At 46.9% G+C, this 109517-nt stretch overlaps 3 protein-coding genes across 6 annotated transcripts; 2 read left to right on the forward strand and 1 right to left on the reverse strand.

The window, feature by feature from the left end:
- Positions 1-30790: 30790 nt before the first annotated feature.
- LOC118788803 (integrin alpha-6-like) lies at positions 30791-55699 on the forward strand. The gene is made up of 26 exons (XM_036544902.1): positions 30791-31068; positions 43232-43359; positions 43843-43922; positions 44218-44479; positions 45391-45522; positions 46239-46452; positions 46815-47008; positions 47107-47201; positions 48202-48329; positions 48439-48528; positions 48736-48797; positions 48885-49054; positions 49426-49569; positions 49749-49864; positions 49985-50144; positions 50242-50325; positions 50426-50505; positions 50722-50799; positions 50962-51064; positions 51278-51454; positions 51651-51752; positions 51855-51965; positions 52182-52280; positions 52576-52701; positions 52953-53087; positions 53731-55699. The coding sequence occupies exons 1-25, from the start codon at positions 30887-30889 to the stop codon at positions 53058-53060; spliced, it is 3225 nt and encodes a 1074-aa protein (XP_036400795.1). The 5' UTR covers positions 30791-30886; the 3' UTR covers positions 53061-53087; positions 53731-55699.
- A 1991-nt stretch (positions 55700-57690) lies between these two features.
- On the forward strand, positions 57691-64591 carry pdk1 (pyruvate dehydrogenase kinase, isozyme 1). Of its 2 annotated transcripts, XM_036545225.1 has the most exons (11): positions 57691-58426; positions 58626-58767; positions 59000-59071; positions 59180-59364; positions 59833-59928; positions 60501-60578; positions 60786-60862; positions 61870-61968; positions 62066-62176; positions 62611-62724; positions 62976-64591. In XM_036545225.1, the coding sequence occupies exons 1-11, from the start codon at positions 58318-58320 to the stop codon at positions 63114-63116; spliced, it is 1224 nt and encodes a 407-aa protein (XP_036401118.1). In that variant the 5' UTR covers positions 57691-58317; the 3' UTR covers positions 63117-64591. The 2 variants fall into 2 exon arrangements, with proteins under 2 accessions (XP_036401118.1, XP_036401117.1); XM_036545224.1 differs by lacking the exon at positions 59833-59928.
- A 511-nt stretch (positions 64592-65102) lies between these two features.
- ppp1r9ala (protein phosphatase 1 regulatory subunit 9A-like A) lies at positions 65103-95538 on the reverse strand. Of its 3 annotated transcripts, XM_036544809.1 has the most exons (19): positions 95371-95538; positions 92755-94782; positions 80772-80904; positions 79965-80085; positions 79175-79279; positions 78629-78758; positions 77329-77484; positions 76917-76970; positions 76536-76765; positions 76163-76259; positions 75710-75854; positions 75311-75462; positions 74443-74758; positions 73615-73672; positions 73438-73509; positions 73144-73333; positions 69166-69282; positions 67607-67795; positions 65103-67102 (listed from the first exon to the last, which is right to left on the reverse strand). In XM_036544809.1, exons 2-19 carry the CDS (start codon positions 94591-94593, stop codon positions 66944-66946), a joined length of 4263 nt encoding a protein of 1420 aa, XP_036400702.1. In that variant the 5' UTR covers positions 94594-94782; positions 95371-95538; the 3' UTR covers positions 65103-66943. The 3 variants fall into 3 exon arrangements, with proteins under 3 accessions (XP_036400702.1, XP_036400703.1, XP_036400704.1); XM_036544810.1 differs by lacking the exon at positions 69166-69282; XM_036544811.1 differs by lacking the exons at positions 65103-67102; positions 67607-67795; positions 69166-69282 and adding an exon at positions 71633-71845.
- Between the last annotated feature and the right edge of the window lie 13979 nt (positions 95539-109517).

Here is a 109517-nt window from a genome sequence, read left to right on the forward strand (position 1 = left end):
CCAGCACTCCCCAGACCAGTAATAAGCATCACGATGATGAAGTGCGTAGGTAATGCCGTTAGAAGGCTTACTTACAGCTGAGACTGACAGAGCTCAAAACATGACATATATAATCCAAGTAGGCCTCATTGTGGAATGCCTTCTTTTTGTTTCTTTCAGACGCGCGTCCTGTTGTGTGAGCTCTGAGTTTAGTGTCAGTGGTTGTAAAGACACGGTTACACAGAGACCACAGAGCAGGAACATTTGAAAGGCAAGCGTTAGCATTTGTGATGTATCCACCCGCCTGCTGCAGCCACAAGGTTGTAACTGCGGTGAGTCGTTATACCATAAGAGTAATTCCATGCATCACTAACCACCAAATAAGTTATTCTTCTTCTAGTTTTCACGCTGTGCAATATGACTCTGCTTAAAATCACAATTCCTGTGAGGATAGCATGCACTTTTTCATGCACCTGCAGTTTAACTACAGCACTAAAAATATGCAGAAAATGTGAACGCTTAAGTAATGTAATTTACGCCTGCATGGTTTTGCACTGCAGAGGGGGGAAAGCAATAGCCCGTGCCTGTAGACCTCAGTCAGTTTCATTCATGCCCAGGCTGGTGTTTGGGTTGTATTCGTTTTTAAATCATTTTTAAAATCTGTGACATAAGTGTCGATACGTTGGGGTGTGCTTTACACATCCCTCTAAGTACTTTACTGGGGATCAGTTTTAAAATCTTAGAGATTTTTTTTTTTCCCCAGAAAATGTCACATCAATATCAAGCGCCAGTCATATATGCATATATGCAGTGTAGGGTGTACTGGGGATGGCATTCGGATCGCTCCCTGTCTGCTGTAATCTGGACACAGATAATCCTCCGTGGTAATATGCCCTGTGTGTTTATCACACACAGTGGAGCAGGTGGTGCGCTGGGTCTGCTCTGTGTTCACTGTGTCGAGGCTGATAAGGGCAGACAGGAAGCAGGTGGCACTGCGTGTCCGGACAGCGTTGTCTGGCTGCTCTCTCCTCCCGGGCCCAGCTGAGATCTGACCAATCAGGGGCCTGGGATGAGGGAGGGGCGGGGTCAGTGAGGTGCTTAATAGCCCTGTATGGATGGACCTTAATAGCCCTCTACAGAGGGAATTAAACATTCACCCTCAGTTACTGTTTATCATAGTTTTACTAATGTTTTCCATCTGCACATTGCACACTATTTCCCATAACACACCCTTGCTTCCAAATAGGTAGCATTCAGCCGATGAAGAATGACAAATATAATCACAGATGATTTCCTTTGAGGATGGTTCTGCAAAGTACTAAACAGTAGTTTAGTTTGTTTTGTTAGGAGCATGTTGAACTTAATTCTCCATTTTCAAGAAGTTGAAAAATCTAGAGAAAAATGTTATGTTCAGTACACTAAGAACACACTAAGTCATTGGTCCTTAGAAAGCTGAAATGTACTGCTTTCTATGAGCAGTGCATATTTTCAGTGTTTATTCTCAGAGGACATCCTTACATTTTGGTGCCTTTTAAACTTATGTCATTTTTATGCTGATTAAAAACACTTACACTCTGTGCAGATACACGGAATGAATTTGAACTGAACATAAACTCTTAGTTTAATCATGAGCATAAAGTCCCTTGATGTTTTATTTGAAACATTGTTGAAACAAAGCTGCCTCCTGGTTTTAGCCCATAAGCCCATAAGTGTCTGGCCTACCTTTGCATCTCCATATAATTTATGTCTAAATTCACAATAGACAGGAGGCCATGAATCACAGCAGGTAATTTACGTTTGGTCTATTTTTTCATGTTTGTTTTATTGTAGAAAGAAACGGGTATACTCCCACTTCACTATGCTGACCCAGAACACCTCAGGAAAGAGACCGGCTTATTGTGCTCTTTACTTTCGTTTGCATATAGAATTAGCTGGGATTTCCTGGGATGTATTTCAGCTTTACAAGATTAACTCAGTATGGTGTTTTAAAAAGGTTCATATAATGTGAAACAGGGAGAGGGAGGAATGAATGAAAAGAAAGAATCTGCCACAAAGATGTTTTGCAATGCAGAACAGATAGCTGGCGGTAAAGGCCGCAACCCATATGCATGACCTGGGAAAACCACAAGCTCTGAACCTCGCTGTGGTCCTGTGATACTCCAGGGCCTACCTCGCACTTTGATTTTGTAAGATTTCGGTGTCTGGACCTCTTGATCGGAGCAAGGGGGGGGGGGGGGGCGCACCGTGGCTTGGAGCCCGATTCACCTGGTGTGTGAGAGCATCTGGTGTAGGCGTAGGGTCGAGGAAGCGCGGTCAGCTTTCAAAGCCTTTTCCTGCTCATATATTATTCACCGTGCGATTGCCATCTATTATTCATCGCCGTTTCCCTGAAATAAAGGACGTGTTTGCATCTTCTGTGGGGGTTCAATTCTAATTACATAACGTGGCTCTGAATGCCAGAGATGAGCTTTGTGGTGCTTTGCACAGAGATCAGTGCTTGCTGTTGTGCACTATTTTAGGTTAAAGAATCATGACATGTGAATCTAGATTTGTTGTGATTTCTGTGAGGTCACATATACATTTTTTTTAACATTAAATGACTTATACCATCTATGTATACCTTTGTGATAGTGATCTTTAAATGCACTGGATAATGACACTCTCCCTGTGGCTCTTATTTTGTCTCGCATTCACCTTTAATGTGATTGCCGTTACATTTCTGTTTGATTGACTGCGACATCTCAGTATTTGCCATGTGGCCCAGTACAGGGTACAGTAAATAGCCAAGGGGAAAATCTACATTACATTATGTTAGATGTATGTTACTTTTGCTTTGTAAATGTTCTTATCCAGGGTGACTTGCATGTCATAGATTTTTTACATTATTCATTTATGCAATCGGATATTTACTGATGCAGTTCAGGTTACTTACGCTACCTTGCCCAAGAGTATAACAGGAGTGGCCCTGCTCCTGAGTACTTCTCCACACTCCTTGCCCCTGCACTTATCAGTTTCAGTGAGCAAGCGCTGGAATCTCTTCTGTGAGGGCTTTAAGCCTACAGTAGGTTTCATCTCTGGAAAACAACATTAAATCCAAGAAAAATGTTTAGTTTTTTTTATTTATTTCCAGATAAATACTCGAGGTGCCCTCTGTGACCTGAGTGATGTGAAAGGGAAGGTCAGGCTGATTTCCGCACTCTGCATTTTCACAGCAGTCCTTTTGGGGAGGCCTTCCCCAGTGTCCGGCGCATAGCTCTGGCTCACAGTGCACAGATCACTTTCCCACCTGATTAATGCTGAAAGTCGATGCTTGGTACGTGAAGAATTTTGATAAAGGGTGCTCACAGAGCCAAAACATTTAGATCATTTGTCTTCATTTAATTTTTTTTCTTTTCAAGAGCCGCAGATTTCACCGCTGAAGACCTGACTGCGCTTAGCAGAGGCTGCCCAAATTCTTTATCTTGCAGGTTTTGTTGATAACGGTGTAGCCCATGTGGTCTTTAATCTCCATTCACACGTACTGTATAGGTGGAATGAGCAGAGCAGGCGTATCATCTCTGGCACCATGAAGCAATTTTTCCTGCTTTTGCATCAAAGCCAGCTCTCTCTGTCTGAGGAGAGATATCAAGAGCAGAGGATCTAACGCCGGCCCCCCACCCCCCCTTCCAATCCCATCGACCCCCCTGAACTCCATGTGCTGTCTGGCGCAAGAGTGCATTCCTGCGCTTTCTCAGCCTGGCTACTTTCTACGCCGGGAGATAAAGCCGAACCGGTTGAGAATCAGTGTGCGTCCCCCACGAGAGGCCGAGCTGAACGTCCGTTTACATCGGTGCTTATGCAGAGATAATGAAGTCCAGGCGGCAGCCGCTGGAGCTCCCTGTGGCATTTAATAAAGTGCACAGAGTGCAGCTCCGGCTCTGACGGCAGGTTATCGGGGATGTAGCATGCAGTGCTGCACAGAGCATGCTCCACTCGTTTTATAAGGCTGCGGAAGCATGGCCACAGACCCAGGTGCCACGGGCGCTAACAGGGTTAGCCGTGAAGCGGTGTCTGAAAAGCAGCATTCCAGACTCTTATCACCGAAGGGGCGGAGTTAGCGTAGCAGCGGCGCAGGACAGAGGAAACGAGCTGATGAGGCAGGAGGTTATCAGCTTGTTGATGCCTGATGAGTCGGGGTGGCCGCCAACCGAGTCAAGTGACCGTGGCCTTGCCCAGATGTGGAAGCAGGGAGAGATATCTTTGACTAATGAGCGCTAAAGTGTCTGGGGGTCAGAGACCACAGGTCATTTGAATGGCTCCTCAGGGCAAGATCTAATTGCTTTCCAATGGATGCAGTGCATTTCATAGGCCATTTCATAGGTTTATGTCAAATAAATCCCACGGGTGTTGAAGTTCAGGAAAAAAACTGTTTAACATAGATTGATGTAAGAATGGGATAGCAGGGAATAATTCTGCAAACAGCATGCCTGTGTTTATTATTTAGCGTCAATCATTTTCTAGCATTCTTGAAAGAATCTCAATTGAAAAATTCTGTTGTACACCCATAAAGAGTGAATGATGGTAGCATTCTATATCTGCAATGCTAAGTAACCCACTCAATATCATACTCAACTAGATGCTTTTTTAGAGAGAGAAGGAGGAATGCTGATGTGGACTTCTCCAGCAGCGAGACATCTAACCCCAGTCATAGTGAAGGGGTAGTGTGGCATTATCGGCCACAGTAATGTGGCATGCTGTGGGGACACAGCACTGTAATTAAGCATCGCTGTGGACTTCCTCCGTAGAATAACCATGCATTAGGTCATGCGACAGAAGGGTGGCATTGTCAGAGCAAGGTATGCTGGGTAATCAGCCTTGGGGCTCCAGAGCAGCTGCTGTGGAGGAGGGTGACATCATCCTGTCCTCCCGGAATGGAGCGATGGAGAATATCATCATAGTTTCCCTTAATTAGCATGCTAACGAGATGGCTGAACAGAGGCTGTGGGCAGCAGTGGCTGGTGGCAGAGTCTCTCCTGGGGTCAAGGACTGTAGCATCCACTGCCCCTTAACACACACACAGATGTGTTAAATTTTTCCCATATAGTATATGAACTGGGGGGAGGGGTGTCATATAAGCTTAAATTACTGTCATCTCTAGGCGAGATATCATATGAGTGGTAATAACATATATATATAAGTTGAGGGTATGACTGATTCAGTTAATATAAAAGATCTGAAATCATCAAGACATGTCTCGTAGGACATGTAATTTTAATTCTCCAGGATTGATAGCTGACAGAGTTTTTCTTGTTTATGTCTAAGGGCAGATTCAGTGTCCAAAAGTACAACTTGATCTGAACAGCCCGGCCCAAAATGGTGTTCTGAGCATCTCCGTACCGTCCAACATCTGGCTTCTGACAGCAGAACAGGTCTCTCTTGAGAGCGCTGCGGAATCAGAATGCTGGTGAGTTCTGTGAGAGAGACAGACAGCTCACTGTTATTACCCGTCACGCAAAACAGATCCAAACTGATCAGTGCTCCGCTGGCTGTGAGAACTGCAGCCGCTAGCGCCCGTCCGACACCAGGGAGAGTTCTGCCCCCCTTTCTAACGGAGCTGCCAAGGGAGGACGGTAAATCATTTTTACGGCAGGCAACAAATCTCCCAGAGCCCCCTTCTCCCGCCGTACGGAGCTGGTGCCCATCTGTTGATTGAGGATACGTATGTGAATATAATCGAGTAGCTGCTTTTGGCACGCCCTACGTTTTGTGTACTGCCTCAGCGGGCTTCTATAATGCCGCATTTGACCTGCAGCCAAATGCCGACATTGGAATAATAGGGTTAGAAATCAAACAAATCGAAATGGCTCCTGATGGTCTGTTGGAAAATGCAGGCTGACTGGCCCAGAGGTTTTAGCAGTCAGCTCAAGGGGTAACATACAGTACATGTCTCATGACCTGTACGAAAAAAAAAAGATAGTTTGAAGGAAAAGCACTGCAGAATGTACACAAATGATGAGTCAGTCAACATTAACAGAGGCAATATTGGCGCACTGCAGCTGATTTCATAAACGAGGGAAATATTTCCATGTAGGGTCTGTTTTATTTCACCAGAGGAGTGCTTTCTGAACTGACTGCTCGAGAAGGACCTTAAAGCTCTGTGCATCACTGAGGGCAGACAGCGGACATAGGTGGAAGTAGCACGCAAACAGAAATCCAGACATAACAATGGGTTCCTCAACCCCGTTTCACTGGGCCTTACTCCGCTGTGTCTCAAGGACACCCCTGCTAATCACTGCCTGGGCTCGTCTCTACAGTATCAGCTCCACCGGGGGGGGGGGTGTGTGGGGGATGGGTCGTTTGGCTGTAAATTGTGAGAGAGAACAAGGATCGAACCGTTCAACGAGCGTCAGTCAACACAGCTGTCGGCAAACCTTCAAGCAGAGCGCACCATTCTGAAAGAGACGGCACATCGAGGTCCCGCCAGGGTTCAGCTGAGGTTCCTCTCCTGTCCCGCCCGACGTCCTGTTATGCCTTCTCTCCTGCCCTGTTATGCCTTTTCACCCGTGCAGAAAGGTAAAAATTCATTCCTCCAATTAAAAAAAGAGAGCCCGTTAAACAGTGGAGCTGCATTTGAGCCTATTTCAATACGCCTGTATTGAATGGAGAGGGTTAAAAGGTTAACGTTCACAGACGATGAAGAATGAAGATGGCCTCTGCCTGGAAGTGGATTGATTCAATCACAGAAGAGCAGGAAGTCAATATAGGATATTACATTCTAGGAAGAACCCTGAGAACGTTTCAGAAAATCTCCTGAATTAAGTCCATTTCATTCCTGCCTGCCATGTCCGATTCCGCCTCTTAACTCAATTGATGGATGCAACATGTTCCCTGATTCTTGATTAAGAAGTGCGTTGTCACAGATGATCTGGTCATTTCTTAAAACTGCTGAAATGATTCTCAGAACAACCTCAGTCGATGTGATGTAATAGACAAGAGTTTCTTCTTACAAATGCTATTGCAACATGTCAAGCATATATAAGTCTTCATTGCGCAGGTGAAAACATGTGAACTTTCCCGGCCAGTTCAAGTCACTGATGGATCAAAACACGACCGCATGTAGTGACTCGTCGATTTGATTCGCAGTGCTTTGCTGTGGAAAATAGAATGTTTTAATATGCTAGCCCCACCCATCCTGAGCTACCTGAGGTCTCGTTAGTTTGAGTGGTTGTTTGGTACAGTGTGTGCAACATTCTGTCCCATTTTACTTGAGGGACTTATGGGAGTTCCATCAGGAACTTCTCACTGCGTCATTCCTCAAACTTCCTCTCGTGATTCGTCATTCTGCTTTTTAATTATCCAATGGCTGTCCTGCAGCTTGATTAAGTGTGCCTCGGGCGTTCTGTTTCATTGCTGTGTTTTGATTTGATTTGGCTTTTCCCCACTGCCTCGTCCGCTCCTGCCAGCCTCCTCTCCCAGCCTCTCTCCATCTGAACAGGGGGTCAGGTTGCTGAAGCTGCCCCCTTCCCTAAGATACTGCTGGGAACGGTCACCAGAATCCCTCAGGCAGTGCCACACAGCTGCGTAGTAAGCAGTGAGTGTGTAGTACAGTTTATCATTGTAGCAGTTGTATCTGCAGTTGTAAGACCGATAAAAGCATGTTGATGTTTAAAATAGTTTTCTTCTCAGGATGTACATTCCCAGTCAAAAGTTTAGACACAACTTTTATCCTTTATTTTCACTGTTGTCCACATTTTAGAATAATAGTAAAGACACCAGAACTATGAACTGACACAAGTGAAATGGTGCAGTGACCAAAAAAATGTTAAACAAATCAAAATCTTATATTTTAGATTCTTCAAAGTAGCCAAAAAATATTTTTTTTAAATAATTTTTTTGGAAAGAAATTTATACATAGGCATAAACTTCACTATTTATATTTGTCTATATAAACAAATTGCAAGCATTTAAGCACAAGTCTTTACATCAAAATGTCTTGAATGAATGCATGTTTCCCCTTATTTTAATCAGGTGTGTCCAAACATTTCACTGGTACTGTATTTACTCATATCCAGGATAACTCACAATGCATTTTTCACGTACTGTGCAGTCATACAATGGGGCATTTACTGAGTCAGTTTAGGTTAATTGGTTTGCTTCACCTGAGATCAACCCTGCAGCTTTATGCTTGCAATGTCAGTTCCCCCAAACCGCTCATGTTGTGCTGCTGTCCTGTGAGACTGTATGTTTATGACAGGTGTAAATTACTGCTCAGGGCTTATTGGCTCCTTAAACTACTGCTTAGGGAAAGGAAGGCAGTCAGGTGGGCTGTCTGTCAGCACCTGCATTGGGCTGACTCATCAAAATCTAAAAGGGGGGTTTTGAAAACAAAAAGAGACAGCCTGTGTATCTTTCTTTTTGTGATAATTAATTTTCTTCCTCATAAACGTGGTCACACTGGATTGGAAATGCTGGTCTTGCTGTTGCTTTCGCTGGCACTGCCAACGTCTCTACAGCAGAACAGTTTGTCCTTGTGGTTGGAATCAAAGTAAATATCAGACTATGCTTGAGAACATGTGCTTCTCAAAGGACCAATTAATGCGGCTGGAAACGAGTAGAGCGGAGTTTCAGAAAAACACAAAGCTTCTGACTGTTGTTCTGTGTCTGTTCTGCACTCGGTGAGTGTAGCGCGGTGCATGCTTATGTGATTTTTCAGACCCCTGTGCACGACTGGAATTCCAGGTCTCCACGGCGACATGACATTCCAGAGAACTTGTGCTTGCAGGTCCTCTTTTTTTCCACAAAAGCTTTGGCTCCTATTATCAGGCTGTGATTGGCTGAGGGGGGAGGGGGGAAGGGGAGGAGGAGGAGGAGGAGGAGGAGGAGGAGGGTGGGGGGGCTGGGTGTGGCTGCTGACTGGAGGAGATCAGCAGCTCTGTGGCTGAGTCAGAGGTGGTGGTGGGGGAGGGGCCAGGTGGTGACGGCTCAGTTTGCGCCCGTTGTGGTCGGGAAAAACGTTCCTACGGGGAGGGGGGGTGTAAGACAGCTTCTATCAGGCCTCAGAGCCTCCCCTGTGAAGTGGACCAGCGCCCAGAGAGGGAGATGGAGGAAGTGTTCCGGGGGACAGTGGAGGATATGACTCGTATTGTGGTGCTAATAAGCCACGGGCTGCCCTGCTGTGAAGGCCAGGGCCCCCCCCCCCAACCCCCCGGTGCCCCAAACACTCGCACAATAACGTGGAGGCATCCGAGCAGAAGAGCTCCGTAAATCTAGGGAAGCAGTGGGACACACAATGCTAATCCCGCCCCCCACCCCCATTAAAATACTCCCACCCCCCTCTGCCCGGCCGTGATTGGACCGGGGGGGGGTCCCCTCAGGACTGACTGATGCTGACCGTGCAGGGACCTCTCCTCGGCAGCGGCGGTGCTCGGGCGAATACGCGCCTGCTTAGCGGGAACACTGCCAGCGAAAACGGCGGTGGAGTCGGCCCGGCTCGCTCCCTCTCCGGCCCGGCTAAACGAAGATTGGCTGCCGGACAGTTCCCAGCGTGCTCTCCTGCGGGGAGAGGGTTGTGGCGTGCGGAGGGGATTCATCACCTAGGTAACCCCCCCCCTCTCCCCCCTCTTCACCGTTTGAGCTGAAAGCCTGTGCTTCACCGGGCTGGACAGAGTAGAGACGGGCTTTGAGAGGGCAAGCCTGGTGCATTCTTCTGTGTGTCGGAAAAAATAAAAACACCACTGCCATTGCTTTTTATTGAGAGAGACTCCGTCTCCCCTGAATCTGATTTCTTATTTTCTTATCTGAGCATTTCTCATATTTGGAGTTTAAAGTCAAATTCCAACATGTAACTGTCATATTTACATCATACGTATTATTTGTATGTACCTGTCATATTGGTTGTACGGCGTTTCATTCTTAACATTCGCAACATAAACAGTGAATCTCAGTCTCAGAACATTGTGCCATTTTAGGACGCAGCCTTCAGATTGTCTTAATCAAACAGTGTGTCGACCCTCACAGGCTTCACAGATCTTCATAATGACTTTTAAAAATATTTCGATGGAGAAGTGCCCAGACACGCAGAAACGGGGAAGAATGTCCTTGTGTCTAGACTGATGTTTAATGCTCTGAATGAGCTTACTGTGGTTACAGGACCGTCACATGCTCGCTGTAGTGTAGCTTCAGCCCTGGAGCGGGAACAGTATCTCTTACTTTAAAGCTGTTACAGCGCCGTACACTCCCGCCATTATTGCGGGGTCGTCCGTGGCGACAGAACTTGAATGGGGTCATCAGCTGCATCACTGAAGGGTGTGGGCCTCTTTGATCGGCCCAGATCCAATCAGCGCCCGAGGTCTGCCTGTCACATTGCCCCAGGATGGTGCAGTGTTTTAGTGCTGGGAGTTTAGGGTAACAGCCCTCGCCTGTGAACGACCCCAATCTCAAATCCGCACAATTCCTGCTGAAACATTTTTTCAGCTGTAATGGAGTCACATTACAGCCAATTTGGCCAATTACATCTTAACTTACGACAGCTTTAGTAACTGCTGATCAGTGCCTCCAATCACTGCAGCCGGGATAGAGCCCTTTCTGTTTGTTCCTTCAGGGCCCTGCCGGCCGTGCTGATTGGCTGTCAGAGAACCTCAGGTTTGAGTGTTGCTCGCGTGTGAGGAGTATCAGCATGAAGTCAACAAGAACAGCCCGGTGTTCCACTGCATGTTTGCTTTTTTAGTCTAAGAATACTGTGGAACTTTAATATTTGAATCTGTGAGTTGCTCTGCATTGCTTTGTGAGATTGTCCTGCCCTAAAAGTCTTTAATGCATCCTTGTGGATGACAGATGGACCAAAGTGAGTGTGCGCCTATCGCCAAACCCCTTGTGTATGTTACAGCTAGAGCCCGAGTCAGCAGAGAAGAGGTCGTACTCAGATCTCTCAGCTCCACAGAAACGCGCTGTTGCTCAATCCTCCACAAACACACAAGGCTCAATTACAGTTAACTGCAAGGAATGTTACGTAGAATTGGTTGTCGGCTGAACTGTAAAGTTAAATCACCTGATTCTGGGAGGTGGTATCTTCACATAAACCTGCAAAAATATTTAACAATGTGAATGAATTGCCGCGGGGCATTTATTTTTTATTTCTTTGGAAACACGGTCTCGATGCTGATGCTTTCAATGCTGGTTTCAATTACTTTTAAATACGTTGCATGGCCTGTATAAACGGCTGATCAGTAATGCACCAATTTGCTTTCTCCCCACAGAAGTCCAAAACCCAATTTTCACTCCCAGCGTCAGTGGGATACCATTACAAAGACCTCTGTTGCTAATGCAGAACCTGTTTCTGATTAAAGAACATTTTGTGGGTTCTGTGAGAAACTGGACCGGGTCCCTCTTGAGTTTTTTTTCTTTTTTGATCGGTTGTGGGAGCAGCGGTTGATCCAGCTGTATTAAACTTCCACAGTAGCTGCCCGAGGTAAAAAAAAAAAAGTACCTCTTTGTTGATGGCCAACACAGTAACGTATAGGTTATGGAGCCATGAGATATGGCCACATGATATCGAAGTTCAAAGGGATCTGTTTAGAAAATCCAGGCCACAGGGGTGGTTGTGCTATATGGTGTCCTTCATTTAGTGTGAGTCATGACTCCTTTGTACTCTTGATTGCTGTTGGATTCAAAAGGCCTGAATTTTACTCACTTTGCACCAGAGCAGGGTGTGTTAAAGTCCCTGAGAGGGGTCCTGGGTCACTAGTGCCCTTCAATTAATGTGGAGCTCTTTCCATAATGTGGAGCCTCACCATATCTTACCCACTTTGGCGTCATAATTTTGCCAAAAAACTCTTATCAGAGTTATTTATGTTTCACTGTGTAACATGTTTAAGCTACTCTTTGTAATGGTCTGGGATATGATGCAGTGGTGGATATGAGCTATAGTGATGGATATGTGCTACGGTATTCAATATGACGTATAATGGTGGGTATGAGATACAGTATGAGGTACAGCTACAGTAATGGATATGTCCTACAGAGGGGGCTATGAGGTTCAGTATTGGATACGAGGTACAGCGTTGGATACAAGCCATGGTTTTGGATTTGTGGTTTGACCATTTCAGAGAGATAAGAGAGAGGATCACTGTTTATGGCTGCTAGAGTAACCAAGAGACTAGCACGAGTGGTGTCCATAACTTATGGAGTGGGTGTGTAGCTGAGTGGGTGGTGCGCTGGCATGCCCAGCATCACGATCCACCATCTGGCACAGAAGGGTGTGGATTTGTGTATGCTGGGGCAAGGCTCACGCCAGTAATACAGTGATTACATAATTCTCTTGGCATTTAACGCCTTCCGTGGCCAATTTCTTTTTTTTTTTTTCAAAAATCAAGCTTGAAGACTTAGATAGATAGGCGTATCTATCCTACATATAGCATGCACAGTGAAAACAAACACATGCTTGCAATTATCCTAACTCTGCTGCAGTCATAACTAATCTGACAGTGCGTGTTATCAGGTCCGACTGGGAGAGCGCGGAGCGGTGCTAAAATAGAAAGAAATCCTGACCGCTGTTCTTGGGAAGGCGTCGGTCCGTTGCAGGTCTGTCGTCATGAGGGTGACAGTGGTACTCTGCCCTGGCTGCGCTTTGATGAAATGCCTCTTTGTCAGCTGTGAAATCCCAGCGTGCCAGCTGAGCTATGGTGCTGCACAATAGCGTGTGCTGGAAGTTAATTAGATTTACATTTCCAACAACACTCAAATAGCAAGAGGCACCCCCTCCCCCCTACCCCCCTTCCTCCCCCCACCAAAAAAAAAAGAAATAGCTTTTGTAGGTTGGGCTTTGTTGTAAAATTCAGGGGTTGAAAATGTGTGTCTGTTCCTGTGTGTGTGTGTGTGTGTGTGTGTGTGTGCGCACGCATGAACATATATATGTGCATGTATATGTGTATGTTTATACACATTAGTTTGCACATTTGTGAATGTGTCTGAGTGTGTATATTCTCGCATGTGTGCGTGTGCACGTGCACATGCGTGCATGCATTCGTGTATATGTGTATGTATGTGTATGCACGCGTGAGTATGCGCGTGTGTGAGTATGCGCGTGTGTGAGTGTGAGAGAGTGTGTGAGTGTGAGAGAGTATGTGAGTATGCGCGTGTGTGAGTGTGAGAGAGTGTGTGAGTGTGAGAGAGTGTGTGGTGGAGGGCTGGGCGATGGGATAAATGACGACTGAACTTTAGCTGGTGTTGCGCAGGCTTGTATCTCTGCAGATAAGATCAGCATTCCCCCGGGCTGACAGCAGGCAATGCCCAGCCTCAGGGCTCACATTCTCTGACGTCTCTGCTGGAGGGAGGCAGATCGTGCATCTCCCTGCTCCGAGCCTCACTGTGTGAAACGTGGAGCTGTAACTCAGCACCAACCCTCTCAGCCCCACAGTCAATAGAAAACCGGTCTGACTGCACCGTGGCTTCCAGGGCTGACAGTCTCCTTTCTTTCACATAACCTATAGAATGAGCAAAAGGGCTGAAATTAGCTGCAGACTGGAGGGGTATGGAACGAATTTTCCTTTGTCCCTAAGTCTCTAATCACCGTGGGAAACTTATTTTCAACGGGAGAATTCATCAGTACGATTGTTTTGGAAGTGACATCCTGGACAGTGCTCTTAAGTCTTGTCCTGTATGTTGTCCTGAGTGTTTTGAAAACATCCCTGTGATTGACGTCCGCCTTAGGTGGATCAGCAAGGGCTTTGCCGGGAACTCTGCCAGGAGACAGGCGAACACTTCAGTTTCAAATGAGCACTGTGTGTATTTTTCCCTGTTTTCATGATCAAAAACATGTTTCCTCCGCATTACTCACTCTCCGCAGTCTTTTTTTCCAATGCAAAAATTATTTTTAACAACAATGGCTCGATGGCAAAGGAACGCCGAAGGAAAACAACTGGAAGGAAGTCTTCACTTCAGAGCCAAGCGGAGCGCCGAGCTCGCAGCCGAAGATAATGGTCTCGGGTTGGAGTTCACACATTCGAAGGCCCAACCTTTGTCTCGTCGGTCACATGACGGGAAGAGCTCGGTCCCGGTGCCTCATGTTAAATCCATCGCAGTTAATGCGCCGGTCCGCCCGGGCCGAACGCGTGCCGCGAAGGTCGCATTTGCTGCGTGCCGCATTACTCGCTTGGGCTTGCGGGTTTGCCAAGAGAGAAAAAGGCAGGAAGCAATGCGGCGCATTGAGTCCGACAAACGCCGTTAGCCGGGCTCTGTCCTCAGTGACACATTACCGCCTGATGAATATCCTCCATACAGTGATGTTTTCCATTTGCACTGAGAGAAACTGGCCCGCCCCTCATCCAGAAGGCCGAGCTTTGCTTTTCCCTCAATAGCCAGTCATATAATTCCACCTGTTGTGAAAAGGCAGACCTCTTTATTGACCGTTCCTAACCACCCTTCACATATGGTGTCTGACCTTTCACCCGTAAAAGCAACCATTTGTTTGGCCTTTTTTACCTAAAGGTGGATTACTTTTTGATTCCTTGATTTGTCATGCCCATCCAAGACGCAGAATAATTGTTCTGTGATAAGCCCGGTGTGGTATCTACAGACCCAGAGTGCTCGGCGCACAGCTATGTGAGTGCACCGCAGATCATAACTCAACAGTTGGCAGAGATAACAAAGAGGCGTCTCCCAGAATGCTTTGCAGCAGCTGCTGGGCCTGCCTGAGAAAGAATGTGGCGAGGTCCGCAAGGTCCAGCGGCCTCATTGTTTATTCAGAAGCCCCCCCACCTCCCCCCCGCCTCCCCCTCTTCCCCAGAGCCATAAAAGGAAGCAGCCCTTTTGTGAGGGCCGAGCGGGTCAGATTTATGGGGGTGGGGGGAACGACACTCCACAGAGCGCCTCGCGCTGTCACAACAGGTTCGGATCTGTGGCCGGTCCCTTTGACTCGGAGTGATTTAACACCATTCTCCACGCAGCCACTGATGCACAAAAAAACAACTGGGGGACCTGGCCTGCACACAGGGGTGTCTACCTTCCCCCGGCCGCTCAGACCTAAGGACGTTCAAACTGTGTCGCAGGAAGCCTTTGTGCTCCTTTGTATGGTGGCAAAACATAGCAGGACATTGTGTGTCGCGGTGAAAAAGGCAGTTATATACTGTTTCCTAAATGCAAGCTGCTGTTTGGTTTGATTCATGCCTCAACGAGCGACAGTCTTCCTTTTACTTTATTTTTGCACCACGTTTTACAAATTAACTCCGAACGCAACACCCGTATCTTCCTGAGTATTTGATGGCACTTTGTCTCTAAATTTTCAGCTCTTAAAATGTTTTGTGGTACTGTCAACAGGACGTGTGCAGGATATGTCTTCCTTCTGGTTTATCAGGTGAAAACACAGGAGATTAACGTGACAATTTCTTGAACGTGAGGCTTAATTGCGGAGTTCACTCTGGGAGAAAATAACAGCGTGGTAATTGGGCACGACCCTCTTGGCTCTTTTGGGAAAAAAACAAAGCAGGCTGATTGTAAATGAGCTGGCCATTAGCGGGTACATTCCCATGGTGCTAACAGACACAGTGGGCCTGGATGCCTGGCCTGCAATTCCAACATCACGGGGGGTGATGAAAGAGGCCTGCAGGGTCAAACACTTTCTCCTGCTCTGACATCGCTGCATTATCTGCTAACACGGATTTTAACACGCAGGGCGCAAAACATGCGCTGCACCAGGATTTGGTTTCCAAACATTCTCAACTCTCGGCTGGCGCACGGGACGCATTTGAGATCTCCTTCCTTTGAGTGTTTGGCTCTGGGCTCTCGTTCCTTTTGGGAACGCCGTTGTTACTCGAGAAGACGGCGATTGCTCGTCTCGCCGGCAGCGTCAGTCCGAATTAAGCTGCACAAGCAAACACGACATAAATCTGTTTAAACACTGTTTTCACAAGGCTAACGGATACGCGTACTGGCTTAGAGGTTCCCCTTGACTCGGGTGACATGTAATCCTGTGTGAAATAAGCGTGACCCTAAATTGCTAGAGCCCTTGTAAACTGTCTACCTCCCACATCATGCAGGTATAGGGCTTTTGCCTCTAAACGTCTGAATTAATAACAGTACTTCAAGACCGCTGGAATCAGGATATGTTAAGTGGTGATGCTTTGCGTATAGGACCTGAGGTTCTCGGTAATGTGAAGATATATAAATAGAGGCAAAGGGCCAAAGACGTTTGTATGTATGGTACAAACGACACACATGGTTTCACCCCCCCCCACAAAAAAAAAGACTGAGCCATGTGAATGAGTTAGGGGACTTGCAAGGTAAAACAGATGGACAGATGGGATGTGATGGCCATCAGGTCTGCTGTCTGTAACAAAGCCTGGTGGAGCCCCTGTTAATGTGGCAGAGCAGACGCAGGTCTGGTTACATGTGTCGCGATGTCGGATGGCTCTGCGCATTTAATAGGGTCGAGCCAGCTGCGGATCCGGGCCTCGTATCTTCTGCCTGTCTGGTAAACTGCCACTTAGGTTTCCAGATCCAGCGGGATTGGGTTTCATGTCGGTGAAACCCAAGGAGGTCGTGTTCCTAAAACCAGCAGGGGTTTGGACTGCTGGCCCATTGAGGGGACTCTGCAGTAACTTGCAGCCTCCATAAAAGGCCTGTAATAGTTTGACTGTTAAAAAAAATTGGGCCTTTGAAGATTGATTGTAATTCTTTTTTTTTTTCTTACATACCTGCTCAATGTCTGCTTCGCATCTCTTTGGGGATATCGTCACTAAGGGAGGTTGCAATGTGAAAGTCCGTTCTCCAACTCAAAATTCCCTCCAAGTTCCTCTCCCTGACTTGTTTTTGGTTCGGCAGAATTTGCTTTAAAGCTTTAGCTGTGATTCTTTGAAGCCGGCACTACACTGCAGCGCTGAGTGTATTTCCTTTTAAAGAGGTGCTGTCCTACACTGGCTGTTACTCTTGTGTTGTCTCTATTTGCAGCACAATTGGTACAAAGCGCTCTCACATCAGACAAAACACTGTACAGACGCAAATAACTCTGTGATTTAGCGACCGAAACCCCGCAGCTGTTTTTGTAAGAGAAGGACATACAGTGGTTTCACTTCTCTGTTCATGAAGGCCTAGATAAGGTGTCAGACTCACACAAAAATAATATATTGAAAGCTGTAGCATTAGCTCAATCGTTATTTTTAAAATATGTGAATATTTTATGAAATATATTTCTGCTTTGAATGAGTATATTTTAAATCTACTGGAAATATATTATTGGGCTAAACAACATATTTCTCAATATGATATATTTCATTTTCGTATGACAAGCCTATCGTTATATTTAAAATATGTGAATATTTTATTAAATATATTTCTGCTTTGAATGAGTATATTTTAAATCTACTGGAAATATATTATTGGGCTAAACAACATATTTCTCAATATGATATATTTCATTTTCGTATGACAAGCCTCAACTATGCAACTGCAGAAGAAGTGAGGAGAAAACCAGAAACTTGCAAACAGAAAACTTTATGGTGACCATAGTGTGAAATGCCACCTATTCTTTCTGGCCTCTGTCTCGATGGCTGTCAGGAGAGGTGTTTTGGAGCTCTTGAGAGTCACGTATCACTGTTGGCATGACATTCTTCAGTGTGGGAAAGAGCTTTATGAGAAGTCTCAGCTGGTGATGAGCTGTGAAAAACGATAAAAACGACCTGCACCAAGTGTACGCACTTCAACGCCGAAAGGACGACCCAGGAGGGGAGGGGAGGGGAGAGGCGAATTCGTTTCGGTGCCCCACAGACCTCTGATGAGATGTTTAAGTATCTCTTATCTGGGAGTGAGAGGCTGTTTGAGTGTCATGAATATGCCTTTGCACTCTCCTAACTAATATACGATCAATCAATAAGCTGTGAACCACTCACGTAATTAATCAATCAATCAGTCAGTCAGTCAAAATATCTTTTTTTCTGCCGCCCCACTTCATGCATGGTAGCAGGAACATAATACATCATACAGAAATATACAAACAAATGCAAAAGATATAACTTCAAGCAAAGTCAGATTTCTATATGCGTGTTCATGAAAGGCTACTAAAACAGTCCCAGTTCAACTGCTGAGACTCCACATGCTTGCAGAAGCTACTGTACATCAAAACTAGGCAGAGCATTCTCAGTTCTCATTGACAAGACCTAAATCCTGCACCCTGATGGGAGAAGGATTTACTGATTATTTAGTGAGAGTGTGCAGTCAGAGATGATGTTTTCTTCTGTATGTGTTTTTAACATAGTCTTCAAGGCTTTCTTGCCCTCCCCCACTGCTTCAGCCCTGACGTTCATAACTTTTTCAGCCTCTGCGGGTTTCCTCTGCTCCAACCTGTGCTGGCGTTGCAAGCCTGAACGGCCGAGCTGTTAAATTTAGCCATCTCGGTCAGGGCTAAAAAAAAAAACTATGTTGCTGACATTTAGAGAACACCTTCCCACAATTTACACCAAAGGTGAACTTGCTATCAGTTATGATCCTTACATATTCATATCAAATACATCCATGCATGTCCAACTGAAAGAATATGTGCTATGGTGGTAGTCTCAGAAGTCCGCTGGATTTACGCCAGCAGCCGTGTGAGCCTCTTTGGGACAGTTTTTTCATCCACAGACACGCTATTCAAAAGGGAGGCTGGTGATGGAACTTCGCCAGATTAATACAGGGCTTTTAAGAGTGCATGTGGTTTTGCATTGTGACGGAAAGCAGGGCCTATATTTGGCGCTCTCTCTCTGTATCTGCGCAGGTAGGGAGAGCTGAGAGAACAGGTTCCACATGTAACAGCTGAGGTGTGTTGGATAGGAGCCAGCGAAACACTTGGCTAGATACCCCCCCCCAGACCCCCCAAAATCATAAATCTGTCCCACCCCGGATGGAGAATGTACAGGCAGACAAAGTGTAGGAAACGGGCTTATCGGAGGAATGCTCTGTTAATGAATTTAGCAAGTGGGCTAACGGTGGGTAGGTCACCACATGGTACCGGAGGCCAGCCAATCCCACGCCTCAGCGGTGTTCAGCTACAGCCTGATTGTGGGAAAGTAGCCAGGAGAAATAAACAGGATTTCATTTGACAGCTTCTTTAATCTCTGGATTGAATTTGAGAGGTGTTTTTTGATCGCTTGCAGATACCAGATATCCTGCTTTACTTTGATTTCATTGACAGGAGACTATCTCTGAAATCGGCCTGGATATACAGTGGTGTAAGAGTTTGGGTCAATGTTGGTTTTCAGAGGGTCGCTATACAGCTCACTGCGGTAGGTTATGCTCGTGCTGTTTCCTGGACCTCTGTGGTGCACTGTTTAGAAGCATGTGAAAGTGTTCCTGAAACTTGGTTGGCTGAATGAGGATTGAATGCAGCATATATACTGTCCCGAGTGGTAAGCTGTCCCTGGAACAGAGCAAATCCACTAATCCGCTGTTCCTCTAAACCTTTGAGATGAGATGTATACACTGGCAAAGGTTCTAACATGCTGCAGAGGCTCCCTCTGAAATATCATTTAGAGCCATAAATGACTGAGCAATCAGAAACTCGTTTGTCCTAATCAGCTGAAACCCCCACTGATTCCAGTGCTTATTATGTGTCTCTTTTCTGAATAAACGTTTTTAAACTTCTGTTAACCGGCCTCCAGATAAGTTCCTTTGTTTGGCTGGATCAGAGATCCGCGCTGGTGAGCGGAGCTGTGCTGGTGGGCTTGGGTTTCAGACGTTCCCACGCGGACCTTCTCAGGTGATCGAGCAAACAGTCAGAGCAACGCAGCAAATCTCCAGAGAAAGACTCTCTCACCTGCACAGCCGCCCCCCCCCCCTCCCTCACACACCTCTCTCTCTCTCAGGTTTCCTGTTTCTGTATTGAGAAGGGGCTCTCTCAAGGTACACCTGGTCAACTCTCTCTTCGTCTCGGGTTACAACACCAGGAAAGCCCACCCCCGCTACCCCCCACCCCCCGAGGGGTGGCTGACGTGAGAGTGGGGGCAGATCGGGTCGTTTGTGTCTGAATGGTACACCACACCTGTGTTTGCAGGGGGGCTCAGAGACCCTGCATTTAGCAGACGCTCTTATCCAGAGCGACTTACACAGGTTACAGTTTTTTTAAATGTTATCCATTTATATAGCTGGGTATTTACTGAGGCACCAGGGTGCCCAAGGGTGCAACAGCAGTGTCCCAGCGGGGAATCGAAACAGCAACCTTTTGGTTATGGGTCCTGCTCCTTACCACTATGGCGCACTGCCGCCCATCAGTGTCAATCACAGCTGGATAATCCGTATGTGAGGTACATCGAGACGCATCATCTTCCCTTCACTGGAGGAGACCGCCCAGCGTTCAGACAAACGCCAAACCCACCAATCGTACGCCACACACAGATATGCCACCATATGTATTTACATTTACATTTATTCATTTGGAGGGCGCCTTTATCCAAAGCAACTTACAAGTGAGGCAGAGTACAACACAAGCAAAAAAAAAAACAGGGGTCAACAATATTAGACACACTGCGTGACCAGGTTTCAATGATTGGCCAGACAATGTACCAGCTAGCTGGTAGAGCTAACAAGTTTAGCTCATCGCATTCAGCTCAAAGCTTGGTGTGCCAGAGATCAAACGCTCTCCGACTTTGAAAATGGCTGAAAGAGGAGAGGAGGACCGCCCCAGAGACTGCGCTTTAGGCAGTTTGCTAAAGTGACCATCAATAACTCTCCAAACGGGGACCGGTGACAGAGAAAAAAAGGCATGGCCGGCACACCTATCTTAATGACTGAATCTTTTAGACCACTGCAGCTGCTACCATGGTTTATGGCACGAGGAATAAATCAATTTTCCCACTCATTTGTTAGATTGCCAGCGTATTCCCCTGCATTTTCAAATCAAGCTTCATTTGTAATTAACATCGGGGGCCCATATATAACAGCCTATGCGAGCCATTAAGGGCTTCTTGTTCTTTTGATTGAAACCTCATTGTAGTTTCATTCAACTACTGGGATGAAAAAGTAGGAAAAGAAAATTCAATCAGGGAACTATGATGCACAGTCAGTATTGTAGTATTACCACACCAGTTCATTCCTTTTAAGAAAAATATCAATGGGAAAAATATAGGCAGGGCTCTGCATTTAGAATGTTGCGTGGAGTTTGTACAACATGAATTGATACATGAAAATCTTTTCATCTGTAATTTATCTAAACTCAACAGGGCGAGAAAAACCTTTCAGCCTGTTTGTCTTCTTTGTAATCCTGCCGTTAATGTGATACCTTCATGTTTTAATCATGTAGGTATTAGGTATAATACATAAGAAGCGTGATCAATACTTAATCTAATGAGTCAGCTCTGAGGAGAGTGGATTTATTGAGTGCGAAACCCTCAGCGGGTAGTTTTACTGCGGCCGTACGTGTGTATGTGCCTGTGTGTGTGTACATCAGTGCTCTGGATCAGCCCCCAGCACAGGCTCTGTCAGTGAAGTTTCACCCCCCCTGTCATCTCCCTTGTCTTGTGGAAACACCCTTGACTTTGCCAAATCAGCACCAGTGTTTTACACCTTTTTGCCACGACTTAACGCCTCATGCACAGCGTTCACGGTGTCCGTTTTACCCCAGCTCATTGGCCGACTCCTCCCGACCAAGAATGTCAGGACCATTTGGTTTAATACCATGTCGGTTTATCACAGGAGAGGATTGCGTAGTTTTGAAAGGGGAGAATCAGGATCGCGGGTTTGCCAGCGGTCTGTGAGAGACAGTGCTTAAGGGGAATGGACGGGTCGAAGCCTTCCTCTCATCTCTTCAGGAATGCAAAGGTCACATGCCTGCGTTCATCTTGACCCAGCAATGACTCCCAGGAGGCTGAAGGCCAGCCTCCCTGTTTGAGCTTTAATCAGGGCCGCCTGGGGCCCTGTGATTCGGGGGTATCGATCGCAGCAGATCTCCCTGTCCCTGTGCTGACACATAATAGCCCCGGCCTTCTGTACGCTCCCCCGTACCAGCCTGGCAGGCCCTATCTCAGCTGCTTTTACCGCCCTCCGCCCCCCTGTCCCCGCCCCCCTCTGTTAGCACCCCAGTCCCCCCCCCCCAACACACACCCCTCCCCCTGGTAACACACACAGGAGCATGCACACACACACATGCCGGGCTCTCACGGCAAAGCTAGTTGCGTAGCGTGAAAAGTTGACCAAACATCCCGTTTTCCCTTGTTCTCTTCCCGTGCAGCTGGGCGCCTTGCTTTGCAAGTCAGAGTGTTGTTCCAGTGAATAATGGTGAGCAGCTATAAGTCAGAGTGCCTGCCAGTGAGCGATGGTAAAACGGAGGCTCTGCTTTACGCTGCTTGTACCCCCCAACCCCCGCCGCCCTTGAAGCCACCAGGTATGAAAAATGTTGTTAGCAACGGTTTCTTAATGCATCAGCACGCTTTTTGTGTAACCAGGGCACGCCCAGATTCAAGGAATTTTTTTTTTTTTTGCCCGTGTGCCTCAAAAATGGTATATGTTCTTTCCTGCGGATTTTCACAACTGCACTGTAATTAGTGTGGAAAGCGCTTCTTTGGGGAAATGCTTTCACCTGAGTGAAGGTTTCAGGCACAGGGGCATGTCGGAGCCAAGGATTTCAGCAATACCTGCACCTCTGAGCGAAGCGAGTCACGCCTCGCTAACACTGGAGCACCACACCTCAGACTCTGTGATACACTGTGAATAATCAACAGCTGGATGTTGGGGGAGGTTTTCTCATATAACCGGGCCCAAGTTAAAAAAAAAAAAAAAGAACAGATCAGGCTGCTTGTCTGTGGGATGGACCAGCAGCCTGACGAAGCTGAGATCTTTCCGTGCCCTTCGACTTGCTGCAGGCTCTGTTTGAATGGTTGCGCATGGTCATCTGCAGACAAAGGGAAAACCAGCTTCTGTTTGTGGAGACACAAGGTTTGACCTACGCTGTCATTGACGAGGGAAAGGAGAGCTGTGGGCGCCAGAGTGAATACTGACGACTCAAAACCCTGGGGGGAGGGAGGGGAGGAGGGGGGAGGAGGAAGGTGGGGGGGGGGATACACAGGGGGACTGTGTTCCCATCTGAACCCTCGCTCAAGTGAAGTCAGGATCCCACTCTCACTGTACATTTGTTTCCACGTACCCTCTTAATGATCTGAACGCTGCATCCAATTTACAACATTAAAAAGCCGCGTTTTTGATGTGTGTGTGTGTGTGTGTGTGTGTGTGTGTGTCACTTACGGCTGCCAACATTCCTGGCTCCTCGAGAGCCGGCAGAGGCAAGAACGGATGGGGTTTGCATGCGAGAACACAATGTCAGTTCAATAAATGATTGTGAAACCCTCTCTCTCGCTCTCTGACTCACTTTAAGTGCTCGCCTTTCTTTGTGTGGAATGAATTGAAAGAGGGGCAGTTCTGAGCTTTCTCGGCGAGTGGGCCGGTGGGGACACATTTTGTGAAACCGAGGACTGTGCTTTTGGAAGAAAAGGTCGCCGTTGGTACCCACACCGAGCTTTATGGCTGATGATGGATCCAGACCTGTGGAAGTGCTTAGCAGTAGCCTGGTCACTGACTTCTGTCTGTCAAGACTGTTGATCTTTATCTGTCATTCTTTTATTACATCATCGTTTGAAATATAGCCCAGGGGGGAGGTGAGAGGCTCTGAGACCAGCTCCTTTATTGCAGATATTAATATTAATTTTATTATTATTAATAGGTTAGAAAACACCAAACAACTTACATACCTTACATGTCCGCCGTGAGTACAAGTGCATATTTATTGAGGCAGTTCAGCTTCCGAGCTCAAGGGATCAGTAGAAGTGCTTCACCTGGGCATCCAAACAGCCTGCTATGGGTCAGGAGCGCCGTTCCTTATCACTGTGCTCTGCTGACCAACGCCACTCAAACATTATGGCTGGAGGTATGTAGCGTGTTGTACTCCGAGCTCGACGCGTGTGTGTGTGTGTGTGTGTGTGTGCGTGTGTGTGCGTGTGTGTGCGTGTGGACTTGCCATCGATGTTGGTATGAAGGATTGAAGGCCATCTCTGCAGAGCTGTGAAATTCTGTTTACCCTTTGAAGCACGGCATATAGTTTTGGGAAAAAACAAAAAAAACAGAAAGGGGAAGTGGTTTGGTTGGTGTGATGGGGCAAGAATTTGTCAGTCTGCTTTGCAGTGACCATGTATTTAGCAGGGTCTTAGTACATAAAAGTCACACAGTTTTCACAGAGGTGACTTACTGAATGCAATCTGACTTTTTCCCACCCAGAGATTTCGGAACACAAAATCCTGTTCCCATCGGACTGAGTCCACCTCCACCTGAAAACGGCCAGGCCCCGAGGATCTTTCTGCCAATCGCTGGCACGGGTTGCTGTGGTTCCTACAGAGCGGGCTCAATCAGCTGGGCTGCAGGACTGCTGCTGTCGAATGTCTGGTGCTGGTAGAAGCTTCTCTGTGTTTCCACCCCTGCTGACCACAGATTGCAAAACCACCAGTCTCACAAAAGAAGGTTCTGTCCTTTTAAAAAGCATATACTCTACATGTGGCATTTAGCTAGCTAGTGCATATGCATATGTCACTAAATAACTGCATACATTTCTCTTCACAATGTAGCAATTACCTATAACGTAAATTGACAGCATGACATTACACGGAGTGTAAGTGGAAGACTTGCAACATGTCACAAAAGCTTATGGCCATATCACTAAACCTCTCAGCCACAACGCTGTCGCTAGCGTTGTTCTGAAGAGAATTGAAACAGAGCACGGCTATGTCAGTTCTACTCACAGCAAATATAGCTAGTTGTATGAAGGCTAAATTCATGGCACAGTTGCAAAGCACATTTCTGAGGTCAGTTACTGGTATAAAATGGATTGTGAAAAGCAACATTTTGAGTGACTCAGGGCTGGCCGGACGCAGGCCGGATACAGCAAAGTGTGGCAGATGGAAATGCATTATGTGAATAAGGTCCAGTATTGGTTATTTTTTTAGAGATCAACACTAGGTGCCAATATTTGAATATGACCTTACTCTAACTGAGAGGCTGTTATTGTTTTGTTTTTCTTTCTTTTTGTTTTGTTGGTTTTTTGCTATCCGGTCACTTCAGTGAAACTGAAAATATGATTACTTCAGTGCAATTATGTAGATGGTGATTCAAAAGGAAAAAAAAAAAAGCTACAGAGGACAACACTGTGTGCCAAGAGGTTGAACGACATAAACTGCATGCAGATCGCTCCCTACTGCCGGTGAATCTTTTTCAAGGTAGTTATTGGGTTTATCATGTTGTGCTTCGCTGGATGTTATTTTTGTGCGGATCTCAGATGTTCCATGCTCCCTTTTTTCATTGGACATGTGACCCCCTAACTCTGCAGAGCCTGTCATTTGAGTAATTCGCGGAATATAGTCATCAAGCAGTGATTAGCCTGGCACTGCGGTGCCAAGGCCGGGCACCAGAGCTGGCAGAGGAATTCCTGGTCATTTGGGCACATTAGGTCATGTGTGGGTTCCCTGATCTTAGCTGCGTTCTTCTCCCTCTCTGACTTGAATAGCCTGAAACGGGGGCAGACATTTCTTTGAGGCTTGTCACAATGCCCTCATTGTTTTACGCCACGCTGTGGGAACGAGGCCTGGGTCAGTGTGCTCAGGGACACAGAGCGTAATGAGCTGTCCCCTGCAGGGGACGCTTCCAGCTTTGCATTTCAGATGGACGGAGCAAGACACCTTTTTAAATTTTATTAAATCCTACTTTATGACACAAAAATCCTGAGCCATTAAATCTGGAAGGTGTCATTTACAGTTGGCAGTGTGTCATGTTACTGTGACAACGTGTTGTGTCTGCTTTGCAGAGCTGTTAGAAGACTGTTTTATCAAATTTACAAGTGAAGTTTCAAATTAAGATTCGGAAAAATTTTCAGTCAAAAACAATGTGATTAACCAAACCCTGACAAACCAGTCTCGTCCACAACTATTAAAAATGCCATTCTCCACTCCCTTTCCAGGACAGCTGTTCACAGTATCCTTTCTCCACCCCATCTCGCCCTTTCTTTTCCCTGTTTATGATATCCAAAAGGGGGGGTCAACACCCCTCTGCCTGTGATCAGGTGCAGTCCCTTCGTCAGACTCCAAGCCAAATAAAAGTACTGCCATAACTGCAACGGTTCAACAATGTGAGCGTTCAAGTTGACCCCAAAAATCCACCACGATCTGAACCTTAACATAAACACTCCGTATTGGCTGATCATAAAAATATAGATACGAACAGACAATGAAATAGACAGTTTCGAATCATTTAAACAAGATGTGTTCTTTAATTTATAAAATAAATTACCACTTGAGGTGAGAAGGATCCAAGGCATCAGCAGTGCTGGCTTGTGTCACCAGAGCTGAAGTGTCAAGGCCTTTGACCTCTACACAATGACAAACAGGAACCATCTGACCACAGAACCACTTCAATATCTTTCTAACTGGCTGTCGGATTTCTTAGCACAGCTGTTAGTCACAGATGTGAATCACTGATAAATGTAAGGTGCACAGTTTCCTGTTGCATTCAAACATGATTTCACCCGTGCGTGTACTCATCCAAAGAAAATATTCAAGAAGGATATTCCCTGTTGCCACGTGCTGCAATGAGTGAGGAAGGAATTTCAATGGAATGCACAGTAATCTGCCTTAAACTCAGTTAAAAGACTGAGCAAGAAGAAGAAAGATTTCAATTCTTGTAGAGTGTAAGCCATCGTGGATATATCGCAACTAGAGGAAGCGACAAAGGCCCCCATTGAGGATGCTGAAAGCCTTATCATGAGCGCGGGGGGGAGAGAAATTCATCTCCCCAGGCTAAGATCCACTTATCAATAATTTCCCTCTGGGGCACTTTGGTGAGATTCTGTCAAAGCTTTTGTTGGGCAGAAATTTCTGCCCAGCCCACACAGTGAATCAGCTCCCTGCTAACAAAGTGTATTATTCATCGGGATGGCGCTCTGCTAGAGCACGCTAAGCCTCTCGGGCAGAATGCGCCAACCGCAGACATGAACACGCACAAAGTAACTAAGACAAAGTAACACGCACACTCAAAAGAGTTAACACCCCCCCCCCCCCCCCCCAACTTTAGCTGTGTGACTTTCCCCTCACATTGAGAGTGTGTGTGTGAAGATAGCGGGACATGACTGGCACAAAGGACATGTGCTTCCTTTACGATGCCTGGCCAAAAGGGCCGGCTGTTTTTCCCCTTTTGCGAGGAAGATTCAGCAAGGAGGTTGGACATGTCTTCCTTCTGAGGGATTTCGCAGGAAAATCGGTAAAGACTGCAGCTCAAGCAGCAACACTTTATGAAAACACTTCCGTGGTGTCTGTAATTCAGAGCAGCGTAATCAGGCTATTCTCCTGCTGTAAAGAGCCGGTATCCGACTAGTGCCACAATCAATATTTTACAGACACTGTGCACTCTATTCCAGCTGAGTGGTCAGTGCTCTTAATGCCAATAATCTCATGTCTCATTTGGTCCACCTGCCCCCTGTCCTTTGTATGAGTGTACCACAGGTTCTTAAATCAGGCACATCTATGTTGAGCTATCCTTCAGTCCAAAATCTGTTTGAGACATTTCACAAGAAACACTAACAAGCATAAACAGACTTAAAATACGTTTCAGAATACACTGAAATATATTACTTTTTCATTAGGGGGGGAGTGTTATATAAAAGAGGTTTTTGCCACAAAATTTAAGACAGGACTTAATGACTGTGTGGTATATTGCTCTTGGTTATGGTTTATTTTTTCAGTACCAAACAGATATTTCATTGCAAAGCAGGGTTACCACATGCTGAATGAAACAGACAATCTGTGTATTCATTTGACGATGTGATTATGAAGTGAGCTGTAAAAGGCAGCTGTGTAACGATGGACTATGGGGCCTGCCAAGAGAGACCAGGAGCAGAATATCTCCACGGCATTGTTACTCAGAACAATCAAATTACCGAGAGTAAGGCCCACGGTCAACAGGAGGAATCTGCTTCTGGAAGTCAACGAACACTGTCACATCTCATATCTCCTCACAGCCGAAGCTCCCCAGGACCTCAAAATTCTATTATAGCATCATGGTGTCTGCTTGGGTTCAGAGCATTAAAATACATTTAATCAGCAAGGTCTTTTCGCTGGACCCCTCACCGTCACACTGGGATTGTGGCACAGTACGTCTGAGGAGTATCAGACAGAAATACAGCTTTCTGGGGTCTCGCTTTCAAAATGTACACGGCGTGTCTGCTTTTGCTAATCGGAAGAGCAACGCAGCGTCGTCCCTCCGCGTCTCACGGATTTCTGAAATATGGCGCATCGAATACAGCGGCGGAGTTTGCAAGGATCGCCGCTGAAGGAAGAACAGAGACGAGCTGAACAAGCTTGGAATTCCTGGGCGTCGCCTTACTCTGCAGAAGGGTGGTGCAGTGATTAATGTGGAGAACTTTAGCTCCTCGGGGGAAATATTCACTCCAGGGTAATTCCTTTCCTCAGGAGAGAAAAAATCATTCAGTAAAATTGCTATCCTCAAAAAATACCACCTACAACAAAAGGAATTTAATTTCAACGTCTATCTACATACAATAAATACAACTGCATTGGCTGACAGCGCTTTATTTCGCAATTGTAAAGGAATCAGATTTTGCATGTTGTGGTGTGGGTTTGACATCACAATCAAAATAACTTTTCAAGGTAGTCTCTGAATTTTAACATAACATTTTACATAATGTCCAATTTATACAGCTGGACATTCACTGCAGCCTCACGGTTCAAAGGTCTTTTCCCTCACCACTACATCTTACTGCCACCTGCTTATTATCACTCCAACCAAAAAAAAAGGACCACAATGAGCAAACAAACCCAAAGACAGTGCTGAAAGTCAGGAGGGAAAGCCACACCAGAAAAATAACGAACACGTGCACACACATACACATACTGACATACGTGTTAAATGAAACATAAGCTCCACCCACTCAGTCATACAACAGACACACAAACCAACATGCAGTATGTTAGTACTTGGCAGTCAGTGTGGTGTACTGCTGTTCAGACAGGAAGCGGGCGGGGCAGGCGGGGGCAGCTACACCCTTAGTGCAGGTACTAGCAGCGACGCAGTGTGTGCATTCAGGTGTGGCGGATTGGCACACATTGCATCTTGTGTCTTCTCCTAGGGTGAAGTGCTTGTCTGTCAGATGGGGGGGGGGGCTCGGCTTGCTTCTCCTGCAAGGTCACCATGGCATCGGTGATCTCGCCCAACCTGCCCACCAGACCGAGCTGTGGGCCATCTTTGTGACGACCCTCCCGGGGTGGGGGGTTGCATCTGAGGCGGTGACCCAGCCTCATTCTTGCCCTGCCCTCACAGCCCCATCCTTGTTGTGGACCACATTCTGACACACTCTTTTCACAGCCCTGACACACTCTTTTTTTTAGCACTATAGACTGTTTAACCTACATGAAATGCTGGCCGCATTTTGTGAAACTGCAAATCCAGCAGGATGGTAGATTCAAAGGATGTATTTTAGTCACAGTTCCTTATTGTGCACTTTTCATTTCAGCTTAAAAGGCATATGCCTAGGAATGAGACCAAATTAAGGGCTGAGTGGGAAACAGTGCCCTCAGTCAGTCTGCGCCATGGGCAGAGGTGCAGGCCCGGGTCACATTCGCGGCCCTTCATAATGCCCCTGTGTTGCTGCGAAAACGAGTGGGCGGGGCCAACACACACATCGTCCTACCAACAGTTGCGCTTGAGTTTTGAAGGTTACTTTTGAAGCCCGGCCATTGAAAGTCGGCTGTGTGCTGTTTGAAATTCAGAGGTAGAAACAGCGGTTCACTCTCCAGAGGTGTTTTGTCTGACAAAGGTACAAGTTAGAATTAAACTTAGCTTGAATTGATGCCACAAGTAGGTTGAAGTGCTGTCTTATTTTTGACCATGCTCTTGCTCAGAGGCAATAGTCTGACCATGCATTTCCTTAAAGTGCACTAATAATGTTGCAAACGCGTCAATGTGGCTGTCCTACCTGCCTCTTTGTCTGTCTGTATGTAGGAGGTTCTTTGGTTGGTTAGTCTCATAGCTGACTTGTGACCATCCACAGTATAATCACTGCACTTTTTGTCTGTACAGACTGCTGCTGAGAATGACTGTACCCTTGAATCATTTGTTCACACCTGGCTACTGCAAAGTTTGACATTCATAAATAAGATCTTGGTGACTGTTGTTAGGTTGAAAGACACAGTGATTTGTCTACAAACTAGTTTAGGCATTTTACCCATGCTGCTCAAAAACTTGCCTTACACTGAGCGCCATCTTTACAACAAGGTTATTTTTACAGCCCTAGAAGACATGCGTTTTCACACATTTTGAACACAACACATTTACATTGCATTTACATTTATCAATTTCATTTGTCAAGCAGATGCTTTTACCCAAAGTGACTTACAAGCGAGGCAGAGTACAACACAAGTAAAAGCCATATCAGGAGTCAGCAATATTAGAATAAAGCATGTATACATACATTACGTATGTATTGTATGTATACATATACGTGCTCTGTTAAGACGTTTCCTTCCCAAATCAAATTGTGAGTTACAGTCTGTTCTCCCCAACCGGTTCATCCACGCCACGCAGGTGTATCCTACGCTTCGGGGCACTCATTTTAAGACGTCGACTCGATTTATTAATTTACGTATGACAGTAAATGAAAAAGTTAAGCCAATGTGTCACGGGCAAATAAGGCGAGGCCGCTCAGTGCCTCCAATGCTGTTAAGGTAGATGGTGACGTACGGGGTGGATGGGGAAGAGAGGAGAGGAGGGGCGCGGTGCTGCGCGAGCATTTCGGTTAAAAACCTAAGCCCCACGAGAACAACGGCACCATTCAGTTCCAACCACCGCGAGCCTCGGCAAAAGCAGAGAAAACCGGCAGAAACGGCGGACTAACGTGAAACCTTGAGTTAAATCCCCCAACGCAATGGCGTTTTCCAGGAGACTGCTTCATCTTCATCTGTCGCTCCTGTGTCTCTCCGCATGGACACATATTTCAGCTTTTAACCTTGATACTGAAAACGTCCTCAGGAAAAACGGAGACCCGCAAAGCCTGTTCGGATTTTCCCTCGCGATGCACAGACAACTTAACCCTACTGATAAGAGAATGTAAGTCACTGTTGGATCTTCAGAGGATTTTGGTTTAAGGCATTGCATGCGCGGGTTCTTGTTTCAAACATGGGGTCGATGCCTGTTCTGTGTCGCTCGACTGAGCACTGCAGGTTGTCACTTGACTTGAGGTAACAGGTTCTTTGCGAAGTTTTACAGGACAGTACTTTTTGTGTTGAAAGCTGTATCATTCATTAATACCAGCCATTAATTTAAAGATATACACTGAAACAAAATTCCAAACATGTCATGCGGTGTGCGCTTCGATAAAGCTGTAAGCCTGACTTTGTAATGCATGGATTCCTCTGGTAGTCAATTATTTCTAGGTTTAGTGCTCGCCGCTGTCGTAACCACGCACGCACTGCCTCCCCCTTCTCCTGTTAGATACATTTTAATCATGAATTTAGTTAAATAAACTTAACTCCGTTTTATGCGCAACTTTACAAAATCACTTCCCGGTAATTGTTATACATTATGGAAGATCTCCAGTGGCGCACACCAGAAAAGAAGGCACACAAAAAGTTTGAGGGAAATTGAGTGCGTGTAAGGAAAACAATGTCGAATTGATATTCAGTTCGCAGCGGGCAGTTTGTGCGCTGGGGCAGTCTTTGTGTTCAGACTGCCCTTTGACAGGGACCTCGTCACAAGCTAACAATGCCGAACCAGAGGTGCTTTATACGTGCCGTTTCAGTGCTGAAATCATGCATGCTAAATGAATGGTTACAAAAGGCGATGACTGTATCTCTCTGGAGGCCAACGCGGTGATCGACTTGGGGGTCGTGAAATTTAAATGCGGAATCTATTGACGGTTATCGTGAAAGTGCAATTAAATACTCACCGTGTTCGTTTTGTCATGTTAATGTGCACTGTTGCTATACGGTATAGCCTATACCACTCATAAAATTTTCTAAAGGTCACATGAGACAGGGTTTTAATTGTGAATATTATTGTTAGGTGCATAGTTTTATAATTAAGTTTATTACAAGGACAATGTAGAACTGAACATTCGTCACGTGGCGTGCGGTGGGTTCCGAGTTAGCCACAGGCGTCTTTTACATTGGTATTCTCAGGCATTGATGAATTCCTATATACCGACAAGGCTTTATTTTAAAATTAGGCGGAGAACGAGGGTACATTCCACACGGACAGTGTTGTAAAAAAAAGGGGTCATCTCTGTAAGGCAGGTGCCCGCAATCCTACGGTTAATTAAAAAGGTGACACTTTTCTTCCCTGGATAGCCTGGGGTTACAGCCAGAAGCACGCTCTGTGTTTTTCCTGTGAATGTTCCACTGCTTTCTCGGTCTGGCTCTCTCACTGTGCTGGTCTCTTCCGAGGCTCCGGCAGTAGCAGGCTTCAGCCTTCACTTTCACTAATAAGTGCCGTGCTTTCAGTTCTTGACCCGAGCCTGCAGTTTATTACCCCCTGTTTCCTGTCATTTCTCCCGATCCTGGAACAAGTGCACAAGGAGATCAACGCACAGGGGCCGCAGCTGCAACTGAAACATGGTTCACGGGGGAATGGTTATAGTTTGCTCTCAAAGGAAGAAGTTGTGCTCTGGTGCTGTAGGTCTTTTTTTTTTTGGCTTCATCTTAAAACATCGTGATGACATTCAGTACCCCCACATGGGATGTAAAGCGGCTGAGGGATGAGGAATTTATGAAGCACATTTCTGTTTTGTTGCTTCAAAGAGCACCCAGGACTGTTATCTTAACAATGATCTGTTGCTTTACCTTCAAAAGGTTAACAGTTATCATGCACCCAGTATATCTAACCCAAGATTTAAACCGATATACAATTTTTGGCGAGAGTCAAATAATATTTGGAAATTAATTCCAGGGAAAGTATTTAGCTAGATGCGGCATCCAACTCAGTGGCCCGTATAAGACTGATGCGTCAACACCTGGTGTCTCCAACCAGACACAAGCAGATTTTATCAAACGTGCATTTCATGTTGCCACCACAGTATAGGTGTCTTTGAAGATACTCGTGATGTGGGTGAATTGAAAAGGAGCAGAACTGAAAAGAGGACCGGTCCCTGGTGGCCCCGGTGCGGGCGCTGCCAGTGAGAGTGGAGAGTTTGACATGGGGGTGCGTGACGGATGGGTTTAGTTTGTGTGTGTTTTAGGAGGAGTCCCCCAGACAGAGCACGCTGTGACTTTACCCACACACTGTTAGATGCATCTCTAACAACAGAGTGGGAACGGGGTTGTGATACAGGCACTGCATTTCTGGAAAGAAAGTGAGTTGCACCAGACCTCAGCAAACACAAGCAAAGCCCATCTGAAAAAGGGAAGAGCTTTTATTTTAGGTAATACTGAAGTGTGATGGAATGTACAGAACATTGTCCGTTAATGCTTCATGGAGAGGTATTTAATTTCACATTTCTAACAACTATCTTATGTGTTAATTTATATTTTTACATTGCACTTTTAAAGAGTAACGTATGTGTGTATTTCAGCTGAAATACTCCTCCCCCAAAAGAAAAAAAAAACTGCAGTTAAGTCAGAAACAACCCAATAAAGTCAGAATGACCTTTGAGACAAGTTTCTTGTTGGGGGGTCATAAAACATTTTGCCCTCACAGCCAGAAACAAAGACCAAACAAAGAACAAAGATTCTACGTTATGCGTTTTGCGCTGCTCGTGGCGTGAGGTTGAAGGAACCATGCCGCTTTCATAGGCGCTGTAGTGCGTTTTTTTTACAAAAGCTGACTGGAGCGTTTCTTGTTCGACATGCAGCGGGGTGCAGCGGGGCGTTGGCTACGCAAACCGTGATTCATATCCTCAGACACACCCTGCAACGGGGCCGGCTCTGGCACGAGACTGAGAGCCAGGCTTGTGACAAATCCGTGCCTGCCAGGTGTTTTTCCCCTGAGCCGGGAGCGAAGGAGAGGTGCTGACTGCCGCATGCCAAAGCCTGTCGCGCCCAGAGAAAGGGGGCCGGCTCAACGTCAGGGAACAGGTACTGGGCCGGAGCCAGGATGCGCTAGCTACCACATGTCTCTGGAGCCAGGAGCCAGCCCTGCTCGCCATGCACTGATAGTCCCCGCCAAAGTGGGCCAAGATTCCTTAGATCGCCTAGATTGTCCTTTGAGTGGGAATGAGGTCGTCACTTTGATGCTCTAGTAAATGTTGCCAGGGTGCCGGGGGGAGAGGGTCCTACAAGCTGAGACAGCAGCGAAGTCACTTAAGCATGAAAACAAAGAGCCCTTTGGTTTTTATAAAGCCGTTTCTCTGAGGAAACTACCTAACGGATAAGGTAGACATTTTACTTTCCTGCCCGGGCTCTCTGGTTAACGGTCCGTGTGGATTATTCCCCTGCCATCTGACGTTTGTGTATCATTTCTAACACTTAATTGTCATGGTTGTTATTTTGCTTGGGTAAATCAGGTACTTGGGAGTTTCCCACAGACTCAGCATCTGAAAAGCTGGAGGTTAAAAGGAGGGGAAGATTCGTTTTTTGGGTTGAGATGGAGAGATTTATGCGCTGGCAGCGAGGGAGCAAGCAGACAGATGTTAAGTGTTGATGATGGACACTATGGCCCTGCCTTGTGGTGGTCACACATTGGTCATCTCTGTTCCCAGCACTGGGCACAAGGAGTCTTGTATGTGGCCAGTGACACAGGGGTGGGGGGGGGGTGGGGGGTTTGGATGACATCATTACCATGGCGATGTAAAGAAACAACAGAATGTGGAAAAGTTGGTGGTGTGCTGGCAAGTCTTTTGGGTTCACAGCAGGGAGTGTTTGTCAGGTTGGGGAACATCAATGAGAAAACAGATTCTAAAAATGCTTCAAGTTGTAAATCACTGTCGTGTACAGGAAAAGTAGCAAGGTTTCCTCGGCCTGGAACGAGCATACCTACACATGCTGAATACTAGCTAATCAGTCCAGAGCGACAAAAAGACAAATCATTTTACTGTACAAAAATCACCATGTTACTTTTGAATTGGGCAATATGCAAAAATCTAAAGCTGAGCTTCGAGAAACACAAACTGTTCATTTGTTGTATGATACAACAGTCCATTGTTCACAAGTTTTACAAAACCTACGTGCGGCATTTAAAAAAAAAAGAGGATTGGCTCCTTCTGATCCTGAAGTGGTAGTTTTGAACAAATGGAGTGATAGGTGATCATGCCATCTATGGGTGTGGTTAATATGTTTAGTGTGTGAATGAGGACAAAATCTTCGAGATCTCCTGCCCCTCAGAGAGGCAGCTCCGCCTACTGTTTACACCTGTATGTGGAGAGCTCTGAAACGACTCGGCTGACCTGCATGACCTGTATTTGTTAGCTGCACAAAGAAAAAGGAATAAACAGATGTAGAACTTAGCTGTGTAAACAAGGCCTGTTCCTCTCCTGCGGATCCATCCACCTTTCCCAAGGCATGCAGACGGGGGGCCCCTTGCATTCCTAATGTCATCTCAGAACTTTAAAGTACAGCGCAGCTCATAAAACTCTTTTATGGAGGTTCAGGGCTGCTTCCTATTGGTGCTGCAGGTGTGTGACACACGTTTTCAGAGCTGAGATCCTCCTCACCTGAACTCCGATCGTGTTGTATTCCCCCCCCGTTATTCTGTGGGCTGAAACATGGCTGCGTGAGCACTTAGCGCTGCCAGCCCCAGAGATAACGCCACACATGTGGAGATGAAAATCTGTTTGAATGAGAGACTCTCAATGAAGGTGCAGGAGGATCACTGTAACCGTACAAAAGAAAAAAAACGAAATCCTCTCCACCTCCGTGTGGTCCGCTCACAGCGGCCGGCTGCTCTGCCGCTGTGACTGCCTTCCTTCCTCTGATTCAGACAGCTTCCTGTGCAGTGGCGTGAGGGGACGTGTGGAGACTGACAGATCTCTCCCACCTCACTGACCGGCCCTGGCAGCACACCTCCGCACTCTCTGGAAAAAAACCCCCAAAAAAACTTAACGGATTCCTCTGCTATGAGGAGACGTGGAAGTTCATCATGTGGTCTCTTTAAAGTGAAACCGGGGGTAAAGGCTGTTTGATTGCACATATAGAATACCTTGGCGTGTATGTGTGTAGTTTGATATGTTTCGCTGGCGGCTGTTGGTTTCTCTAATTTGGGGGGTGGAGGCGGTGTTGTGGCTTACTGAGATGTGCAAACCTTCACCAGTTAAATGCAGGAAACTGTCATGACAATGAGCTCTACTTTTAGACTCCGCTGGATATATGACTGAAATAAACCAATAGATACATATTTGAAAATGAACCCCAGTGGCAGTGATTACCCACAATTTCGTTGTACCCCCACCGTGCAATGACAATAAAGTCTATTCTGATTCTGATACTTGGATTAATTTCACCAAACACGTACAAGCCAATAGGCCTTACAAGATAGGTGCTTGATACGTCCCATCAAACAGTTTCCCTGGGATTTTATTTTCTCATAGTGCTAAATTCAGTTTCTGCACTGTGGCCCCGCTTGGCTGTCGGCATAACGCTCAGAAACCACAGTAACCGTGGCTCCCCTGCCTCGGGTCAGCGACGGGCTTCTGTTTGGGTAAACGGACACAGCGAGAACCAGCTGCGGGGGTCGCCCTGGATCAGCTGCGGAGAGAAATCGGACGCATATGGAGAAGGGGGATCAGAGCCAGCGCTCAGCACCTAACATCGCTCATGCCTCTCTGCGTAGCGGAGGTCAGTCATGCCCTTGTATGCTCTGGGATGCTGCTGCTCTGGCCGCTGCCGCCTCACCCATGTAAGCTGCCCCATTTTTGCTCGCTGGTGGACACCAGCACTCCAGGTCACACGGCCTCTGTCACTTAATGCAGTTTTGCTCTTTTGGCTGAGCTGAGGTCAGTGGGGGCATGAGGGCAAATTGGTTTATTGAATTACTCCCGAACTGTAGGCTGTCACTTAAAAATACCTCCCTGGTATATTAGGATGTATGACATGAGCTCTCAGATAAGAAAATTGCCACAAAAAAGAACACTTAGATTTCCAAATTTGATTAAGCGATTGAATAGCTTTTTTTATCTGGAAGTCCTTGATTCCCCTCACTCCTCCTTTCTGCTTATTCAGAACATTGTAATTTATTGTAATCTACCTGCATAACGGAAGCAGTACACTTAACCGTATTCCCCTCTGAATGCTGACATCTTAGACAAATGCAAACCCATTCAGGAGAACCTCATGCATGCTGAATCATGTGAACTTGATTTTAAAAACGATAAGGAAAAGATGTCTGGAAAAACACAGACAGTAATAACTAAGCACACCAAACATGTGCTTCTGGATGAATACGCTTTAAGAGCTAGACTTATCTTAGATACATGGTTTTATCCCATGGCTTTAGTAGAACACTTTATTCAGGGAAGATATCCCAGAAATGTGTTTTTCCCAATTAAATTCTCACTGCTGAGCTACTTTAGTCCCACTGTACTAATATTCAGGGTCTCATTTTTATCTGGTTATACTGGTTTCCCTTTCGAAGATTAAGACCATAAATTCTCTGCAGATGCACAGGTTATCCCAAAAAATAACTTATTGTATCAGGCAGAGGTTTTGGTGGACGGAGACATGCAGAAGTATATTTGTATTAGGATTGGGCATGTAATACATTCATTTCCCCTGAAAGGAAATGATTTGGTCCTAAGTCATACAGTATCTCACCTAAAGTAATCACTGATGTCTTATACTTAAGTGATGCATTGAGTTATTTTACTGTCTGTATTACTTGTCTGTGTATGCCTCTGATAGCATAATAGGGTGTGTCAGCACTGATTCACATAGCTCCTTGCTGAAACCTTCTGCACAATACAAAAAGAAACGACCACATTTCTCCTCTTCCTCAGGTAGTTAGCTCTGTAGCCAAGTAATCACCCAAAACAGATACTTCACATACACTTCGCGTGAAGGGCCTCACCACACTGACCCATGGCTGCAGGCATGCAGTTGGCAGCAGGATCGTAAGAGGATACAGTCAGAGTTATCTCTCCATGCCAGTTTATACAGCCTGAAGCCCATCCCAGCAGCACTGTTGCATTGGAGTGGCAGGACAACTGTTGGTGTGATCGATTCCCAGGGACTGCCCTGGTCTCTCACACACTGCCCCTCAACCTGCCGCCTGGTCCAGCGACCTCTGCTGCTGTGACATCACATACAGGGATAAATTCTTGGATTAAACAGAGGTGTAGAGTCCTGTCACTTTGCTGTGCCGTGTGTTAGCCCAGTGGTCATTGGAAAGTATGTGCCGAAGCAGAATTTCCAATTTGCCCACTGAGCATAGTAATAACAGAAGCCAGGCCTCGGATGGGCACAAGTTCCAGCATCGCGGCTTACAGACGAAGTGCACTTTTCTGCCCCTGATAATGGACAGCTTGTCTCCATGTGTCTGGCAGACTTTCGCCGTAAACGCCTCAGCGTCACATGCAAGCGTCAATGTGGCCCCTCGGTCACTCGCTAAATTCTGCAACCAACACCGAAAAGGTTTCTGCGATGGAACCTTAACACCGCGAATAAGACCATCTTTTATTTCCCCCCCCGCCTGCCTTTTTTAACGACTCCCCAGCTCCCCTGCGTTGAAGTTTTGTGTTCATACGGGACATGTATGTATGCACTGCGTTTTTGACGACAGTGCGTTGAAGACTGAAGGCAGTGCTTCAGAGGGAAGTTGTGCTTTCATGTGTGCATGAGAGAGATACACGAATCCATTCCTGTCGGGCGGCTGAGCCGGGCTTAATGACCTGCCCTGCATCTCCTCCAGGTAATTTCAGAAGGCTGCTGTAAATTAATAGCTGACAGAGGCTTCAGCTGGCCCTTTGTGACGGAGGTTAAAAGGCTTTGTCAGTAAATGCAGAGAATCAATATGCGACCAGGGGGACTGGCGGTATTTGCTCTCAAATACAGCTGTGCTGAGAGGCTTTAGAGACTCTGATTTGCAAGTGACTGAAGCTTTACGAGGAGGTGGGGAAAAAGAGTGTGTGTGTGGGATGGTGGGGTGGTGGTTAGGGATGCTGCCCCCCCTCCCCAACACACACACACACACACACATACACACACTGAGGGTGCTCTTTAGCTGCTAAATGAAGGCCCATGACATTTACCAGGAAATCAATGGCAGGTTTTATGGCAGAGTTCTATAATTTTATTTGTATTTATTTTTTTCTCTCCTCTTTGAGGGAATTCCTACAGTGTGTCAAATTGGTTGAGTAGCCCTGCAGATCCCATGATCATTTATCAGTTATCTTATTTCCAAAGGCTCCTTTTAAAAACATGAACACATTATGTGCGCTATCTATGGGTTAACAGCATTTTATAAGCTTAGCCTGCTGCTTCTCTAACAGCTGTGACATGCCAAAGTATTTCCCTCAGACTGGCTATTAAGAACTGAGAATAAATAGGATCTTTAAAAACTGTTTTCAGTTTGAAGGGGAACACTGGTCACAGGCATATGCTTAATTAATATTCATTTTAAAGAATAACATTCTTCAAAGTAGTGCCCTGTCACTGGCCCCACACATGAATATTAATAATGCTGAATCAATTATAAGCACTTATTTCTTCAGATGGTCCCGGCTTTATTAGGAGATGATATTGGCCATCACCAAGGGCTACTTATTTCTGCAAGATTTAGTAGAGGGAAGAAGTAAATTGCCTTAGTTACAGCCACAGAAAAACCGTATTGGGGAGTCTGTATTACTAATGAATTGGCTTAGCTTAGTCAGTGCTGTCATGACTTTTCCTGATTTACACATTTAAAAAGCCTTTGGTAGTATACTACAGTACAGGACTGTGGTGCTTGATTCATTCCACCCTGTCCAGAGGTGTTGCAGGTCCTGTTCATCATGATATGTTAAGCTAAAGTGACTTTCGCAGAATCAAAAGCACCAAGTTTCTCAATGTGACGTCCTGTGAAATCAGCCACGTGGTAAGCTGAGCTTAATGATGGCTCATGCTAGAGTCCATCACAGCACACAGTTTCTACTCTACTGCCAACAGCATAAACATTGGAATTGTAATATGGGATCAGTGGAGCAAGGAAATGTACAATGAAGATTGTAATCTTTTAGGTGTCAGTTAAATATAGTACTGTTTTTCATGCTGGTGCATATTCCATTTATTCTATATATTCCTTATTGAGGATTAAAAAATATTGAGTTTAAAAATGACTGAAAAAAGGAATTGTTCAGAAGTCATCTGTCACAACATCGAAATGAACTGAAGGCCTGATAGGGCAGATGCCCTGGCTTAAAAGAATTGTTTCATCTGAAGCATGTTCCTCTGGCGTTTGGTATGGGTGGCCAGCATGGGTGCCCAGGCTGGAAAATCTGAGGCATTAACGGTTTTTATTACACATGTCCAACAATGAGCTGCCTGTTGGCTGTTTGTACACTGTTTTTCCTCATGGAAAATATGCGTGATTTATGCAACTGTCAATAGGAGCACGGCCAATTGAAAAACTACAGAACCCTTCTGGACCCTCTGGAGAAATAAGTGGAAGGGTTTCATTAGAACACGCTCTGGTCACAGGACTTGTGTAACACATCTCATTAAACAGAGTGTCTCTACATTGTGCCCACCCCAAAAAAACAGCCTTGTGACTCGGGTCTAGTGCTCGTCTTCACTCTGCTGTTGTGATTTTAATCACGATTCAATGAAAACAACATGATAGTGGTTATCAAGGTTAAAAAAAAAAACGTGTCAGCTCATAATGTGTAGTTATTGTGACATGCTGTACACCAACAGAACATTTCCCCTTCCAAATCCAGGCTTCATCTGTCTGTACAGGCCAGTCAGCCTGTTTCCTTTACCGTCTACGTTCTCAGATTGTGATGTATGTTCTCCAGTGTTTGTGCCGTCACTAATTAAAAAAATGTTTGCCATATAAAACCAGAGGGAAATCGTGCAGAGTACCTTTTTGTGGACGTTACAAAAAAGGACCAGTTTCTTCATCTATTAGTACTCAGGCAACTTGGAGGTATTTTCTGCACAACTGTAGACTCATACTTGCAGAACTATTTGTAATATATCCCTCTCAGGGAAGCCATGTTCCTACATAACTCTATAAAGCATCCTCACTGGTCTGGATGAATTGTCTTATAAATGGTCTTTGCTACAGATGGTTTAGGCTGGCGGTCTGCTGGTTGTGGGACACAGTGGGAGCTCCATTGCCTGGGGTGAAAGGTACCCAGAGGTTCTTTTTGCAAACCCGCTGTCTGGTGTTGAGCAGGACATGCTGTGGGAATTTTGGGAGTCTGTTGAATGGAATTGGCGGATGTGCCTCTGCCTTGTGTATTTGTATTTGTGTGTGTGTGTGTGTGTGTGCGTGTGTGTGCGTGTGTGCGTGTGTGCGCGTGTGCGCGTGTGTGTGCGTGTGTGCGTGTGTGTGCGCGTGTGTGTGTGCGCGTGCGCGCGCGTGCGTGCGTGCGTGCGTGCGTGTGTGTGTGTGTGTGTGTGTGTGTGAAAATGTGTTCCCTCTGTGTTCTGTTCTGTGAGTGCAGACCAAGCGTGTTGGACCATGTGAAATGCAGATTTAGGGAAAAATATATTAATCTATGAATAAAATGTCCTGGAACACTGAGACAGGGCCTGCTTTGGTCAGGGTGACAGAGTACCGTTGTCAGTTACTCCGTCTGTGTATTTATTCTCTGTTGTATGTTTTTTTAAGAGGGACATTTACAGTTTCACTGAGCCACTGAAGGCCGGGCGGAGTCTGTGGGTACACAGTGCTCAGCATTCATCGATGATTATGTTCAAATTAGCTGCTGATTCCTGCTAACAGATGCCAGGAATCCTGACATCAACTGTTATTTTTTTCAGAATAATTCCCTTTGTCATTCCTTTGAGACGGCTAACGGTCGACCTGCAGTGGAAATGCCAGCTCACAGCTGTTTGATGTTATGGTGAGGGCCGTTGCGTTTTAAGTATACGGCATCTCTCCTTTACATACGGAAACGCACCTAAAGGCGTCAGCTTATTACGTCTGCCCGAGTGTTGAGCAGTGTGCTCTGCCATAGTCCATTGGCCGTGTCTCCTGTGACATTATTGTTCGTCTGAACGGGACAGTATCCAGACGGGACAGTATCCAGACGGGACAGTATCCAGACGGGACAGTATCCAGACGGGACAGCATCCAGACGGGACAGTATCTGCCCCTGCGGCTCTCCGGCCTGCTGACTCGCCGCACAGAATCGCAGCACATGCGTGCTCTGCGGCCGCTGCCCGTGGCCTGGCCCGCTTTTTGTCTCTGCCTACAAAGGAGAGCTTGTGTGGCAGCGCTTTGGAGTGCTGGCATGAATGTTATCACTGAAGCAGCCAATCCACACCCAAGAAAAGGGCCTTTCAGTGTGAGGGGTCAAGTGGATCCCCTATCAGCTCCACACAATGGCGTGGAATGCTTTCTTCTCAGATTCTTTTTTTTTTTTTTTTTTTGTGGGAAAGGGGTTTTTTTCTTACTTTTTATGGTTAAAAACGAAATGCACAAATGCATTTAGGCTTCCCGTATTACAGTTTATGCCCTGGATGGGAGTGTATTATGGGAGTCTATCAGTGAAACACACTGGGCATTTGGCTTACAAAGGTTGCGGGTTCGTTTTGATTTCTTTTTGAGTATGACTGCCGAAGTGCAATCCCTCTGCATATTTTTTGATGTTGACAATGCAGCCATAATCACGGGCGTCTCCTTATTGATAGCGTCTCCGTAAGTGGTCCATATGGTCCTTATGAATTATTGAAACCTATCAGCTGCAAGACGGAGCTCACCAAACATCTTCAGACAGCAGTGGCTAGAGTGGACTGGGATAGCCGCACACCATATGTCGAACACGTAGCACCACAATACTTAGTGTGCCTAGTATGTGAAACATAATTGAAGGAGGTTGGTAAGTAAAATGTCATGTACTTGCAAAGGTTCCCTGTCTGCAGTCCTCGAGAATGTTATTATTTGACGTTGCATTGTTGAAAAATGGAATTTGGTGTATTCATGAATGAAATTTTGTTTTGCTGTGTGCCTGTCTCTGACCCACAGCATTGATTGTTCTCCAGAAACCTCAGAAAATGCTTTCAGCATGATGATGTGTGTACAAGCAGATTGCATTCTGGGAAACAAATTATTGCTCCTCACATGCCGTGTAGATAAGCACAGGTTGGACCTATGACCATTAAATGTTATCATTTAACAAAGTGTTACCGTCGGCTTTTTGCAGACTGCTGGTTGGAGCGCCCCGCGCCAGAGCTTTGCCCCGTCAGCGTTCCAACATCACAGGGGGCCTGTACAGCTGTGAAATCACCACCCAGCCCAACGACTGCAGCCGCGTGAACTTCGACGACGAGCGTGAGTGTTCTTCACCCGCCCACGCGCCCCCAGACCGCTCTCTGCTCCGCCGTGCATTGTGGGGCCCTTTCCCATTGGCTGTGGGGTGAAGCATGCACCCCGCATTCACAGTAATCATGCACGGAGTAGATTTATGCACCTGAATAGCAGGGCATGGTGGTGCAGAGTATATCGCAGTCTGCGATTGGCCATTGCTGAAAATGAAGGAGGTGCATGCTGTTACATTGTTGCCATTTATCAGTTGCTCTTATCCATAGTGACTTGCATAGTGTACTATTTTTACAATGATATTCATTTATACAGCTCGATATTTACTGAGGCAATTGTGGTTTAGGTAGCTTGTGCAAAGGTACAATAGCAGTACCCCAGCAGGGAATCGAACCTGCATCCTCTCAGTTGTTAGCCCTGCTCCTTACCACTATGCTACACTGTTAATATAAACTTGTGTTTTCCCTCTTTTCTTTAACACACCGACATATGCAGTGGATGCCAATTCGGAGAGCAAGGAGAACCAGTGGATGGGGGTGACGGTGCAGAGCCAGGGTCCCGGCGGCAAGATTGTGGTAAGTTAGAGGCAAAGCCGCTGTGCTTGGCTCAAGCCTCCATGGCTCCCCCTTTACGCCATGTTGCAGGGGTGGCGCTGAATAGGCCTTGAACAGGGCTATGCTCACACTCGCTGCTCTAGGAATGTTGTCAGCCTGCTTCCACACTGTTGCTCATTTAAATAGAATGGTTACATTTATGCTCTCATGTGCTGGAAGTTGCTCTGGATAAGAGCATCTGCTAAATGCATGTAATGTAATGTAGTGGAATGTAATGTCATGGACTGATGCGCTTATCCCATCCGCTCGCACGCAGACCTGTGCCCACCGCTACCAGAGGCGGCTGTACCCTGGCTCGTTAGGGGAGTCCCGCGACATCACAGGCCGCTGCTACGTCCTGAGCGAGGACCTTCACATCGACGCCAACTCCGACGAGGACGGCGGGAACTGGAAGTTCTGCGACGGCCGTGCCCGAGGCCACGAGATGTTCGGGTCCTGCCAGCAGGGTCTCTCCGCCACCTTCACCAAGGACTACCGTTACGTTGTGTTCGGGGCGCCCGGCGCCTACAACTGGAAGGGTACGCCAGCCGCCCCCCGAGAGAAGAGCTGATGCTCGCTTCGCTAAAGCGGAGCACCGAGATGAAGTTTGATGGCTTGATGCCTGATGGCTTGCCTCACTATACAGACAGTCTCAAAATCTACTTTTCCTTAAATATAATTTTATAAGTAAATTTTGAATAACATAAAATTAACCATGGGAATTTTTTTGTGGGACCAGCCAAATTTTTTAAATGTCAACAATGACTTGATGTGGGCTTGGTACATGTACTGTATCTTCTCTTGGGTTCAGCATCAAATACCTGTGCATTAACTTTTTTTAGAAGTGTCTGCAACAAGCAGCCCATCTCAGGACCTCAGGCAGCATGTAATGTGGTTCTGTCACAATACAGAATAATGGTTATTGTTAGTTATCGTTTTGAGGTAAAATATCTTTTTAAGAGAGCGGCATTAGGTCCTAATACCAAGACGTTCCCAATGTCCACAGAAACACCCTCATTCATTCTCATGATTCCCTGATACACATTGCCCTCTATGGGTGAGAGGAAATATTGCAACAGTGTGACATCAGCATTTTCATACCTCCCCAGCTTGTAAGGTCACTCTACCATCACAAAACATTTACCAAATTCCATGCTGTTTTATTTATATTTTTTTGACAACATTGTAAAGACTTACAAGGCCATAATTTTCACAGTGTACTGATGTTATAAAATTACATGAATGTCATGTCATATTTGATGCTATTTCAGTGTAATATTTCTTCAGCTATAACCTTTTATTTAAGCCCGAAGAAATATTACCCTTTTGTTATGTTTCATGTCAGCCGTATTATTTTAGCATTTCGTCAGGGCGAAGCCATTTTGTTTTGCTGCACCTGTCATTGCTCCATTGTCATAAACACGCCCACGCTTCACCCCCTACCACCCAGGCGTTGTGCGAGCTGAGCATAAGAACAGCACTCTGTACGAAATGGGTCTGTACGATGACGGGCCCTATGAAGTTGGGGATGAGAACCGTCTGGACCAGGATCTAGTGCCGGTACCCGCTAACAGTTACTTAGGTAGGTCTGGGGGGGGGGTTGGGGGGGGGGCTGTGCCGAGTGGCGGTCACCTGCTTCCCTCTCTCTCCCCATCACCTTGTCTGATTCTCTTTCCTCTCTTGATGGCAGGAAACTTTGTTTTGTCTGCCCAGGTATTCTGTTTATGACGGCTTTGTCCCACGCCAGCCCTGATCAGTTTGTGTACAGGTCTCTTCCCGTTCACGCGAAGAAAGCTGTAGATCTGATGGCCAATAGCTATTTAGGTTTGTTGTCATGTGACCAGGATGTGCACTCCCAGACCCATGGCCATTCTGTGCTGGTTGCCATGTGCCACCCCCCCCCCCCCACCCCCCCCCATGTGAATGCAGTGCTGCACATTCATCATGTCCTTCCTTTGGGCTGCCTTGCTGAAAGAATGCTTTGTTTTGATGAGAAGCCAAACCATTTGTACTACGGGCCATTTCTATGTATCCACCATGGGAGTTTCTCAGATTGCATCATGCATGTAGAATATGTAAATGTTCATATTAGTGGGCAAAAATGTGTTCCTTTATTTTACCAATAGCCATTGAGAATCATTGCTTGTGTAACCATTTTTTCACTCCTGACCCAAATTCGTTTGAAAAGTTTGCATCCAACATTTCGGGTGTCACCATTTATTCATCTACTCATGACATATAAATGTGCTCTGTGCTCTTGTCCTGAGATGCTCTGATAGCTGGAATCTCCCTCGGCAGGTTTCTCCCTGGACACTGGAAAGAGCATCACCAAGCAGGGCGAGCTGACTATTGTGTCAGGGGCTCCCAGAGCCAATCACAGCGGGGCGGTGGTGCTCCTCAGGAAGGAGACAAAGTCCGCAGTCATGCTCTCTCCAGAGTACATTCTGGAAGGCGAGGGTCTGGCGTCCTCCTTCGGCTATGATGTAGCTGTCGTTGACCTCAACGGAGATGGGTATGCCATGCAGTGATGAGCTATTTATTTATTTATTTTTTAAATGTCTCCAATCGGAATTCAGGCAGATGCACAGTATTTAATCATGCTGATATGGATTACATACTGATGTGGCTGGAGGCCTCTGGGTGTCGTTAAAGGCTGGACGTGTGCAGTTCTGTACATTAGCTGCCATTTTAGTGAGCCACGGTGCAGTCATGTTGCAGGCCTGTGGTTGGTTTCTTACCCGAGCAATACTATGGTGACCTGCGTAGGACCACCACGGTATTAATTACATCATGTTCTCGTTTCTGTGAGACGAAGAGGAGGTGTGATGGATCAGCGATGCACTGACAGCTGAATTGGATTTTTTTTGTTTCCAGATGGCAGGATATCGTAGTGGGGGCCCCTCAGTATTTTATGAAAGACGGGGAGATTGGGGGCGCCGTGTACGTCTACATCAACCAAGCCGGGAAGTGGGACAAGGTCCGACCCATCCGTCTCAACGGGACCAAGGACTCCATGTTCGGGCTGGCGGTGGAAAACATCGGCGACGTTAACCAGGACTCGTTCGAAGGTGGGCTTCGTGCCGGCGCGTGACTGTGAAGCACGCTCAGGTCCCTGTGCGCGGGAAAGCCAGTGACGCTCACCGATCCTCCTGTTTCTCCCCGGCAGACATTGCAGTCGGAGCTCCCTACGACAACGGCGGCGCAGGGAAAGTGTACATTTACCACGGCTCTGCTGATGGGATCAACACCAAGCCGGCGCAGGTCAGTACTGCCCTTTCCCCGGGAGCTGGGCTCAGAGCCTGAACAGTCCCACTTTACTGTTACACGAGGCTGTGAGAGTTAATGAGAACCTGAGAAAGACCCGATCTCTCGCTGCTGTCGCAGAAATCACAAGAATTCAGGGTGAAGCTAAAGGGGCGCTGTGCACAGTATTATTTAAAAACGGACGTCCAACGGTCGAGTAAACAGATCACCATTAATCTCATGATTTAAAAAAAAAATAGTTCTTTAGTAGATAAATGCAAAATAAATGACCTTGTTTTTGTCTTGTTTCTGTTCATTCGTAGGCATTTGTCTTAGCTGAGTGCTTTCCATTTCTGCAAAACAAAATAAACAGATAGGGAATGATGTGAGCAAAGCTTGCTCTTCTGTTAGGAGTAAAAGGTCTCACCATTGCCACTCAGTCAACTTAATACTGTGCAATGCTAATTTACATGTTCAGTTCTGGCCTGGACTTAATGTAAACAACGGAGACTTGTAAAATAAACATTGTTTTCCACAAGACAATTGCCCATTGAAATGAAATGTTCTGAGGCAAATGTTTCCAGAAAAATCTATTCAAGCGCTATGTGAGCCGTTTGCTGAATGTTCTGTATGAAAATCATCATCATTGTGCAATGTTTTTCTCATGTGGTAAATATTTGATGGGCTTCAATGTTGTCAAACTTTGCCTTTTAGATAGAAGTAGCATTTTTTATTAAAAGCACAATCTTGAAAGTTTTAATTAAATCATTAAATCAGAAAGGCCCTACGCTTCATAGAGCTAGCTAATCAACAGATTTTACCTCTGCTTAGTCAAAAAACCTCAAACCAGAGGATGGATTAGCTATAAATAGCTAAGAGCTGTGCGAAGCATTTATTAATTGCCATAACAAAACATGCCATTTATTTTCTAATGAATTTTCTCAGGAAAACACAAAATTCAGTACAATTCAGACTGGATGGCCAAAACCTCAGCTCACTCTGTTCCCCTTGATTTCAGATCCTTGAAGCAAATGATCCCAAAGTAAAACTGTTTGGCTACTCTTTGGCTGGAAACATGGATTTGGACAGGAATTCCTACCCAGATGTTGCCGTTGGGTCTCTCTCTGATGCAGTTTTTGTTTACAGGTAATTAGCATGTCACTGATTTCACGTTAGTAAACCACTTCTATAATTCTGGACAAGCTCACATCTGTAGTTATATAAAAATTATAATGGCTTTTTATTACGATTGCAGGTCTAAGACAGTTATAAGCATTCAGAAAGATGTCAAAATAACACCAAAGGAGATTGACCTGACAAAGAAAACCTGTGGGAACACTGTATGGTAAGATGTTTTTTTTTTTTAAAAAAAAAAGCCTTAAAACAAAAAGCTTTTGAAGATTGATGTAGATTGATGACAACAAACATTTCAAGTCATTAATGGCATTAGGTGCCTGTTGTCGGATATGCAACTTTAAAATCACCACATTATGACCAAAAAAATAAATAAAAAGCAATTAAAGAACTTAAAACAATCTGTTGCTGTTTGCAGCATGACAGTGGATGCCTGCTTCAGCTACACGGCAAACCCCAAGTCCTACAACCCTCGGCTGCGTAAGTGACCCCTCTCTCTCCTGTAAAGATGCTGATTGGCTGGTGGCAGAGGCAAGGCGGGTGACATTTTGTCTTCCCCCCCAACAGTGATATCTTATTCGCTTGAGGCGGAGTCTGAGAGGAGGAAGCTGGGCCTGCCGTCCAGAGTCACGTTCCTGACGAAGTCCAGCACCGACCAGGACTACCAGTCCACCGGGACCCTGGAGCTTCGTGGCCAGAACAAGCAGACCTGCATGAAGGCAGAACTCAGGCTGCAGGTGCCAGCTCGATATTTCCCGCTCCAAAGGCCAGATTAGCATTCTGTTAGCCTTGCAGGTTACCCAAGGCATTTACATAGCTCACATTGTTTTGCATATAATCCATGTATCCAGCTGGGTATTTACTTACGCCATTTAGGTTTAGCACCTTGCTCAAGGTGCTTGAGTAATGACCTGCTAGGTTATAATCCCCACTCCTTAGCCACTATGTCACAGAGCTACCCATAAATGCATTGTTCCTTGGCCAGAAAGCAAACCCAGGCCACTGTAGTGAGAGCATTGAATCCTAACTGCTAGACCACTGTTGGTCTGGGAGCTTCAGGATTAGAGTGAGTCTTCCCTGGAGTGAGCCTCCTTTTTTCATCATTTAGGAAACCATCAAGGACAAGCTGCGGGGCATTCCCATCGAGGTGTCAGTGGCCATCCAGAACGCCAGGCGCAGGAAGAGGCAGAGCTCTCTCCCCCTACTGGTTCCCATCCTCAACTCCAACCAGCCGAGCAAGACCGTCACTGAGGTAACCGCTTCGATAAAAACGCCCCCCCCCCACTCTTCAAAAATTCATTTCATTTGGTCACCAGCACCACGCTAGCACACCTTCATTTCCTTCGGTCTACCCCTAGCATTTCTCCAGACACAAGTGGACTGTCATTGATGTCCTGCAAATGTGACACTAAATTTTGAACTGTGTTTCAGGTCAACTTTCTGAAGGAGGGGTGTGGGACGGACAACATTTGCGAGAGCAACCTGCAGCTGACTTACAAGTTTTGCTACAGAGAACCCAACCAAGATTTGTTTCCTCCTCTACAAACGTGAGTCTCAGCGAATTCTGACCTCTTTTCACCGGCCGATTAGACTCTGGTGGATGGATCTCGCTGGTGGATGCAGAACATTGACTTAAAGGATTGTCAACAAATTTTTCTGTTCCGCAGAGAGAATGGTCTCGCTGTGGTGTCTCTCAGTGACCAGAAGGATATTGCGCTGGCGGTCACAGTGACTAACAAGGATGGGGACAGTGCTTACGAAGCCAAACTGGTGGCCACATTCCCCAACTCCCTGTCCTACTCCGCCTTCCGTTCTTCTAAGACCGCGGTGAGTCGGCCGTCTCAGATTCGTCACAGTGGGGGCAACTGTCACCTTCATCTTATAGACCAGTGACAAATGTAATTGGCTCTCTTATCTCTTGCAGGATAAACAGGTGGTCTGTGTAGCCAATCAGAATGGTTCACAGGCAGAATGTGAACTTGGGAATCCCTTCAAAAGAGGTTCAGAGGTGAGACATGGAATCATTCGCTGAAATTTCTGTGTGGCCTACTGCATTCTATTCCTTCGCAGTCTCTGTAATTGCAAACTGGTGGAACCGTTTTTTTCAGGTTACTTTCTACATCATCCTGAGTACTGCTGGCATTTCTCTGGACACCAAAGACATTGAAATTGACCTTCAGCTCGAAACGTAAGTAGTACCAGAATCATCCTTGGTTCATGAAAGTAGCCCTTGTAATATGTTCAGTTCATCTTGGCAGGTAACTATGTACATGTTATCTCTAAGACAAGACACCAAGTCTGGTATTTGTTAAATGTCTAGCATACTGTAGGTGAAGTAAGATGTCTCTTACCACTTAAAGAGAAACATAGTGTTTGATTTTTTAAGTTGACTTTTTTCCTCCAGGACCAGTGAACAGAAGAATTTAGGCCTAGTGAAAGCCAAGGCAAAGGTGGTCATTGAGCTGCTGCTGTCGGTCTCTGGGTGAGCCCATTTCTGATTTGACATTTCTGATTCACTCCCAGATCACCTAGCCTGTGCTCATATAAAACCAGTTTTATGTTTTGGTTCCTTAAAAAATGTTATACTTTGAGCTCAGTGTCTCTCTGCCCCTACAACTGACGTTGTTGCTTTGGTGTTCACCAGCGTGGCGAAGCCTTCCCAGGTCTACTTTGGAGGAAAAACGGTGGGAGAGAGTGCCATCAAGTCAGAAGATGAAATCGGCAGTTTGATTGAATATGAATTCAGGGTAATCTTTGCCTTCTTCTTTTCCGGCAGCCCGAGCGGCACTCGGATTTGAGGGTGCAGGCTTGCTTTCTCAGCAGTTTGTGGGCTGTGTTTTTGGTACAAAGCGTGGCTTTGCAGAAGAGAATTTGCCTTGTTCAGAGGAGACATCATAGGTCAGCCCCTGGCCTGATACAGGGCAGTTTTTTATGTATCCCTCTTTGTGTCCATCATGCAGATCAACAATTTGGGAAAACCGCTGAAATCTTTCGGAACAGCTTCCCTGAACATCCTATGGCCCAAAGAGAATAAAGACGGGAAGTGGCTCCTCTACTTGGTTAAGGTTAAAACTGACGGCTTGGATAAAATTCCCTGCACCCCTGCAGATGCGATCAACCCAGTCAAGCACATTAAGGTGACCTTTCTATTGCATTTACACCCAGGGTCAAAATTAATATAGTGAAAAATAAGCATAAAATGATGGCTTCTTTGAAACTTTTGAACTTTAAATTATAAACATGTTTGAGCAAAATGGCCTGTGCAGTTTGACTGTGATTCTGTCAGTCATGCAGTAATGCATAAATATTTACCATTGTCCATTATGATCTCAGGAATCTTCCAGCTCTAGGCAAAAACGTGAGATTGAAGAGAGAAAATCTTCAGAATCAGGAAAGATCTCCTTCTTCACGGACAAAAGAAAATACAAAACTCTGGTAAGTTCATGTTCCCTGGGAATGTGAATGAATGATATGTAGTGCCGATATGTTAGTGACGGAAATGGCGCCGCAGACTAAAAGGATTATGTGTCTTTGTAGACGTGCGACAACGAGGCAAAATGTGTGGAGCTCCGGTGTCCCCTCCAGGGCTTGGACAGCAACGCAGTCATCATTCTGAGGTCGCGCCTGTGGAACGGCACCTTCATTGAAGTGAGTGACTGACAGGCGCTCTAAACACCACAGCTTTCGATTTCACTTGGAAATTATTCTGCCATGTTGCAGCATGGCGAACCACACAAGGCAGTCAAGGCCAAGAGCTGTTAGTGTGCAGGAATAAAATTGGGGGGGAATAAAAAAATTGCATCCATTTTACAGACGAGCTTCTTGTCTTGACCTGGGTGGTTTGCCCCTTTTGTCTCTATGCAGGACTATGCAAAGCTGAATTATCTTGACATCATTGTGAAGGCCTCACTCAGCCTTGATGCCTCTGCAAAGAACATGGTTCTGAAAGATGCTGAAACGCAGGTGAGTCGCTGTGGGATTTGCAGTCTGTACATTACAGGCCCCCAGTTATTCGGCCACCGTTGGCGACAGCCACAAGTCATTGTGTGATTGTGTCACATTGCCATTCTCTCCAGAGTAAGGAAAACAGTGAAAACTTCAGGGTAATCTTATACATTTTTCTCAAAAAAGAGGTAGGGCCCAGACATGGTCTTTGGATTGTCAGTGTCTGGTTCTGTTTAACTTTTCAAAATGAGACGATCAAGCCGCGGTCCCAAGTGACTCATGAAAATGAAAGAATAATTTGTGCTCTTTGTAGGTGAGGGTGACGGTGTTCCCGGAGAAGTCTGTGGCACAGTACAGCGGAGTCCCCTGGTGGGTTATACTGGTGGCCATCCTGGCCGGAATCCTCATGCTGGCCCTGCTGGTGTTCCTGCTCTGGAAGGTAAGCAGAGGAAACGCCATTACACCCAATTTCCAGAAGGTGGCGCCAACCGCACTACTTTGCCAATGTGACATGCACATCATAGTGAAATAAATGGTGCACATTGCAAGATCAATATTTGATTTGAACTACATTCTTGAAGTTTTTTTTTCTTACACAGACTTGTTTGCTGTCTTGTTTATGAATGAGTAGAGTGCCTTAAATGGCAAGAGAGCCCGTTCACAGTGATCCAACACCTTGCTTCCTTTTAGTGCGGCTTCTTCAAGAGAGCCAAAAAAGACCAGTACGATGCAGCATATCACAAAGCTGAGATCCATGTTCAGCCATCTGAGAAAGAGGCACTCGCGACCGATGCGTAGTTCTTGCCTCCAGCCCTCGGTCCCTGGGTAAATCTCATCAGCAAATCTACAGCATCTGTCTCGGGGTATCAGCATGGAGTGGGGGCTTAATAAGGACTAACTCACATTTGCTTCAAGGAAACTGCTTTCCTGCAATGCTTTGTCGGGGAATGGGGCGGCTTGTACATACATGTCAACAGTATTCACACGGATGGATGCCTACACTATTTATTAATAAATTAGCTAGCTGAACAAGTGGTCTAATCGCATGCCCAGAAATGAGCCTGATTTTGATTCAGCCCTCATGACACGTGTGAAAATTTTTGGTTGGCATTACAGACTTCTCTGAAATTTTCAGCTTCCAGCTCTACAACTTTCTGTGCGCCTGATACGTGGTCTAGAGCAGCCGTTTCACCTCGCCGTTTTTTCCTGATGTTTCCTGAAGGTTCTCTGTCTTTCCAGGTTGCCGCTTTGCCAGCCTGAATACTTGGAAATTGTTTGTTGGAATGCTTCTCTGTTGAGCATGCTGTCACACAGACACTTTCCGCAAGCTGCTTCGCCGAAGCTTTGACATCCTCTCCCCTTTTTTCAGCTGTTTGTCTCATAAGCGCTTAACAAACCAGCTCGAGTGCCTACGCCGCCTTTCTTCGAATAATCATCTCTCGCCTGTTTTTTTTTTTTTTTTCCTTAGTGTGGATTCTTCAAGCGCTCCAAGTACAACGACAGTGTCCCGAGGTACCATGCTGTGCGCATAAGGAAGGAGGAGAGACAGTTTAAGGACGGGAAAGCCAAAATGGACTCCCTGGAGAAAAAGCAATGGATGACAACGTGGAGCGAGAACGAGAGCTACTCTTAAGACTTTCCCGATGTTGTGATGTCATCGGAGGCATCGCAGCCCCCCCCCCCCACTGCCCCCCCCCCCCCCCTCAGCCTCTTTGCTTCAAATAATGGATCTAAAGACTGCAAGTCACGCTTCTTAGAACCTGGGGTCTTCATTTTGCACAATCGGAACATTTGATTGTATATATTGCAAAAACTAAGAGAAAAGAAAGTGACTTTTTTATATATATCTTCCCTTACAGACATTCAAAATGGTAATGTCCTAAAATCTAAAAATGTTTAAAATCACTCTGCCATCATGTTTTTCTTTATGGATAGCAAGAAAAAAACCTAAGCTTTACACATTTCTGTTTTTATTTGAGAGTCTGCAGCTCTCGAGCCATTTTACTGATGTTTCTGGGGTTTTCATTTGCAATTGCACTCTCGGCTTAACTTTCTCTTCTCTTCCTTATCTGTTTCGACAAACTCTTTACAACTCACTTTGGACTTTTTAAATGTATAGGCGTGAACATTTTGTACGTTTTGTATATATTTAAATATTTGTAGTGGAATGTATATTTATTTTTTATCATAGACTGTTGATGTTGCAGATCTTCATAGGCCAAAGATTCATGTTTTCTCTCTCTAAAGAAGTGTTTATGAGGAGGTGAAAGAGAGGACTTTGCAGTGTCGATGCAGAACAGGTTGGCTGGTGCTACACAGAGAATGTGGCTTGAGGCTTTGCCTTCCACCTAGAAGTATTCTGAATGAACGCGAATACTTTCTATATCTCAATCTTCCACATTTGATGGGATCAGTAAGGTAATGTTATTTTGTTTCCGTATAGTGTGCTTCTGTTTCTCAAACTTAGCTGTGATGTTTAATTAGACGCATTAGCACACATAGAGTGCTAAATTGGCTAACAGCGGCTGGCCCTGGTGGTGATTGTTTGACTGTACATAAATGCTTGCCTGTTTGGAATCCCCCGACTGACCACAATCATGTTTGTAAAGAGGTGCCACTTGAGGTTTATCTCAATGCAAGATGTTTACAATATGAATTTAATTTGCATAATGAAGTCCTTCATCTACTTTTTTTATCGTGGAGGAACTTCAGTGTGTTACATACTGTGGTGCAAACTTAGTATAATATACTATACCATAAAGCCAATGTTGTTTTAAAGGATTAGAAATTCCTACCCTTATATCTAGTCTTATTGAAGCTCTGTAATGAGCAAAAATGGATGGCAAAGATGGCAAGTCATCTTCTGTGAGAAACATGGGGTAATGGATTGCCCTTTTAAAAGATGAGGGGAAAAACAGCACACTGCACTAGCTCCCAAATGGCTACTATCTTTTATGAGAAACACCATAGCCATTCCTGCATGTTTTTTCTTAATGCAATAAGTAGTTATTTTCAATTCACAAAGTGTGCAGGCACTAGGGTTTTTTTTCCCCATTTCGGCCATATGTCTTGCCGAGCCCATGAAAAGGAATGGATGTGTGCGTATATACTGTTGAACTTTGAGTGCTTTAAAGAGGATGTCTGTGACACCAAGTGTATCTATGCCAGGTACACTGCAAGTGTGCGTACAGGTGTAATAAAGTCTGAATGTGGTATTTTCTCAAGGATGATGCATCAAAAGGGAAAACAGCGTGGAGATTCTCCATGGCAACCCCTTAGTGATTATTGCTGCCGCAATGGATAACACTTGGCACAGCAGAGCTGCTTTTTTCAGACTTTCTCTGTATAGGCAATGCATTTTCTAAATGTATTAAGTCTCATCACTGGCTCTTTTTTTGTTCAATATATCCCCCTTCCCCCAACTTCATAAGACGACCTGTGGATAAAAAAAGAAAAACAATAAAGAGGAAAAATCCTGTTTGATTTATATGGTCATCTGTACTTGTTTATCTACTCTCATTACACACAACTCCATTTAGTATTAATACTGCCCTGCAGTTACCATGGTTACAGTTGTACACAGATACTGATACAATGGGCGTTTAGGGGGCCAAGCACCAAAGGAGGTGGAGCTCTATTATTTTTCCTCTGGTTTTTAATAGGTGTTTATTAGGGGGCTAAGAATAAATGGGTTCTACGTCTATTTTTTTTTTTTTATATTATTGTTAGTTTCACACAACTTGGCAATAAAATCCAGACAGAATCCATTTTGCCAGAAATTCATGAAACATTTAGCCTACATAAACATCGCAACATTTAGGCTAGTAGATGTGCCTCTCATATCAAAAGGAACTTTTTGTAATGGAAATAGGAGGCGTGTCATACGATATGTTTCCCACCAATTTTGTGTTTTTCAAAAATAAGCATTTCTTCCTACTCCTTTGACATATTGAAATAATAATTGCCTTCAAACATTGATTTGTCCACAGAATGGGAGGTTTATATTGATGGGTGAAATTATGAAAATTGCATGAACAAAACATTGTTGTACAGACCATTACGAGGTGTCATCATAACAAATTTGGTATCAGTAGGTTAAATGGGATCATAGGATATGGAATGTATAAATACTCTATTTGACGTGTGAATTAAAGACATAGAAAATTTCACACATATTTCTCATGTCACAAGGAACATTTTCGTTTGAACTTACGACGGTCACCGTGCCGATTTTCCCGCCATATCTGATCTTTCCGCCATCTTTCACTTTAAAAATGCGTTTAATGTATCCACATAGGTTTCACACAAATTTGGTTTAGGATGCTCTTTTTAAAGGTAATTCACATGTTATTGCAGTTATTTTCAATCTGACGAATAGAAGTTCAATCTTCTGTAATGCTTCACGTATTACCTTAAAACCTTCACTAATCTGTGTTTCAGAGGCTCACCTTTAAAAGTTACGCACAGACCGCGTCGGAATTGATCAAAACAGGTACCCTTCCGAGCAATTCTAGCCTGTAGCAATGATTTCAAAATCCACCTATAGTGGTCTACGTAATTATGAAATAGCTGTAATGCCTGCCGTTATTCATAAGCAATTGAATGGAATTATATTCTATAACCGTATTAACATCCAAGAGGGGTTGAATATGGTGGTTGTAAATCATATTACGGAAGCCGTTGCTGTAAGGAAACCATTCATTGTGTTTTTGACCTTGCTGGCCCCTTGCCTTCAACTTCCAGGCGTTATTGGTACTACTATTACCATTGTAACGTTTTGGAATCATTTAATCCAAGAGTTTTACAATGCATTTAATCTTATAATGAATATAACATTAAAAATGCAGTTGAAAAATTCTGAATTCAAAAGGTTGCAGACAAATCACACATCAAAACAGTAATTTATTTAATATAGTAATTCAGTATAGTTTAAAACAATCTGATGCAATCTGAAGGACAAAAGCATCAAATTAAGTAGGCCACAAACTGAAGAGGGAAAATGTATGGTAAATGCAAGGTTTTTTAAAAAGCCAACTGAAATTACACGATACAATCAGAGCATAGCTAAAAGCTATAATTTAAAGCATGTAAGTATTTTAATTAATTTGCACGAGCCTGAATGAATCCTAATAGCGAAGAGTAGATGCAAATTATCCCATGAATTTATGAGACGGTATCAGTTGGGGGACAGTTCTGGGCCTACCCTGTCTCACCTGAGTGGACTGGATTGTTATTTAACTAATTAAATCTGATTGTGTAACTTTCGGGCGGCATGCTCAATGTTTATCAAGCAGGAGAATCGGACCGTGTTGTTTACATCTTTGAATGCACGCTTGCACCTCCCCAAACTTCCCATTTGCGGTGACGTAAACCTAAAACCCTATTGACAACAAGCAAGACCCAATGAAAAACGCCAGTATGCGAGGATTCAATTTTAGCACATAAACCTGCTAGGCCTTAGCTGGCTAACTCGTTACAATAAATTAATTATTATTTGCAGAAAGTATCAAGGTCGTCCTCACTAGCGGTCCGCGATATACGTGCCAGTATTTTTGTTGACTATTTCGCGACAGACACAGATGAATGTTCAGATGCAGCACGTATGAATCTTGCCATTTTAATTTAGCCTAATTTATTTAAAGGACAGCAGTTAGCTACCTGGCTAACTGGGTCAGTGGAACGGAGCCGAATGTATTAGCCAGTTTGCTGTCGAGTTAGCCAGATATCTAGAAAGGCAACGGTGTCAGATTGGGTCGCTCGCTCTGGCGCGTCTCTCAAGATAGCTAATTAGCGAGTCTTGTTGACTACCTTCACAATAACATACGCAGGAAAAATAGATTTTTGTTTTGTCGTTTCTGTAGTGACAGATATGGATAGTGTTTGTGGGACCTTCGGAGTAGTGAACCTGATGCATATTGTTAGCTAGCTAGGCAGATAGCTTGCTAGCTAGCTAAAGGTTGTAGCTAATTAGCTTGCTAGCAAGTTAGCTATATTGTGCTTTCCAGGAGCGTAAAAGCCATCTAGCTAGGAAGCTAGCTACTGTACATTTCTCATCATGAGGCTTTTACGGTTTTTGATGAAAAACTGCTCAATTGGGAAGCACATCGACTACTATTCCAGATTTTCTCCTTCACCTCTCTCTATGAAACAGTTTCTGGATTTTGGTGAGTAGAGTTACCAACTAGCTAGTCTAGCGAGCTGGCTAAAGTTGTATCGTTGTCTTCTGTTTAGCTAGCTTGCAGGCAAATGTCATCGCTCGCTGCCCTCCTGAATAAACTTGGATACTGTACTGTCGATAAAATGGCTTTCTGACAAATTGCTTCACAAAATAGATTTTTGAGTTGTGTCATTGTCCACTTGCAGGGTCCGAAAATGCATGCGAAAGAACGTCGTTTGTATTCCTGAGACAAGAACTTCCCGTAAGGTTGGCTAACATAATGAAAGAAATAAACTTGCTGCCGGACAACTTGTTAAAGACCCCATCTGTTCGCCTGGTTCAGAGCTGGTGAGTTTGTGCGTTGGTCTGTTTGTGTTTATGGCTTACACGTGTCTACCTTTAGGGCACTAAACCGTACAGAAAGTGTAGTCTATCTGTACCACATGCAGAGTGGTAAACCACAGGTGAGCTTCTTTAACTGGGAAGCTTTCTCGTGTAGCTACTGCATTTTTTGCGCAGTTTTTTTTTTCACGTCCACATGCAGATACGTAATGCCGTGTCTTATAATTGTATTGTTCAGGTATGCGCAGAGTCTGCAGGAGATCCTTGAGTTTAAGGATAAAAACGCAGACGACGAGAAAGTCACTTATGAGTAAGTAGACGCATGTTTTCACCACGTGGCCTTCAGCGCACCTGGACCTTTTTCTGTGCAACGCTGAGCTCTGTAACGTTGACCCACGCTCATTTATGTCTGGCCCAGTTTCACTGACGCTGTGATAAAGATCCGGAACCGACACAATGACGTCGTCCCCACTATGGCCCAAGGTGTGGTGGAGTATAAGGAGGCCTACGGGACGGACCCGGTCACCAGCCAGAATGTGCAATACTTCCTGGACCGCTTCTACATGAGTCGCATATCCATCAGGATGCTGTTGAACCAGCACAGTAAGCTCCTGTTCAGTCTCTCCCGCCGTAAGACAGACATGATCTTTGCCTAGACCGTGGTGTAGGTTGCATCTTAGAGTGCATCAGATGTAGATTCCTCGTGCCCTGCAGCACGGGAGGATGTTGCATAATTGTCCCTTTCTACAGTAGAGTGCTCTTGTTTTAGCATTTTCAGTAGTCATTGTGAACCAGTAAGTCTTGTTCAGTGTCATTTCTGGAAACTGGTTTCTGTGGTATCAGTTCCAAAATAATTTTATTTGCATTTCACAAGTTGGATACAAATTTTAATATTTTGAGACTCCAGAGCAATACTGGTGCTGAAATAAAAAAACTGAATTTGAATTCTACCTGGACATGTTGATGTAGTTTATCATACAGTTGAATCATCTTTATGACTAGCACATAACTTTTCATATGGCAGAAGCTCTGTTGTATTTTTAGTTACTTAGTTATGCTTTTATCCTGCAGCGCTTCTCTTCGGTGGAAAGGTCAGAGTTAACCCCGCCCACCCGAAACAGATTGGCAGCATCGACCCGCACTGCCGCGTGGTGGAGGTGGTGAAGGGTGAGCTCCCGGCCCTGCCCAGGTTACCTTGATAAGACATGGGTACCTGCGGATCGCGGGGGGAGTGGAGAACACACGCTTTCTTTCTTTCTACTCTTTGGCGCCATGAAGAAGGGAAACACGGGTTTCTTCTAATAGCGAAGCCAAAAGTCTGTGTGCATCAGCTGTCATTATTTAGCCCGTGTGGCGTATGTTAGGGTTTGCGGGGCCAGTTTGTATTTGACCCTTACAGAGTTTTGCGTCCCTGCCCCCATAAATGCATAGCAACTGGTCCTCCAGGTTGGGGGGGGGTTTGCGTAGGGTTAACAGCTCTGACACAGTATGGCGTATTTATCAGGGGGAGACGGTAGGCAGAAGGCATTGCGTAATATCACATTGATTTAAATCTGCTCCCATTTTTCTGTGCTGAAATCACTGCTGTGAAACAAGCATGGAGTTAATGGATTTTTGGCCACATGAAATGATTCTCTTTTATTGGAAGTAACAGAGTCGCTAAAACACGAACCCATGGCACATGACAGTACACCACGCTGTCCATTTCAAATGGACTAAAGCTGTGCCTTGTCTTTCAGATGCGTATGAAAATGCCAGACGACTCTGTGATCTCTATTACATGAACTCGCCAGAGCTGGTGCTGGAAGAATTCAACGGTAATACAAAACACATTATCTGTGTGTGTCAGTGTGGTCTGCTTTGAATGTTACTGTCCCAGGCTTTTCATTATGAACTCTGGTCAGTGATAATCACGTTGGATAGCGTTAATGGGAAATGCTAACTGTGTTTTTTTTTTATGAATTATGGGAAAAGACTAGTGGAGTGGGGAAAGTAATAACATGTACATTTTCATGTTTTCCCAGTGAAGGATAAAGGAAAGCCAATAACGGTGGTGTATGTACCCTCCCACCTGTACCACATGGTATTTGAACTTTTTAAGGTATGCTTTGTGATATATATTTTTTAAACTTCATTTCACACTGTGTCTATTCTGTCTTCTGCAGCATAATGGTTAAAATGTACAGTCTTCAGTGGAGTCTCTCTAAGTATTGTCTGCCTCTAAACTTGTTTATACTGTATATTACAATATCATAGGCGACCTAGACGACAGATATATTATAGCAGTGTCTCCCATTACTGGTTCTTGACCCACTGTGTCCATCTGAATTATTAATCTGTAAGGTTTTATTGAACCATTAATTGAACAGTGTTCTGGATTTGGCATCTCTTGTCCATCATATGCTGTGAGTCTCTTTTTTGCAAGAGTGGTCATGCAAACAAAATATGCTAAATGGCTTTAGACTAGTGCCTCTCTGTCACCACAAAAGCACCTAGTTACGTCAACAAATGTCTTTCAGAAAGGGCCTTGAGATGATTAGCTGTCAAAGGTGCCAGATCTAGGTCAGAGTTCAGTTAACAGAGCAGTCAAACCCAGTCAGTTAGGAGAGCAATCATATGTCCGCATGGTAAGACCTGGTCTGAATAAGCCATGTATATTCCTCCAGAAATCCTCTCCCAGTAACAGTTGTAGCTGCAAAGTTCCGGTTGTTTAACATGCAGTTTTAATGTAGAGTTAAAAATATAGGCTCCAGTGTAACACACCTTAAAATGTAAAAGGAAAGGGATTGTTTATATGTTTTTTCACTTGGTCTGGGTCTTTTTTTGCAAAAGCTAAAATTTACCTTGGGCGGCATTTTGCTGAGACATCATACTAGTTCTGTTTTTAAAACCTTTCCCTTTTGGTTGACCAGGCTCCAGGCTTAATGTTAACCCTACCACAATGTGTAGCACCTCATTTAACTTCTGCTTTCTAGAGAAACAAATAATATGTGGAGTCTTTAACTCATGTAAAATCTGGGTCTTGCAGCTAAAGGAGTGAGGTGCAGGCTGTAGTTCTGTGCAGTGGAGACGGTCTAACCCATGTAGTGTTGGGGCTGTTGCCTCTAGAATGCCATGAGGGCCACAATGGAGCTCTGTGGGGATGCCCTGGAGTACCCTCCTGTCCACGTCCAAGTGGCACTGGGCACGGAGGACCTGACTGTCAAGGTGAGCCGGCGTCCTGGGGCCAGGACATGTCCCTCCGATTTCAGTCTTCGGGGGTACTCATGCTCACTGGTTGATTTTCATGCCCCTGATTCTACAGGTGAGTGACCGCGGAGGAGGTGTCCCCTTAAGGAAGATTGACAGGTTGTTCACCTACACCTACTCCACCGCCCCTCGGCCACGTATGGAGACCTCAAGGGCCACTCCCCTGGTAAGTAGGGCCCCCGCACTTTCAGCCAGTCTCCTATACAATACAGTACTGGGGCAGCAGTGTGGCGTAGTGGTTAGGAGCAGGACTCCTAACCAGAAGGTTGTTGGTTCGAGTCCCCGTTGTTCTATGTGTAGGCAAGGTACTTAACCCACAATTGCATCAGTATCCACCTGTATAAATGGATAAAATTGTAAGTTGCTCCAGAGGACAGCAGCTGCTAAATGACAATTATGTAACCACAAGGATTCAAGGGAATGGCTACGGGGCATGACTGGAGCAGGTTATCATGATTATTCCCACATGCATGCATAAGATAAGTTTCCAAATGGCTAAGACCTGTTTAGTTAGTTGGAGTTGGAACTGTAGGAGTCAGCGGCGGTCTAACCAGTTGTGCGTCTGTGTGTTTTTTATTTTCCCCTCCTGAATAATTGCAGGCTGGGTACGGTTATGGTCTGCCCATCTCTCGGTTGTACGCCAAGTACTTTCAAGGGGATTTGAAACTGTATTCCCTGGAGGGATACGGCACAGATGCCGTGATATACATCCGGGTGAGTCACACAAGGAAATGCATAGATATTTTTTTGTTGTTGTTGTTATTGTTATTATTGGCACATTTCACATGCTTGTTAAGATCAGTTGAGGAATTCATCTTGCAGTTAAACAGAAATTCCCAAATTTCCCAACAAACGAAACCGTTTCAATGGCGTCTGTTGCAGCTTGTAGTCCTAAAAATATGCGCACCTTCGTTGATTGCACTTTGATGTTACTATGCGTTATTTCTCCTTTATTCACACTGCAGGCCTTATCCACAGAGTCTATAGAGAGGCTCCCAGTCTACAATAAGTCTGCCTGGAGACACTACAAGACTATGCACGAGGCGGATGACTGGTGCGTACCTAGCAAAGAGCCTAAGGACATGACCACCTTCCGCAGTTTCTAGCGTCAGAGACGCCATGGGTGGGGGCCACGGCAGGCGGGGGACTCTCTGGTTGGGGCACAGAGTGCCAAACCAAGAGGAATCCATGCTCGTGTGTCAGTATTTTTCCACATCGAACAAAGGTCAAATCCACCAGCTCGCTTTCGGATAGGATACTACTGGTTTTTTTAAAATAAGCTTTAAGCGACAGGTTTAATGTACTAGTGCCATACGCTTCAGCAGAATTTCCATAGCATTTGCTGTGACTGTTTTTTTTTTTTTTTTTCCTTTTCTTTAAATGCGCTGATTACATTGTGGAATGCTTTTGAAAATGCAGGTTTAAATCAAACAGTACCAACGTTTCTTATGTTGGTAAGAACAATTTATGTTCTCAAGTGTTGTCTTAATATTAAGCCGGTCGGTTTTTACGAGTTTGATTTTTTTTTTTTAAAGATATTCCATAATGCGGTGTTACTTTCCAGGCCTGGTGTAGTAGACAGTAGCTGGAAAATCTGACTGAATGAAATTAAGTTGCACATCTACTTAGACATTTTAGGTGGCTCATGCATCAGCTCCACCTGTAGGCAGGATGCAGTGTTGTAGCAGCAAATGGCTAAATGGATAAATGTTACAAACTTGCAGCCCAAATAGGTCCGTTCCCATGTTCGAGTGCTTGTGGATGATCAGTTTGGAAGAACGGACACAAACAGACGCGGTTTCCTCCAAATGTTGTCGTCTCTAAGGCAGCAGTGTGCACCGAAAGGGCCAGAGAGAGCACCCTTTCAGGCTTCGTTAGCGTGCTAGAGTCGCTACTCAAAATGAAGATGCTAATGCTGGTATATAACAGGAGCAGCAAGACTTGGGTACCTTGTGTGTATTTTCACACGCCGTACTTAGTATCCTTCAGCCTGTTTTTAAAGTGCAGCTTCTCTAATATGTTCCTGCTTTTTAGAAAAACGCAGGCGAGTTACACCAATTCGTAATGTATTATTCGCGTAGAACAAAAATCGGACCATAAGGGATGATTCCAAATATGCCGTACACGGCAGCGTTTCATAATTTTACTTGTAGTCGTGCCAGCTGGTGGTGTGGCAAGACCACATTCTGCATATGCCAGTACCACGTGTTTGTGGCACACAAATGTCAATTTGACACATTTGGTGACCATTAAAATTCAGGGACTATTATATGGTTTTCAAAACCTGGCTTCCAGTATTTAACGCCATACCTGGAAACAAGGGGGCCGAGTACACCTACAATACAGTAATTAAACGGGTCAGAGATGGTACAAATTCACAAATTTAGAACAGGATGAGGTGTTTGAGTTGTGGGAGAAACCTGCACAGGAAATTAAAGGGCATGGTAACACAGCACTTAGGCACAAACTACTGAGACGAGCAAAGGCTGAATGTGAAGAGCCCTGTGATCGTGTCCCACAGAGCTGTCCCACGCATAAGCCCGCGTGTTCCTGTGTGGTCGAGCTACGGCCTTGCATGTGAATGTGAAGAGCCCTGTGATCGTGTCCCACAGAGCTGTCCCACGCATAAGCCCGCGTGTTCCTGTGTGGTCGAGCTACGGCCTTGCATGTGAATGTGAAGAGCCCTGTGATCGTGTCCCACAGAGCTGTCCCACGCATAAGCCTGCGTGTTCCTGTGTGGTCGAGCTACGGCCTTGCATGTGAATGTGAGATACGGGCTCTTTGCAGGACGCTCGGATCTTTTTTTTTTTCCCTGTCGGTTTTCTTGTTTTTTTTCTTGAATCGAGGGTCTGCGGTGCCCCACTTTATTGCGCTTTGTTTTTGAGAGATGTTGTGAAATAAACTGCCAAATGATGACTTTGGCTTGTTGATATATAGGAGGTATGCTCTGAATTGAGGTCAGTTTTATCTACGGCAGCTTGTGGTGTCTGGATGAAAGTTAGTATCTATTTGTGTGTGTGTGTGTGTGTTTTGAGGGTGATTGGATGGATGGATGGATGGATGGATGGGGGGGGGGGGGGGGGGGGGGGGTAGAACAGCAGTGTTGGCGCTGATCCTCAGCTTTTACAATGAATTATACTTCCTCTGTGTGTCCTGTCCAATTCCCAGGTCGGGCATAATACAAAGTCTTATGTTTTATACAGCAAGAAGTTCACACAGATGAAGCGGCATGCCTTAATACAAGAAAAGGAGTTTTATTTGTGCTGCATGTACAGTATTTACCACGGGGATCATCACAGGGGTCTGGCTCTTCTCACCAGACCTGTGGGACTTACTGCACAATCCCTTTGTCTGAATGTTTATTAAAAAATCTGATGCTCAGTCTGATCAAACGATACAGAGAAATCAGTTCTATCTCACAAAGAAAAAATTCAACGGGGCACACAGGGATGCAGGATCCGTGGTCACGATTGCAACGCTCCAGGCCTAAAGATCAGGTCGAATGTGAGGAATGAGGCGGAATGCCACACCTTAATCTTAACATTTTAATTAATCTGCATCATAATTCTTCCAGACCCCTGTCTGCACTCCCCCCCCCCCCCCGATCAACAGGAGTGCATGTAGTGGGTCACCATGGCCCATGTCAGCCTTGAAAGACACTGGTTTCCCCTGTTGAACTGGACCACAGAACACGTCTAACCCCTACTGTCCTTCTCCCTGTGCAGTCAGCAGTAAAATCACAGCCACACCCTGTAAACTTCGCTTTCCTTTGCAAAAGTGGTCCCGTACTATTGGCTAATTCTACTTAGTAGAAAATGTTCACCTAAATGCTTAAACTCTAATCATATGAAATTTTTCTTTTTTTAAAAAAAAATGTATGCAGTTAATACGCAAACATGTATAAAACCTTTTATTTATACATTTAAAACCTTGTCACCTTTTGTAGCTTAAAAGACAATATAGTGCTTTTATCTCAACTGTACAAAGTTCCTGTATGAAAAGAGCTGTACATGTCTACAGGTATGATTCTTGCAAAAAAAAAAAAAAAAGCAGTGTTCATTTCACCCTACAGTTGTGTGGGGAACCATGAGCGAGATCCTCTAGTGACTCATTTCTAAAACACCTTTGAGAAGGAGGTATCACTTTTCTCATCCTTACAGTGGCAAAGTAAAATCGACACCTAAAACATAAAAAAAAAATCATTTCGAGGACTACACTAAGCACGTGTTTGGCGTGTACGCAACTACAATCAAATCTTCAGATTCCCTTTGAGTAATGAAATGTCTGCATATAATAGCTATAGTGATGTAAGCTGTAGATATACATTTTCTTTGCATTTAGGTTTCACTGCAGTCTGTAGAGGACTTAAGGCTGCGAGGCAGTCAGTCCCATGTCCTGGATGTTCTCGCTGTTCTCTGTCCACCCCACCAACTCCAGCTACAGCCAAGGACCTCACTGTGCCCAAGTCAACACTATGGTGTTGTGCAACTTGAAAGACAAAGCCGAGTTCAACAGCTGTTGGGGGTACCGAAAGCCGAGTGGAGGGGCGAACATTGTCGGATGTCAGTTAACAGTCTTGAGTGGCCATGCTCTGATTTGTATTGGCAGTGACGTCGTCGTGTTGCGATAGCATGAAGGCAGGCTCGATTAAAATGCATTAAAATGAAGCTGCTCTAGAATTTACAGCATTTAGTATAGGACCATCAATCAATACCACAGAGGAATTAAAAAAAAAAAAAAAAAAAAAAAGCATTCTGGAGGGAGGTGTTTCCTGTTGTGGTTTTCATCTGCTCAGCAGTGGTTTAAGAGTAGTGTGTGAGTAATGTATGAGTTTGCCTGGAGCAGCAGAGTGGCTGGATGTGACAGTACCGGCTGGGCGGGGTCAGGGACAGTGGGAGGAGCCGGGAGCAGGACTCCGCCCCCCATGTGAAGCTCAGCAGATGGAGTCGGTGCTGGCCGGCAGCTTCCCGCTGCGCCTCGCCTCCTTCTCCTTCTTCTCCCGCTGCTTCTCCAGCTTCTCCTGGGCCTTCCTCATGTCCTTCAGCTTCTTCTTGATGGTGGCACGGTCACTCTGGCTGGAAACGCCCAGCGCCTGCGGAGGGAGAGATTTCAGCAGGTTTCCGCTGGAGGCCGAGTTCGGGTACGCCGCTCTTTCAAGTGAAACCTTCCAGCATTTTACTCATAATGCGTTGTCATTTTAATCACTTGGCCCTTTCATACACTGCAAAAGTAACCTTGAACTGTGAAACAGGGATATAAGAGTAACATGCTCTGAATTCATATATACACCTTTTTGCCCAGTAGGTGGCAGTCAAGGCCACTGAAACATTTCTGTTTTAGCCGACCTGCTTACACCTCTTAGAAAGATCCTGAGGAGTGATACACATTTTTATATTTTAGGAAGAGTTGAAACAAACATGCCCATCCCTTGCCCACTTTAAACTGCACACTAAACAAAAAGTTAGGATAAAGTCCATAACATTGAAGTCATAAAATAAATCTTCAAAGTCTTAGCCACTGTTAACAGCGTCACTGTGCCAATATGAGATCTGACAGCTTTACCGAGCACCAGTGGAACACAGTAGTGTTCTTTTACCTTGAGCCTGTCGCTGTCCAGGTGCATAAGCTGCTGTCCGTCCACGCCCTTGGCTGTGAACTCGGGCGTGTACTGGTCCATGTTCATGCCCATCAACCAGTGACAGACCTGCTGATTGGTCCATTCGGAGATGGGGCGGTTCTGCCACTGGTATTCCTTCCCCGTGGGGACCGGGTCATCGTCCAAAGTCTACACACACACACACACAGAGGTGTTACTCATTCTGTCCCTCCTCCTCGGGCTCTCCCTGCTCAGTCATGCTGGGTCATGTGACTGTCCCGCAGGTAACGCTGCTGGACTGTAACCGCAGTACTGTGTACTCAACCATGGGGAGCATGTCTGAACTACAAAGCACTCAAACACCAGCCAACTTTTGATCAGAAATTAAATTATTTTAAATAATTTTAGACAGCAGTAAAGAGCAGTGGTATTTTCTGATTAACATTTTCACATCAAACAAACGGTTATCAATAAATCGTAATAATATATCATCAAAACAAATTAGTCACTGAACCAGCTACTGGAGTTAAAATACAACCATACATAGCAAATACATATTGGGCTACATTAATGTACATTATATAACATATTTGTATGTTACAACATTGGTATAGGAAATTGAATATGAATACTTAAGCACTGAGTTACTGAGTAGGATGAAAATGAATAACCTGCTAAATGACAGCTGGAAATGGTATACTTATACTCTACATTCCATAATCTCCTAATCTGCCCATTCCAAAGCAACATGCAAGATGCACTTTGCAGATCTGAAGCAGATCAGCTGAAAGGGTGTTATTGTAATAAAAGCTGTGTCAGGGGGCTGGATCTTCTGCAGTGCTGCGAGGGGCGGAAGATGTGAAACGGAGCAGGTAAAAGATCTGGAACGAGCATTTAAATGGGGGTTCGGTTACAGAGAGAGCAGGTTCTCGCTCTCCCGTGCTCTCATGCCCCCACTAACTCTTACCTGCCTCTTCAGCTTTTCCTGTGTTGGAGTTACACAACCTGCCAAAGGTATGAGGCTGGCCTTTCGCAACACACTCTGAGCGCTAAGCTGCTGGACCCCCCCCCCCCCCCCCCCCGCCTTTGGGAGCCAGAAGAGGCAGAGGCTAACAAGCAGAGATTACAGACATGACAGCAATGTGGCCGAGAGACAGAGACACTTATGTAACGGAGATGGGGGGGGGGGGGGGTCACAGGAACATAACACAGACGCAGGAAGTGAAAGACTGGCGTGCTGTCTGAGACAGGACCGTGTACAGGAGTGCAGGCAGCGGCCGGCGCGCCACGAGCAGGCACTGGCTATCCTCGCTAACGAGGGCCCGAATTAGGCCACCCCCCCCACTGCATTCGTGCCCCGCGGAAGCTCCGTCACACGCATGCGATCCCTCTCTCCTCCTCCGCATTCGGGGGCCAGCCATCGCAGCAGGACGCTGGGAGCGCATGCTTACTGCTCCGCGGCGGGAAGGCAGCTAACCGCCCCGGGGCGCGTTTAAGGCCAGAAACACACAGAAAAAAACGTCACACAGATGGCGGAGCGCCGACCGGGCGCGACTCACCTCGTTGGAAGAGAAGGTTAAAGTATGCGAGCGCCCGGACAGAGCAGGCTCCGCAACTAGCCCTGTCAAGTCCGAACTGGGACTTCCAGGGTTTGAATCATCTATGACAGACAAACTCTGGAACAAGCGGAGACAAGGAACACATTAAGTGGACAGAGACACCGGGAGCATGCCATTGCTACTCACTCACTGGCTCTAGGGCTCTAACAGGGCTGGTATCTGGGGTGGAGACTTGCAACAACATGGAATGCAGGTGATGCCAATGAACGACGGGCTCTCAGGTGTACAAACTGACAAGGGAACGTCTGACGTGAAGTGTACGTTGTGACGCTCCATGTGAACAAAATGCTCTTTGACATTTAACTGTACATCAAATCATGCTCAAGATCCACTGTAATAATTAATACTATCGGCAGTGCGGTAAACAGGAATTTTTCTTAGTCTCAAAAGTTATTGTCTAACTTGTAAATGTACTGGAATTTTCCTTGGCCAAAGGGGCGATACATTTGTTACTACCCCAAACACCAAACAGGCTAAACAAGCTGGCCCCTTAGGATCAGGATCAAACACAAGCTTGCAAATAAATGGCTAAAAGATAACAGCATGCGTCAAAACTGGCATCATTTAAAAATACTTTCATCGGCCATTCCTTGTGAAAGTAATCGGCAGCTGACCACACCCCTTTTTCATTTTAAACAAAAACTTCCGCAATGCACTTGCCTCTGGAAAAAACTGGTTTCGTATTCAGCTCATTTGGTTGCCCCATGTAAAGCCTACTGGTTGACTCTCAAATGACCTCAAAATCCTTATGCCTTATGTTTATCCTCTCTGCATTTACATACTGAGGGATTTTTGCTCAGTAAAGCAGTATGTTTTCCACTTTCTGCCTTTAAGAGACCATCTCCATTAATGAAAGAGGGTCTGAGGCAGCGACGTATCTAAAAATACAGTGAAGTGGAGGCCTTGTCTTTTGAGGCAAGGTCAGCGACGGCACCTGCTCCTCAAGGTCCTGGCTCGGCGCTTTCCTCCGTCTCCCACAGGCGAGCGCGGGGAAGTGTTTGTTCACACAAGGGGTGGGGGGCTTTGTGGCCAGAGCTGCCGGCTTTCTAGCTTCACTGCTCTTGTGAGTGCTGGGCGGTGTTTGCCGTGGACGGGCTACCGTCAGCTGTGATCCGCTGAGTGAAACACAAACTGTGACCGTGCTAAGGGCTGTGAGAAACACTTCACACACAATAAGCAGGGCCAGCTGGAGAGCCTGGGATTCATTACATTACATTACATTACGTTACGTTACCTTACAGTACAGACAAGGACTAGGCTACAGAAACGTCCGCTACAGCTACTACAGATACGGCTACAGCTAAGCATGTGCTACAACACAGCAGCAGTGTTGGGCAGCAGTGTGGTGTGGTGCTAAGGAGCAGGGCTCGTAACTGAAAGGTTGCTGGTTTGATTCCTTGCTGTTGTGCCCTTGGGCAAGGCACTTAACCCATGACTGCCTCAGTAAATACAGTATCTAGGATGTAAGTCTCTCTGGATAAGAGGGTCTGCTAAATGACCATAATGTAATAATGTAACACATTACATTCAGAGCTGAATGCTGCTGCATTATTGTAAATAAGCTTAACACTTGCGTGAAGTGTATCAGGCCTTGTTCAAAAATCAGCATATCTGGCTATGGAACTACTGATGCAGTATCACAGCAAGGGGCAAGACTTGCTCCCTGTCTAATGCATGAATACGGCAGGTGCACTTAGTTTGCAGTGCATATCACAATTTAATATATAATCGGTCCGACCGCAAGAACATGCCAACTTCCAGACAATGGCAAAAAGCTAATGACCCCTGACCTAGAGCACAAGGACAGAAACGGGCAGATATGTTTAAGAACTACAAAGAAACCCATGCCCAAAGCCTTAGTAAAACTCCAGCAGGTACTCCCATTTATCTTTCCATCTCCAAAAAGGCCGTTTCCTTCTTTATGGGGTGCTTAAGCTTAAAGTAAAACTAGACTATGAACCACTGCTTCAGTGCTATGCTATAAGTAGCACAATGGACAGTCTACTGCAAGTGCTAGTGTGTGCAACATTCAGTCAGAAGAGGCATAAACTTGATTGTAGAAAAGGTAGGGTTAATGAAACGGTTAACTGCATAAAACTAATGCTCATTTATAAGATATTAAAATCTGAAAAAAAAAATCAAGCTTATGCTGCTTCCTGATTTGTTGTACTAGTGCACAAACATAGAATGGCACACAAAACAGACACACAAAACACAGTGCTCTCTGCATTAGTAGTTAGCAGAGGTGGAAAACCCCGGCTTCAGAAAGTAAAAGTCCTACCATGTATGAGTTCTAACCATTCACTAAACAAGGTGATTTCACTGATTAGCTCATCTACCTGGCTGAAGAGTTGTGCTAATTAAATTCAGCTGGTGTAGTGCATGGGTGGAACAAATACGTGGCAGGACTTTTACTTTCTGAAGCCGGGGTTTTCCACCTCTGGTAGTTAGGGGAACTAACCATTGCTAGACTACAATGTTAAAGTTAGTTAACCAGCATCTACAGAACTATCTAATTATAAAGGGTTCAGAGAGTCGGGTGGGGAAGAGGGGAGAATAGAGGTTTATACTGTACCAAGTCTAACGAGCGACTGAATAAGGAGGACCAGGAGAGGTTTGTCTGTTTGAAAGAAGGATTGTTAGTGAGAAAGGCCACCCATGCGCTTCGAATGGGTCCCTGCAATTTTGCAAACCGTAGCGGGTCACTTGCAGTACACACTGGCAGCCCGGGGTGAGTCTAAACTGCACTTTAACGAGCTGCTGAATTACAGAGGGGCCCCCGCCAGCGTGGGCAGAGGCGTGGCAACGGCTTTGCGGTGCTGGCATCTTGGGTTGTAGGGTGTGAATTAGTCCGGACCGTGTGAGCAGATGTGGTTGACGTGGATTAATTCCCCGCCCGCTAAGCCGCTGAGAGGGTCGCGGCTCCTTCCCCTGCTCTTCCCCCGCGTGCAGGCCAGGCCGCCTGTCCTGTGTCGGGGACGGCTGACCGTGCCGGAGGCCCCGGGACGCTGATAATGCTAACCGCTAACCACTAACCGTCCTGAAACTCTCCGAAACCTGCTGGCTACTGCGTGTCTTTAGGCCGGCGTGTTTTTTTGTTTTTCCCCAGAGGAGAAAGAGGCCAGTTTAAGAGGGGGCTGCTGGGTGGTGAATCAGCGGCTTATCGCTGGCTGACACATCGCAAAAGCAGCCAGAAGGGGCTGAATAAGGTCAGCTGGCTGACACAGGACAGACTTCCCACTCCGCCTCGTAATCCACTGCCATCCTCTAAACATCCTGCGCTATCAGCGGTTTCGGTCTGATAGCTGCAACCATGACGCAGTTAATGGCAAAAATGAACCATTTCCAAAAACAGGCAACATTTTCAGGTATTCAAACCCCCACGATAAGCATGACGTGTGCTGGACTGGCTTTCTGTGCGATCTGCTTTGTCTCTGGATGGACTGAAGTGAGCAACCCCTGTGTCTACACAGGGTGACACTGCAGTTGGTTCATAAATGTGGTCAGACTGATTATAGAAAAGATGAATCTTACAGTGTGTGTGTTCATGTTATCAATGACTTCATTCTCTCTTCTTCTGCTTGCTACAGGGAGCTGTGGTCAGTGAGGGAACAGCATTGTTTGATTCCCATTCCCTCTCTTTCTCTGTCTCACACACACACACACACACACACACTCACACACTCACACTCTTCCCCTGCGAGGCGGGGGTTCCACAGTCCTTCCCCGACACCTTTTAGGGAGAGAACGCTTTTCACTTTGTTCCATTAAAGCAGAGGCAGTCCGTTCTTACTCCCCGGGGCGGGAAAAATCGCATTCCTTCCAATGAATGATGAATGAATGTTTGAGAAGTGTTGCGAGTGGCAGGAGGTGGCCCCACACCGAAGCTGTGGCCCCGCAGGCCGGACCGGCGCTCACCTTGTGCTTCCTGTCCTGGCTCTGCTCGATGCCTGTCTCGGTGGCCGTGTAGGGCAGGCTGCTGCTGGAAGATGAGGGCTCCTTGTCCCGGTCCCCGAACCAGGAGAAGGGCATGCAGGTGGGGATGGAGGACACAGACTCCGAGGGGGACAGGTTCCCCCCAGACTCCTCCAGCAAGTCCGCCGACCCCCTGACGGTTTGGAGAAACAGTGAGCGCCAGCCATTATTCTAACTGGACGACACTCTTAACACGTGAGTGATAGCAGCACACGTGACAGAGTCACGTGACCCCACCTGCTGTCCAGAGAAGCTCGAACTGACTCCTTGTCATGCTTCTTCCCTTTGCCGCCGGACTTTCGGAGGCCGCTGTCAGAAGGCAAAGCATTTGAAGTTAAGCAGGGCTGGAGCTACGAAAGTGTTAACTGGCACACATCCATCATCCAATCACAGGAGTTCCTTACAGTGACCTACCCAAAGTCAGGGAATCGTCTTTTTGGTTTTCCTGTGGACGAAGTGTCGTTTGTATCATCTACAAGGGAAAAAATGGATCATTTCACTTCCAGAGAAACAGAATTACAGTGTATTATACCTGGTGTGTGTCTACAGGAGAACACTGCTCTCATGAGGTAAAAAACCAGACACTTTTTTTTTTCAGAGTCAGAACATTTAGCTGTTACACCATCTTGTTTCATGTGGCCAGTAACTGTTAATGGCACAAATTCCCTTCCACTTCCTTCAGAATATTATTTCAAACAGGTAACCTTGCAGCTGTTACTCTTGAAAATAAAACACATGAGGATCCTAACAGTCACTTCTACATGAGGATGCTAACAGTCACTTCTACATGAGGATGCTAACAGTCACTTCTACATGAGGATGCTAACCGTCACTTCTACATGAGGATGCTAACAGTCACTTCTACATGAGGATGCTAACAGTCACTTCTACATGAGGATGCTAACAGTCACTTCTACATGAGGATGCTAACCGTCACTTCTACATGAGGATGCTAACGGTCACTTCTACATGAGGATGCTAACGGTCACTTCTACATGAGGATGCTAACAGTCACTTCTACATGAGGATGCTAACCGTCACTTCTACATGAGGATGCTAACAGTCACTTCTACATGAGGATGCTAACAGTCACTTCTACATGAGGATGCTAACAGTCACTTCTTTGCATTAAAATGACTTTGCTGTGTGACTGCAGCAGCCCAGTGCTGTTCAGGGCTGGCCACTGCTAACGCCTAATGACATGGGTCCCTGATGGGCAGATTTTTCGAGACGGGGGCGCACCTTTGGCCTCCTTGCCCTTCCCCTTGGACTCCCTCTTCTTGACGTTGCGCAGGAAGCCGGAGGGAGAGTGCGGGGAGGGCGTGTCTTTGGGCGGGGTCAGGGTGGGGCTGGTGCCGCTGTCTGACCCGCCCCCCTGCTGGCCCGTCTGCACCGGGAGGGAGGGTGAGGCAGACAGCTCCGCCCGGACCCTGGGGCTCCCCACGGGCTCGGGCGCCTCGCTCTTGCCCAGCATGGGCACAGGCAGGGACAGGCTCTCCTGGATGGACCGCCTCCTTCGGGGAGACTCCTCCCCGGGGGCCTCCTCTTCCTCGTTCTCCTGGAGAACGACAGGACGAGCAAGACGGTCACTTCTGCCCCTTCATTATATTGCATTACATTATCATCATTTAGTAGACGCTCTTATTGAGAGCGACTTACACAGGTTACAGTTTTTACATTGTTATTCACTTATACAGCCTGCCAGCCCCTGTCTCTGCATACCCTGTGCATAACCCCACATTCTCCTCCACAGGTTACGTTACATAATTGTCATTTAGCAGACGCTCTTATCCAGAGCGACTTACAATTTTATGCATTTATGCAACTGGACATTTACTTAGGCAATTGTGGGTCAAGTACCTTGCCAAAGTATATGACAGAAGTGAATTGAACCAGCGACCTTTTGGATACAAGCCCTGCTCTGTACCACTAGGCCACACTGCTGCCTGCCTGAGGTGAGATGACAGACAGGTAGATGCTAGTACAGCACACACTGAGGTGAGGGAAAGATCATCCGGCCCAGAGACCGGCCCGGTACGAAGCCCTCCAGAATCAGACGGGCTGGCCGAGGAGAGCGCGGGTGCGAGGGGGGGGCGGGTCCCGGACTCACCGGAGCTGGGCAGGCCGGCGCTCCGAACGTCTCCCTCAGCTTGCTGCGTGACGGCGGCTGCCGCTTGGCCTTCTGGGCGAGCTGGCCCTTGGCCCGGTGCGCGCTGGTGTCCAGCCGCTCCGTCTCGGGGACGGCATCGCCCCAGTCGGCATCTGTGGAGGAGCCAAAGCACGCCTTGTTACGGCTCTCTGAATCAGTGGCGTATTGTTCACACAGACACGGCGTTCTGGAAAATCCCCTTTCTGCCTGAGCCAGCCAGAACGTGGAAACCCTGACTCCATGGGAGCTGGTCTGCAAGCACTCATGAACCACTCCACCCTAACAGGTGGCAAAATGTGAACTGAAAACTCATGGTAGCTCCACCAATGATGATTAGATGTGTAATGATTAGATGTCTACCTGACAGCAAGGTGTCTGCCGTTTGCGTGTCCTTGACCAGCTCTCCAGGTTCCGGACTGCTCAGCCTTCTCTCTCCCACAGAGTCCGGACGGGAGGGGGACTCTGCACATTCTTCTGAGGGGGCTCTGGCCTCCAGCACCGCGATCTGCAGAGAGAGAGTAGAGCTGTCACCCACAATGCATCACTGCGGATCCTCATCCTTTACCCACAGTGCATCACTGTGGCACATCACCCTTTACCCACAATGCTTCGGTATGAATCCTCACCCTTTACCCACAATGCTTCAGTGTGAATCCTGACTCTTTACCCACAATGTGTGAGTGTGAATCCTGACTCTTTACCCACAATGCTCCAGTGTGAATCCTGACTCGACTCTTTACTCACAATGCTTCAGTGTGAATCCTGACTCTTTACCCACAATGCTTCAGAGTTACCCTTTCCCTCAGGTCTTACCCTCTCCATCAGGCTCTCCACTTGCTCCTTGTACTGCTTCTCCTGCTCATCCAGAGCTCGTTTCAGCTCCTCCTCCCTCTTCACAAAGTCGATTTCCCTGGGAACAGAGTAAGAAGCCATTAGGCATGGCAAAGGATGGAAAAACAACATTTCATTAGGTGAATATTTAAGGGATGCAGTGCTTGGCAGTGGGTGTCAGTCACTTTAACTCTGCTGAAAGAGTCGGGGAAGCTCAGGTCAGCCGGAAAAAAAAAGGCAGCAGAACCAGCCTGAGTGCGGCTGAGTGTGTCAGACGTGGCCAAGTTTTTAAAATGAATATATTAAAGAGGAAAAACCCCTGGAGTGCGACTTCCCCCTCGCAATGAGGACTCACTTCTGCTGGTAGTCCTTCAGCAGCTTCTTGGCCTTGTTGTACTTCTTGTCGAGGGCCTCATGCTGGTTCTGCGTTTCCGTCAGGTGCTCGTTGAGCGTTTTGCACAGCTCCTGCGCCTCCAGCCAGTACGTCTCCAGCTTCTGAACCCTCTCCTGCGTCTCCTCCAGGTCCTGCTGCAGCTGGGCCTGCTTCGACTCCCATGATGCTTTGCTTTCCTCCGACGCCCTCAGCTGTGAAGCGGTCAGAGAGCAGAGTGTAAACCGCTGGCTAACCGCTGCGGCAGTCCGTATACTGCCAGTGAAAAGGCCCGATCCCTTTATTGTTTACCCAGTGGAGTTTACAGAGGGGCTACATTTAAAAGAGGCTTCCAGATTGACCTACCCTCTCCTTTACTTGGCTGAGTTCAGCTGTGGTTATGCTGTGCTTCATCTGGAGCTGTTGGGGAGCAGAATTACAGTACAAAAGCAAAAAGAATTATATTACACAGCAGAAGTATATGTATTAATGTACTCTATATGTCAAATAGTGACATATTATTCGGGTCTTGGACATGAGTGTGCCCATTATATTACCCTTTCATTCATTAACTAAGTATTCGCATAAGATCTGACCATACCGATATACTGTGAAGCTTGCTGAAATCATGTGAGCAACAAAGCCTACAATACTATTTTACACAGTAGTTCTTGTAACACCTGTCATCTTTCACTCCTAGACAGCGTGTCAGCATCAGACTCTAGATGAGTTTAGATGACGGGCCTCTGCAGGGAGAAGGTGTGGCTGTTAGAAGTACCTCTTTGAATTTGAATCCCAGGTGCGCCGAATCCATGTTGGACGGCAGAAACATGTCCTCGCTCTCCGGGAGATCCAGTATGTCGGCCGTCGTCTTGCTCGAGAAGCTGGATCTCAGGACCTCGTCCTCCCCCTCCTCTTCCTCGTAGTGCTCGTCCTGGAATGGCGGGAAGGTGGCTAATCACACACCTGAGCTCGCACTCACCCTGCGGACACGCCCGCGGGCAGCGATGATCTCACCACCTCCGGAGTGCCCACACCTAACCCAGCGAGCCCGACTCCAGGGGGCCTCCTGAGGGACAGAAACTACACACCGCTTATCATTGTGTTCTCAGGCCAGAGCGGAGGCCCCGGCTGAAGGAAAAACAATCACTGCCACAGAACCGAGGATGTTTTCCCTTTTGTTTTCCTTATCAGTGCAGGGAGGTGTTCAAAAATCCACCCTCACGCTGCAACTTGTCACTGCGAAACTGTGGCCGACGAGGCGCGGGCCTCCACACGGGACTGTGACTGCACCCTCTTAAGAGATTTACTTCCACAGTGAACACTTCGGATGGCTGTTTTTAACACTTTCTAAAGATTTAACTTTGTCTTTCTTATAACATGTTGTCCTTTGCACTGAGTTCCCCTTTAAATAAAGGCCGGTGGTTGGAAACACTTTTGAAAAGCAAACATTGCACAATTGCGGCCGACGCCGACGTGGTGGCTGCTCATTTCTTCAGCGTGTTATTGACTGTGTGAGCGCAGGCTGAATCAGAGCTTGCCTAACACCTGCCTGGAATAATGTGGGCTTCTTTAAAAGGGAAGGGCGAGGCTGACCTGGAGTATCTCCTGCTGTAGGCTGCAGAAAAATCACACTGACGGGGAGTGGCTCTTCCGCTCACTGTGTGTAACGGATCCAGCTCTGCTTTGGGCTGGGTATACCCCACCCACACCCCCTGCTGTGAGCTGTGTATACCCCATCCAGAGTTCCCCTGGTGTGGGCCATTTGTACCCAACTCCTATCCAGTGTACTCTTTACTGTGGGCTGTGTATACCCCGCTCTAACTCAAAGTACCCCTACTATACGCTGTGTAAACCCCACTCTAACCCAGAATACTCCTACTCTGGGCTGTTTAGACCCAGTGTAAACTGGGCTGTAGAGTGGTTGTGAGCCAGAGTGTTGTAAATACCTCCTCTGTGGAGTGGTCGTGAGTGTTGTGAGTGCTGGCTCACCTCCTCTGTGGAGTGGTCGTGAGTGTTGTGAGTGCTAGCTCACCTCCTCTGTGGAGTGGTCGTGAGTGTTGTGAGTGCTGGCTCACCTCCTCTGTGGAGTGGTCGTAGGGATCCTCCATGCGCAGCTGCTGCTGGTTCTTCTCCTGCTCCAGGGTCTCACTAATGAGGCGCGCCACCTCACTCTGTGTCCCAGGCTTCTCCCGGCCAATCAGAAAGCTGTGTGGAGAGAGAGGGAGGGAGGACAGGGCTCAGGGCTCAGCACAGAGAGCAGTGGCAGCAAAGGTGAAAACTTCCTTCCCCTGGTCCCCCCGGTGCAGTGCATTCCTAATATCAGCGCGGTACTGTGCGCACCAGGCGTGCGTGAACGTGCGTTTCACTGGCCTGAAACAGACCAGTAACGGCTGCTCCCTTTCAACCAGCCCGGAGCACACACAGCCCTGATTTACACTGTGGAAGCCACAGCTCGCTGGTGTCATCGTTCTTCAAGGCATTTCCTGACAAGTCCAACCATTGGATGAAAGCCTTTGTGACCTCACCGCCCACATTCCGTGAGCCCGCCCACCACAGCCTCGGCAGGGCTGACACTGACAGCGGCGTGTTGCGGCAGGCCAGGAGGGAAAGCGCGCGCTCACCTGACGGTGCCTTTGGTGTTCTTCAGGACGGTGGCAGCAAAGAGCTGCGTCACCCCCACCAGGCTGATGTTGTCCACCTCCACGATCTGGTCGTTGACCTGGATCCTGGAGGGCAGAGAACAGACACGGGTCAGAGGGAGAGGGGGCGGAGGCCTGATGCTATCAGTCTTTTCATGCAGGATGTCAGACTGAGACCCTGACTCACTGCAGCCGGTAAAGATCCCATAAAAGTCCTGGCCAATCCTTCTTAGGCTCTTTCAATCTGGCCATCTAATAACCCCCCGTTAAACTGGCTGAATAGTTCCCTCCCTCCCCACCCAAAATGATGTGCCCCCCCAGTCCACACCGCCCCTGGCACAGCAGAACACATTTACATGTTCGAATTCTGGTTTCAGCGTGATGGCATACTTGCATGGATAAATCTGATTTGCTGACACAGGGAGCAGTACAAAGCCTTGCTCTCTGAAGCTGGAAGTCCTGCAGAGAGCTCCGCTCCCTGAGGAGCCGCTGCCCATATTTTCTTTTGCTCTTTACTGCAGGGTATTAATACACCCGGCTGTTTAGACAAGGCATTTCGGGACCCCCCCCTGGGGAGCTGTACGGAGGGCGCGCGCGGGGCATCTCATGTCGGAAGGAGTTCCGGATCATCGCGATGGGAAAAGATAACAGACGCCGCTTCCCCGGAAGGCTGAGTGCTCGGCCTGCTGGCTCCGGAGGAGGGAGGGAACGAGGGAGGGAGGGGTCAAACGGGGAGCGCGCTCTCCAGGAAGGTGGCAGTGGCGGCCCTTACCACCCGTCTCTCTGGGCCGCGCCCCCCTCCGTGATGGTCTTGACGAATATCCCCAGCTTCTCCAGGCCCTGGTCCGCCCCCACACCCATCCCGATGATGCTGATGCCCAGGCCGTTGTCTCCTGCAAGTGAGGAAGAGGAGGGTGGTCAGAGAGGGGAATGTGAGGAAGAAGGGGTGGGGGTCAGGGTGAGGGGACCATGAGGCTCCTCATGGTTGGTCAGAGTGAGGTGTAAAGCCACAGGGTTCAACTCACTCAGCAGTCACACGCAAACCAGTTCCATTGCACAGGACTTCTCAAAGACACTTTCAGTAACATACATTTTTCAAGGACTTTTAATTGCTGCAGTAGTGGATTTATCCTAAAACTGGGCTACTTTGAAGATGACATTGCAAAGGAAAATTCATTTTGAGACAGCCTGCTTTCAAAATGTTTGGCGTCTATGCTGATACACACTTTGGCAAACTGTCAGCAAACACCACTCCCCAGGGACTCTCAGGAATGGAGTTAATACGCAAGCTGTTGAGTGATATACCAGCAATATCAGCACATTGACACTGCAGGCCCTGATAGTAATCTACACCAGTTAATGAAGAGGTATGCATTTCACTCACTGTAAAAGTAAAAACAATTCATTTTTCTTCGATTTGGACAAGTGTCCAAGACTCTTCAAGAACGCTGGAACATCTCAATGCTTTTCACGACTGTTCGATGACTATCCCAGCTGAAAAGGTTCTCAAGGAATTTCAAGGGACCAGAAAACGCTGTCTGCTGTTTGAGGAGGGGTGGGACTGTGGCGGGACACCCACCTTTCTCGATCTCCACCGGAAACACATCCATCTTCTCCACCCTCTTCTCCAGCTCGTACTCGGCGGAGGCCGCCACCGGGTCCACCTCGTCGTTGCGTCGGTCATACTCCTCGTTGGAGTAGGTGCTGAAAACCTGCAGGGGAGGGACAGCAGCGCCGCTCAAACCACTGCACTCGGATCAGAACCATCCACGGAGCAACGCTGCCTCTGTGACTGGATCTGCCCCAACACCTGCAGTAGCCTAATCTACTACACTAACGACACCAGCAGAATAACGCCCTGACCTAGCACTCCACAATTATCCATGGACTGCTTACTGGCTGTTTGAAAGCAACTGAGCACAAACTGTACCACACACCTGTATCATGTATCCACCGCAACATATGTGTTAGTCACGGTATTGTGGGTCTGGGTGCATTATATGCTGAAAAGCAGCCAAGACAGGTTTTCAGCTACAGAGGAAACAGCTCAGTCTCACCCTGAGGAAGAAGAGAGCTCCAGGCTTGGTACTGAATTACAGAACATGATGTAACATGGTTCACATCCATTCCCTCTTTCTCTAAACAGTCTTCATTTCACTGGCTGTGCATTCATTTCGCCCAGTGAGCACGTATCAGAGCGGGCAGCCAGTCCACCGCGCCAGCGGTCCGATGATGCGCGACCCTTCGGTTTTTAACCTGTAATCACTGCGGCCCGAGGAATGCGCGACTCAGAAGTGCGTTTTGGAGGCCGGAGGGGTTGGGCTGGCGTGCTGTTTGCTCGGTTCATCTGTTTGAAGCAGAAGGGGCCATTGTGCTGCACTGTTGTGGGGGAGGAGCGCGGAGAGTTTACTTCAAACAGACCTGCGGGCAGGTGTGCGGTGCCCGGCTGCTGTGTGACACCGCCACAACAGCGCACTGTTAGAGGACAGCGAGGTTTCATCAAGCTTTAAACGATCCATAAACTACCCGTGGGTCTGAGTCTCCCCTCTCCCCCCGCCATCACCCCCCACCCAGCCCCCCCCCCGGGGCGTGGAAACGGCGATCGGGTGCAGGGTCAGCCGGAGTTTACGGGTGGCGATGTGGTCCCTGGTGGAGAGCAGAGCGGCCAGTGAAGTAGGACACAGCTGTGTGGAAACGCCACACTTTCAGTCCTCACCGCTAACCTGAGATGGCAGCTGGCATGAGCCACGCAGCTTTCCCCCAGCACAAACTCTCTCACTACCGTCACTGGCCGTCCCAACGAGCATGGACAGATAACACTCTCCATGCACAGCAGTTTCAGCCACTCCAAACACAGGTTTCTGTGCTACATTATGGTTGCTTGGCAGATGCTGTGATCTAGAGTGTCTTGCATCAATCACAATTTTTATGAGTTTGCATTTACACAGTTGGATATTCACTGAGGCAGTTCAGGTTAAGGAGATTCCCCAATGGTCCAACAGCAGTGGAACAACAGTGCCCCAGCAGGGAATCGAGCTGGCAACCTCTGGGTAAAGAGCATGTCTCCTTAGCACTATTGCACACTGCTGTCCACACTGCAATGTACTGAGAGGAAGCCGCCAACAGACATCTGTCACCTTCTCCTACTAAGGCCTGGAATGGATCAAATTGCCTTGCATTGGGAGTTATTTCCACCCCTGCAGCAGCCCATTGCTTTCAGCTCCACACAGAGCCCGTTCCTCCGTGGAGATTTACGGCTACAGGTGCGGCACCTTCTCTCACCTGACGTCCCTTGGGCCGAACGCCAAGGTGCGCTCCTCGCGGTCCATCACCACAGTTACGGCTCCAGCTCAGTGAACTGCTCACCGGACTGTGTGAAACGCGCGCGTCCTGCCTGCCGGTCGCGCCAGCAAGTCGGTAACCACGGTGAGGTGGGATGACTTCCCAGCATCCTTTGCTGTCGGGCCTCCGGCAACAGCGTGGCCTCTGGCCGTTTTCTTCCCATTACAGTTCAGCGGAGCCGAGCTGTTCCCTCCGAACCACGAGGGGGGCGTAAAAGGGACTCGCGCGGTGCCCTACATTTCTGACTCCAGCGCAGATATTTATAGAGGCTCCTCTGTTCAAACAGACTTTGAAGAGGAGTTAAATGAATGATGAGACGGGGGGCCGTTCTGGGAAGAGCCAGCTTTGTTTGGACTCCGAGTACGGGACAGAACGGGACCTCGGGGGGGGGGAGTCACAGCTGAGACTATAAACCCACTACTACCCCTCGTAATGCTCTGTTTCGGAGGCCAGGGGTCGCGTATGACATCATAACAATAATAGTTTTGCCTTACATGGCGCGAGCTGTGACCTCATGCATTCCTGTGATTGTAGCGCTTGCCCTGCGGACTGCAGTGGGTATTACTTCTGCGAGCGTGCTCAGAGATCGGAGTGACACCATCTCTGGAATTCACTTTAAAGAAGGAAACCCATCCCTACACCTGCACCCTGGACCACACACACACACATACACACACACACGCTCTCATACCCACACACACTCGGCCCCATCCACAGTAAAGCTGAATGAACAGTGAGAAGCTTTGTCTCTGCAGTAAGCAGGATACAGAACCCTTCCCCTGCTGTGTGGCAGCCCCGCTGGGTGCAGCCCCACTCATCCCCTCCGTCCCAGGGCAAATCCAATCTGCGGCCTAACGACACTGAGCGTCTCGCTGGCCCTCATTTCATCCGTCTCCCGGCGCAGTTCACCGAGGTCGTGATCTCCAAGTGCTCCCCAGATGTTGGACCTTTTTTTGGAAAATGAAAGCGGTGAGGCTGAGCCAGAGCTGGGAGTGTGGGGAGCGAGAGGAAGCGAGAGAGAGAGAGAGGGAGAGAGTGAGAGAGAGAGAGAGAGAGAGAAAGAAAGAGAGAGAGAGAGAGAGAGAGAGGAAGAGAGAGAGAGAGAGAGAGAGAGAGGAAGAGAAAGAGAGAGAGAGAGGGCTCGGGGCTCCATCTGTAAAACAGAGCTGACGTAATGTAGTAAATATTTCCACTCCGTCTCCGGATCCTGGTGCATGTCAGGACTAGAGGAAGGAGGTGGAGCCCCACACTCACACACGCTCTGCTTAACCCACACTCATCACGCGTCAGCGCTGTACTGAGATCAGTGGGCATAACACACTACTGACACGTCAGCCACTGTACTGAGATCAGTGGGCATAACACACTACTGACACGTCAGCCACTGTACTGAGATCAGCGGGCATTACATGCTGCTGACACGTCAGCCACTGCGCCCAGATCAGTGGATATTACACAGTGCTGAGATCGGCAGGTGGTACGTGCTGAACAGACGTCTGACGCTGTACTGAGATCAGTGAGTATTGCATCCTATTCACACATCAGCTGCTGTACTGAAATCGGTAGGTAATACACACTGCTCACAAGTTTGAGACTGTACTGAGATCAGTGGGCACTGCACACTGCTGCACATGAGTGATCTTGGAATGTAATCCATTTGTAAGAAATGTTCTTATCACCCTTAACATAACGCAACTTTCCCCCCTCTTACTGAAATACAAATTTGGCTTTTGACCTACAGCTTAATCTGCCCCACTAATCTCGGAGCTGAGCGCTTCTTAACCTTGCGCTTGAGTTTGTGTCAGTGTTTTCAAAGCCACTTTCCTGCCAGCCCCGTGTTAGCAGGCCTTTCACTGAGCAGCGAGCGGCTCCAGCTGCCGCTACAAAGGGGAGCCGGCCAACATTTGCTATTCAAATAGATCACATCGGATCAGAGGAGTGGATCAGGTCACCCGCCGAACGCTGACACAAATCAATCCTCATCATTAGCGCGGCCCCCACAAAGGTCCTGTGTCCTCGCAAAGAACACTGTCTGCTCTTACAGAGTGCCACTCCGCCGAGCTGAATCACCACAGAATGACTGAAGGATACTGCCCGCGCCTGTCCACCGAGCCTTTTCAGAAGGCCGTGTTTCCAATCAACGCCTCTTCAGAAATGCATGTTTCCAATCACAGCCGTTGTGCTTGGGTGTCGCCTTCGCCTCGTCGCACATTAAATCAAATCAAAGCCCCAAAATCTAACCCAAATGGAAGTAAAGTCCCACATTAAAACATTTCATTAGACTTTATTACGGTGGCTGGATTAATTAAGAGCCAAGATGGCAGTACGGTACGCACACAGCCGTTTCAGGAGCCCCGCTCCCCTGGGCCTGGCCGTCATACAGACGCCCCCCCCCCCCCCCCCCCCCCCAACCTGAGTCACGCTTCGCCTCTCCCCTCACACTTCTGTCCGACTTCCCGGTTGCCATGGAATCCTCCAGAGATTCCGAACAATGTTCTTTTCTTTGCCGAAACTCTATAGCCTGGGCGGCCCATGTCCTCCGCTCAGGCGGGAGGCACGGGGGCCAGCCTCTTTGTCAGAGCGTGGAAGAGAGCACCATGTTCGTATCGGTGCCCCACGATCACGCCTCAGAAGAGCCAGGCGCCTCCAGGCTGGGAGGCCCGCGTGTCCTTTGCTGACGTCTGAAGGTACGGCGTTCGCAGCGACTGGCGAAGCCGTTGCAGCGAAATGAGGCGGCGCGGCCCGGTCTCTGAATCCGCAGCTTTACAGCTCTCCTCCTTCTTGTTCCTGCAGCTCAGTAATTACATTCCTCAGGGCTTTTATGGTGTGGTTAGCGCTGTGATGTGGCCGAGGAGAACCGTGACTCCGTCTGCTTTGCGTTTGCCTTCTCTCTGAGGCTCGCGGAAAACCTCCTCACGGAACAAGCGGGCCTCGTGCCCGCCTCAAACCGCTGCTGAGGACGGCCATGTGCGCACACACACTCCTCCAGCCGCTGCCAAGTCTGCGCATACACGCTCCTCCAACTGCTGCCAAGGAAGGTCAGCTGCGCATACACGTTCCTCCAACTGCTTCTGAGGACACCCATCTGCGCATATGCACTCCCTCCACTGAGGACAGAAATCCACCCGCGCACACTCCTTTCTCTGACTGCAGCTGAGGGGAGAAATCTGCGCATACGCACTCCTTCCTCTTGCTGCAGTTTAGGACAGCCATCTGCGCGTGCACACTCCCCCGCCTGCGCCTGCTCCCGCAGTCCTCTCCCCATAAAACGCCGCGGTGGGAAATTAGTCAGCGGCTGCGAGGGAAGTGGACCGGAGCGATTCCCGCCAGGGAGCCGCGGAGAGCACAAAGAGCTGGACGCTGCCGCCTGTTAATGTCAGCATCTCCACAAAGAGGGCCCAAAATCAAAACCGTGCAGCGGGAGCAGGCCCCAGGCCCGGGGGGCCGGAGCGGGCCGTAATGAGGAGAGACACCGCGCTGCCAAGCCGCTCAGAGCGCACAATCAGGTCAATGTCTCCTGTGAGTGTACTGCACCGAGAACTGCAACATTAAGAAAATAAAAATCAAGACAACCAAAAGAAAAAAATGAACCACCCCCAACTACTATTAAAACTCTGCTACACCATTAAAGCATCTAGTGCTTGCCACATAAATAAAGCCCTGCTCAGCTCGCCACGGCTGCGCCACGTCTCTGCTGTTCTGTCTCGAAAATGTATTAACACCCTGCGAGCGGCCACTGGTGATACAGTGAGCAGCTCTCTGCCTCGCAGCCCTGAGGTTCAGTCAGAGGTTTGCGCTGCGCAGGGAAGGAACAATGTCCGTCCGGGATAAGAAGGTAAACACGCTTCCTCCCCCAGTCTGCAGCTGTTCGTGGCAGGCGGATAGATTTCAGCGGTATGCGGCTTCGACGGGTCCAACGGGTTTGGTGAACGAAGGCTGTGTTGACCCACGACAAAGACAGCAGCTCTCCTACTCTGCTGGTGCAGCCCTGGTGTCCTTTGAGCTGTGAGTGATACTGTAAATATACTGATTTAGCTTTAAGATGTTCTTTACAAAACGCTTGTGTATAAGATAAAATGTTTTTATACAGGACAGCTTATAAAGCTTACTTTGTCTTTGCTGACACAAGGCAACTCAGCAAGGGCCTAGCTCAATGGTTCAGCGGTGCTGTCCTGCCTGAGATTTGAACATGCACCCTTCTGGTTACGGGCCCATTTCCCAGTCCATGACTCGACACCACTACCCAGGCGATGCCATCCGGACAGGGAGAAATGTCCGCTTCTGCGTTTTAATGTAAAACTAAAAATAGGAAGCCCTAACATGAACCCCATGTTGTCTTCACTCTGAAGCGTAAAAAGAGGTGAAATGAGTCAAACTCGATCCAGCCCTTGAGCCCACGTCTCGCCCTGGATTGGCCCGGCTCCTCAGCTTCTGACACATCCCCCCTGGAAAGGGGCGGGGGCCGGCGAGGAGGGCGCGCAGACAGGAAATGGAAAAGCATAACACTCATAAGCAGAGATGATCAAAGCCGCTCCCCGAGCCCGGCGGCAGACGCATGCGGCTCTCTCCGATTTCTATCATTACACAGGAAATCTGCGGAGAAGGAGGGAGGTGACAGCCAATCAGGGCGCAGGAGGAAGTGGCCCGGGTTTTACAGGATACGTGAGCGATGTCAGAGCGTCCTGAAGCAATGGTGTGTTTTTCTAGGCTTTTCTGCCCTGGAACCAGACTGCAGAGAGCTATAAGGAAGGACCAAGATCTCTGGAAGTTCATCTGTTCATGTTTTTACAAATCAGGGCAGTGGGCTACTCTGACAGGAGAGCAGACCCACAGGATACCGACAGCTCTCCTCCAATCAGACAGGCCACACAGGGCAGCCACTGTTTGTTTGAAATGGAGGAGACCACTGAGTGTTGTGTTTGTGTGTGTGTGTGTGTGTGTGTGTGTGTGTGTGTGTGTTATAGGGGGACCCGCAGGTGCAGCGGTGCATTCAGACCCTTTTCTGATCCGTAATGATTAACTGATTCAGACGTCTTTTCATCAGAGTGTCAGCGTGAGGCTTCTGACAGACCCAGAGGCGAACAATGCCAGGGCCTGTTCCTGTGGGACACAGAGCCAGTGTGAGTTTGTGCTGGGGGCTGATGTGACCTGCGCGCACACTCTCTCTCTCTCTCTCTCTCTCTCTCTCTCTCACACACACACACACACACACACACACACACTCGGTCCGCCTAAGAGTGTGCTGCTATCCGTTCTCCTTTCCAGCCAGAGAAAAGCGCTCTGAAGGTGACTGCACATTCCAGAGCATGCTGAACCGCAACGCCTCTCACCGCTTCCATGGATGAGCAGAGCTGTGGTTTAAAGTTTAAACGCCTTTCTGCAGCCACACCAGCGCCGCACACATCTACTGCACACTGGGACACACCCTAAAAAAGAAAAAAACGCTTCCGCAAAAAGGCACTTAACCATGTAAGTCCTGTTCCGTGCCTCTGAGAGTGCCAAAGTCACACAGATTGCAAATACCTGCCAAGTGAACCCATTGGAGTATGTGAATATGTTACAGTGAAAGTCATTTCTGCCTCACGTCCGACTGGAAGTGGCTGAGCAGGTAACCTTTAGGGAGGGATGAGGGTTCTGCTGCAGCCTGCTACTGACACAGATAGGAAAGCACTGCAGCATTTCACTGACCCACTAAAGCACGCAGTAACGATGCAGGGCCTGGTAACACAGTGAGACATCTCTGCTGCACAGCAACACAGCCGAACTGGGGCCATTCAGCACAGCAAAGACACCAGAGTGTGTCAGTGTCCAAACTGGAGACCCACACCACAGAACACACACCACAGCCTATCGGCATCCAAACTCAGGACTTCCACCACAGAACACACACCGCAGCCTATCGGCATCCAAACTCAGGACTTCCACCACAGAACACACGCCACAGCCTATCGGCATCCAAACTCAGGACTCCCGCCACAGCAAACACGCCAGAGTGCGTCAGCATCCAAACTGGAGACCCTCGTCACAGGAAAAAAACACACCACAGACCGCGCTGTAGGGAGAGAACACCATGAGCCTTGTCCTCTAGGCAACATTCCAGGACAAAGGAGGAGACTGCTCCACGTGCAAAACGTATACGGCCGTCTGCATGTACCCCTCGGATGGTAGACATAATGATAAAACCAGGCCACGCTGAAATGCATGGGGGAGCACATTAATCAGCAAGAGGCCTTGTGGATTTAGGTCTGCTGGAAGTGCACCAGACTGAGGCGGTCGGACATGTCTTGACGAGCTGGTGCCCTCGAACCCTGGTAGAGCATGCGGAGCTCTGTTACGGGCGCCCTACACGGCTCCTCTCTGGAGACGGTGACTGTGAGGGGACAGAGCCGGGGAATCGTTCTCACAAAGAGGACCTTTCTTACAGGACGCCTCTTTTCTTTCCCAGGGATCCGGTTTCAGGGAGACCTAATCCTGCCGGAGTCTGTCACGTGACTCGCAGCACAAAACGCCTGGTCTCAGATACCGGGCCAGAGGACTGAGGGCGGTGCGCGGGGGGGGTCCTCTATACCGCTTTACACTATTCTGTCACCATGACGGCTTAGACCAGCAGGCTGAGGCAAATGTTTCTGGGTCTGGGGGGTGTTGTTAGCCTGGTCTGACACTGTTGCTCATTCAACTTGAATGGATACACTTCCGTTCTGTTGCGCCGGAAGTCGCTCTGGGTAAGAGCGTCTGCTAAATGAATGTAATATAATGTAATGTCACGGGTAATTCACTCTCATCTCAAGGTCCTACTCCAGCACTGGCACTCAGATCAACTGAAATTTCAAAGGCAGGCTGCATTAACTGAGGGTGTAGAGACACCTTCACTATACAGATTTCACGACTTTGAAGTGGACAGAGTTCCTGTAAACGGATGCTGGAGGCCTGTAATCTGGTGACTCCACAGTACGCCCATGGAGTGCAGGGACAGGAAAATGCAGCGTGCCACAGGATTGGTGACTGTGACAGTGTGTAGCAGGTGACCCACGTCCTCCTGAGCTTCCACAGTTAAAGTGAGACAGACAGAGATGCAAGCCAGCGCTGCCATAAAGTGATCCATAATGGATCCAGGAAGAGAGACTTCAGCACAGCTCTCTGCCAAAGAGTGTCCCGTTTGTGCAAATCCGTACAACCTGGGCCACACCTTTGGCAACCAAACCCGGAGCTTATAAAAGAGCACTCACTCATGCCAAATGCCTGCCCATTCAAGTTCCAGAGTTTTTTTTTCCAAGAATAAAGAGGAAGGGATCGGCAGATAATTCCTCCTTTGAGCCATGCATGCACTTTCACCATTATCAGTGTGTTAGAGGGAGTCACAGGCGTTCTGTGCTGTAGCTCTCTGCGTATCTCTGAACCAGCATGGAGGAACCTTACAGCAGAGATTAAATTGAAAAGGAGGATCTTTTCAGGGATGGAAATAGCACTCCCAGTGTATAGCCCTTTGAGCCGTTCTAGCTTTTACCAATAGCAGTGCAGTGTACTCAGTGAAAGCTGTATGTTCGTGGTATGCTTGCTTGCTTCTAGTAAAACCTGGAATGCTTCAATCTGCTATGTATCTGGAGTGCTACTTTCATCCCTGCTTCTCACAACAACCGAACTCCCCTGGGCCGGGGAAGATGGCAGCAGACCTCAGGCTCACTCAAGTTGCCTACTGTTTCCCTCAAACCAACAAAATCATAAACAACTTTAACAACATGCTAATGAGGAGCCTTGGGGGCTGTACAATTTTTTTATCAACTTCTACGAGACACCCAAACACCCCCAAAAACAGCATATCCAACAGCATACCAAACTAACTGAAAGTGATATTAAATTTACAATGTCTGGAAGATTGCACAGACCGGGCCATGTTACTCAACTGCCAGGTGAGCTGTATGATTCACCGCCATAAACAGCAGCACAGGAAGTGACCTCACCTACCCCGAGCTCATAAAGCCCAGGCTACCAACGAGAGAAGGAATGACAAATAAAATGTGCTGCGTGCCAGGGCAGGACGGCTCTGTTTACAGGAACCCTGTCCGACATCGTCCTTTCTCAATTATGGGATGAAGAATGCGTTTCCACGGCGCGGGAGTTGCATCACTATTTATCGCCAGCGCTCTCTGCGTGGGACAGGGGCATGTGAGATCTTGTTTGGGGCCCATTCAGAGGTAATGGCACAGGCCGAACAAAAGAGGAGATTTCAAAACGTGCTTTTTGAGGTATTCGTCTCCAGAGACTTTACATGAGGGGAAACTGGAGAAGCGAACGGTTTCGGTATTTGCCTTAGTATTTGAGAGCAGGCTCGCACCAGGATGTGGTTAGTACTCTGGACTTGAGACCAGATGGCTGTGTATTCCAATTCAAGGCTGAGTGCTCAATTAATCTGGGGAACTGACTCCGTGAACACAGTTTGCAAATATACAAAAAAATATATAACAAAAACACTTGAGCAAAGTTATTCTGGATAAAGTGCACAACCTGCCAGCAAAACTAACACTGATAATGCTGCATAAGAACAATGCCTCTATCTCTATCTGAGGCTCTCTTCCCAGTTAACCTAAATTTTTCTTCTGTCGTGCTTGTTTTTTTTTTTAACACTTCTCTGCCACTTGCAGTGTTGTTGCAGTCAGCATGTGGATTGTAGCAGCCAGTGGGCAAGTGCAGTCCAGCACATAGTTACCAGTGCTAATGTGAGGATTCCCGCTGACCCGCCATCAATCAGCCCGACTGGGCCTTGTCTGCACCGCCCCGGAGGCCCAGCACGTGTTGTTTTGGCCATCCAGAGAGCGGCTACTGGCAGTTGCTCCCAGGACCCTCTGACAGGAGGGCAAAGGGGGGCCACAGCCACCCTGCTGCTGGGGGCCCCCGTGGATAAGACAGGATGTGAGAGGACAGGCTGTCCCTCCATATAAGCCACCGGGCCTATTCCAGTCCATGGGTAAACACTGAACTTTTTCCAGACGTGACAGAATGCAGTGAGGTGACTTGTTTTTCCCCCCACATCCTGCCAAAATATTGATTGGGTGTAATGATACCGCGGGGCACCCTGTGTCTACCCTCTCCACCCCCCCCCCCCCCCTCCCATTCTCAGTCGGAGCAGAGTTGATGTTTACAGGAGCAACGGTGCACAGACGTGACATCACAGGCTCAGGAATGTCAATGCCACAGGTAATGACTCCATGGGTTAGGTACGGCGCTGGTCGCCTTCAAAGCAATCAACAGTCCAGGATAATCCCGTCTGATGATTAACGGGGCAAGAAATGTGACAAAAACCTAAACACAGCGGAATGGAATGTGCTACTCAAAAGGGATTTTCCTTATGGCTCCAAATAAAAGATTTAAAGTTGCAATCCAGAAAACTGGACCACAATCAAATGAATTGCCCCACTCTTAAATAGGATTGGGCAAGTCACCGAATACCTCGCGCTTGCCTTTAATGAAGTCCGCAGAAATCCCTCACTCTTTAAATAGTGATCACAACAAACCTGTTGAAACTAAGTTGATTAATAATTCACCGAGTCATGTGACACGCTGCACTCTGATGCAGGGATTGAGTTTTACCTGCAGGGTCCAGAGCCCCCAATGCACACGTGTGTCCAGCTGTGCGCACAAAGCCCTTATCTAACATCAAAAATACCTCCAAGAAATACTTCTGGATCCTTCCGCATTCCTGAGAATCACCCATTAATGCATCTCCTCTGGTCGTGCGTCATGCACAGTAAGTATGACAAAGATGTGACCTTCAAAACACTCACTGTGTTAAAACAATGTTTCAGTGCTCTGAGAACTAGCTTAGCAACCCACTTTTCTAGTTACTCAACAACCATAACATTAACATGTGTGTAGGCTACAAAGAACCCAAAGATGATTTCACTTCCCAATTAAACCTCGTACCACATTGAAGATTTGACCCAGCCTGAATAAATCTTTGGTGTGGCAGAGACTTCCTGAACAAAACATTTGGGTTCAGAGGTCACCAGCTGCTACAACAGGAAATGATCGCTTAGTGGGGGATGTGGGTAAATACCTGTCACGTTAGTGTGATTTCTCTCAACTGTCACAAAGACTGTGTGATCTGGTATTTCCTGGTATGAAAGTGATATTTATAGAGACCACTTAAGCTGATGACTGTGGCAGGCATTTTCAGTGCTGTTTTTTATGCTACACATGTATAGGGTCCAAACGTAAAGGCATACCCGGATAGGAGCGGTGGAGAACCTGATTTTCCTCCGCAGGCCTGGGTCTTCCTCATCTGATAAGCCGGGCACCTCCTCATACTCCTCACAGGGCTGGTCCTCCTCATGGTGCTCCTGGTCAGTGTCCCTGTCATCCACGAAGGCGGCGTTCTCGATGCCGTAGACCACAGGGGACACCACCTCCCCGGGCCTCCGCTCCACCTGATCCTCCTGCTCGCTCTCCTCCTCCGCAGCCTCCTCCTCTTCCACAGTCTCTTCCTCCTCTCTGTAATCCTCGCTCCGGCTCGCCGGCCCTGTCTCCTCCCTGCACTCTTCCCTCACTTCCAGCTCCGGTTCCTTCCTGCTACTTCCCATTTCCTTCTCTTTCAACACCTGCTTTTCCTCCGTGACCTCTGACCCCTCGTCCATGGTCTTCTGTGAGACGTGGTTTGCTGGAGACTCGTCCAGACTCTCTTCTTGGTGATCTCCACTCTCCTCTTTTGGGGAGTCTGCTCTCAGCTCATTCAAGGGGTCCTCCTCCTGCTCCTCTGAAGGTTCCACTTTCAGCTCCTCGAAAACGTCATCCTCGTTCTCCTCGCTCTCCGAAGACTCATTCTGAACCACCACCAGCTCTGCTCGGACCATTCCCACCCCGGCTGTGTCCAAAGACGGCGCTTGTTCGGCCGGCTTCTCCTGATTGGAGCTCTGTGCAACACTCCCCTCATTCTTGTCCCCCTCTGAGGTCTTGGCCTTGCTGGGGCTGTAGCAGCGACCGGCGAATGATGGCGGCTCTTTTGCAGCGCTTGGCGGGGGACTGGAGGCTTTGGTCATAACGGTGTTTGCGGCCGGTTTGCAAACACCATCGCTTACTGGGGATGAGGGCTTATGAATGCTGTGACCAATTGGGGAGGTGGCTTTAGGGCTGTGACCAACAGGAGAGGTGGGTTTAGAACCTTGACCAGTGGGTGAGGTGGGTTTATGAGAGCTTTGGCCAATGAGAGCGGTGGGTTTATGGGGGCTCTGGCCTACAGGGGAGGTGGGCAGCGAACGCTCGGAGGGGCTGCGCAGTTTCGGCTGGCTCTCGGTTCCTTTCACCGCCACCTTGTTGTTGGTTTCCTCGCCGTCGCTGTCCACCATGAAGTTCTCCAGCCTCCGGGAGATGGGACCGGCGTTCAGGGACGCCCGCGGCGCGTGCTTCTTCTCCTCTCCCTCGCTCTTGTCCTCCAGCCGGGGTTTGGCTGGCACGGCGGGGTGGGCGTCGGCTTTTACGCCGCTGAGCGTGCCCTCCACGGACCCCGACGATCTCCTGACGCCCCGCCCCTCGTCACCCACGCTGCCCAAAGAGACCCGACCTCCCGCTTTAGTGGGGGACTGCTTTTCGGCTGACGGTGGGTCTTTGATGCCCCTCTCAAACAGCTTCCTGGTGACGGAGAACTTCTCGGCCAGTGCGGCTTTATCGATGTCACCATCGTCACCCTTGTGGGGTTTGTCTGAGCTCAGAGGTTCCGGGCTGCTAACACTCCCCAAACTGGCTCTGTGCGCACTGCCTGTAAACTGTGGCTTTGGTGGAGAAACCTGGGAAGCATCACTTTTGAAGCCTGTTTTCACCTCTTGGCTGTCCTGCTGCTGCCCGTCCATCTGCAGGAAGATGTTTTTGATCTTATTCACCCTGTTGCCAAACGGTCTCCCCCTCGCCTCCTCCCGTGACTCGCTGGAGCCATTTGCATACGACTTGGAAGCGCCGTCGGACCTAGCCCCATCAAAAGAGCACTTAATTGCGTGGAAGTCCGATTTGTATGCATTTCTGTGAGGAGAAGCACTCCGTAGCGTCCGGTCGCCTTTGCTCTCAGTCTTGATCATTTTCAAAGCTCAAATGCAGACAGTGAAGCGCAGAATGATCGCTGGCCAGGCGCAAAAAAAGTTATATCCAAATCTTTATTTCCCCTTCCGTTGCATACGTTTCATACGTCCTCCGTTCGTCTACTTCAACAGTGCCATAGGTCCCACCGCGCTGCTCCCGGCGCCTTACTTCACGCAGACTGCGGCCATCTAAAACAACAGGAGAAACAGCCATTAACAAAGACCTAATTACTTTTAACTGAATACCGTAAAAGTGTCCGTGCCGCCCCGTATCCATCCAGTTCAATCCACACGCTTTTCCAACAGTGAAGTTTCCGACTTCAATAGCAACATATTTTAATTAATTATTAAGTTGCCTTGTATGAAAATGGGGGATCGCGCCACATTTGCAGCACAGTAAAACTTTCGCGAGACGATTTTTTTGTCCTTAATGCTATAAACCAGCGACGTTTTCATTTCCTGAAACATGCTTCATAAAATAACTACTTAGCCAGTCCAGCTACCTAGCTAGCAACCTATTGTCAGAAAAAGATCTGGTTACGTGTTCGCCGCAGGAGCAACCGAATAGATCTCAGAATCAAAAGAAGTGAATCATTGTCGTACGCGCACAGTTAACACATACCTATTAGTTAGCTACAACAGAAATACTTTTGTTACCAATGAGGTTCCTGAGATTCTACGGTGAGCGCTTCTCTACTGCTGTCGGCGAACTCATTAACTTGACCAGATCGCTAGTAAAACTTTATGCAATACTATCCGAACGTTTAGAATGATCACCTCTAGTTTCTGCGTTTCTTGTATCTTGAGGAGACGGCAAAGTGCTCCCCCCGGGTTCAGTTTACGCTCCCCAAACTTGTCACTCCTTCACCGCCATCATTCCCACTCTCCAACGTTCCTTTTCCTCTCGCTCTCCAAACACACAGACCTGTCGCCCCATCGCGCGTGCCCGCGAGTATCCCGGCGCGCCACAGCGAGCAGACGAGGTCGGGGACGCGCGCACGAACACATTCCAGGACCGGCGGCCCTCCTCTAACCCCCCCTCCTCCCCTCCACCGGCGCAGCGCACAGCGGCAGGAATGGCGTGGGAAAGCGCTCCGATTCATGAAGATGCCACCTACCGCACTGCGGTGATGGAAGATATGTAAACGGAATTAGTTTTATGTTCTCCAAAAACAACACGGTTGTCTCGCCGTTGTTCCTGTAGGTTGAAAAGCTTAGCTCAAGTACGATATTGTTCATATTAGCGACAGCCCACTACACGTATTGAGCTACAAATTGAATTTAATTCAGCCCCGAGCATAATCCAATCGCTATGCGCTCCATCGTTCCATTTCCCTCCACGGTTTATCCTGATTATTATTAGTTTCATGTGTTTTTGTGGACAACACTGTCATTTTGCGCAAAATGAAATGTAACACCATTGATTCTTGCCAATAACTGTTACCTCTCTCTTTAGTAACATCAAAAACTAGTGTTTTGTAACTGGTGAGCACATAAATCTTGAAATAACTTTCCTTCTTGCACCCATACACAAACAAACAATCAAAGTTAACCAAACACGGTTCAGCTAATCAATGGGATCGTTCGTGGGTTATATCAGCTCTTAGTCGTAAGAAGAGAACACTGTCATTTTCATCGTCTTAACCTGCTCGTTTGGCCGCCATGTCTGCTCTACAGAGTTATATGAAAATAATTTAAAGCTAAATAACATACAAGTGACTTCACTGTTTCTGTCATAACAGTCTCAGATTTCTACCAGAGTGCCAAGGGTAAACATTACTGACAAGCCACTGAACTTTATTTGTCTTCTCGGGTGTCTGGTTATGAGGAAAGACGTTTAAAAACCTGCTGTGTATGTTTGCCAAAGGCTAAACAACTAATGTCAGGTAATGACTGCAGCGGCACATGAAAATCAGCCACATTCTTCCAGAATGTGTCTTACAACAGGCCAGAGGTCTTTACTGGTCCCTCCAGCCTCAAGTTAACATGGGATCTGTGTTGCACATTGCCTGCATAAGCCTATGGGGGGTGCTGTATTCCAGATACTGTTCCAGAACAGCTCATTGTTGTCAGGGCTGGAGAACCGTGCCCAAAGTGTTAGAGTGGTTCAGGTCTTTGGGGTGAAGCAGTCTCAAATGCACACAAGCACCACCTGGACAGGGTGTCTATTTATTACATACCTGTTAGCACAGTTTGTGTCTTTTATGGAAAGTAACACTTTTATAGGGTTTGAAACCATTCTGTTGGGGTGTTAACTCGCAGGCCGTACCCTCTGACCGACAGCACTGCGGTCCTGCAGGCCGGGCCTTGTGTCGTGGCCAAACCCATGACCGTAGGTTCAAAGTATTTTAAAAGGAAACAGTGTTTTGTAGCAGGAGCAGAACGGAAGTGAAGTTGCATTATTTACAGTCCAGCCAAGCTGCATTCCCTTAAGTACCGGAGGCACAAACTGCAGTGGGAGACTGAGCTGCCATGCAGAGAAATTCATTTCATCTTGCTGACACAAACAAGTAGGTCAGCATCACCAGGCTCTCTGTGGCAGCGGAGAGCAGGGGCCATGCGGTGCGGCAATGCAGCGTGGCTCTCTGTGGCAGCGGAGAGCAGGGGCCATGCGGTGCGGCAATGCAGCATGGCTCTCTGTGGCAGCGGAGAGCAGGAGCCATGCGGTGTGGCAATGCAGCATGGCTCTCTGTGGCAGCGGAGAGCAGGGGCCATGCGGTGCGGCAATGCAGCGTGGCTCTCTGTGGCAGCGGAGAGCAGGAGCCATGCGGTGTGGCAATGCAGCATGCCTCAGTTCTGCTGCTGGCTGGCTTTTTTCTCGCAGCTTTGTTGGTGTTGATGTTGGGGATGCAACCAGATATTGAAACTGAGACATGTGGTTAAAAGTGAACCATCATGTGACCTTATGTTCGCTGCGTTAAGGGCTGAGATAATGCTCTGGACGTTTACATGGCTGAAAAAGAATCTCCCATTGTCCAGTTGTGATGTCACAATAATCACAATATTTCCCACAGTGTTGTAAATGATCAGATCTGCTGCTGAAACGCTACACCATGCATTACAGATGTATTCAAGCTGGCTATCAAATGTAGTTCTGCAGCTAGCTGTTGGATTAAAATCAAAATCAGCTTTGTCAAGGCTTCACAAGCAAATGGAATTGCAGCCTGTCTGTACTGCGCAGGGATTATCCCCAGTACTTCCTTGAGCAACTGTCCCAAACTGACCACAAACATGAGCAAATGGCCATCACTCATACCAATGGAAAGAGGAGCAGTTCCTTCTAATCAATCAATAGTTTATCAGTATTTCACCATCTAACCGGCTCTTAGCAAACATTCTAAACAAGTACCCCCATTGCATGCAAGTAGTGATAGTCCAGAGCCGACTTCCCATATGATAGACCTTAAAGTGCCTATAGAATCACCTTCACAAAATAGCCCTCGGCAGTTCCAATTTTAGAAAAGGGAGCAACTTACTTGAAAACGGGTCTGCTCCCCTGGGAAGGAAACAGTCACTGGCGGAATGGGATGCTGGTTGGTTTTAACCCAGACTGACAAACACAGCTCCGAACTGCGGGGATGACATCTGACTGCCATCAATAATTGGTATTCTTCCTATCAGACGTGCAAAGCCATATCTGGGCTCTCTGATGTCCTTGAGATTAGCTACAATCTTTCCTGGAGTGAATTTAGTGCCATTTCCCGGGTGGCTGAGGGACCTAGATTTCAAAAATACCACCCAATCAAAGAGGTAGGGGAAAGAGCAGCCAAACGAGACTGAGGGGGGGAAATGCTTTGTACTTCAAATTCATTCATGTCAGTACCATGTAATGTAAAAGATTTTCAGGCAGGGCTTTCAGCTTATAAAGGACTGTCTGTCCTTAAGTAATTCATTTTAAAATGTACAGAACACGAAGTATATGTACATAACCCGAGTATAAGCATATATACATAAATAATAAGTAGTTCATCAGATAAAGATTTTTACAACCAGGAACGTCACTTATCTCTGTAACGCAATTAATAAACTCGGTACTTTGAGGTACTGGGGGGGAGCATGAAAGCCACTGTGGGACCGGAAAAATGTATCCGCGTGATTTATTATAGCGTTGAGTTAATAATACATTAAATGGTTTCGCATGAAAGGGGAAAATCATGCTCCCTGACATACTTCAGGCTCCGTGAAATATTTAGGAATTCGGGAAGCGGCGGCTCCATGCTAAACTTGGCATCGGTACTTCTGCCACATCTCTCCCCTCTATCATTACAGTGGTTGCGAAACCGCGCACCTTACCGCATGTTCATCCAGTGGTTTGCGAGCTGGATCGTAGCGAATGAGGCGAATGGCGATCTGTGCCATTGTATCGGTTACCGAAATGCGCTTAATTAGCGAGTGCCATGCATCAAAGGGCATGTATATAGGCCCTGAAAAGAGGCTAAACTACTGCAATGTGACTCAATTGTGGGTACGAAATGGGCTAGTGGTGTTAGTCTGACTTCTGTAGCACGTGCTTGTCCTGATTTCCTTCTCATTAAGTTTAGTGCTGGTGTGTTAGAACTGCCGTGTGGGTGTTGGAAAGCAACTTTTGTTGCAGGAGTGTGCAGCTATGGCCATTTCAAAATACGGTCTGAAATAGCTACATCTTTATGTTAGGCTGCTTGCTTAGGTTAACGGTGCACATGACCAATTAAAACTGTTGAAATTAAGTAGGGTTACTAATACCACCACATACCCAAATGCAGGACAGAAACAGTATAAGAGAGGGACAGTCCAATTATGGGTGTAAGATTTGTCTAAGTGTACAGTATTTTGTGATTGTCTGGAATCTTGTATAATCACGGGGTGGTCTTTTCACAGTGAGAATGTTGCTTACATTAAAGGCCACAGCCATGACCTGTACTACAATACCATGATGAATTATGTGCTGAAAGTGGAGAGAAGGACTCTTTTTTAAATGTAGCTTACTTAATTTATGACACTCTAAAGTTGAGAATTTGGAGGGTATTGTGTTTCAGCTTTGTTTTCATGTGTGTTTGGAACACAGTTTACGCTGCCATGTCTTGTCTTTGGTCTGATGAAAAATGGAAATTCTGTGGTTGGCTGCATTTATCTGCAGGAAGTATAGTCCTTTCTCTTTATCTGTCATTATGTACTACATAATACAATATACGTCTGCTGATAAATGCTTTCATTTGCATCCAGAAACATAAAATAATAATCATATGGTGGCAACAACAGGTACTGATTTGTATAGCCTTAAGTATGTTTGGAAAAGCCAGTACTCATATGTTGTATATTTTGTCCTCATAAATATACATTTTTTAAAAGCTAACAAGGCCATGGAGATCTGAGAGTCGATCGTTGTGAAATCCACTTATGCAACCAAGCACACTGACAGACATAAGTCTGCAGGGCAGTCAGCTGCTTCCCTGGACGTGGAATCAGCTTGGACGATAATGTCCAACCAGATGGCGATCTATCTAGTTCACCACATCTAGAGCTTTGCAGTTTTCTCAGTTGCCTCTGGGATGAAAGTATATGCATATTTAATTGCCAGGAACATGAAAAATTAACCTTTACTAAAACCAAAAATGACTTCCATGTATAAAAGTCAGTTTCGTAAAAGAGACACATTCTGTCTCCATCGTTGTTGCACATATTTTTTGAGACCAAAATTTCCTGATATTACTGTCTCCTTTTCTCTTTTTCTCCAGACAAAACCATCTCATACATGCTTTCTGACTACTTTTGGTCATAAAATAACTGAAAAGTGCTGAGTGTGGATTTTTTTAAAAAGTTCTGTTCCAATAAATGTCTCTCAGATATATCAGGACATGAGGGCTGTGACCAATCAAGTTTTCACAGAGAAAATGTGGTCTACTGGCATTTCCTGGAGACTTCTGTTTCCCTGATTGGTGGGTTTTCATTTGACTCCCTCATCACAGCTGACAGAGGCGTCTGGTTTAATAATGATGTGTTTGAATATAAATACTCTGCATTTGGCTCCTTATGGGAAATAAGTTTGGAGTCCAGCCCACAGGTTCAGAGTGCACAAGCAAATCATACTTTAAAAGTTCAAGAAATTAACCTAAAATATATAACATTGCACAGTTTTTTTTTCCCAACAAGTTAAAATTTCCTTCTGCCAGCTGACATTTCTGCTACAAGTACATATTTGTTCAGGAGGGCTTGTATCCTGGTACAGACTTCTTTTCTGTGTAGGCGGCACTCTGCCAGTGAGGAAGAATAAGGTAAAGAAATGAAAAGAAAGGAAGTTGGAACCCTCTGCCCCTTGACTTTCTGAGCTCTTAATTTAGAGACCGGTGGCTGTGCTTAATGGCTCTTATTCATCTTCAGTGTCTGGCACTGTACCTGCCGAACAAGGCTCCAGACCAAACAGCTTCCAGCGTGTATGCGACCGTGTCATGATGCATTCGTGCACGGTGTGTGTGTGTGTGTGTGTGTGTGTGTGCATGTGTGTGTGTGTGTGTGTGCATGTGTGTGTGTTTACTGTTGCAAATGCAACTGGATAATCTCCTAGCAACCACGGTGGGGCTCGAAAAGCAGGCAGGCAGTCGCCGGGGCCAGCATTTCTCCTGAGAGTTCAATACAGGGCATTGTCATGCTTACCGTTCCCATGGCAACTCCTCAAACAGTTTTTTTCTCCTTTTATAGATGGTATCCTCACAGCGAGGGAATACAGGGGGAGTCAAATTTGGCAGTTTGTTTGAGAGGACAGATAATATACCCTTTCAGTCCTGCCCTGTGGATCAGGTTACAGCTCCCTGAGGGATTTCTGCACGGGGTAAGGTACGGGTGAGCTAACTGCTTCGGAGTCACCATTAAAAGTGACTTTCCCCTGACTTTTGTGTGGACACAAAACCCAGGGAAACTGTCCAGTTGGTCATATGGAGCATTCATAAACTAAAGAACAATATTGCCTGTGTGTCCTCAGTTTGATCAATTGATAGATTCTATACCATTCATTTTCAAACACTTACTACTTCAAGAAAACAAAATTTTATTAACTTGAAGCCACATTCAGATATGGATGGCAATTATTAATTGTAAAGTAAACAAGTGCTAATGTTTCCAGAGAACAGCCCGGAGTGTCCATTAATTCAGCTACACTGATTCGACTAAGCGCTCTGTGCCTTGAATTTCTCTGCAGGCTTTAAAGGATCAATGTGATCACTGTGTTCGACTGAATCAAGGGACAGCTGTGAGAGATTATTCATCAAAGTAAATTCAGATTCCCGATGTGTTTTTCGCTGGCTGCCTCCGCTCATTGCCTGGGAACTAATAAATTACTTATGTGAACCTGAAAACAGAGTTCACTTGTATTTTCTTCGTGCGGAGCTGCTCACTATCAGACATTAAAGTCAGTCTGAGTTCGCCGGGGCTCACCTGTTGTTTCTGACGGAGAGCCAGGCGCATCCCTAGAGCTATTAAAGATTTATCTTTCTCTTGAAAGGCACCGCGGGTGATGATGACATCAGGAAAATGGATGTTTGGATGCAGTTTATATTGTCTTACTAATGTTTTTTTCCCATAAAGTTGTTAAAATTGTTAATTAATTTAAGCCTTCACTCTGTACACATGCTAAAAGCTGAACGTAAACGGCCTGAGATACGGCAAGAAGGTGACAGGTGAAAACTCTACCCTCGCTGTGCAGCCTACCAAATCGCGAGATCTTCATGTCTTCACACGTGTTCGCTCGTGTAACCGGCAGCTTTATTTACATATGGAAATTTGTCTGTGGAAGCACTATAATGATGATTCATCGATGCCATGAGAGCAGATTTTTCACTCGTGCTAACACACATCTGTGTTTGTCAAGGATCGATTTTATTTTGACAGCTGAGGCGACGGAACCCGATCACGTTAAGATGCTGATTATTACGGGATTGCGCTTTTAGCCGAGACTGTTTTCCACCTTTTTTATTTCAGCATTGCAGTCAATCAATAATGAGAAGCTCCTTAAACTAGTGTGCTTTTTTTTCCACCCCGCGGCCCCTGCCTGTTCGCGCTTGGCTGAGCTCCGGCGTGAAATGACACCGCAGTCCGCAAGAAACTGCAGGCGGGAATTCCAGCGTTAGTGAGGGAGGAAGCGAAAATACACGGTTCAAGCTAAAAAGGCAAAATTGACCTTCCCTGACCACATCCCCCACTGCACATCCAAATTATTAACACCGACGTTTTGCTTAGGTTTACTGGTTGGTTAATTCCTGCTCGACGTCGTGGGACAGGGACTTTTGAAAGCATTATCCTGTAGAAGAGTGGAAACGGTCACCAGTTTGAGTATGTCAGTATTTATTATTCTCAAACAATACAAATGAAGTTGGATAAGAGACTGCGGCATCTATGCTGGGGAAAGCCTGTGCGTTTTAGCGTTATGGAATGAGTTGAAATGCACTGTGGTCCAAAAGAACACTCAATATACACTAGGTGCACTGGTTTGACCCTTCTTTAGTTCTTTAGGAGCTTGTACTGGTGGGAGAAGGACTCCACAAGCTAAACCCTGCCTCATGATCAACTCACCTGAGCTTGCTAGTGAGGAGAGAGAGCTGCTTCTAAGATATGTCAATATGGGGCATGTGACCCTAAATCTGGCATGGCCAAGCTTCAGTCCAGAGGTCTTCGGACAGAATAGGAAAATGATCAGATAGCTCTTGGGAAGGGAAGTCCTTTGATGGTTATGTAAGGCTTTGGCAGTTATGAAAGCAAGTGCCCGCCATTGTGGTTCTGCCATGTCTTTGATCGTGGGCCACAAAGGGACGTTTGAAATACATTTTTTTTCTGCCACTGGAATCGTGCTTATACCTTATTGCTGAATGAATCATCATATTCAGACATCTTAGTGTGGTGTTGGACTTCCCTAAACTGGAATATCTTGCAGGTTATTTTGCATATTTTGAAAAACATTTTGAAATGAAAATTAGATTGACATATGAGCTGCCTGTATTTTCTATGAATCCAAGATAGTCTGTAGACTGGAAATGTGACAAAATCAGTCTGTGTGTAGCTTATGTGAATAGGTGAGTGGTTAGAACATTAAACTGTGTTATTTCACCACACTCAGGATCCATTGGGAGACTCATCAACAGGATGCTTTTGGATTCAGTTGAAAGGGATAATTCCTCTGTGCACTGTATGTGGGCAGAAGGATTTCTTTTGGGAAAAAGACTCACTGCCGACATCACAGATTGCGGGACAGTCTGTGTTTACACTGGCAGCCCCTTTGTCATGTTTTACAAATCTGTGGGAGTCTTCATATTCACGTCTCGGTATCTGCTCCTCATTTGAGGAAAATGTCATTTGACTGAATTTTCTGTTTTCGACATTTCCTGGCAGATGTTATCTTTGGGACATACTTTGTTGTGTTGGTAACGCCTGACAGATAAAACATAATGTTTCCATCACGGGTTTCCTGTCTGGGAGTCTTTTTTACGGCGCCCATTAGCTTTTATCGCAAGAAAACAAGGACATCTGCACATCCCCCTTTCAGTATCACATTTACATAAAACACCAGTACAGTAATTTGGACATTTCCTGTTGGATCTCAGCCCACAGTAAATCACAGATTTCCTACATGGCATAATGCTTGCAAAACACTGGGGTGGCAGAAAGCCTAAACTATGGCTATTTGTTAATAATGCAGGTAATGGAGGTTCTGGCGTTTATGAGAGGGGGACATCATTTCCTTAATAAAAGAGGGTGCGGTGTGTGCAACACTGTGGTGCGGGCTCTTAAAGCCATGTTTGTCTGCACATGCACCAGCTAGCTCCTAAGGCGCTGATGGAATGTGTATCCTGGTCGCACAGCATGCCCTGACCTGATTGGGGCTCCTGGTGTGTGACCCCGCCCTCCCAGCGATAAAGCATGCTGTTCAAACCCCCCCACCCCCCTCCTCCTAAGGCAGGGGCGAGTTCTCCGACGCCGGTGGAACTCCGGAACGGGCGCCTCCAGGCGTGAAGAACGCCGCCTGCCTCTTTCGCCGCCGCTGAAGAGTCACACCACGAGCCTCTCAGGGCGTCATAATCAATCAGTCATCTACGACAATCAGTTTCCTTGTCAGATTGGAACAAGCTGTTTGCTATTCATTCCTGTGCTGTTTTGACTCCCTTTAAACACTACGCCATTTATCTGATGGTGTAGCGTTTTCTCTATACCGTAAATCTGCTCTCAATCGGCCTGTTGATCTTCTTTAGAAAATGAAAACAAATTGTAAAATGAATAAATTATCTTTGCTTGACATTCCCTGAAAGGGAACAACATTGAATGTTACCAGCACCGTCAGGGTGAATGGATTAATTGAGTAGATACATCAGCTAAAGCTTTCATGAGATTTCCAGTTTGGCTTTATATAGACACCTTACTCAATGGTTTTTTTTTGGAAAATTAGATGCAAAATATGATACATGATGATTGATAAATGAGACTTTCATTGTGCAGGAAGTCTGTAAAACGACAGACTGATGTAAAAACATAATAATCCACAGTGATGTTGTGGATGTGATAACACTTCCAGCAAGGAAATGAAGATAAGATGATTACTACCACGCTGTGTGTGACACACAAAGGCATATACAGTGTAGTAATACTATACAGAAATGCTACTAAAAACCCTGTTGCCTTATTTTTAGTTGATACTAGATTAATCTATAAATAATACACTAAGTATGCTACACTTATGGGTGACTGCCGGGCACTTAATTTTTACTGTTTTAGATTTTTTTATTGAAGCACTGTGTTGAGAATGATGCATATTTGTCACAATCCTGGAAGTTCTGTATGCATTATTGCTACCCTGATTGCTTTCGTGTGTCATTCTGTATTAGTCCCTCTAGATAAAAAGGTCTGACAAATAAATAAATACATAATGCTGCATTGCCTACTATTATACAAATTCACAGACTTAATGAGACAGAGAGCAAAGATCAGCTAATCATTTCAGTATTTAACACATATATCAGAGCAGAGAAGTGTGATTATCTTTGAGTAACTGAGTAATTATGTCTCAGTGCAAAACTATTAGATCTGATCTCCCTAAAAAAAAGATACAAGAAAAAATGTAGTGTTGGTAGAGTGAAGTTTCTCCTGATAAAGTCACAAATATCAATACCGCCATCTGTTGGCAATGAGTGGAATGGTTTGTCGTCTACTGCATCTACTGACACAGTGCGTGTTACAGTTCAATGTTCAATGCTTAAGCATTAGTGTGTTTAACTGTCGTCAAGATTATAAAAATTATTTCAGGAAAAACACATACTATCAGTTAAATGTTTGCACTTGCACTTGAATGCTCTTAGAAAGGTGTGCTGATTTATGTATTAACAAATGATGCTGGAGGACCATACCACACACAGACACTAAATTTTATATTTTTAGACCCTAAACTGGATATAGAATAATATAACTCCAAACTACCACTGCAAAAGACTTCGATAACATAGTGGGGGATTTCCATATATTCCACAGCACATAATGGAGGAGGGAAAAGACAGGCCAGTGGCCAGTGAGCACAAACATATATTGTCCTCACCTTTCCTGTATTTACAGTCAGTTGCTAGGGAAACTGTGTTGGGAAAAAAAGCATCTTATGGGTGTTTCCATAACAGATGCATCAGTGTCTTCTTTCACTGGAAGCCCTGTCTTAAACAGCATGAATGAACATTATAGGGCCTGAGGATGGTGATCAAGCCTTGCATCACCCCTGAAATAAGACTGACTCCCTTATTCTTTAAGGGGATTAGATTAGATTACATTACATTATTGTCATTTAGCAGATGCTTTTATCCAGAGCGACTTCCATTGCAATAGAACATAAGTGTATCCATTCAAATTTAAATGAGCAGCAGTGTCAGACCAGGCTCACATACACAGATAACAGTTATATATGTTTTCCATTTTAAACAGCTGGATGTAGATGTATATGTAGATTATATACCAAATGTAGATTATATACCTTGCCAAAGAGTACAACAGTAGTGCCCCAGCAGGGAACTGAACCAGCAAACTTTTGATCACAAGCCCTGCTCCTTACTACTACACCACACAGCTGCCTACATGCCAGGTGGCTGGATGAGTGAGAATATAAAGTGGTGTATAAAGTGCCTGTAGATGTAGTGCTGTGCTTTTGAGGGCTTTCTGCGTTTGATGAAAATGCACCCTCCATGAGCTCACCGCCCCCACACACACACACACACACACACACACACTCTCAGCCCCCCGGTCCCGCACGCTTGGCGTGCCGATGTCTCGCAGCGCCCGCCCCCTCTGATGTGGCGAGCAGGCGTTTTTTGATTTCGTCGCGTGGCGCATCTGTTTCAGACAGCTGGCGGCCGCTCCCCCTCAGAGCACGCGCTGTCAGAATCACCCCCGCTCCGCGGGAGCCTCGGGGGAACGCGCCTCCTCCGCCCGTGCGGACGAGGCAGGGGCGAGAATCCGAGAGGAGGAGTCAAACTGAGGGGCGCTCGTTAAGATGAGACAGGGGCGACAGGATCGTGGTAAGGAGCAGGGCTCGTAACCGTAAAGTTGCTCGTTCGATTCTCCACTGGGGCACTGCTGTTGTACCCTTGGGCAAGGTGCTTAACCCACAGTTGCCTCAGTAAGCATCCAGCTGTAAGATGCCCTGGACAACAATAATGTAATGTAATGTAAAGATGGGACGGGACCGGTCAGTCGCATGGGAAATCTTACCACACCTTAACTCACTAAGTCAGGTGATCAGCCTGTATATACTTTATTCAGTCGCATTTAATGCGTAGCTAATGTTACCAACAGACTTGGATACTAAGTCAGAAGAATAAGAGAGTCTAGTGAGATTCCTACTATAGAACGTTATGATTTCCTGACAGCTACATTCTCCTGTTCCCTGACTGGCTGAGACATTCTGTAACTGAGACTGCACATCAGCTTGTTGGCCACAGGGGGCCGTCAGAGATAGAATATGCAAGATGGGGCTATAACTCCCAACTTAACTGCATTCACAGGACTCAGTAGGATCGCCCGCCTTTGTCGGTCTTTCTGATGCGAATCCCCCTTAACACGGCCGGCCGTGACAGAGACACCCCCACTGCATGCTGGGAAGTGAGCTGCCCTGGATGTGGTGATCAGCGTAGGTGACATTGGGACAGAAGCTCAGGGGCGTGAGATGTAGGACAGCAGCCTCAAACCCTCCCTGGCCTCCGTCCCCGTCCCTGTGAGTCAGTGGCTGTGTGGCGGTAGCATGCTCTCTCTCACTCTCTCTCTCTGCATGGCTGCTCTCCAAGCACATGCGGCGCGTGCTGATTGCTGTGTTAATGGGACCACAAGGTCATCCTGAGATGGACGGCGGGAATGGCGGTCAAAGGAAGGAGGGGGGGGTGGAGGAGGGGGAGGGCAGGGGGGAGGGTGCAGGATTGTGGCTTTTGTGCTCTCTCTGCCTACCCCACAGCTGTAAGCCTCATTCCCACCAGCCTGTATCTAGGCCAGGCTAAAAAGGCTGCTTCTCCTTGCATCAGCTGTGGCTTGAGATGTGGCTGAAAGCTGGTCACTCTGGGTACGGTGGGCCGGTTCGTCCTGGGTGTGGCCCGGGCGTGCGGCTCCACTGCGTTTGACTGAAATAGACATGTTTACAGAACCCGTAAAGAAGGAAGCAGCCTGGCGCAATGCCAAGTTCTATTTGCAATCTCCTGCAAATAGAACTGATATTTTATTTATTATTTTACTGATATTTAATAAACATTGACAGGGTCCAGCCGGATGGCAGCTCCGTGGGAAAAATGGAGGTTTTCCATGGTAATCACGCAAGGGACATCCTCATCAGGATTTACAGACCTAGAACCAAGGAGCCCTCAGATAAGAAATAGCCAGGAGGATGAAATGGCCTGGACTGACACCGCTAACTGATACCCCCCCCCCCCACACACACACACACACACACACCCCCGATCACCTGCCCTCTAACAGTGAGGTTGTGTACTGCTCAGCTACATTTTTCAGTGGATGAACATATTTTCACTATATTTATAAAAAAGTTCTCCCAGCAATGCAACAGTCCTTGAATCAGCACACACAGTGGGCTCAGCTGTGCGCGGTGAAGTGAAGCATATGTCGCTCTGAGACTTCCATATTCCCATCTCACCCTCCCTGTTTATCTGTGGTAGTTGTATCCATGTGATGAGGCTTTTGTCTAGGCCTTTTTTTCTTTTTCTCGGGGCAATGCGATGAAAAAGCTCCCGGCTCATCCCCCAGGTGACCTGTGGGAGGCGCTCCATGGTGTTGCCTGATGCAGTTCATGGTAGGGTCACACTGCACTGCTGGACAGTAAGATTACACTGAGGGAACCAGAAAAGCTGTGAAACACTTGGGACCTTCGTGTCCGCAAGCACTGCATCTTCATTGCTGCCTCTGATGGGGATGGCAAATAACTGATTACTGGATTAACCACATATGTTTGTGTGTTATACACCTGTGCATTTGTTTCTAAAGTGCATTATAAAGTATATATAGTTTATGTATTGTGAATTATTTTGTTTATTTTTTCCTGACCCGAGAAAAATAGAATGCAATGAGACTCAGTAATGTGTGCATTCAGCAGTTCTATCATGAAATACTGAGGAATGTGAAATGAAGATGTCATCTGGTAAACAAGCAGCTCCACACACAGCATGGCAGTATAGATGTGTGACCAGACCCCTTTTCTCAATGCATACAGTTCCTTAAAGAGTAAAGAGAGATAATGAGGTGTCAAAATCAGGCCTCAAGGTGCATTCTGGGAATGCACAGTCAAAACGCATAACTGAATATGTCCCGGGACACAATGTTCTGTAAAAAGCATGCAGACGGAATAGTGCGTTGACATATGAGTCTACACATTCTTGGGGAAACACATACCCACACACACACACAAACACACACACACAAACACACACTACTCC

Source organism: Megalops cyprinoides, chromosome 14, assembly GCF_013368585.1.
Source record: "Megalops cyprinoides isolate fMegCyp1 chromosome 14, fMegCyp1.pri, whole genome shotgun sequence".
In the NCBI taxonomy this organism is placed as follows: Eukaryota; Metazoa; Chordata; class Actinopteri; order Elopiformes; family Megalopidae; genus Megalops; species Megalops cyprinoides.

What these genes read in the sequence shown, in the direction of transcription:
- LOC118788803 (XM_036544902.1), top strand. Translation starts at nt 30,887, where the DNA reads ATGGCGTTTTCCAGGAGACTGCTTCATCTTCATCTGTCGCTCCTGTGT. An exon ending in GATGCAGTTTTTGTTTACAG is followed by an intron (nt 48,330 to 48,438) that starts GTAATTAGCATG and finishes TTACGATTGCAG; the next exon opens with GTCTAAGACAGTTATAAGCA. An exon ending in ACCCAGTCAAGCACATTAAG is followed by an intron (nt 51,455 to 51,650) that starts GTGACCTTTCTA and finishes TTATGATCTCAG; the next exon opens with GAATCTTCCAGCTCTAGGCA.
- pdk1 (XM_036545225.1), top strand. Translation starts at nt 58,318, where the DNA reads ATGAGGCTTTTACGGTTTTTGATGAAAAACTGCTCAATTGGGAAGCAC. An exon ending in GGTGCTGGAAGAATTCAACG is followed by an intron (nt 60,579 to 60,785) that starts GTAATACAAAAC and finishes ATGTTTTCCCAG; the next exon opens with TGAAGGATAAAGGAAAGCCA. An exon ending in CCTCAAGGGCCACTCCCCTG is followed by an intron (nt 62,177 to 62,610) that starts GTAAGTAGGGCC and finishes GAATAATTGCAG; the next exon opens with GCTGGGTACGGTTATGGTCT.
- ppp1r9ala (XM_036544809.1), bottom strand. Translation starts at nt 94,593, where the DNA reads ATGATCAAGACTGAGAGCAAAGGCGACCGGACGCTACGGAGTGCTTCT. An exon ending in CGCCGGCCTGCCCAGCTCCG is followed by an intron (nt 74,759 to 75,310) that starts GTGAGTCCGGGA and finishes GTCGTTCTCCAG; the next exon opens with GAGAACGAGGAAGAGGAGGC. An exon ending in TGGACAGCGACAGGCTCAAG is followed by an intron (nt 67,103 to 67,606) that starts GTAAAAGAACAC and finishes CTCCCTCCGCAG; the next exon opens with GCGCTGGGCGTTTCCAGCCA.